The sequence below is a fragment of the Ursus arctos genome, unplaced genomic scaffold (assembly GCF_023065955.2).
Source record: "Ursus arctos isolate Adak ecotype North America unplaced genomic scaffold, UrsArc2.0 scaffold_30, whole genome shotgun sequence".
In the NCBI taxonomy this organism is placed as follows: Eukaryota; Metazoa; Chordata; class Mammalia; order Carnivora; family Ursidae; genus Ursus; species Ursus arctos.
In genome coordinates, this window is record NW_026622986.1 from 26,108,681 (window position 1) to 26,251,713 (window position 143,033).

Here is a 143,033-nt window from a genome sequence, read left to right on the forward strand (position 1 = left end):
CCTAGAAGGCCAATAGCCAGGACAGCGAGTGAGCCCGCTGGTGATGGCAGTGGTTGGCACTTCTTAAGTCTTATGAATTTGCAATACGGAGGGAAGAGTTTCATTATCTGTTTTTAAATGAAGAGACATTTTAGAAGGACCGCAAAGGTCACACACAAAGGCTGACCATTTTTATGCTAAAAAGTGTGGGCTGGGAAGTGTCCTTAGGTCATTATCCTGTGGCCGGGACTTTTCTCCGTGTGGACAAATGGATTTTCTCCCAGCAGTGCTGCAGCCCTTGGGGAAGAGGGAGAACCTGGCAAGGGGCCAGGAAATGGGCTGGATGGTCAGCCGAGGTGGCAGGTGGCCGCATTCCTGGCCCAGCCACACACGCCCCCCCCCCCCCCCGCCCTCCAAATGCAGTTCGAGTCCCCATCTTCCCAGGACGTGGCGGCTTACAGCCCTGCCTTCTCTTTTCTCAGGTATCTGAAAGCAGGGCTTGTCCCGCGAGTAGATTAGAAAAGGATATGCCAACTTGCTCCCATACTTGAAAGCCGGAGAAAGCCTTGCTGTGAAGAGAACAAACAGAACCTGTTTGGCGGCTTGTCATTTCAATGACAACACGAACCTTTCACAGGTGAGCATTCCTCACACGCCTCCCCTTCCTCCTGCCCCCCAGGCAGGCAGTGGGGGTCACAGGCCGGAGCAGGGGAAAAACACAGCAAACCAGCTCCGAGCCTTCAGGGAACACGAGGGTTTGATGACAAACATTTACGATCTCAAGGGAGAGCTGAGGGAGGAAAGTGTATCAAAAACACTCCTCAGGAAACAATACCTCATTCTGCCTCCTGCATTAGGGACCTGGCACAGCAGGTATGCGTTTCTCGATAAGAGTGTATTGTTTTCATATTTATCTTATTTCTCTCTCTTCTTTCCTCTTGAATAAACATCAAGAACTGATTTCTCAGATCACCTACACCAAAAACATCACCAAATCCTTTGAAGGGTCCAAGACCTCATAGCCAGGGCTGTGGGAATTTAACGAAGAGAATACCTTTCTGATTTTTTTACAAATAAAAAGCCCAATCCTGAGGGTCTCCTGAGGCCTCACTTATCAACTCCATTAAGCTCTTCAGGAAAATGGGGAGCCGACCTCAGGAGCCCCCCATGAGGAATTTTGTGTGAAGAATCCTATACCATCCAGGTCCGTGTGTGCCACACAGGGAGGGAAAAGCAGGAGGGGCTCAGGCCCGACCCACCGCCGTGTGCACCTCGACAGACTCAAGACACCCCGTGTCTTTCTCCTCAACGGGCCTTGTAAGAGGACAGTGCCAGCTGGGGGGAGAAGAGCAGAGATCAGACTTTCTCCCAGGTTAGGTTAGTGAGCACAGAGGAGCCACACGGCAGAGCGGGGAGGAGGAGGGCCCGGAACAGACATGCTCGCCCTGGTAACTGCGAAGTATTACTGTGTGCGGACGAGACTGGCCGTGTGTACATACCTGCCTAAAAGCAAAGAATTCTTTTCCCCTGATTTTTAAGCATTAAGATAAAAGAGTTTCATAGAAATGGAGGCTGATTTACAGGTATCATTTTGAAAAGAAAAAAAAAAAAAACCTGGGCCCTTGAGATTCCTCTTTTCTTTTCATTACGGTTTTGCTTTGGAATGTGGTCCTTAACATCCTCTTGAAGATGAGCCTTTGTGAATGTCCTATCACGTAGTAGTTATGGCAAGGGAACTAATGCCTCTCTGCAAACTAGGTGTTTATTTTATTTTATTTATTTATTTGAGAGAAAACATGAGTGAGTTGAGGGGCAGAAGCACACTCCCCGCTGAGCAGGGAGCCCGACACGGGGCTTGATCCGGGGACCCCGGGATCATGACCTGAACCCAAGGCAGACGCTTCACCGACTGTGCCACCCAGGTGCCCCTAAACTAGATGTTTTTGTTAACATGATCCGTACACATACAGGTTACTGCATTAACAGCTATCATTTGAACCTTGTACAAAACACATGGCTTTAATTACTAGGGTTTTGGGCATAAGAAATGGCCAGAATCATAGCCGGTATAATTATGAATAAATGCAAGGGAAGGATATAACCATTTAAAAGAAAATAACTGAGTGCCAGAATAAAATGCAAAAACAAAGCTGTTTATCCTTAAGATAAATCTCTAAATTTATTTTTCCAAAACGTCATTATGAGAACAAATATACCAATATATAGTCACGTTGACCTTAATCACAGTGAAGTCACAGGATAGCATAAAAGAGATAATTCTCATATCTAAAGGATATTTAAAATGTTAGCCATATCAAGACCCTCTATTTTTAAACACTGTGTATGGCATCTCACTTCATGAAAAGGTAATACAGCCCTCCAGAATTCTTCAAACAAATGCAACATAAATAAGAGTACAATAAAAACTCTTTTAAAAACCTGTAGAATCAAAGCACCTATTTAAATTAAGACCTTCAAGAATCTATAAGATTGTTTCAGGAGGACACGGGCGGGATGAAGACACTAGATACTGTAGTTCTAAGGGAAAAAATGACAACCATTTTATGTAACTTACAAGGCAAATTGAATACTATGAATGACATGCTTTACGGGGCATTTAAAAGTTTTAATTTAAATAATACTCAACAGGAGGAAATGGATTCTGTGACAGGGGCTGAGACATAATAACAAAAGGGCGTGACTTGCAATTGCGGCCCTTCCTAGCCTATTTTTAGAGGCTTAAGACTCCAGCCTTAAATAGTTTTAATAAGAATGCTTGTGGCTACAACTCAGCCTATAACACACAGTCTGGGAGAAAAGCAGTTCTTCTCAGACTGTGGAACCTAGTTTGCTGGGGTTTTTTCCCCTTTAAAACTAATCCTGAGATCTTGCTCACAGAATAGGAGGGATCTCAAGAATGTTTTTGTTTCCTTCTGTTTACTAGCTACCTTGGAACATGCACAACTAAAATTGGGTGATAAATAGAAATCAGGTTAAAATTAGGGGATACATCCTTAAAAATGTTCTTCACGAAAAAAAACGAACTATCTTGCTTCTCTAGAAGCCTACTTGGAGTATTACCTTCCTCGGGCACAGAGCAACACATGCGTGAGCAAGAAGCTCTCTTGATTATGGAGACGTGCCCTTAAAGGTACCCATCTCTGTGTCCCCCGTCGCAGCTGGGACAGCCGCATCCGTCAAGAGAGTAGGAAGGGCTTGCATCTTGAAGTTACTTGATAGGGTCTTAAGAAGTCTACGGATGTGGACTCACGAATGTATGTGCGTGTGAACACACTTCTATAAACACACATTATCTACAGGTATATACACAATACACGCTCACCCACGTATCTCCCAGTGACAGCCCCCGTAGTCTGATGAAAATTACCACCTTTTCCAAATCCAACCTTTTCCTTCCACTCCCGTAACTCAAAATTACAGTAAATCATACTCTGAAGGGTTCATTTCAGTTTTCAATTAAAAAAAACAAAACAAAACAAAAAACAAACAACAAATGGGCAAACCAGATTATATCCAAAAGCAAGGGCACATCTAGGGCTAAAACACCAAATTTTACTCCTGAAAACCAAACAGAAAAACCAAAGGAGATGCTCTGAGATGTTATGAAAATTGGGCATTTCCATTTTATTTTCTCAGAAGAGGAAGAGAAGATCCCTTTCATGGATAATTGAATGTCAGAAATGTAACCTGGCTTGGGCGTCATGTCCTGGGGATAAGAGTCTAGATGAGAGACTGAAGAATAACAAATCAGACCCAATCACCCTCCTTCTAAATCCAAAAAAAAAAAAAAAAAGATATGGTATTAGGGTTGTCAGGGTTCTTCTCTGAGCTCCTGGAAAAAGGAAGACAAGATACGGGGCTGGACTCTCCCGGGAGGATCGTCCTGCTCCGATGTGGCAGTGGCGTCAGGCAGCACTTTCTGTCCCCACTCCCTCTGCCTGGACTGTGGAGTCCTGGCACCTGTCCTCTCTCGTCCTCCACAGGGCACAGCCCTGGGACCGTGGCCACTGCTCCTCATGCAAGCACATCCGTGTTAGGCCACGCGGGTCTGGCCATCGTGCCTCTCCAGCCCCACCCCATCCTCCATCACAAGTTCTCCTTCAGAAGACCGAGCTTGCGCAGGGCCTCCCGGCGGGCCTCCTCCGTGGAGCCACGGCCGGAGAACTGGACAGTGATGCCCTGGGGCCTGAACCCAACAGCCCTGGGCAGTGAACCCGACCGCTTTCTGGCATCCTGGCCACAGTCCGGCTGCCGGTGCTCATAAAGGCTCCTGCTGGCATTCTGGCGTGCAAGTTTGCTGGCAAGCGCCGGGTCTGGACGGAAGGTGACAGTTTTTCCAGTCGAGACGAAGGCACTGGGCTCACTCTTGAGGACGTCGTGGATGCTCTGGAAGCCGTTGGCCATCGGCGGGCACTCTTCTGTCTGCACGCCTCTGGACTGCTGGGTGCCGGTGTGGCCGCCGGGCCGCGTGGACATGGCTTCTTGGACCGGGCCTGGCTTGCTCTGGATGCTTCTGCCCTGCTCGGCGACATCAGCCCTGGGGGCCCGGTCTTCCGCTTCCCCCGTGGTCAGGAAAGACACGCCATTGATGTTGGCCAAGACCCGGGCCTTCCGCTCCTGCACGTTGACGGCTGCTTTGGAGATGGTCTTGTTGAACTCCTTCCCCGCGCTGTTGGTCACGCTGATGTTGCTCGGGAAGCGGTGGATCTTGGGCAGGGGCTGGGCTGTGTGTCTGTGCCACAGGAAGGGGTCCCCGTTCCGAGGGGCTCCCGAAGGCAGTGTCCTCCATTCCCCAGGCTTGCCCTCCTTGGAGGGGGACGCGGGTGAAAGTGCTTCACTTCCAGCTAACTTCTCAGACATTTTCTGAGCGATCACCAGTGGGGTGGGAACGGAGCGGGGCAGTTTGGGGTGCTCTGCGGGGGGAGTGGGAGCCGGCAGCTCCTTTCTGGGGGGCGTGGCCACTGCTACCACAGGCTGGGTGGGCGGCACTGGAGGGGCCTCTGGAGCTGTGGAGTCTGGCGGGGGAGGACCGTTGGCTTCTGGGTTCCTGCCTTCAAGGACGGGAATGTCTTCCTTCCCGGCAGGGCCAGCCCCTGAAAAGGAGGCAGAATCCTCATCAGCTACCAGCTTAGGTAAAAATAAATGCATCCCATTTCCTTCTTATTGAACTGACAAGGGCCTCCAAGGGACATAATGCCAACGTCAGCAGCACTGTCAGCATCCTGTCAGCTAAACTCCATGGCCCAGTGAAGGAGAACATCCTACGTGAGTCTCACCACCACGTGATGAGAAGGCGTCAGTCGGTGATGGCGGGAGACTCCAGTCTGAATGCTCAGTCCCTGGGGTGCCCACTGAGCCTGCAGGCTTCTAAGGACGTGTGCACCAGGAGGGACTAAGAGCCCACCTTAGGGAGGGGGTGTTACCGAGGGGCAATGGAGGCGGGAAGGTTGGGGGGCACCCCTGCCTCAGGTTTCTCTAGACGAACACAGGCTGGGTGTATCAGACAGCCCCGGGTAGAACTCGATACGCCGGCCTCTGAGCCTCTACTACACCCTTGACAGGTGTGACGGCAGGTTGCCCAGTGCTGTCTGCACTTACATTCATGCACCTGTGTTTTGCTGCAGAACCGTAAGCCGCGTCTGATGTATCCCTATGCTCAGACTCCCACACAATGCTTGCCGGGGCAGGCACTTACAACCGCTGTGAGAGTACCCCGTTAGAGACGGATGGGCAGGGCGGCTTGGTCTCCGTGAGTGTTTCCCTTGGCACAAGGACGTGATCTGGCATTTTTAAAGGATCAGCAGTTCAAGTTAACTTTAGGAACTACACTTCAAAGAAGTGTGATAAAAATGGGAAAATCTTAGTCTCTTCTTTGCTGACATGGCTGCAGACGAAACTCCACCTCTGGAGTCTAGAACCCCGGTCTGTGAAATTCGATGTAATACGTGGCCTTGCACGTGCACGTGCGCACACACACACACGAAAGAAAAATTATTTCTAGAGGCTTGTGGCAAATGGCAGTATTTTGTAGAAAGCGCCAAAGTACTTCTGCTTCTGTTTCTCCCTCATCCTTCCAATCCTTATCCCCTTGCCCAAGTTTATTTCCAGTATCTTTTCCAATCAGGAAAAACAGCACCAGACAATCCCACCTGGTCCACCCCATCTGGTCTTCTCACAGGGTTTAAAAGACAAAAAGCATGCCTCTCCTTTGAGCCGCTCTGAATCAAGCAAACCTCCAAACCTACAGCCTACTAGATGCTGAGCCAAACTCTTGTCTGCTCTTTTCCTGTTTTCCTGAAGCTGCTGACTTTGAGAAAATCATGCTTTGAGAAATCATGCTAGAGAAACAGGGGTATAAGATTGCCCAAAACCTGAGATCAAACCCGAGGGCTGAAATATAAGTACCTTGTACGTTTTCTTCGTAGAAAGAATTGTTATACCTGGAAGCCATTTCCAATTTTCTTTCTTTCCTTTTTAATACATATAAGAATTGATTTGTGTGGCCAGCTAGTCTCATTCTTTACTTTGGCCCTTTCGGAATTTCCCTTCATGTGCTCTCTTCTAATATGCTATGAAAGCATCTACGTGGTTGGACACTCTACCAAGAGCAAGCTTCTACCCTGCAGAAACCCGACGAGCCCCACCACGTCCATACTGGCCACACGCAGGGGAAGACCTCACCTGCGGCCTCTGTCCCAGCCGTGAGGCACTCCGGTTCTCCTGCCTCCGGTGCTGGCTGCACTAAATCGATGACCTCTCCCGGCTCAGAGTGACCGGGAGCACGCTCTTCCAGAGACCCCGGAGAGTGGCTGTCACACAGGACTTGCTCCTCAAAGTCGTCTTCCAGGGAATCAATGGTCTCTTCAAAAAACAGGATGACATCCTTTTCCTCATGTGTCAGGTACTTCAGGCTCTCGTCATCCTACACAACAGGTGCAGGGATTGGGAATAGAAGGGATAAAGCAAACAGTTGTTTCACGGAAGAGAAAAAATAAGACAAAGTCAGGATCTGTGCAGAGCCCAGGATAGACTCCACAGCCCTCTCAGAGGTCCCTAAATGGGGTCCCCACCGACAAGCGTGTCCCTCCCCATCGCACCTCCGTGAAAAAGAACACTGCCCAGAAGCTATAGCAAAGAAAGGGTCTTAGAACCTATTCCCAACTCTAGCCTTATGGTTCCTGGTGAGTCAATGACAAAAAATATAACTCTTCTTCAGATCTCCTTGGAACACTGTTCTCAACTGACTGCTCTCAGATGTCGTCCCATAATAGCAGTGGAGGGGACACCTTTGATTAAAGATAGTGACGTGAATGCACATATTTATGTCCTCATCCTCAGGAAACCTCGATACAACAACAGGATTTATTTGTTTTAAAGGCACACATCACAAAGATGAAAATAATAGGAAAGGAGACAGCAGCCACGAAATGTGGAAGTTAGGCAGCAGCAGGACAGGAGTAACCAACTCTGAAGACCCAGGGAAGCTGAGTTCCAGCCGGCAGCTGCTGGATCCCAGTAACCACCCTGCTGAGGACAGGGGAGGCCCCCCCCTCCGCCGCCCGCCAGCTCAGGCACTGGGGGTGCAGAGCAGTTCTGCGGGGGGTTGGGGGCAAGAGGACAGTGGAAAGAGAATTGGTTCAGCAGGAATGAGGTCACCCCCGCAGAAAACTAGATGCTTTTTCTTAAAGAAGGTAAAAGAGGGATTTGAAGAGAGCTGATCGTGAAGGATCATGAAACGGAGAGTAAATGAAGCCAAATGGGCCGACCCTACGACCCCCCGGGTTCCCCAACAAAGCAGCTCAGCAGGATCCCCCTACAGTAGCGAAGACCACAGTCAACAACCCCTCCCCTCCGCCCCCCCCCCACAGAATTTCTAATCAGCTTCTCAACGTCCTCTCTAAGCATGTGCACACGCAGAAGGATCACTGGGCAGCTGAGAAAAACCTTTACCATGAAAGACATACCCGAACAAACCAAAAGGAAAAGAAAACAATCTCCAAAAACAAACTATGAAGCACTGATGACAATCTCTAAAAGATGACTATTAATATCCTCAGAGAGATGAGGGGATACTGAATCCATCAAAAATATGTTTCTCTTAAAACAACAACGACAAAAAACCCGGAGGACCAAAACAGCTCTTAGAAATTAACACTAGGACAGCAGAACTAAAAAAATAAAACCAAAGCCTCCAAGATAAAGTAGAGAAATGAGTAAAGTAAAACAAAGAGACAATTAAAAAAAACAAAAGAAAACCAGGGAACAGAAGAAAATTAGAGGATAAATATGGGAGGGCCAACATCTGATAATGAGAGCCCCAGAAAGATAAATCAGAAAAGTAGAGGGGAAGAAAGTATCAAAATAATTAAGTAAAAGAATTGAAGGCTCTGAGTTTCCAGATGGAAAGGTCATCATCAGAACAACCTGACGAACAAGAATGAAACAGACATATATCAGGGCACATCACTGAAATCTCGGGATGCTGAGGACCAAGCTCCCGAACGCTTCCCAGAGCAAAAATCAGGTCACAAAACAAAAGACCAAGAACTGCAACAGCAACAGACTTCTCGTCAGCGGTATCAGAAGCCAGAAGACGACGTCATGATTCCTTCAAAATTCCGAGTGAATTGAGAACTAGAATTTTATGCCTTACCCAAAGAAGGTGATCGTAAAATAAAGATGATTTTAAGACATGTGAGGCCTCACAATGGAACTCCCGCGTATGCCTTTCTCACGAAGCTTCTGCAGGGTGGTGGGGGAGTGCGGTTGCTCCCCTAGACAAGGGAGTAAACTGAGAAAGGCCCCGGGAGCTGGGGACCAGGAGAGAATGAGAGAAAGCCAAAGGGAATCCCAAGATGTCAGCGGTGCAGTGACCAACCAGTCTAGTTCAGAGCCCGCCAGAGGGTGAAGAACATGAAGCAAGCAAATAAAACCCGAGCGGTTATTAACCACAGGAAACTAAAGTTAGGAGAAAAGGCATGTATCTATGAATCCATTTGCCTATAGTAATACGCACACATACACACACAGATATATGAATTATGTTCGTATTCATTGTAGCAAGGAAACAAACAAAACAAGCAACAACCCCAAATGTCCAATAATAATGGTGTATGTAGTTAAACTAATCGAGGCACATTCACGGATGGAATATTATAAATGGTGTTTTCAAAAGAATATAAGCTAAGTGAAAAAAATGCAGATAGAAAAATGGAGCTGTCTCAATTTGACTTAAATATCTGCATACTTAGAAATACCGACAGGATTTATAGGAAAATGTCCATAGTGACAGTGGGAGAGGGATGAAGGCAACTAACAAAGAAACAGGGTGAGTTAAAAGTTGTGTTCTCTAGGGGCGCCTGGGTGGCTCAGTGGGTTAAGCGTCTGTCTTCAGCTCAGGTCATGATCTCAGGGTCCCAGGATAGAGCCCCACATTGGGCTCCCCGCTCAGCGGGCAGTCTGTCTGTCTCCCTCTCCCTCTGCACCCTCCTCGTTAGTGCTCTCTCTCTTGCTTGCTCCCTCTCTCTCAAAAAAATAAATGAAATCTTAAGGAAAAAAGATCATGTCTTCTACTAAGTAGGAAATGGGAGGACGGTGCTTTTCATAACCCTATGAAACTACTTGACCCTCTATGAGTGAAAACTTTGATAAAACAACAAAAAAAGTTGTAGAAGCAAACGTGATTAAGAGCTGACCCCAATGGGGGTGGGGTGGCTGGATGGCACCTGGGTGGCTCAATCGGTTAAGCATCTGACTCTTGATTTCAGCTCACGTCTTGCTCTCAGGGTCGTGAGTTCAAGCCCACGTTGGGAGCCTACTTAAAAAAAAAGAGAAAAAAAATTGTTTGACCCAGGTGGTGCAGGAGAGTGCTTTTCACACTGGGATCTGAGAGGTTACACAAATGCCCACCCAAAGCACCTGATTCCCAGGCCCATCAAAAAACCTGCAGGCTTCACGAATTTAGAGCCGGTTTAAGGCATTCATTTGTTTTTGATATTATCAACCCAAGAATACATGCAAAATTCTCAAGCTGGCTTGGCTGTATGAGTTTAATCCTGAAGGCAGGAGGATTCAGGGCAAGCCGACTGACTGCAGCCGGGTTCGGTGGGCAGACAGAATGGCATGGGCTGGGTCAGCAGACAGAGTGGAGCACTGCTAGGGAGAAGCAGCAATATACCCCCACCAGATATAAACCCATGTACCGTTGCTGGGTCACAGACATGTGTCTGCTTTGGTAGACATAGACAAACAGCTGTCCCAAGTGCTTGTCCCAGGTGCACTCCCGCCAGGAGGCCTGCTGGCTCTCCCTCTGTGGCAGGAACGTGCCAGCGTCCCATCGTGATTTTCCATCCACTCCCAAGAAGGCAGTGTTGCATGCTTTATTATTATTTTTTTTTAATAATACTTAAGTGGCTATTTGGAGATCCTCTTATGAAGTCCCGCCCGTTCACATCTTTTGCCTGTTTTTATCAAGTTGTCTTTTAAAAAATATAGTACTACCCATACTAGATAAACCTCATTTGTTGTCTGTATCTGTTGCAAATACCTTCTGCTATTCACTGGCTTGCCTTTTCTCTTTCTTAACGAGGGTCTTTTGATGACTAGTCCTTAAAGTTATGTAGTGTAGTGTTTCATGGTTAGAGTTTTTTGGGTCCTATTTAGGAAACCACGACCTACTCCATGGTCATGGAGATATTCACCTGTTTTCTTCTAGAAGCAGTATTTTTCATGTTCAGTGCTACAATTAATCTGGAATGAACTTATGTGTGTGGCGTGAGGTCAAGATTCATTGTTTTCTAAATTGATACCCTATTATTCCAGCACCGGGCCTTGGAAAGACCATCCTTTCTCCACTATAGGTGGCCTTGGTTGGATGTCAGGTGACAGTACACGTGTGGGGTCTGTTTATGTCTGTCTATGACAATTATCTGTTCATACACCAATAAAACAGTTTTATTTTTATTTTTTAAAGTTTTTATTTGAGAGAGAGCAAGCGAGAGAGAGCAAGAGAAGGGGTGGGGGTTGAAAGACAGAAGCAGAGGGAGAAGGACTTGATCCCAGGACCCCGAGATCAGGACCTGAGCAGAAGACAGACGCTTAACCAACTGAGCCACCCAGATGCCCCATAAACACTGTTTTAATTATTGTAAGTCTCGTTATCTGGCAGTTTAAAGCCCTCCAAGTGTTGCTGTTCTCCTTTAAGTCTGTGCTAGCTCTTCTGGCCCTTTTCATTTCCATGTAAATTTTAGTATCAGCTCGTCAGTTTCCTACTCCCATATACACACGCACCTCTGCTGGGACTTTGGAACGACACAGAAGTTCCTCAAATTGAGGAGAACTGAATTTCCCAATGTTTTTTGAATCCTCCAATATGGGGTACCTAGAACTACAAATTCTTGCGCCCTACCTCCGATCTGCTGAATCAAACACATTGAGGGCCTCCAGTCTATGTGTTTACACACACTCTGGGAAATACTGACGCACTAACGTTGGGTGGGCGTTGATTTGGTTCCTCCACTTTCCTCAAGAATGTCTTGAGTTTCCAGCTGAGATTTTATGCAGTTGACATTGTATGTCTTCTTACGTATTTGATGTTTTTTGATGCTAATATAAATGTCACTTAAAAACATAATTTTTAGTTTTTTTTTTTTTTTTTAAGTAAACTCTATACCCTGGAGATCAAGAGTTGCACGCTCCATCGATGGAGTCATGGTGTCACTTTAAAATTTTTCTAATTGCTGCTGGTATATAGAAATATAAAGTACACTGTTCTTGTAATAAGTAAATTCAACTAATTTGCTGTGTAATCCTGACAGTTTATTTGTAGATTCTTTTCAGTTTTCTACAAACACAACGGCGTCTGCACGTGAGAGATTTTTATTTCCTCCTTTCCATTAATTTTGCGACCCATTCATTTGTTTTCATTTGCCTTATCGTACTGGCTGGGTTCTCAAGTCGACTGAATAGAAGTGGCATCTTTGTCTTGTTCCCAGTATCAGAGAGAAAGCTTTCAGTTCACCATTAGGTATCATGTTTGCCGTAGGTTTTTTATAAAGTTTTATTTATTTATTTATTTATTTATTTATTTATTTTTAAGTAAAGTTTATTGCCAACGTGGGGCTCGAACTCACGACCCTGAGATGAAGAGTCCCACACTCCACCAACAGAACCAATCAGGCGCCCCTGCTGTAGATTTTTTTTTTAATGACTTTTATCAGATTAAGAAAGTTTTCTTCTATTCCTAGTTTGCTGAGTATGTTGGTTTTAATGTAATAATTGTAGATTTTGTCAAATCATTTTCTTTATGTATTAGGGTGATACTCTGTTGGGGGTGATGTTACCCTTCACAGGGCACCTGGCAATGTCTGAAGACACTTTTGGTTGTCACAACTGGGTGGGTGTCACTGGCATCTAGTGGGTGGGGTGCTCAATAGCCTAGAGCACACAGGACAGCTCCCCACAGAAAGAATGATCTGGCTGAGGAGACTGAGGAGACATGCTCATATGCTTTTCCTCTTTTATTCTGTTAATGAAACTGAATTACAATGGTTGATTTTTCAATATTAAACCAACCTTGCATTCTTGGAACAAGTCCAATCTGGTTGTAATGTTATCTTTTTTATACATCACTGAATTTGATTTGCTAATATTTTGTTTAGGATTTCTGCATCTGTATTCATTAGACAGATTGGCTTCTCGTTTTCCTTTCTTGGTGATCAGGTTTTGTATACCTTTCTTTTTAAAATGTCAACTTTTAAAACAATATGCCCTAAGATTTTAATTTTAGTTCCTAGCTTATCTTTTTGCTCCACCTTTCCTGAGATTTTGGAGGGGGGGAGCAGGAAAGACTGAATTTAAGAATACTTCTTCTCTAGCTGAAATTAGAGCAGATTCATATGAACTAGGTCTGTGTAATATATCAGTCTGCATACCTAGCAGTGGACAGTCCCTGAGAACTTCAATATTCCCTCTAAGAGCAGGGTCAGCGTGAGGGGCATTAGAAAAGGGGCAGGGTACTGTGAGGGAAAATGGGCACAAAATGTTCCTGACTGAGTACTTTCTATTGAGCACAGGACCAAGGGAAAGAGAAATGGGTTTAAAAAAATCTAGTATGGTCACTTACAGAACATATGACTAAGGAATTCACACTTCATTCTGAGAATTCCAGGATCTGGCCCTACCTACTTTTCACATTTCATCTCCTACTACTCTCCCCTTTCTACTCTATTCCAGGGATGGTAACATGTACCGTAAGGGGCCAGAGAGTAAATATTTTGGCCTTTTCAGGCTTTATGGTGACAACTACTCAACTCTGTCCATGTACTGTGAAAGTTATAGACAGTGTGTTAATGAACAAGCCTAACTTTGTTATAATAAATCTTTATTTATAAAAACAGGTGGGGGGCCAGAGTTGGCCTACAGGCTGTGGTCCGCCAACTCTTGTTCTGTCCTCTAAACACATCAAATCACCTGCCATCTCCTATGCCTGTTTTCATGTCTCCAGTGTCTGTCTCTGCATAGTCACATCTTACTTATCCTTCATGGTCACCACACCTCCAATGGCACCACACCTCCAGCCGACTCCATAGCATCTACTGAATCATACATTCAAATATTTGAGCATCTACTACGCATCAGGCAATGTAAATATAACAGTGTAAATAATGTTCTTGCTGTCTACTTGACCATCTAATGAGGGCTTTAGCTAAGAAAAGAGGTGGTTACTTCAGAGTCTGGCAGTGGCTCCAACGAGGTGACTATGGGGTGTTAAGGAAACGGGTGTCAATCTACATGTTTGGGGAAGGGGTCTGATCTGGAACACTTTGGCGAGGAAATAGTATCTGAAAGATATTAATAATCTGAAAGAAGTGGGTGAGAGTCGAACACAAAGGGACATGGGGTGGGTAGATCTGTGTTTGAGAGATCATGTTGGCTATCGTGTGGGAAATACTGGATGTGGGACGCAATCTGGACGGGATCTCAAGGTCACCTAAACTACAGCAGGGGTGATGGGAAGAGAGAGGAGGAGATGGGATTTCAGAAAGATGTAAAATGTAGAATCCGCTTTTCATTTAAATTCTCTACTACAGCTGTTCCTCATCCAGCTTTCCAGCTCTACCAGACTTCACACTTAGAGAGGAGCCTCAGATATCAATGCCCCCCGGCCCCGACCACCCACAGAGCTTGCAGGCTGTCTTGTCACTGTGACCAAAAGGTCAGCTGCGTCTTCACCACGTCTGTCTGCTTTGTCCCTCTGGCAACCAGAACTGGAAAGCTTCATATGAAATCCGGCGACACCGTTCATTTTGTGATTTTTCTAGAGTTTCTTGAAGGCTGGTGGGATCATCCGAAGGGTCACCATGGATGGTGTAAGGCTTTCCTGCCTCATCTTTTCTCTCCACACCTTATTCTTTCCAGACCATCCTGTCCCCCATCCATTCAGCACATGCGCTCCTCCCTCTCCTGCTTTCCCAGACTCACCCGAAGACATTTCTCATGTTGCTCCTATCCATGCAAAGTAGTTTAGCTCAGTGATTCAACAGAAAAAAACTTGCAAGTCTAAAAATCATTAGGGCTCTTAGCATAACAAAAGTCCCCGTAGTTAATAATTACAACCATCTCAGATGCTATTAGGATGACGTGATGATGAGAACAACCATAACCAAATAAAATGTGTAAGGAAATAAATTAATGCTCTTACCCTCTTCCTCCTACTTTGCCTTTCCCAACTCAGTGTTTCAACAGGGCTATGCACAAGATTTTTAGATAATCTATTTTGGTTAGGTGTATAGACAGCAGAATTAAATGGGCAACTGGCCTGCAACAGACCTTCAGCTTAAGACACATGCCAACTACCACACTGAGTGAGGGGTGCAAAGTACGAGCAGAGTATATAACCCCCACAGGTCTAATCCAACCTCAGAGCAAGAAATCCCAACGTATATTTCATTTGGAAAACGGGCTTAGAAAGGGCAGCTCCTACACAACCATTTTGTGTTCTAGGGCAGACTGTAGGACCCACAGGCTGAAAGACACAACACACAGACCAATCAGCCCAGCTCCCTCACTAGAAGGTGTGAACGCTGGCTCAGGGGCAATAAAATGACCCCAAGATCATACAACTACTCAGTACAGTGGCCAAGGCTAGAACTAGTCTGTTCTTGCTTTTTTGTTTTATGCTATTCATTTCTGGTTTTAATCCGATACGTATTCAAGGTCAGAGGCCTGGGTCCTGGAAGACTCACATTCTTGCACCCCCAACCCATCTGAGGTCTTTCCCCAGAGTCAGAGGCTGGAGTACAAACAGAACAGGCCCTGAGGCTGCCGTGTATCCCCACGCACCGTCTCTGTGCTTGGCCTGGCCTTGAGTGCTGACCTAAGGGACAGAGCCAAAAACAGCTGTGGGCTCAGTCTGCTGCCTAATTCCCCAAACAAGGAGCTGCCCTCCACATGAACCCCCCTCTGTCTACACCTGGGAGAGGAAAGAAGGCAGAAACCGAGAAAAGGCCCAGCGCCAAGGGCAGGGGAGCAGGGTACCTGGGGCCAGAAAAGGGGCACGTGCCCTTGTGGGAGAGGGTTCCTATCTACTCCTCTTGTTCTCTGGAGATGCCTGCGCTGTCGCCTGCCTCCGACTGGGATGCGAGAGAGGAAGACTGGGCCTTGGGGAAGAGGCAGAGCATGAAAAGCAGGGCACTGAGAATAGGCAAATCGATAGAGCCAGGAAGTAGTTGAGTGTTTGCTCAGGGCTGTGGGAGTTGGGGGAAGCAGGGAGTGACTGCTAATGGGCGTGGGGTTTCTTTGGGGGCGGTGAAAATGTTCTAAGTGTGATTGTGATGATGGTTGCCCCAACTCTGTGAACCTACTAAAAACCACTGACTAGCAAACTTTAAACGGGTGAATTGTCTGGTATGTGAATGGTATCTCAGTAGAGCGGTCACGTAGTGAAAATAGCAACAAGGAAGGTAGGGGCCTCGTGGCCCCCATGGAGGGGGGAGGGAGCCCTGGCAGTGGTGGTCCTTGCTTTGCTGGTGGGGCTTTTGGAGGCAGCATTTGCTGACTTAGTTCCAAAGATAGGATAGTTCCAAAGATAAGTAGATAGGAAATGAAGGTAAACGAAAACAGCAGTTTTCTTTGGAAGAAGGGAATTGAAGAATTATGTTAGTATTTGGAAGGAAGTAGGCTGACAGGAGAATTTTTTTTTTTAATTCCCTTTCTATAAATGGTTTTTTTAATGTACCAATTTGGGCTACCAATCTCCAGATCTATAAGAACTATCTAGAAAACCGTACCTCCCTGCCCAATTCTACCCCACCATGCTGACTTCAGGTAATGTCTCTAAGTCTCCAAGGGAAACACCATTTGTTTCAAGAATGTGAGAGCACATACCTTTCTACCCTAATAGGTATATTAATTGTGAAGAAATAATTTCTATTATATTCAAACCAGAAAATTCAAAATGCTTAATCTACTAAAGTAATTATAACGGATGCTATACAAAGTCCTGGTCTTCCTGATGTCTGTCCACTCCTGCACGAAGATGACAGAAGGAATGTCTACCTAGTCCCAGCAGAGCTCTGAGAGGAACATCCAGATAAGTTGGATGACAGACTTTTAAGATTTTATTTTTAAATTTTTTAAAAGATTTTATTTATTTAAGAGAGAGAGAGAGGGCGCACTAGATAGGGGGAGGGGCTGAGAGAGAGAGGGAGAAGCAGACTCCCCGCTGAGCAGGGAACCCAACCCAGGGCCCCAGGATCATGACCTGAGCCGAAGGCAGATGCTTAACCGACTGAACCACCCAGGTGTCCCTAAGATTTTATTTTTATATTTAAGTAATCTCTACACCCCATGTGGGGTTTGAACTTACAACCTTGAGATCAAGAGTCACATACTCCACTGACTGAGCCAGCCAGGTACCATGGATGACAGGCTTTTTTTTTTTAGATTTTATTTATTTATTTATTTATTTGAGAGAGAGAAAGCGTCGGGGGGAGGGGCAGAGGGAGAGAGAAAATCTCAAGCAGACTCTGCGTTGAGCTTGGAGCTCTATACGGGGCTTGAACTCACGACACCAAGACCATGACCTGAGCCCAAATCAAGAGTCGATGCTCCACCCACTGCGCCATCCAGGCACCCCTGGATGACAGACTTTTATAGCAAATGTTACCAACAGTTCTAAAAGTCAACAGTCCTAGATATGCCTACGGGAGTGCAGATTTGGGACAGGAGTTTCATTTCAGGGGAAAATGTGGAGAGGAAAAAAAAACCTTTGGCTAAACAAAAAAGTCGAGGAAGCCCAAAACACTCATACTAAACGTTGCCTAAAAAAGTACTGAATTAATTAAGTTCTGAAGCTTTTTTCTTTTTTTTTTTTTTTTAGGTTTATTTATTATTTGAGAGAGAGAGAGAGAGCAAGCAGGAGGCGGGAGAGGGAGAATCTCAAGCAGGTTCCATGCTCAGCATGGAGCCCGATGCGGGGTTCAATCTCAGGACCCTGAGATAGTGATCTGAGCTAAAACCAAGACTTGGAGGCTTAACTGACTGAGCCACCCAGGCACCCCTTGTTTTGTTTTTCATTTAAACAAAGAAATTGGGCTTGGGGCGCCTGGGTGGCTCAGTCCATTGAGCGAACAAGTCTTAATTTCGGTTCAGGTCATGGTCTCAGGGTCGTGGGATTGAGCCCCGAGTCAGGCTCTATGCTCAGCACAAGGCCTGCTTGTCTCTCTCCTTCTGCTCCCCCCCCCACTTGCCCTCCCTCCCTCTAGCTCTCTCTCATAAATAAATAAGACAATGTGGCAACTCCTTGTGAGGAAGAAAAAGGAACTTGTAGAATTCATCTCTATTCTAGACAAAAAAAAAATCATAACCAAGATTATGATGGCTAAAAATATTCTTTTTAAAAAAATTATGATATGTTAGTCACCATACAGTATATCCTTAGTTTTTGATGTAGTGTTCCATGATTCATTGTTTGCATATAACACCCAGTGCTCCATGCAATACGTGCCCTCCTTAATACCCATCACCGGGCTAACCCATCCCCCCACCCCCCTCCCCTCTAAAACCCTTAGTTTGTTTCCCAGAGTACATAGTCTCTCATGGTTCATTTCCCCCTTGGTTTACCCCCCCTTCATTTTTCCCTTCCTTCTCCTACCGATCTCCCTGCTATTCCATATGTTCCATGAATGAGTGAAACCATATGATAATTGTCTTTTTCTGCTTGACTTATTTCACTTAGCATAATCTCCTCCAGTCCCGTCCATGTTGCTGCAAATGTTGGGTAATCGTTCTTTCTGATGGCTAAGTAATATTCCACTGTATATATGGACCACATCTTCTTAATCCAGTCATCTGTTGAAGGGCATCTCGGCTCCTTCCACGATTTAGCTATTGTGGACAATGCTGCTATGAACATTGGGGTGCATATGGCCCTTCTCTTCACTACATCTGGATCTTTGGGATAAATACCCAGTAGTGCAATTGCTGGGTCATAGGGTAGCTCAATTTTTAACTTTTTAAGGGACCTCCACACTGTTTTCCAGAGTGGCTGCACCAACTTGCATTTCCACCAACAATGTAGGAGGGATCCCCTTTCTCCACATGTTCTCCAACAATTGTTTCTTGCTTTGTCCATGTTTGCCATTGTAACTGGTGTAAGGTGGTATCTCAAGGTGGTTTTGATTTGTATTTCCTGATGGCTAATGATGTTGAACATTTTTTCATGTGTGTGTTTGGCTAGAAATATTCTTGAGATGAACCAAGACCTCGCAGGCAAGCAGCCTAGAGTATTTGTTTTGGCAGAGTGTGATTTGATGTTCATATTTGCCTTTTTTTTTTTAAGATTTTATTTATTTATTTGTCAGAGAGAGAGCATGAGAGAGAGAGCACGAGCAGGGGGGAGGGATAGAGGGAGAAGGAGAAGCAGACTCCTGGCTAAGCAGGGAGCCCCAACTCGGGACTCGATCCGAGGACCCTGGGATCATGACCTGAGCCGAAGGCAGGCGCTTCACCGACAGAGGCCCCAGGCGCCCCTCACAGTTGCTTTTTCCACACATTAAAATGACCTTCCAGACACTTGAGCAAGGCTTCACTGACCTAAGCTGATGAGAGACGCCCCCACCCCTGCAGCTGAAGCCCAACAGGGGCGGAGAGAAGCACATAGACATGGGCCTCTGGGCAGCTCCTGACCCGGCTCTCCCCTGCGAGAGACCAGAAGTGCACAGGGCACTCCCACAGGGCAGGGTAAGGGCTTCATTATGGTGGCCTCGAGCTGGTCACTGTGGTGAGTGTTCACCAGGGCCAACTGAAACCCATACTTCTGGCCGGAAAGAGACACAAACCAACCACTGAGGGATGAGATGGGCGCCCAGTTTTGATTATAGATCTAAAGAACCACGGCTTCGAAGGATCCCCACTGGGCTCCCTGGTGGCCTGCAGCTCCCCCAACCACGGTATTATAAAGTCCTGACTAAGCCAGAGCCGCCTTGCCTGTGCCCGCCACCCAGCGCCCTCCTGACCCCAACAGGGGACTCAATCCCAGGATCATGACCTGGGCCGAAGGCAGACGCTTAACCAACAGAGCCCCCCAGGTGCCCCTGCTTCTCCTTTCTACCCTCGGTTCTGTTCCCTCTCCTTGGAATCATCCAGCCTCTACTGTGTCTGACTGCTGTCTATGACCCGGACGTCACCTAACCTCGCCACGCAGACAGTGTTCACCACTGCTTGCTCTACCTTCTTATTCCATGACAAATGGGAGAGGCCAAAAGGCAATCAAAGGCTTTGGAGAAGGAAGGGGGTAATCAGGAGCTGACAACTGCTGTCTGACCACAGGCTCATTATGTGACTGCAGGGCCATGATGTTTGTTAGCTCGGGGAGAAGGGAGGGTTGCAGGACAGTTCACTGAACAGTAAATCTCCAAACACTCAGCAATGAATCTGGATCATTGTTTTCGCCCAAGTTAGAGATAAAAATGAACAGGAGGTATGTCTGAGGATTCGGGGTGCTTCTAATCTGCCCTCAAAGAAGAATGTGCGTTACCAAGTCCCTTAAGAGCTGTGGGTATTAAGAGTTTCCCACACTTTTCAAGCAGGTGGTCACCTGCTCTTCTAGAGGACGCCCCAGGAGGCCTGCAGGCTGCAGGGCTACACGCAGAAACGGCACCCAAGCACAGTGGCAGGAAGCAGCTGTCTGTCCTTGGGCGTTTTGTGAGATGTGTGCTCCAATCCCAGCCTGAAGGGATTAAGAATATTGGGAAGTCTACACCCAAAGCTTCCTTCGTTCCCTTAAACAGCTATCATTTATGAATGTCTCCAAATTCTTCTAGAAACTTTCGTCCTGAATCCACATCATCGACTGAGGCGGTAAGTTCTAGAACCACCCGCCCAACCTTGCAAAGACGTGTTGCCTTGTGCTGCACAGAAGCCGTCCTTCTTAAGTGCCAAAGGGGGAAAAACACATTTGTAAGGTATCCTCTCACTTAAGGATTTCAAGATTTGGCCAACCTGTTCTCGTTCTGGCTCTGCCTTTCATTAAAGAGTGTTCAGAGGAAGACTTCCTTACAAGAGAAACAGCCAGCCTCTTGGTGCTAAAGACCGCATCCTCTGCCCTCTTGGAACAGCCCCGCTCATCATGGGCGCCACGCGGGCAGCCGGAACAAGCCTATTGAAGCAGCTATTTTCATTTTAAGCTTGCACTGGCTCAGGAGAAAAGTTTCCATTGTGTAAAGATCTGTTATACCCCAGGCAAGCCTTCAACCAGTGTTTGAAAACTTTAGGATACTCTCATTTAACATCAGGCATTCATGTTGTCTCTTCTTTTAAAAATAACACTTGCTTAAAAGAACTGCTTCTGAACTAGGTTATCTCGTATTGAAAGAGCCTTCCAAGAGCCGCGTCGAACACCGTACAATGTAGAGGCCTGAAAGCACGGTCACTGACTAGTCAGTCTTTCGTGAGGTTGGGGATTACAGGGCAGCAAGTGCCGAAACTACTGTGGTTGAATCTCATTCCGAAAAGACGAGTCATAAAAAGACCTGATGACTTAGAATCAAAACATATAGAGCTCCTCTCCACATTTAGCCTCCCCAAAAGTTCACAAGTTTTTTTTTAATGGTGTAGCTAGTTCACTGGTGCAAGGGGCCGGCTGCCAAGACACTGCTTCATAAAAGTCAAGTCCTCGTCAAAATGCCAAATTTTCTCAGGGTGCCGCTCCTCTCTGAGGACAACGCACAACTGTGAGATGACAGAAGTGACAGCTCAAGTTGGCTCAAAGATCTTCCAGAAAGGAAACTGCTTGAAAACAAGCAGAGGTCTGCAAAGAAGGTGCCGGAACAGGACTGGGACGTGTCCTCCTACAGACAGCAAGAGGAGCAGGGAGCCAAGTGGGGTACGTGGCAGGATTATGCCATCACACCCAGGCACACACGCATCCTCAGAAAGTAATTTCATCATGTGCTTCCTGAAAGTACAGTCTGCAATGCCGTTGCCACAATTATGCTCCACTGGGTACAATGCTGGGCGCTGCGGGGAACCAAAGATTGGACACATGGCAGTCCCGCTGCAGGACGGTACCGGAGAGAAAAGAACCGTGGAGGATAGGCATTCCGGACGGTCACTCCAAAGTGATGCCCCAGAGCGAGATTGCTAGAATGAGGAAGTGTGTGAGATGCTGGGCGGGTGGGGAGAGATGCTCTCCCGTTCCCGTCTCATCGTTCGTGGCCGAAGGAAAATCTCAGGAGACTACTGAGGACACAGAGACACGACACAGAGAGCACGGATCCAACTAGAAGCCTGGGCGGGATGAAGCGGAATCACTCGCAACCTGGAGCTAAGAGGGCGCTGGCCAAAGAGGCTGCCGTTAGGAAGCCCGGACTGCGTGCTGGCCAGCACGTCCTTACAGTCACCCTGGGGGAAGAATTATTATCCCACCACCCCAGTTTTTAACTCAGGAAGAAAATAACCCAGGAACACAGTGACTCACTAACCTTTCCCAGGTTCCAAAGGAGAGGAATTTGAATTTGAACTCGGGCCTGTCACTACTACCCTGTGTTTATTACTCTTCTGTGCTGATTTTTAGGACACACACTGGTTAGGAAGAAAGAAAGCAAATTTAAACATGCATCAGGTGGGTTTTTTTGGATTTGAGAGAAATTATAAGTATATTGGGGAATGTCCTGCTGATACGTATTCAACCCCACCGCAAAACCTATGCAGACCCACACTGATGGCTCAGAAACCCTTCCCCAAAGGCAGTTCATGTTGGTCTCACTCTACCCACTTTGACCTCCTGATATTTATGAATGTAAGAGATCTGTAGTCTCTCCCACCTTTGAACTTAATATTTCTAATATATTTCTAAAAAATGTCCATGATAAAAAGGTTTTTAAAAAGTATTTTATTTATTTGAGAGAGAGCATGAGTGGAGGAAGAGGGAGAAGCAGACTTTCCACTGAGCAGAGAGCCCGAATCAGGGCTCGATTCCAGAACCCTGAGCTCATGACCCGAGCAAAAAGCAGACGCCCAACCGACTGAGCCACCCAGATGCCCCTTTGATTACCAGTTTTAAAATAAATCGCTTCTCTTTGTGACTCTGGACTGGATATTTAATAGACCTCCCTTCAAACAAGAGCTTTTGTCTCCGAAGATGTATTCTTGTGTGTGACATCCTGACAAAGCATTAACATGATGCATATTCCCCAAATCTGCCGGATGACAGACCTGAATGTCCCGCCTGCCTATACATACATTCTATGGCAAGCTGTATTTTCTATGGCAGTGTCTTGTAAACTCCCCAAGTTCACTTTACAGACTACTTCTTCCAGTAAAGATGCCTGTGGGTATTCTGGTGGCTGTGATCCCCTCTACGAGGCTCTTTTCAGTTTCCCCTTAAACCTTCATGATGGTCAGTATGATGCACCCCCAGGCCAGCGGCTGGGTGAAGGACCTGTTCCCCCATCTGGTGGCAGTGCTGCTGGAAAGTGGGCCTCAGCTGCTAGTCCTCTTTGGGGACTGTCTCAAGCTAAAGGAAACCTTCCTGTCGAGGTCACATGTCCTTCCAGGGGTGTCTTGCCTCCAGTGGCTGATCACCAAGTGGGTAAAAAGGCTCCACACTTAACCCGATGTGGGACCACTGAAGGACCATCCCAGGTCCCAGCTTCCTGGGGAGGAGCTTCTCCCCGCCCGCTGCTGCTTCCTCTTCCTTCCAGGCGCTGATCCCAGGAGCACCCCTAAAAAGCCCCTTGCACTCCATCCTCCTAACCTGCATCTCAGAATCTGCCTCCTGGGGAAGCAGATCGGCAACAACCCCTTGTGTCATACTGGGTCACAGCCACTAGAATGTAAGGGCCACTGCTGTACTCCTGACTCCCAGAACAAGGCATTTGAGCAAATGTATAAATCACACATACCAAAGAGACAGAAGGTGGTGGAGGACAGTGAATGCTGCTCCTCACTGGACAAGTTCACAGAGATCCGTCAAGTCCTATTTGTCTCTGGAGCATGTGAGTTTGAGCCACACTGAAGATTTGGTGAAAGTAGGCGTTAACTGGTTAGAATGAAGAACGGACCCTATGCGACTAGAGCGGAGATTCAAAAACAGCAACTTTCCTTCCCCAAAATCAAAGCATCTGGCCTGTTTGGGATCGTGGTCTCTCCCAGCAGAAGGAGAGAAGGGATTTTTTTCATCCTCCATCAGAGGGGGCCATGCTGAGAAGCAGGCTAAGAGACTTGCCTCCAGTTCAACAAGAAAATAATTCAAATACCCTGACTGCTAACATGCTACACCCATTTCCTTAGATAGCACGGGCGCCTGAGAACACCCTCGGCTCTATCCCATCACCACTGGCACAGGTGGTCTCATCGACTGTAGGACCTAAGTCACCACCCCAACTTTTAGAAACACTGTCTACATCGAGTGGGCTGCTTCCTAACTAATACTTGAGAGCACATACTCCGCTAATTGCTGGCACGTTAATATGTCTTTTCTATGTATTCTTTTAATATGTCCTTTGTATATACTTAAATTTAAAAAGCAGGCCCAAATTCCCCATTATTAAGGATTTCTAGATTCCAAGATATTCAGGGAGTAATTTGTCATACGTTTCTTTTGGTGAATCAGATCTGATTGTATTTATTTCATCTTACCGTGATGGTTTAAGAAGAGATCCAAGTAGAAGTCTATAAAGTTCTATCATTACTATTCACTGCCCTCTATGCCATTCATGCCCGTCTTATATTCAGCACATTGGGGTTCATTTTAGGACTCGGTGTATCTGAAGGAAATTCTGCCCCCACTACAAGGGACTGAGACGAACAACCGAGACCATTCTCAGTGGGTCCAACGTTAACTCCCTCCTGTCCTTCCCTCTGTGAATATAAAGGTCTCTCTCCTGAAAGATGAATATCGTGAGGGGCAAGGGGTGCAGAAGGGCCACCTTTAAAACTAAAGACTCTTTTTGTAAATGTTGCCAAAGCTTTCTGACGCTGTCGAAGGGCCTGGATCCTGAGAGAAAGGGGTACAAAAGCACTTATATTTGCAAAGGATGTAAAAATCTGTTTTCAAAGTGAATTTGTTTTTGTCCTGTGAGGTGGTTCTCTCCTTTCAACCCCCTCCTTTTTAAAAAAAGATTTTTAATTATTTATTTGAGAGACAGAGATAGTGACAGAGATAGCAAGAGAGAGAGAGACAGAGACAGAGATAGAGAGGAAAGCGCGGGGAGAAGAGGGAGAAGCAGACTCCCTGCTGAGCAGGGAGCCCACCAGAGGGCTCAATCCCAGGACCCTGGGATCAGGACCTGAGCTGAAGGCAGATGCTTAACTGACTGAGCCACCCTGGCGCCCCTCAACCCCTTTTATAAAAAAGATTTTATTTATTTAGGGAGAGAGAGAGAGAGCATGAGCGGGGGGGGGGGGAGAGGCGGAGGGAGAGAGAATCTGGGGCAGACTCTGTGCTGAGCTTGGAGCCTGAAGTGGGGTTCAATCTCACAACCCTGAGATCATGACCTGAGCCGAAATCAAGAGTCCGATGCTCAGACTGAGCCATCCTTTCAGCCCTGGGAGCTGAAAGGCAGCAGGCCCTTGCCAGGTGGGTTACAGCCTTTGGGCACGGTCCTCTTGGGGTCTCAGCAGCTGGGTTCCCGGCCACAGCGTGAGATTTGCTTTGCTGCTGAGCGGAACGCTCGGCATCTGTGCAAACCTTAAGATGATTACAAATGAAATGCCACTTCACAAAGCAAGTATGCTGAGACGTCGAGCTCGTGAACCCAAGAGGATATTGTAAGATATTCCTCAAAGGGCAGGGGGTTGCACAAAACCAGGCAGCCGGAGCGTTAAAGAAAACGGTCACTCACCAAAGTCAAACTCCGGGAGCGGGAGCTGCTGCTTCGACTGTCCAAGCTGCCCCCTCTGCTCAGGTCACTGAGCCCGCAGCTGGGGGACACATCCGAGTCCATCTCCGAAGAGTCTGACTGCTGGCGGTTCACAGGCATCCCCACAGACACCTCGGCCACTGGCCCGGTCACAGGAAGTGGGGAAAGGGTCAGGGTCCCATTCTCAAGTAGCAACTGCCTCTGTAGAAACCAAGCACAGGGGGACAGGGTTAGAGAGCCCACACAGTGAATGCCTTACCTGCCGAAATGAAAGGCTCGGTGTGGGTCAGGGTCATCTCGGTTTGCAGCCTCGACCATCGAGACAAAGGGACTTTAGAGCCCCTAAATCCATGTGTTTGCTCATTTCCATTTCTCCTTTATATCCCTTTCCATCATGAAGTTGTGAATCATTTTTAAGGAAAAGATGAACGGACTAACAATTACTTTGTTGCTGAAAATCCGATAGGATAATGTTCCAGCTCCTTCCTTTGCACGGAGGACCTGTACTCTCATGCTCTTTCTCACGTGGATTCAGTCTTTCCCTGTGCTCTTTATTGATTCCAGTCTCTTCTACCTCAGACACCACAAAATCATGGTTCCATTTCCAGCTTCACTGCAGGTCAGAGTTGAGAGAAGTAATTGTGAAAGAAAGTCTGGTTGGCATCTCTGAAATTCTAGGCTCTCTGGAGGCCGAGATGCTCTTGCAATGTCTACATAAGACACTAAGGTATCGTAAGTTTTTACAAGGAAGTTCATGTTTTTTACTTTCAGGAACAAAGACAACGAAATTTCCCCTACCAGCTCCTTAGTTTCATACTCTGACTCTTAGAGCAGGAAATTCAGCTCAGTCTCTGAACAATGGACAATGGAGTTCAACAAAACCTTCTAGAAGACCAAACAAGATTAATAGGGAATAAGGGAATAAGCCTCTTGTAGAGGCTTAGGGCCAGTGGAGAGATACAAGCCCACGTCATTCATTCCTAAACTGAAAATACTGCCAGGTGGCCTTACAAGCCCCTGTAAGAATACTGAGGGGCATGTGAGCTCAGATAACCATTGGCACAACTCTGTGTGTGTGTGTGTGTGTGTGTGTGTGTGTGTGTGTGTATGCTCACGCTCGTGTGTGTATTAATTTTTAATAGAAACACGACCGTCTATGGAGAAAGTCCAATCAGTATGCAATACTCTTGGGCGGACTTTGTCATTTAAAACTTCTAAAATTACTGTGAGATCTTCTTAGGGAAATCCTGAAGGTGTGAGAACAGCTTAAAAAGGAAACTACTCCTTGCCAGGTTTCTCTTTATTTTTCAGGTGAATCAGCCCAAGTTAACTGGCAATTTAAGACCAAATCTAGGGAACAAAAGATTCTGAGCATATATGTACTTTCTGGAAGTCGCCATTATTCTAAATGGCAAAAAAAGGCTTAAGAAAATGTTAAAGTTTTTTTTTCAAGATTTATTTATTTGAGAGAAAGAGCAAGCTTGAGAGTGCAGCAGAGGGAGGGGCAGAGGGAGAGGGAGATAAGCAGACTCCCCGCTAAGCGGGGAGCCTGACTTGGCCTTGATCCCAGCACCCTGGGATCACGTCCTGAGCCGAAATCAAGAGTCAGACGCTTAACCGACTGAGCCACTCCAGCGCCCCCCAAAATGTTAAAGGTTTTAAATTTTGTTTAATAGTACGCAAGCCTAAACCATGCACAGACTATCTAAACCATCTACATAGCCGGTAAAGCACAACATCCCTGGGACGGTGAGTAGCTGGGGCCTGCGTGAGGTGGGAGGAGGTGCAGAGAGGACCCGCTGACTCTCATTCACTCCTGAACTAAGTGAGTCACTGCTCCAGGGAAAGGAGGGAGATGCGGGGCAGTAAGTCTTCCCCCGACGCAACAGGGAGGTGAAAGACAGGGAAGTGAGATGCTCATCAGCCCCACATGAGAAGGGAACCTGGCAGACGTGCCTCTTCTGTGGGAAAGGGTCTGGAATTTTGCAACAAGTCTATGCCGTAAGAGCAGCTCCGCGAGGCACCGCAGTATGGCCAGAGGGCGGTAGCTGACCACATCATTCCAGAGCACACCTTTTTCTTGTGTTCCTACAATTTTAAAAGCTATCCTGACACTGTAAAACTATAACATTTAGACGTTTACAAATTACTGTCTTGAAAGAATATGAGGAAGCTAACCAGAATTCTCCAGAAGGCAGAGGTTGTCAGGGAGAAAGTGGAAACCTTGGTCCCACATCCTTCACAGGCTCAAGGTGCCAATCTCCTGTGATCTCTTAAGGCCTCAAGAACGAGGGGCTCCCGAGTCCTAGTTCCCTGGGAACTAAAAATACAGAATCCCAAGGTGGTCTGCGGTGGAGAGAGCAAAGTTTTCTGAAGTGGAAGGGCAAGGAAGCAGCCTTCTTCTCTGGTCTGCCCTGGGAAGGGAATAGGGCAGACAGGTTTGACAGGAGTGACTCCCCCAAGCCTGTGAGTCCAGGATGGTCATTACCACCCTAAAATATTTAGTCTCCTTGTCCAATCACATGTTCACTCTTTGGGTTTACAGTTTACTTTATACCAAGAGAGAGCCCCATAGGTGAAGAAGCTGACTTCTAGCAGAGGGGCAGAACCAGGCCCACGAGAAGTCCCAGCAAGTCTGACACCACAGGAGTAGAAATTTGAGCCACTGTGCTCACTTTCTATTTTTAAAATTTTATTTAATTAATTAATTTATTTGTGAGAGAGAGAGAGAGCAGAGGGAGGGGCAGAAGGAGAGAGAGGGAGAGAGAATCTCAAGCAGGTTCCATGATCAGTGCAGAACCCAACGTGGGGCTCAGTGTTAGGACCCTGAGATCGTGATCTGAGCTGAGATCAAGAGTCAGATGCTTACGTGACTGAGCTACCCAGGTGCCCCAAACTGTGCTCCCTTTCTGTTTATTTTCTTCTACTTCCTGTGTTTATTTCTCATTATTTACTCGTAACATCCTTGTTTGGAAAGGTCTAGTTCATCAGTTGAGCAGAGAGAACGAGGACAAGGTCATCACTGATCTTCAGTCTTAGTAAATCTCCATCTACCAAGCATGGCAGGTCGGAAGGACAGCAGGATCTGGGCTGAGGGGCCTGGTGGGGCTGGGGGGCTGTGGCATTGAGGCAAGTGAACCCCCCAAGTCAGTGTACTGCAGCAGATAGAGAGATGCTCAGAGCGGCTGTCTGTGGGGAGGGAGAAAGGGGTCACCAGGAGGCGAGGGTGGAGACGACGCTTTTGCCAAATGCTCTCTTCTGTCTTTCGAATGCCGCACACACTCACCATCCAATAAGTAATCTATTTCAGGGGCAATCAAAGCAGTTATCAAGTTATTTTACCAGGTCACACAGGAGCTGATAAAGACTTGGAAACTACTGCGGCTGTAAGGCTGCAAGAGAAAAATGTGAGAGACGAAGAGAGAAAGGACTATGACATTTTCATGACGAACAGGCAGGGCAGGGGTGTATTTCAAGAACAAAAGAGAGGGGGACCCTGGCTGCCAAAAGGTGCAACAGAGTAAGGACTAAAAACCGCACACTGAACTCACGAGCCTTATAAAGAGCGAGCAGTAGAGAGATGATCCAAAGCCCCCCACAGTGGGCCAAGGCATGGACGGGAGGAGTGGGGTGTGCAGCGAGTCGCTGGGGTGTGCTCTCCAGAGGGGGGGATGGGTAAATAGGTGAGGGGATGAAGACGTACACTTGTTGTGATGAGCACCAGACGATGTACGGAACAGCCGAATCACTAACTTGTACACCTGAAACTAATACAACAATGTACGTTAACTACCTGGAATTAAAATGAAAACTTAAGGGGCCCTGGGTGGCTCCGTTAGTTAAGTGGCTGACTCTTGATCTCAGCTCAAGTCTTGATCTCAGGGTCTTGAGTTCAAGCACCGTGTTGGGCCCCACCGTGGGCATGGAGCCTACTTAAAAAAAAAGAAGAAGAAATAAAATAAAAACTTAAAAAAGTTGAGATGTGATGGGAAAGACAAGGAAAAAAAGGCAGCAGCTACGGGGACACTGGGTTGGAGAAAGGTCATTTTGCGTCACTGGTTTTGTTTACCTATTTTGTTTAGTTTTTAAGAGGAGAAGTCTACTGATTAGCTCAGGGGAAAAGAGAAGGTAACAGCCCCATGGAGAAGCCCTCCTTTCCAGAGTCTGGTAGATGAGGCAGCCTGGCTGGTCTACTGAGACTGTTTCATCAGATGCTGAATGCTGTATGAAAAATTCCTCTGACAACTCTCTCTCCCTCGCAGAAGGAAAACGTCTCATCATAAAAAATGAGCAGGGTAATTTGAAAAAGAACCAAATTGAACTTAAAAAAAAAAGTTAATAGCAATTTAAAAACTCAAGTGGATGGGGTAAACAGAAGATTTAATATCTGAAGCGCTGGATGAACTTAATATTAGACATACTTTTTTATAAACTTCACGAAGTATGAGGGGAGAACTTCTTTTAACCCAATAAAAGATATCCATAAAAAATTACAGCAAACATCGCACTTACTGACAAAACGTTAAAACCATTCCCATTACCACCACTGCTGTCCTCTATATTATATTGTATTTAAGTTCTACCCCACATATAAGACTAGAAAAAAAATGTGTGAGGATTGAAAAGGAAGAAACAAAAATGTCAGTATTTATAGATAATTATGGTCTTTGTAGAAAACGCCAAGAATTTCATAAATTATTAGAATCAACTAGTGTTTTTTACAAAGTCACTGGATATTAATCAATATACAAAAAAAATCATTTTCTATATGCTAGCCACAAACAATAACTAAAAACAACATTTTAAATAGCATAACATATATATGCATATATGTATGTATATAAATTATATTACTGAGATTGGCACAAAAAACGTGCAAACTTTTTTGGAAAAAACAATAAAATGTTATTGAAAGTCAATAAAGAGATACCGTATTCAGGACTGGAAAAGTCAGTATCTTAAGACAAGCTGGTCTCCTAAACCTGAATTGCTCTGAAGCTATAGATGTGGGTTGTCCAATAAACTCTAGCCATGTGTGGTTACTTAAATGTAAACTAATTAAAATTTAATTAAAACATTTAGTTCCTCAGCTGCACTAGCCACATTTTAAGCATTAATTAATGGGAATTTTCCATCATCCTAGAAAGTTCTGTTGGACAATGCAGCCAATAGAGTAATCAAAATCATAATAGGGTTGTTTTTGGAGAAATCCAGTAGGCTGGTTTTTAAACTTCTTAGGGGCTTAAAAAAAGGAGAAAAAAACATACTGAGAAGAACAAAGAGCTAAGAACAACCAGGAAACTCCTAAAGAATCTGGAGGAACTGGCCTCATCAAGCTTCCAGAGTCATTATAAAGTAAAAGTAATTCAGACACAGGTAGATCAGCAAACACACCCATGGAACAGACTAGAAAGCCCAGAAATTGTTTGATATAAATTGCAAAAATGCTTTCTTAATTTGTATGTTGACTTGGAGAATTTTTTATTTTTCTATAGTTGGCTTCATCAATCTTTTGGCTTATATCTTATGGCTTTTGCAAATTTAGGCCTTTCCTGGGGCGCCTGGGTGGCTTAGTCAGTTAAGTGTCTGCCTTCAGCTCAGGTCATGATCTAGGGTCCTGGGATCAAGCCCCACGTCAGGCTCTCTGCGCAACAGGGAGGCTGCTTCTCCCTCTGCCTGCACCTCTGCCTGCTTGTGCCGCTCTCTCTCTGTCAAATAAATAAAATCTTTAAATAAATAAATAAATAAATATCTGATCCAAAGTGTGGAGGAGAGATCTATTTTCCCACCCCCAAGCCAAAAGGGACATGCAGTTACTCAAATGCCAAGTATTGAAAAACTCATCTGCTCCATTGTCTTAAAGTACTAAATGTTATTTTATTTACATGATAGGTTCTATTTCTGAATTTCCGATTCTGCTCCATTGATATTTCTGTTCATTAGGACTCAAAAAACCACAAATCCTATGGTGTAAATTGCAATGAATCTACGTAAACATGGAAGGCACTGTAGGCCACATTAATAGAAAAGAGGTAGGCCAGCGGAAGATGTTCACGGTCTCATAAAAGGAACTCATCGCTAGAATATACAAAAAATTCTTGTAAACCAACAGGAACAAGACAGGAAACTCATCAGAAAAAAAACATAAACAAGGAATATGATTAAGCAGTTCACAGAGAGGAAACCCAAGTGACTAAGAGGTATTTGAGAGACGTTCAATGTTACTGGCAAACAAAATAAATACAAGACTAGAACTACCATAAGACATTAGCTTATACCGACTGGATTGGAAAAATTAGACAACTGAAAAATAACAAATACCAGCAAGAATGTGGGGAAACGGGAAACTTCATGTACCACTCACTGTTGGGAGTCTAAAATTCATACGACCTCTCCATGGAGCAAGGGGGCAGTGCTTAATTAGTGAAACTATGCCCCGTGATCCAAAAATCCCACTGCTCAGTCTGTTCCGTGGGAATTCTCCAGGAATACAGGGGAACTTTGCTTGTAGTGGAGTAGAGGTGGTGGGAATCTAGATTCATCGCCCACCAGGAACTCCCAGAATAAGTCAAAACCTGGTAAACGCTTTTGCTATGGGACACCGTGCCCCAGTCAGAAGCAATCAACTGGACAATGGCATGCCTAGGTCCTAAAATGTTTTGAGTGAAAAGATACAGTCAGATTGTTAGCATAATTCCATTTACACAAATATAACACACACACAACAGTGTGTTTTATATCCATACCCAGAACACAAGCCAGTGGCAGGGATGGGCAGGTACAAGATGGCCCCATCTGCTGGGTGACAGGCGATACCTTCAGTTTCTTTCATGTACCTACTCCTACTGCCAGAGAAACAGAAAAGAAAGATGACCTGGACGTTTGAAGAGTAACGATTTATCAGATCATTTTATCACCTGGGAAAAGTCTGCAAGGCCCAGCCTTGAAGGAGATGTGCAGGACAGATGAGTTTGGACTTAATGAGGGAAGAGGAGAAGACATATGTAATCTAGAAACCTCAGGGCAATGCAGGATGGAAGCGCTTTCAAAGGAAGGAGAAACCACAAAGATAAACTTTTCTTGGATCGCGGTATAGCCTGGAATTAACCAGGGAAAGGTTGATCTGACCCAGTTTGCTGAAGAATGTAAGCTAGAACAAATATATTAAGTTCCTTCACGTTCAACTATTCGGCTTTGTACCTACTAGGTGGGGGGAAGGGAATCATAACTTAACACTGCTTTGATGCCCTCCAGACAAGCTAAACAAAATCACAAGGGTGATTACTGCCTTTGTTCGTGCTGAACATGAATGGAAAAATTATCCACCTTAACCGAGTGATGTGGAACTAATTTTGCTTAGCGTGCCTATAGGACACTTTAAAAAGAGAACTGCCCCAGCTCCTTGCCAAGGTAAACTCTTCATGAAAGAAAAGATCCAGGTTGGGTCCTAGGCTTGTGAACACCTGGACCTGTGGTTTACAGACCCTCACACTTTGTCTAGATGCTAGATAAACAGTCCCTTTCCCACATCAGGCTGTGCAGGAAGGTCCGTGTGTGCACCTATGAGTAACTGGGGCAGGATCCCTCCCTACCTGAGCCCTCCTGTTTCATCAGCTCGGTCTCTCCTGCTTCCACGCACAGGAATTCTGTGAAGACTTGTTCTAAAACGTAGACAATCAATCCTAGGAAAGGAATGATCTTTAAAGCTATAGCCTGAGAAATCCCAATATGATGATTTAACAACCGAGCCGCTTTCAAAAGTATGGGTTGTTGGTTTTTTGTGGGTCTTTTTGTTTTTTGTTTGACCTTCATGAACATTAAAAATGATCAGTGGCAATGGTTTCTGAGTCACCACAGCACATTATCATGAATGGGCTTTTTCATATGGTTAAGCAGTGGGTGAAAATAGAGAGAACAGCCGTTTTTACTGGAATGTATACACTCCTAGATGAAATAAGCAGTAAACACAAAATAGCCATTGTCGGCCTTCATGCTAGCAGCTCCTGACAACATTCGTTCATGTGAACACCAACGAGTGTGATAGGCGCTGTCCTCTGATTTACTGGAACCCAAAAGGCAGGAGCCCTACTTTTATCATTTCTGTCTGGTTCTGTCTTAATTCCTATTTTTATGTAAAGAGCGGGTGTTAAAAATGAGCTATCTATAACAAGAAATTAACTAGAAGATGGAGCTATGAATGATATCTACTCTTTTCTTTTTTAAGATTTTATTTCCAAGTCACCTCCACCCCTGACGTGGGGCTCAAACTCACAACCCCAAGATCAAGAGTCGCACGTTGCACCGACTGAGCCAGCCGGGGGCCCCTTCTATTGTCTTATTAACCCAATCCATACATGAGAAGGAGACAGAATGCCGATATACTCTTTTCTATTATTCAACTTAATTAGCGCTTTAACAAAACTCTTAGACTAAATGCACCACTTCATTCCTCCCCTAACAATAATTTACCAAACTTAAGTCCATAGAAAAATGATTTCACTGCAGGTGTCCTAGCACTTGTGATAGTTGCGAGAACAGCTCCGCGTTCCTGCTTCCACTTCACACACGGACACACGCAGCAACGCCACGCACGCCACGGACCTGGGAGAGCTGTTGGTCCTGCACGCTGTCTTCCGAGTTTTCTGCTCTCAAAAACCTTGTTAAAAATAAAACCAGTGCTCAGCACAACATTCGCCAGTGAATTCCAAGGACAGAGGGAACCTTTCTAAAATCCTGGATGACTTCTGCTACCACAGGCCTGGCAGTGCAGGCACAGTTCTGGTTTCCCCAGTCTGTCCTGCCAAGGTCCTATCTGTAAGGACCCAGAGCATTATGGTGTCTCTAGAACCCCGCCTAACCCTATCTCTTCCACCCTGTTTCCCACAATAGAAACCCTCTTATCTAGCCTTGTCTGCTTAATGTTCTGATCCATCGTGAGCCAGGTTTTGACTGTTTCCTCTGCTGCTCGCCTCCAAAGCCTCGCTCAGAAACTCAACCAAACCTCCTCAGATCTTGCTTCCTGATGTGCTCATTGCGGACCTCTCCCCTGGCTCCGTCCCTACCTACTGTGTCTATGTCACCGCTTGTTGATGACATCACATCATCTTCGTCATTCCGATACAAGCGATCACTTCAGGTTTCACCGCACAGAATCCTTTTTTCTCCAATTAGACTGCAAGCTCCTTGTGGGCAAAGAGCTCTCTTCTTTTTCCAATATGGTCACAGGACTTTGGAGAACATGTGTCCCAAAATAGAGACTTACTCTTCAGTACTTCACAACATTCATATTTTAAAACCATCTTATTCTTTTTTAAATTAGAGTATCCTTAAAACAGACCTTTGATCTAAAAGAAAGGCTTCAACACTTAGGAGTTCTTTCAGACGTGGTAACTTCACTGAGGTGACCATCCTTTATCCCTCCGTCATACAGATAGACCAAAGCAGTGAAATTTAGAAGAAATTACTCTCATTCAACCTATTTCAACCAAGGGCAAATGGGGAACACAGGGGAAGTAACCTGAAATACAGCCACAGAGGAGACGCTTCACTTAGCTTCACGAATGATGATCTGTTAAAAAGTCAGCACCAATAAATACATCAGACGCACCAAACCGGTGATGCTTCTCAATATTAACATGTAATAAATATCAGTCTAAATGCAGACATGTGTACAACTATAGGTATAAGCCATACCCAAGATTAACTTAAAAATTAAGCCTCTAACAGCGGAAGTAAAATCGATTATGTAGTAAATATTCTTTAGTGTGGGCTATTTCTCAATGTCAAGAAAACAAAAACCTTGGAAAGACAAGAAAGCTTCCAAAAAATATTCACTGAGCCAACTGGCAAACTATGACTGGACCCCAGCCCTGAAGATCAAAAGAAAGTCCTCCTCAGTTAGAAGTTGACTGGTGCTAGGAGTTAGAGATTTAGTTTTGTTCTGGAATTTTAAAATGTTTTTAAAAAATATTTTATTTATTTATTTTAGAGAGAGAGAGAGAGACAGCATGAGCAGGGGGAGGAGCAGAGGGAGAAGGAGAAGCAGGCTCGCTGCTAAGCAGGGACTTGATCCCAGGACCCTGGGATCATGACTTGAGCCAAAGGCAGACGCTTCACTGGCTGAGCCACCCAGGCGCCCCTGGAATTTTAAAATGTTAATGCGGCCAACGGTTTAGCATCCCTTATATGTGATTTTTGCTTTTTCTTTGAGTTGGGTTTTTTCCCTTACTACTGAAATGTCTTCTGTAAGAATTTAGGACCTTAAACTCTAACTGGCGCTCAAGGGTATTAAAGGCAATTACACATTTTAAAGCCTAGTAATTTTACTTCTCCAGAACAATTACCATGCTTTCATTTAGACTTTTTTTTGCTTTTGAAAAGCTCTTTTTGAATGATGTGGAAAAGCAAGATTCATTTCAGACTGTTTCAACTGTGAATAGTTTCAGCTATTGGAGATGGTAATTTACGGAGGGCCTCTCAGCACCTGAGAGTAACTGAGGTGCCTACCCTTAAGCAAACAAGTTCAGGGTTGAGGCCTCACCTAGCTAGGCTGGGTTAACAGGCCCTAAGGGAAGAAGCCTCCTGTTATCTGTTTCCTGTCACTGAACAGAGGATGTGGAAATCAGATTTTCCTAAAGTGAAACCTCATCTGAAAACAACCTTGACTAGATTTCAGATGAGTTCCTTGTAACAAGAAGAACATGAAGAAGCAAACAAAAAAACATCGACAAGAGCGAAATCTACTTCTACCTGATGAAATACAAATTTCATGTGTATACAAATGTGTACGAAGATGGACACTTCGAATTTCTTAGCTCATAAAAAGAAACTGAAATTCTATACGCCTATTGCATATTTCTGGGTTCTTAAGGAAATTAAAAAAAATTTTTTTAAAGATTTTATTTATTTATTTGACAGAGACAGCCAGAGAGAGAGGGAACACAAGCAGGGGGAGTGGGAGAGGAAGAAGCAGGCTCATAGCGGAGGAGCCTGATGTGGGGCTCGATCCCAGAACGCTGGGATCACGCCCTGAGCCAAAGGCAGACGCTTAACGCCTGAGCCACCCAGGCGCCCCTTAAGGAAATTTTTTTTAAAAAAGAAGAAAATCCCCATTTAACTTTTGTTGAACAAGTTTGGGTGTTTTCTCTGAACTTATTCAGCAAATATTACTAGAGCACCCACTTCATGCTACAACGGTGAGGTTAAGTGTGGTACTTTTTACTTAGAAGTAATAATTATGCCTTATTATTGTATAATACTATTGCTTTCTGAGAAGCTCAAAATTCTTAGCTGAATGTTTCTTTCATCCTCACAACAAAAATAAAGCCGAGGTAGAGCAGATTCATCTAGTATTGGTATTTATAACACCTGGTTAGATCGGAAGTACAGATCTGACCGGCATACCTTATCTCAAGTTGAACAGATTTAAATCCAAGCCAGGGGGAGCAAAGCTCACACAAGACATCCCGCTGGGTCAACCCACTACACTGGAACTTTCACCCCATCTTCCAAGACTTCTTTGCTAGCCCTGCTGGTGTGGTTATATATACAGAGGCTCCCTTCCTCACCCCAGACTCTTCCTAGACACTTCCTGGGAACACCGTCTGTAAGAACTTTCATCCTGAAAAAATGGGAATTAGCTAAGAAACACGATATTTAAATACACTATGTTTTCTGTGAATTTTCCAGTTCACTGATTGCATTCTTCCAATGGTTGAAAAGGGAAGGGTCTAACAACCGGCCCACAATTATGAGACTGAATCATACGAAGGTGCCATAGGTACAGGCTGAAAATAGCTGAATATTGGTAATTGCATATGGTTAACCTAATGTTAATAACTAGTGATGGCAAAAAAAAAATTCCTTAAAATGAAATTGTGGTTTTAAGTATGATTTACTACATATTGACACAAAAATGTTTTTCCTCAGAAGACACCTCTAAAATCACAATAGGAGGGGCGTCTGGGTGGCTCAGTGTGTTAAGCGTCCAACTCTTGATTTCAGGTCAGGTCATGATCTTAGGGCTGTGAGACTGAGCCCGGCATCGGGCGTGGAGTCTGCCTGAGATTCGCTGTGTCCCTCTGCCCCTCCCCACCCCTGAAAAAAATAAAATAAAAATAAATAAATAAAATCACAATAGGGGTCTGCAGGGGAAAAAAGTCTACTACACAACATATTCACCTCGCAGACACTGTAAAGACATCTGATTCATAAAGTGAAGTTGCCTGCCTCAGCAGGAGCTCAGTCACCAGAATCACTGGTTATCTGGTGTGTGTGGAGGGCAATTTAACAGATGAGGAAACTGAGGTCCAAAGCCCTTAAGTCAACTTGGCAAGTCTAGATCCTTAGTTCTCCATTCAGGAATAATGCTTTTTAAAACTCTTCTTGCACCAAAACATCCATTCAAGATTTGACATTTTCAGTGCCAACCCCTTGTTTGTACCATCTTATCTCATATTTCTATCCTCCCTTTCTCAACCCTGAATATCCCGTTCAATGTCAATTTACTCCCTGGGTGTACAAAGTCTACTCCTCAGTGAAGCCGGAAGATAAGACCTGCTGTCTTCCATGATTAACGCCCCAGATACAAGGCTATCCTCCTCAGCATTATAATCAAAGCCACAATTCTACCGCTCGGATTTTCCAGTATCCTCCCCTTGTTGGCCCAGCTTCGATGTCACATTCTCCAAGAGATGTTCTGATGCCCCGAAGGAAAGAATATCTCTGTCCTCTGCTCCCAAAAGAGAGCAGAGGGTCGCTGCTATCGACTCCTGTGGACATTTATCCTACCTCCTTTATTACATCATGAATTTCTCAAAGGCAAGGTCCACCCCTTATCCAGGCCTACATTCCCAGAAGTGCCTACCAAGGTAGGAACTTAAATCCTCACTAAAGCTCTTCAAACCCCCTGAATCTGTACAGAAAAATACCAAGTGCACCACTTTGGAAGGAAGCGATGGACCAAACTCACCCGTGTCGTCTAGTGGAAAGGAGCACAAGCATCGTTTTTTTCCCCACACGAGACAGTTCCTTTAAGTAAATTGTGCAACATGAGCTATTTTCAGTACCCTCACAGAATTAGGTGTGCAAAAGAAAACCGTCGTGAATCCTTAACTTACAATCATCAGTTTCAAGGTCTGAGGGGCCTGAGAAGTCATTTAGTCCTACCCCAAATTTCATAGGCCAGAAAACCAAGTTCCAGAAACGTGAGGTGGTGAACCCTACCAGAAAGGCAGACTTCCTCACCTCCAGTTGAGTGCTGCTCTTTTTCCCTATGCCAGGCTCTACTAATCTGTTAATAAAAAATAAAATAAAATAAAACGTATCTGCAGACATCAAAAAGAGAAGAGAAGCATATGCAGACTGGTATGTTTGTACACCCAGTGACTAGCTCAGTGCACAGTACAATGCCGGTGGTCAGCCTACAAATACCGCTGAATGAATGAAGGAACGACTCAGGCCTTTGGAACAATAATAAAATAGGCAGAATATGAAATATTTCAAAGCACTAGTCAGACAATTAGTCTCCTAGGAGGAGCAGCAGAAGCCTAAAAAAGAAAGCAGGGGGGAAAACCCCCAAAACAACAGAATGAAGGTCTGAGAAAGAACATAATAGACAAACCAAGCCCTGTAAAAATAACTACACTTACATGCAAGATTTTGGCAATATAAAAGCAAATACAAAAGAGAATCAAGGGGGTGCCTGGGTGGCTCAGTCATTAAGCGTCTGCCTTCGGTTCAGGTCATGATCCCAAGGTCCTGGGACAGAGCCTCACATCGGGCTCCCTGCTCAGTGGGAAGCCTGCTTCTCCCTCTCCCAGCCCCCTGCTTGTGTTCCCTCTCTTGCTGGCTGTCTTTCTCTCTGTCAAATAAATAAATAAAATACAAAAAAAAAAAAGAGAGAGAGAGAGAGAGAATCAAGTCCTTGAATCGATATTTCTCCAAAGAAGACCTCTATGTGGCTAACAAGCACATGAAAAGATGTTCAACACTATTAGTCACTAGGGGAACACAAATCAACACCACAGTGAGATACCACTTCATGCCCACAAGGATGGCAATTGAAACACGCACACACAGACAATAACAAGTGTCGGCAGGATGTGGAGAAACTGGAATCCTCATACCTTGCCGGTGAGAATGTAAAATGGTGCAGCTGCTGGGGAAAAAGGTCTGGTGATTCCTTGATAGGTTACACACAGTATTACCATATTACTCAGGAATTCCACTTTTAGGTACAGACCCCAAAACACTTAAAACAAGTGTTTGAACAAAAACATGTACACAAATGTTCACAGCAGCACTACTCACAACAGCCAAAAGGTGGAAACAACCTGAATGTCTATGAACTGATAAATGGATAAGCACGTTGTGGTCTATCTGAGGAAATATTATGCAGCCTTTAAAAAAGGGATGAAGTGGGGTGTCTGGGTGGCTTAGTCAGTAAAGCATCTGCCTTCAGCTCAGGTCATGATCCCGGGGTCCTGGGATCCAGCCCCGCATGGGGCTTCCTGCTCAGCGGGGAGTCTGCTTCTCCCTCTTCCCCTGCCCCGCCCCCCACTTGTGCATGCTCTCTCTCAAATAAATAAATAAATAATAAAAAAGGGAGAAAGTACTGATGCATGCTATCACATGTATGAATCTTGAAAACATTGCTAAGAGAAAGAAGCCACATACTGTATGATTCCATTTACATGAAATATCCAGAACAGGGAAATCCATAGAGAAAGCAAGCAGATTAGTGGTTGCCAGAGGCTGGAGTGGGAGGAAATGGGGAGTGACTCCTTAATGGGAATAGGGTTTCCCTCCAGGGTGATGACAAATTTCTGGAACTAGATAGTGGTGATGGCTGGACAACGTTGTGAATGTACTTTTTTTCAACACTTTAAATATGTACAGTTTATTGAATGTCTATTATACCTCAGTAAAGACATTTAAAAAAATAAAAATGAGGGGCGTCTGGGTGGCTCAGTCGCTTAAGCGTCTGCCTTTGGCTCGAGTCATGATCCCAGGGTCCTGGGATTGAGTCCTGCATCATGCTCCTTGCTCAGCAGGGAGGCTGCTTCTCCCTCTGCCTGCTGCTCCCCCTGCTTGTGCTCTCTCTCCCTCTCTCTACCTCTGACAAATGGATAATAAAATCTTAAAAAAAAAAATGATGGGAAAAGATAACATCAAGCCAATATTCACAATAGCAACAATGAGAGGATCACTTCCGGCTGTACTATATCAGGCAAATTAGATTCCAAGGCAAAATCCTCATCAGTGATGAAAGTAATTATGTAATAATAAAAGCTCAATTCCTATTAGACACTGTGTATCTACCAATATAAACTTACAAATGCACATTGTTAGTCACATATAAAGTATGCACAACGTCTTCAAATATTTTCTAGCTCAAAATACAAGGAGATAGTGGCAAATCCCCTATTACAGTGTTATCTTGCAATATACAGATCTTCCTTGACTTATGATAGGGTTACATCCTGATAAATCCATATTAGGTTGAAAATGCATTTCATACACAACCTACCGAACATCAGAGCTTAGCCTAGACTATTTTAAATGTACTCAGAACACTCACTATAGTTGGGCAAAATCCTCTAACACAAAACCTATTTGATAATAAAGTGTTGATTATCCCATGTAAGGTACTGAATCCTGCACTTGAACAGAGTGGAGATGGGTGCAGAGTGGCGGTCGGGCTGGGTCGTCCGCCCTCGTGATCGCTGGCCGCCTGGGAGCTGCGGCTCACTGCCCAGCGTCCGAGAGAGGACTGACCGCACGTCGTTAGCCAGGGACAAGACCTAACTTCAAAATCCCAAGTATGGTTTCTACTAATGCATACCACTTTTGCACCATTGTAAGGTCTAAAATCGTCAAGTGGGGGACCATCTGTACCGCTCTCAATTATTGACATGTTAAGTAGACACAAAGTTAGTAAGGAATAATTCAATTATTAAGGTTCATTTTAATGGATATCTGCAGACCTCTACAGAGAAAAAATTAAAGGAAACATTCTCAAAGACGTACAATGTGACTGTACTTAATGTCACTGATTTGTACACTTTAAAATGATAAATTTGATGTTCTATATATTTTACTTATTTAAAAAAAAATAAAAAGTTTCAAGTCTTCACAGTGCTAGGATCCTTGGAAATATCCAGTCTGAAGATCTGATTCACAAAGCGCTATCACATCTCTCTCCAACAAGGTGGAATGTTCTGCCCTACACATTCCTTGCCACCAATCCTGACTGCATGGATCATAAACCCAGCACCTACTTTCTTAAAGTAAGTTTCAGTAGGAATGCTGTGAGTCTAGAAGGGGGACACGGGCATCACTGTGGCTCTCCACAGAGGCTACTACCAGTGATTCCACGACACGGACCCTGCTGTGTCAGTGTGGACAGAGGCTTCTCGGCAGTGGCCAGCAGATTCACTCAAAGATTCGAGAGGGACGGACGTGCTGCGGTCTCTCCGAGGCAGGGTGGCAGGACGCATCCTCCTTAGAGCTCGCAGGCAGCCATCAAGCCACCAGCACACCACCAATGGAAACTGAAATGCAGTGCTGCCCTTCGGCCAAGCAGAGAGCTCAAGTTCTGGGATGCTCCTAGGATTCCCTGGCACCTACCCCCAAATGGCCTCCGTGCCCCTGGCGGCGGTCCCACAAACATGTAGATAAGATGCACCTGAACTTTTGTTCCAGGGGCTCCCCTGCTCTCAGCTCTGCTCCACCCAAACCTTTCACCTCTCTCCCTTCAGGCTTCAAGGCTCCACTCTACCTCATGCAGTGAGTTATTTGAGACGATCTTTCGAATCAACACAGGGTGCCAACCATAGACTCCTTAGGTGTCTGAGAACTTTGGAACTGGGGCCAGGCGTATCTTCAGCTGCTGATGAAGGCTTACTTGATCTGATTTTAATCAGTTTGGGCCATATGGCTGTTATCTAGATACGTTTGTGAGCCCAAAGATGAACTCAGTACTCGGCATGGTGTAGGTGGTCAGTCTCCAAATACCGCGCTTGGGGCCTGCACTGAGTAGGCAAAGTGTGTCATGGGGCCTGACACACTCAAATCTTCTTAAAAGCATCTCTCATCTTTCCAGCCTTCTTCATCTTCTCTAAATTATTACTAGTCAATGTTACTCTAATTCTTGGCTTCCTGATTTTTAGTAATGGAGTAAATGTGTTGCTTTTAGATTATCAGCATCCAAAATTTTCAAAAAGAAGCTCATTTGAAATGCTGTTACCAAGGAACCTATCCAGTCACTTAAAAGTGGCTATTATTGGTCTGGGCAAGAAAATACACAAGATTCCATACATACACTGTCAAGTTTGGCAAGAGAGATTTTAGACAACTTCCGTCCTTCCCACCCAATCCCAAGTAAACAGGGCATTTGTTTGTATTTCCACATTGGCCTCATGAACGAAAATACCTCCTCCACCTAGAAAAACAATCTGTAACATTCAGGCATGGAACTTCGAGGGCTAACTTTTTGGTGCATGCTAGAGCCTTACGTATGCAGTGCTTTAAAAAAAAATAATGAAGTGGTAAAGTATCTTTAATAAACATTTCTCCTGTGAGCATCTTTCTCAAGTTTACACTTAGACCTGGCTTGGTGTTTCTGTATCTTTCAGAAATACAGATTAAAAAAAAAAATTCTCCATTAAAATCAGAGCCAGAAAAGGAACTTTCTTCCTACAGTCTCCCTGCAACAGACCTGAAAATTTGTTTTACTCTGTTTGGGAGGGTGGCAGGGAGAGTGGTAGGCACAAAAAACTACTTTCCTTTACCCACTGTAGGTTTTCTGCTCTGTACCAACTATCCTGCCTGGCAAAGAGTTAAGAATTTTCTGAGGTTAGTTCCTGCGGTAAAAAAAAAAAAAGGCTAGATGCTTAAATTTAGAAATCCGTAAAACAATACTGGGAAACTTTCAAAGCCTCGGAGAAATACTGGAGTTTATTGTATTGCCTTTTGTTAAACTGCATCACATCGGCCACATTTTCTTCTTTTTTAATCCCTCCCGGCCACATTCACTGCAGATCCTACGCATTCCCACTTGATTCTGCTACCTGCTGGTGATCGGGGTTGGAGAGCAGGGGTGGGGACGAAAATCTAGTGGTCACTTTGCACTTAAGTTTAACAGGTGGTTTTGACTACCTCCTGTCCATATGAGAGGTTCCCACTCTCCTCTCTGAACAGCTTGAGGGGCAGAGCTCCCGGAGTTCCAGGGCCACCGCGGCGAGTCAGGCGACGAGTCTCGAACAACTCCGGGGAAGGGCCGTGGGGACCGGGGAAGGGTGTTAGGGACAACCCGTAACCGCTCTGCGCCCAAAGTTAGACACGTGCCTCGGACCACCTCGCGCCCCCCCAATAGGACAACCTCGGAGTCGAAAATCGCTTCGTTCTCCCCACCTCCCCGATCTGGGGCGCACGCGAACCCCTGAAATCCCAAAAGAGGCACTTAGGTGAGGCCACCGGCTCGACGACGGTCCCTCGGATTACGCGTCTTTCCTAACTTCCAGGAGGCTGAACGAGCGATGTGGAGGAGAGTAGCGCGCAAGGAGAGATCCACGCAACCCGGGTGCCGACAGGGAAGCGTGGGAAGTGCAGACAGCCCGGCCACAAGAAAAAGGGGTCACCTTTGTCTATCCGAAACCCATCCGAGCCCAAGCCTCCTTCTACAGACTCCAAACGCCACCCCACTCACCGACGTGCCAGGCCAGGCCACCGGCTGCCAGGGCGCCCGCCCGCAGCCCTGACCCAGTCGGGGATCGCAAAGTCCAAATTCACCTGGAAAGAGCCCCCGAGCCGGGGACCGCGGGTGCCCACCCGGACTGCGACCCAGAGCCTCGCGCCGCCTGCTCGCCGATCAGCCCGCGCGCGCGCGCGCCTCGCGGTCAGTCGCAGGCCGCCCCGCTGCGCGCTCCCACCGCGGCCGCGCGCTCCCGCGCCAGCCTGGCCCTCGCACCGCCGACGCGCGCTCCTCGCCTCGCGCTCGCACCCACGGCGGCACCCGCGCCCGGCGCCCGGCGCTCGCACCGCCAGCCCGCGCTCCCACCCCCACCCCCGCCCCGCCCTCCGCCCTCCCCCACACGCCGCGCGCCCTCTTCCGCGCGCTGCACCGTCCTGCCGCGCGCTCCCCGCCGGGGCTCAGCCCCCCAAAACACACGGCGCGCGCCCTGGGCATTTAAAGGGACAGGCCCCACGGCGCTGCTGCCCGGAGGCCGCCTCTCGAGGGGGCTCTCGGTCTCCGCGCGAGGTCTGAATTGGGGACCCGGTCGCGCCCTCACGAACTTACACCGCCGAGAAGCGCAATAGGGGTTTGCGCCTGGAGCTCTGAAGGAGACCGGACTTGTTTGCCCCCGCATCGTCGTCAGCTTTGAGAGGTTATGTTATATTTAGTGATAATAACTCCCAAGGATAGAATTTTTATTACCCTCGGAAAAGGTATGGAACATACCCATTATTTCACGTAACCCTTAGAACAAGCCTCTGATTCTGGGCCCCATTTTACACTGAGGGAAAACTGTGGTTCCCAGAGGCGACGAACCTCCTCCCGGACCTTCTGACCCCATTGCTGGTGCTATTTTCTTCTTTTCTCCATCGCCGGGGAAATACAGACTGAGGGTAAAAGCTGGTTGTGGAAGGCTTTCATCAAGCTGTTGAGCGCTAATGGGACCAGTGTTTCCACCGGGCGGCCCGGCTCCGGAGGGAGGGAGAAAGCAAGAGTTACGGGGCTTTATTTGTAGGGTTTGTTGGGGACTCCGCTGGCAGACATTACAAAACCTATATTCCAAAATGCCATGCGTGGTGTATCCCCATTTTACAGAAAACCGAGGAAGGAAGTGGTTGGCGGCACGGAAGGGCTGAGTCACGGGCGGCGCTCAGGGCTGAGCCCCAATACCTTAGTCCTTAGCTCATTTCTTTGCCCTCCCCAGGAAGACGTACCTGATTAAAGGAGAGAGACCTTTTTCACTAATAACACACTGGCCTCATCTAACTCCCTGCATCTTTAATTAATGTTTACAAAGCACTTTAATCTACCCAACATGCTAGTTAATTAGGCAAGTAGTATTATGCCTCTCTTTCTGAACCAAATCCAGGGGAGTATCAATATTGTCAGTCCTTAATCCTTGATGAATAATGGGCCTAATCTTTCTGCTGTTTGTTTTTTTTTCAAATTGTGTCCCATATTGTGTTAAATACTGATTCATTTAGCATGAATGGGCTTACTAAAAGTTAGAGACTGTTAAACACCCTCCGGTGAGAGGTGAAAGAGGCAACCCTTGTCTTTAAGGATTTCAGATAAAGAAAAAGACATTTTGCCAAGTGCTTCCCAGAATTTTTTTCTTTTTTATTATTGTGCTTTTTGCTTGGTAGGGTTTGCATGATGTATAAACATATGTTTGGCTAAATTTTTAAAGTTTACTTAACATTTCTGATTTACACATTATCTTTTGTGTAAAAATTCAGTATCTTTTCTTACAGGTGAGGAAGAGATAAGAAAGTAGAAGTTGAAGGATGACGTAATTAGGAAGGAGGAAGGAGAAAAGAAAAAGGCAACCCCCCCCAAAAAAAAAAAACCCACGGAATGAAGAGGGAAGAAAGTGAGCAAGAAGGTTTCAACTAGGTGGCTGTGGAGCCATGAGGCCAGCCCCTGGCTAGCACAACCCAGAGCTTTGTGGGAATTACAAACAGGTGGACCTTCCTCTGGGCTGGTGGGGACCTAGCCAGGGCCCCAAAGTGACTACGTGAACACAGGCTGGCTTCCAGTCCCCACTGCACCCCTGTCGAGGGACATTTGTGCCCACGAAATAACACAAAGGGACTAGAACAACAAGAAGGGAAGTAAGAGAACAAGAAATGGCTTAGAGGGGTAATTTAAAAAGTTACTCATGAAAGTACTTACACGACGTCAAGAGAGAAAAAAAGGAACAAAGAAACATCTGGAGAGTCTTTGTATCTACCATTGTTATTCCTTTAAAACCCACGGAATTTACAAAATTTTACTTTATATTCATTTGAGTTTTTAATCAGTCTTCCGAGGCTGCTTTTTGTTAAGAAAATCCTGGCAATACATGACCCCCAAATATGAGACAAACACTATCGTGAACTTTGTGTAAATTAAAAATTTTGAAGTAAACTAAAAAGATTAAGCTATACATACGGGTTTGTTTTATAAAAATAGTAACTGTAGAACATTGGCTTCAGAAACTGCAATATCCATTTTGGCCACTAGAGGAGGCACACAGGAAAGAAGAAGGGTTAGTAATTTTCATGTTTCCTTCACTAAAAAATTATAGCATTGTAGAGCTGAAAGAGAAGTCAAAAGAAAAAATTTTATGCCTCTTCCACTCAGAAGTGTGATTTTGAGCTGCTTGTCTTTTTGAGACTCAGTTTCTCACCTGTACAACACCTACCCTGGAAGGTTAAAACAAAATTATTTTAACGTTTATCTGAATAAACGGCAGATGAGAAGTGTTAAGAAAATTGTGAAAATGGAGAAAAATATGATAAATTGCACAGTTTTTAATTGAAACATAGTACGAGACTATAATAATTAAAAAGTATCATAATAGTATAGTAACAGATATTGAATGATATAGATGATGGAATGGAATCGATAATCCAGAAAAAGTGTTGACGTAGACTTTAAGACATGATGAGAGAGTCATCTAAAATAAATGAAAAAGGGGAGGATTCTCAATAAATAGGCTTGAGAAAACTAGTAATTTGAAAAAATACTCAATTTAAAGCCCTTATCTTTCATTATGTGCTGAAACAAATTTCAGATACATTAAAGAATTTTAAAAATAGGAGAAAATTTAGGCAAATACTTGTGTGACCTCAAGATGAGGGAAGAAAAGAGATGGAAAAATCATAGATGAAATGACCATTAGACTCGATTACATAAAAATTTTAAATCCTGACAAGTAAAAATTTTGTGAACAAAATTTGAAAAGAAAAAAAGACCCTACAGAACAGTGCATAACAAATCTGACAGTTAATTTTATCCTCACTACAAGAACACTCATAAGTGGATAAGAAAACTTTAATGACTCAATGGGAAAATTACCTTAAAAAAAATGGTTAGTACTTAGCACTTACCCTATGTGTGTTATATTTTAAAGTGTTTGAACTTCCTAGTAATTGAAAAAGAAAAAATTTAAAATAATAACTAATATACCTGTTAGGAAACATTTTCTTTAATTCTAACATTCAATACTGACAGGAATGCAATGAAATGGGAAATTTTACATACTATCAGTGAGAACATAAATTGACATAACTTTACTGGAAAGCAACTTTATTTTATTTTATTTATTTAATTTTTAAAAAGATTTTTTTTAAATATTCATTTTAGACAGAGAGATACGGAGAGAGAGCATGAGCAGGGGAAGAGAGAGAAGCAGACTCCCAGCTGAGCTGGGCTTGAGCCCAAGACCTGGAGATCATGACCTGAGCCAAAGGCAGACGCTCAACCATCTGAACCACCCAGGTGCACCTGGAAAACAATTATATAAAAATATTTCCCAGCTTTAAAAATGTTTATACATGTTGATCCTGTAATTCCATATCTAAGGATTCTATAGAAATAGTCAGAAATGAGCACAAAGATTTGTGCATAAAGATATATCTGTCTCCTTTTTATAACGTCAGAAAATTAGAAACAACCAAAACATCCAAAATTAGGGAGAAATAAACTACCATGCAGCTTTTTGAAATGAGGAATTTTTAGTGGCCACCTGAAAATACCTAAATATATGGTTAAGGGGGCACAAAGAACAATACAAAATTGTATGTAAATTATTATTTCATGGAAATACATTTCCACGTACATGGAAAATGCACGTATGTATGGAAAAATTAGAAGGACGTCTGTCAAATTGATGGCAATTAGCGTTTCTGGTTCTGATTATGTGATTCTTTTTTTTTTTTTTTTTGGTATTGTATATGTTCCAAATTTTCTGTTGTGACTCTATATTACTTTTACACATCAACAAAAACTAGTAAATATTATATTTCTACATGAGCCAGTGTGCATTGCATTAAGCCTGGCTTCTATCAAACATTCAATAAATATTTGATAGGCGACAGAAGGAAAAGAAGGACATTGATGCACTTCAAGGATGATTTCCTAGTGAAGTTTCTTGATTTAAAAAAAGAAATAATTTTTTTAAAAAATAAGAAATAATTTTTCTACTTCTGCAGATGAAGAATTTATGACCCGGAGGTTTTTTGGTGACACGTTTTAGAGGAAGACTAGAAAAAATGAAGTGGAAATGGTTTCATACTTCCTGAAAGCAAGGAGACAACGTCCGTATTCCAGGGCAGTATTTTGAAGAAGAAACATGTAGAAGAAACAATTATGGAAGAAAACCGTAAACGAGTTGTTCCTACAATTTAATGGTAAGCATTCTGAAGGAGAACAAGTCTCCAGAAGATGCCTGGTGAGTGGCGGTGCTGCTGAGGCAAGTGTTAGGACCTGCTAGTGAACGAGGTCCACCCAGGCAGAGAGGATGTATGCGCCCCTTCATCCTTCACCCGAAAATTCTCTGTGGTCTTTTCTGTGGCAAGCACTACTACGGGAAGGTCTAGGAGATAAAACAGTGAACCGCATAAATGAAGCCCCTGCCTAAAAGGAACTTACAGTCCAGGAGGGCTTGGAGACACAGACAAGACTCAGGAGATAAAATGGTTAATCACTAACAGTCTGTTAATCCACAGGCGATTCTGTAAATAAAAACAAGAGTGAGCTGAATGACATTTCCCCCCAGAGATAAGCCTGAGGCATAATTGGGGGTTAAAATGTGACTGAGGACAGCTTGTTTTGCAGCTGAAGATTTGTGTCCAGCTAGTTTTCAGTTTATAGGCGGAGGACGCAAAGCCGACAGAGCGTGGAAATGGCTTGTGTCTGAGGAGACTGGGGGTAGGGCAGCGGCTGAAGGAAGGGCTTTTCAAGGAGAGTCTTTGGAGGTTTCCCGTGCAAGGTGTCTGGTAACCCCCACCCTCTTTCCATCAAACCTTCACTAACTCCCCACTTCCTCCTGAGTGCTTTTGGTGTGGGGAGATTTGAATACGGGCCGACACCAGCCTCAGGTGAGTGTCAGGTAAGAGCAGGACTTGGTGAGACTCAGTCGAGTTTATGTCACAGAGCAGGTACCACATGTGGAAGGACAGGTAAGTATGGTGGGTGGAGTGCCGTGTATGTGGAGTTTGTTACCTTTCTGCTACGTTGAACTTTCGTAAGCCCATTTCAGTTAAAATATTTCATTATACCAGATTTTTAAGTCTGAGGGCTGACTTTTTTTTTTTTAAGGTTTTTTATTTTTATTTATTTGACAGAGAGAGAGAGACAGCCAGTGAGAGAGAGAACACAAGCAGGGGGAGTGGGAGAGGAAGAAGCAGGCTCCCAGCAAAGGAGCCCGATATGGGGCTTGACCCCAGGACTCTGGGATCATGCCCTGAGCCGAAGGCAGACGCTTAAGGACTGAGCCACCCAGGTGCCCCTGAGGGCTGACTTTTTTACTACAGTACCATTGTGACCCAAGATAGAACTTCCTCTTTGATCTGACCCTGAACTTGAGGGTGTGAATTCCCTGAATTGTGAGAGAGCTCTTTCTTAGGGTTGCAGTCAGAATGAGGATAAAGGAATCACCCAGCAGGATATGTGACCACTTCTTGGGGCTGCAAAGTCCTGGTCTGGCCACCAGCTTTACAGACCTGGGCATTACCAGGCTCTCAGGCACTGAGTCCCCGTTGCATTTCCAAGTTGCAATGTTGGTGGAGGGGAAGATGGGGGAAAACTTACTCGTCATCCTTTGATAAGCTTAAAATATTTTATTTTAATTTCCAGATTGTTAAATAGGATTTAAAAAAAAATCTTCCTATGGAGAATCACAACAGGAAAAGAAAAGGGAAATCGCACCACACGCTACCATTCACTGTGAGTAATAAAATGTTGTGGGATGTGTTTCCTGTTGTCCTCAAATTGTTACTGAGGGTTAACAGTACTCACCACCTCCTACGTTCCAAATTCAAGACATCACCAGGAGCTATCTCCTCAGGGTTTACTGACAGTCAACAAACACAAACTGGCCCCACCACCAACACCCCCACTTCCAAACTAAGAAGAGGCTTGAGGGTCCTAAGCTTTGTAGGCATGCAGTTAGTGTTCATGGTGGGAGGCTGTTCTCTGCCCTCCGTCGGGGAGGGGCCGGGAGATATATTCCTTTTGTATCCACCCAAGGTAATCTGTCTTCTAATTATCTCCAAGTCAGCTGGTCAGGGACTTCACATCTACAGAAACCCTTTTGCCACATAATGTGACATAATCACAGAGGTGACTTCCCATCATGTTCACAGGTTCCCCTGATACTTAAGGGGAGAGGATTATACAAGGATGGGACACCAGGAAGCTGGAGTCTTGGGGGGCATCTTAGAATTCTGCCTAGCACAAAGGAGAAGGGGTTCCTCTAATTCCCACAGCCACACATGGGGGAGAGTCCTAAGACAATCACTCATAAAGACTGGAGTTCAAGGGGCACCTGGGTGGCTCAGTCGGTTAAGTGTCCAACTCAGCTCAGCTCATGATCTCAGGGTCATGAGATTGAGCCCCCATCAGGCTCAGTACTGAGTGTAAAGCCTGCTTAAGATTCTCTCCCTCTCTCTCCCTCTCATGGAAAAAAGAAAAAAAAGATTAGAGTTCAACAAGATGGGGATATGGACTCTTGCTAAGGTGTAGACCCCACACTGGCCCCAGGCTACAAGGAGCTGAGTGGGGTAAGGTCATAGCAAGCATTTGAGGAGCATGGTATCTCTTTCCCGCTGAGATTTGGACATTGACTTGGAAGACTTGTGCATACCTCTAGGCTGGAGATTTCAAAGGAATGGTCACTGTACCGGGGTTTGAAGGACTGGGAAGCACAGTGAGCCTGGAAGTAAGATGGGGCAGATGGGGAGCTCCCCCCACCCCAGATCTCCAAGTCCCTCAAACTGTATGGAAGGGGACCTTTCAGTTTCTGGGGCTCTACCTGAAGAAATGCAGAAGTGATCTGAGAGGCAGACACAGGGTAAGCTCCCTGCCACGGGGCGAGTAACCCAGGCAATTGAGTTTGAGATGGAAGTTTTTAAATACCTAGGAGTAAATCTTTAAAAAAATTGTGTTTTTTTGTGATAAAATGTACATAACATGAAATTTATCATTTTACTCTATTTTTAAATGTATCACATTAATCATTTTAAATGCACAATTTAGCAGCATTAAGTACATTCACAGTGTTGTACAACCATCACTACTGTGTATCTCCAGGACTTCTTCATCTTCCCAAGCTGAAACTTTGTCGCCATTAAACACTAACTCCCTATTCTGCCCTCTCCCAGCCTCTGGCAACCACCATTCTTTCTGTCTCTATGCATTTGCCTGTTCTAGGTACTTCATCTACATGGAATCATACAGTTGTCTTTTTTTGTCTGGCTTCTTTTGCTTAGCATAATGTTTTCAAGTTCATTCATGTTGAAACATATATTAGAAATTCCTTCCTTCTTAAGGTCGAATAAACTCCATTGTATGGCTAGACCACATTTTGTTTATTTGTTCGTCTGTCTATAGACACTTCAGTTGCTTCCACCTTTTGGCTATTGTGACTAAGGCTGCAGTGAACACGGGTGCACTAGTATGTGTTCAGGCATCTGCTTTGAATGGTTTTGTGTATTCACCCAGAAGTGGAATTGCTGAATCATACGGTGATTCTATGTTTGACTGTTTGAGGAACCGCCATATTGCTTTCCACAGCGTCTGGGCCGTAGTACCTTCCCAGCAGCCATGAGTATGAGAGTTCCAGTTTCTTCACATCTTCACCGGCCCTTGTTGTTTTCTGTTTGCTGTTGTTTGTAATGATTACAACTGAATCTTAAAAACAAAAATGAGACTGGTTTAATAACCAAAACTGTTAAGGAGGTTATTAAACGTGGCCAGTCTGATCCCTGATGTCCTGCTATTCTGTGGGAAATGTGAATTTCACAGAAAACAGCTGGGGGCAGATACTGACAGCAATAAAGCTGATTCATGCTTATGCCCCAACATGTTGAGACGCCTGAATAAATCAGTTATAGGAACAAAAAAATAGGTGAAGAGTAATTTTTTTCGCCTTGGCTTGTTCTTAAAATGCTTACTGACTTTGAAGATGATTCACATAAGAATGTAGCAGACTACACATATGTATGGCCTCCACCATTTCACCTCCCATTCATTTCTTAAACCTTTACCGTCTGGGTTCTAATCCCACGACTATTCTGAAGCCGTGTTCGCTTGCTTCCCACCCTGGCTTTCAATCTCTGACAGTTAGGATCATCCATTAAATCTAAGTATTTTTCCCAAAGTTGAGTCTTCAGCAGAGTTTACACTGCTTTCCTTGGGCAAAGACATTCATCAGCGTAACCTCACATATTACTTCTATGACGATGACCTGAAAAACCTCCCCCTCTGGGCATTATTCATTTCACTTAACAAGCTGAGTGTCTACTCGGGTTTCAGTTGGGAACCTTGTTTTAAACTGTGCGCCAGGCATCTCATTCATTAAATTCATTCACCATCCATCACCCTCTCTTGGTTGTGAAAGGCCAGCCTCCCTCCGTAGAATGCTTGAGCTGGGAGAAGTCTAGATACACACGCACACACACACACACACACACACATGTACACACACAAGCAGTTAAATCATTCTGCATGATATGGAAACAGGAGTAATCTGCTGGCATCTCAAGAAGGAGATTAGGATCCTAAAGGAGGAACTGGAAGGGTCAAGAGGGGTGGGAAGCAGGGAGGACTAGCTAATGACATGATGGAAGACCATAGCCTATGGAGAGACACAGAACATTCTGAATGTGAGGATGATGGGACTTTGGGAAAGCAATGTGTGACAGTAAAGTTTGAAGTGTTTGCTAATTGTGTGGCATTCCCTCTGCTACTCCCAAACCTCCTAACACCAGTGGTTCTTTGGGGGATTGAAAAGGGTCATAGCCCGTGATTTTCAGGAAAGCAAAGAGAAGTAAAATAGAGCCGGGTGTAATAGTTTGGAGTCAGAGGACAGCAGCGAAGTCAATTGCAGTGTGGGTAAGAAAGCAAAGCCCCATGCCATAGAATATGTTAGAGAAGCAGAGGAAGGTGTTCTAGGCTCTGCCATTAGGATGACCTAAGCCAATAATTTTGGTATTAAGTAAGTCGGAGGCCATGGAGATTCTTGGATTATACAATGTTCACAAACAGGATATTGACCTGTAGCATTGGGTACCTATTCTTCATAGAGGCTAGAGCACGCATGGGACCAGCTGCATGTGTTGTTCTGGCTGGCCTCACCTTTTGGCTCCCTTCTTGGGCTTCTAATCTTCTCTCTCAGACCTAATCTTCTTTCTGAAGCTCTTTAAAAGTGCTGGAGACCCTCTTTCTCACATTCCAGGGGTATAAGTAATAATAATGCTGCGTATCTTTATGTCATATTTCATAGTTTACAAAACTCATTCACACACATTTAATTCTCATAATAGTCTTAGGAGGTATTGTTCTTCCCATTTAACAGATAAGAAATCTGAGCCTCAACAGGGTTCAGTGACTTGCTCAAACTCACTCATGTAGTTAGTGTCCCAGTGAGAATTCTGTCTGCTGCACTCTGCTTTTCATGGGAGCTGCCTTGGTGGCTTCTTCCCATTAGGAAGAGCAGTCCTGGTGAAAATGCCTATAAAGAGCATTTTCTCTCTATAAAGCCAATTGAGGGCTTTGTGTTCCTGCTGTTGACTATTTTCAAGGTTTCAAATTAGTATTGGGGAAAAGTGTGAACTTTATGAGAGTTTAAGGAATAGTCATAAGCATCAGAAATTTGGAAATCGTACCTTATTCAATATCCATCTGAGTGGAGTCAGCTGAGGGGGTACTAAGAGGGATGACAAAAAACCAAAGCCACGTTTCCCAGCTAAAGAAAGGGTGAGAACTGCATAAAACTCCACTCAGATTTTGATGGAAAGATTCAAGCATTTTCCTTAAGGATTCCATAAAGAATTGCTCAATGTCAAATACAAAATACCGTTACATAATTATGGAAAGATTCTTTGCTTCCATATATCAAGTAAATCTAAAGCAGAATAATTCCATGAGTAAAGCTAACATATGGAAATCATCATCTTTCCAGGACAGACTGAAGACCTGCATTCAAGCAAAACCCCAGAAGCTGCAGAGTTAATGCTACAGGATTCCTGCTACACAGACTTCATCATCTTGCCCATCTCCACATGTTGCTTCGGTTTTACTTGGAAGCCCTTAGCCAGACTGGCAGGGGTGACGAAAAGAGAGTGCAGGTGATGAGGAGAGCTGGCCAGAGAACAGAGTCCATTAACATCTTTGGCTCTCCCAGGAAGAACAGATGGACCATCCTTGCAAAGCGTGTATTATGGTGAGAGAATCTTTTTTTTTTTTTAAAGATTTTATTTATTTGACAGAGATAGAGATAGCCAGCGAGAGAGGGAACACAGCAGGGGGAGTGGGAGAGGAAGAAGCAGGCTCATAGCAGAGGAGCCTGACGTGGGGCTCGATCCCATAACGCCGGGATCACGCCCTGAGCCAAAGGCAGACGCTTAACCGCTGTGCCACCCAGGCGCCCCTATGGTGAGAGAATCTTTATTCTCAATGGGGTATTTAAATATGCCCACTTCCAAGCAACTGTTCGAGGATCGAAGGGCTAATGGATATGCAATAGTTCTCCCCTCTCCTTTATCCGCACTGAAGGTGGTCCAAAAGCAGATGATCCTTCTTCCGACGTGTGGTTAGAGGGTCGCGAGTAGCCTCATGCTTCATCACAATGTCTGCATCATTCGCCTGCTTTGTCTCATCACGTGGGCATTTTATCCTCTCGCTCCATCACCAGAAGAAGGGTGAGTACAGCAAAAGAAGATATTTTGTGAGAGAGAGAGGGACCACATTAACAGAACTTTTATTACAGTATATCATTATAATAGTTCCATTTAATTATGAGTTATTGTTGTTAATCTCTTACCTGCCTAATTTGTAAATTAAAGTCTATCATAGTAAAGTAAGTATAGGAAAAAACATAGTATATATAGGGTTTGGTACTATCCCTGATTTCAGGCATCCACTGGGGGGTCTTGGAACGTGTTCCCATGGACAAGGCGGCCTGACTGTACAAACTATTCCACATTAAGTTTGAGTTTTGTCTTTCATCCGCTCATTTCCCAAGTTTACCAGAAAGAGAAAAATTAAGTCATTTAATTTTCATTGACTTTCCCTTCCCCTTCCTCTCCTGGGAAGAAGTGCTTATGAGCTCCGAAGAGGAACAGGCCTGGTTAGAGTCATAAATTGAATAGTTTAAACAATTAAGATCCGACTCTAGAGCTAAATCGGATATACTTGTAAGGAAGGAGTCATCTAATTTAATAAGTGGGATGGCATGATAAAGAATAAACCATTTTAACTTCCACTCTGTTAAAAAAAAAATTGTGTTAAGAAATTCCAAACGTTTGAAACATTTCTAAGAGGGCCAAATAATTTTTCATTTCATGAATGCATTTACTAAAAGGTTTCTTTACGGGTGCCTGGGTGGTTCCGTCCATGAAGCATCCAACTCTTGATTTCAGCTCAGGTCATGCTCTCAGGGTCGTGAGATGGAGTCCCGCATTGAGCCCCACATGCAGCTCCTTGCTGGGTGTGCAGCCTGCTTAGGATTCTCTCTCTTCCTCTCCCGCTACCTGCCTCCCCCCCCCGCCCCCCCCCCCCCCGCCTAAAAAAAGGTGACTTTAAGTCACGAGGGCATTTGGTGCGTTGAGAATATCCAAGTTACCGGGGTGCTTGAGTGGTTCAGTCAGTTAGGCTCCCACTCTTAGTTTTGGCTCAGGTCATGATGTCAGGGTCCTAGGATCGAGCCTCATGTCGGCTCAGCAAGGAGTCTGCTTCCTGTCTCTCTCTTTCCCTCTGCCCCTCCCCCTCCTCATGCACTCTCTCTCTCTCTCTCTAACAAATAAGTAAATTCTTGAAAAAAAAAAGTTTATCCAGGTTACACACAAGAATACTTTTATCACTTCAGATGAGCTACTTTTGTAGCTTTGGACCTAGAGTGGTTTTCATGCTTCGGTCGCAAAATGTTTTTCAGACACGAATTCATTAACTAGATGACAGAGAAACTGAAGCTCCAAGAGAACCAGGGGAAGGACTTGGTTCCTGATCCCCAATCTGGAGCCTTCTTCAAACAAACAAAGCAAACAAAAAACCCTTTACCAATTTAGGGACGCTGCCTGACAGGTAGGCTTGGTATAAAGGCAATGTGTTACTAAAACAAGAAGTAAGATAAAATGCTATGATTTTTGGCAAAATAGATTTCAGATAGTTAACTGAAAAAAACTATAAGCATCAGACTGGGGCTGGAGGAAAGAATATTTAAATGCATTTTAAAAATACATAGCCTTTGTCCTCTTGCCCAGTGAAGAGATACCCGCAGGGTGACATGGCCTGGGTGTGTTTAGATAAGTGAAAAAGTATCTAGTAACTAAAACAGGAGGATCGGCGTGTGCCAAGGCCGTGTGACATTTCAGCACCAGCCTGTGGGTGACCACCCTCCTGGGGTCTGATCACTATCCCGTGACAGCACTGTGGGCCACCTCGTGGGCCTTCTGTGTGGCCAGAGAGGAAAATCCTTCTTGGCAGCCCCTTCAAGATTGCGAAGTGATGACCCACTTCACCTTGGGGTCAGAGCGGATGAGGAAAGGGGTTGAGGTGAGAAGGCCCAAGGTCCCCTGGCTTTCAGATGGGCAGGAGAGGGGCAGGAAGGCCACCCACCCCTGTCCCCCTGAGCTTTGCTAACTTGGCACATGCTTCTACTTTTCTCTTGGGAGCCTCGGGACGAATATGAGCCCCCTGAATTCCATTTTTTTGGTTTTCGTGAATGGAACAGGACCCAGAGGCTTGGCATAAAAGAACCTGGGGATCTTGCAGTTGTAATAATGACTCAGTTCCTTTGTTATTCATAAGCAGTCGAGTTGGAAGGAAGCCTAAGTGGGTGAGGTGTTACTGCTGCCCGGTAAATACTCGTCACCATGGGTCCTGCTCACACACTCTGTGGCTCGCCAGGTTCAGCCAGCCTTGTCAGCGTCAGCACGACATTCCTCTGTCTGACCCCCAAGCCCCTCTTCCCTCAAATCTCTCACTTCTGTGGCCCGAATGCCTTCTGTGCTGCCTCTGCTCCCCTGCTTTGTGGGGATTGCCCACATCCCAGCCTGTTCAAGACCTCAGCTTCAATGTCGCCTCCTCCGTGGAGATTTCCTGAGTGTCCCCCCTAAACAGCCGTACCTCCCCCTTTCTCCCTCTTTCTCTTTTTATAGCGTTTGGGGGTGTTCTGCCGGGCGGTGGGGCTGTTTCTGAGCACCCCCCCAGATCTCCGAGCTCTCTGTAGCCGGGGCCGAGCATTCATTCCCCTTAGCACCTGCCACAAGGAACAAACTCAGGTTGAAACTCAGTTTCAAAAATGAAACTGATTTGGAAGAGATGGAAACCAAGTGGAAGGGGGTAAGGAAGAGGGGTCGGGCAGTGGGGCGGAAGGCTGGTGGGCAAACGCAAGGGAGCAGTATGGTGACTGGTATCAGAGGCGGTTTCACTGAGTGCAGGTGCAGCAAGTCTGGTAGACGCTGGAGGAACGGACACCATGGGAGAGTCTAGCAAGATGCTCTGAATTCTGACTCACTGATGTGTAAGGGGAACTCGGGGAACAGGCCAGAGCCTTAGCATCCTCAGAGAACACGATATGACCTGTGGGTGACCAGCTGCAAGCAAAGCACCGGCCAGTATTCTTAGAGCAGCTAAATCCCAACAGCCCGGGTGCCGAGTGGGGGATAGGTCACAGTGTCCAGAGCAGCCACGACAGAGGGACATGCTTCGGGGTCCGGATGAGGCGTCCCCGTTGAGATCGACGGGTGCTCAGTGGGGGCCCAGATCCAAGGAGCACACCGGGCTCCGGGAGGCAGGCCACTCCGGAGTCACACGTCCTCCAGCTCCAATAGATGACCCTCTCGCCTACTTTTCAGGGTTTCCAGAAAAGGAGGGTTTTTTTTACTCCTTTCTTTCACAGGGAAGGTTTCTTTCTTGGGTTAGTTAAGGGTGTGTCCGTGACCTCTGGAGGCCGCCTGCAAACTGTTGTGTGCGGCCCTGATTCAGGGGCGGTGTGTGGGACTGCTCTGGTTGCAACAGGACGGGACAGCCCTGTTTGTGGTGGCCCCCGAGTGGCCGGCATCTGCATAGAATTCACTGTGTGCTTTCTGGACTCTGAACCCAGCCCCATGGCCAGGGTGGAGGGCTGAGGCCTGGGGCAGAGTGAGGGGGATGATGAGAGGCCGTTTGTCCGAATCAGAGCGTAGTCACGTAGCTGAGAAAGGGGCCGGAGAGGACGTGGAGCTGCTCGTCCAGCGGGCCTCAGGCTGAAGCCGTTCCTCTGATACCTCGGGTCTGTGCTCAGCCACTCAGGGCAAACCTGACTAAAGGCCATTCTTTTGGAAAGGTATGCAAGCCAGGTGATGAAACCCGAATCAGAGCCGGAGGGATTGCCTCGATCAAAGATCTGGGCTAATGCTGCCAGTTTGAGACCTCTGTAATCCCCAGGATGCATGTGGCGGAGGAAACAAGGGCCATTGTTTTTATTTCAGCGGTGGTGCCGGTTTTCCCCTGAATTCTGAAATGCTTTCATTTCCAGTCAGCTGCACTGACCGGAGGCTGTTGGTGGGAGGCAGCTCCCCGCCTGGGTCTACAGCTTCCCCGAAATCCTAACGTGCCCATCACCAAAGAGGCCCCGTCCAGATAGAGTTGTCCGTGGGTACCCCACACAGAACCCAGTTGTAATTCTGACAAAACAAACAAACAGACAAACCCCCAAGTTGCTTGCGGGGTTGGCCTCTAAATTTAAACACACTGTGTCCTGCCTAATGTTTTTTTTCGGGGGGGGGGGGGCTTCAGACTAGAAAATCCTGCCTCAAAGAAACCTGTTATGATAAATTTGAAACGGATTCAGGGGAGTGTTTCAGGAAAGGAAAGGAGTCGAGGGACTTTGAGGGGACTCCTTAAAGTCGGGTATCGTTGTGGGCTGATTTGTGTTCCCCCAAATTCCTGTGTGAAGCTCTAACCCCCAGTACCTCAGAATATGCCTGAATTTGGAGATGGCCTTTAACAGGGTATTTCAGTTAAAAAGAGGTCATTGGACCCTAATCCAGCATGACTGCTATCCTTATTAGAAGAGATCAGGACCCAGACACAGAGGGAAGACCATGTGGAGAGACACAGGGAGAAGGTGGCCGAGGGGAGCCGAGAAGAGCTGAGGAGAGCGGCATTAGAAGAAACCAACACCAGCCACCTTGATCGCGGGCGTGCAGCCTCCAGAATTGTGAGAAAATAAATATTTGTGTGTGGGACTTTGTTGTGGTCCCCAGGCAGATTCATACAGGACTGTCAAGTCGTACTGTCAGGGGAGCAGGAACAAGGCCCAGGAAAGGGAGGCAAAGATGGGAGACGAAAGGACTTCTCTGGAGTGACAGCTTACGTGGAGTGTTCCAGATTAGGGAGAAAGACTCAGAAGGGTGGGGAATGAAGGATAATTGTAAGGTTGGATGAAGGTAGAAGTAACATACCAGTCTAACTCGGCTCTCTCTACTTGGGTTCCACACACCCTTCTCTTTGTCACAGCCCAGCTTGTTTCTCGCTGCCCAAGGTCTTATTGGGTCTCTCAGGAATATATACCATTTATTCGGGGACCCCTGAAGGTGGAACAGTCCTTTCTTGCCCCCCACACACCAGTAATCTCTACTGGTGGAACTTCACAGTGGTGGTGGAGAATTTAGAGTAAAGGCTCTTCCTAAGTGGTGCTCAGATTATATCACTTGGGGGAACAGCCTGCTATTTCCACTCTTAATTAAAGTTGCCTCATTGAAGAAACAAAAGATTTAAAAAGAAAAAAAAAAAAGATTATGGACTGTGGGAGGCCACACTGAATTTCAAATAGAACAAAATCCCCAATATGGAGTCCCCACACAGATCTTGATCTTGATTCCTCAGATCTTGATTCCTCTCTCTCTCTTTTATAATTTACTTAATTTATTTAATTAATTTATTTATTTTGAAGATTTTATTTATTTATTTGAGAGAGAGAGAGCACCGAGGGAGAGGGAGAAGCAGACTCCCTAGGGGAGCCCTACATGGGGCTCAATCCCAGGAGCCTGAGATCATGACCTGAGCTGAAGGCAGTCACTTAATCGACTGAGACACCCCGTGGCCCCCCCTTTTTTTAGAGAGGAAGAGAGAGAGAGAGAATCTTAAGCAGACTCTACGCCCGCTGGGGAGCCCAACAGGGCTCAATCTCATGACCCCGAGATCATGACCTGAGCCAAAATCAAGAGCTGGACACTTAACTGACTGAGCGACCCCCCCCCGCCATGTCCTGATTCCTGTCTCTTATTTTTAGTACCTTAAAACAACATCAGTAGCCCAGTGTAAGTAAGAATTGGGCCAGCATTGGAAGTTCCGCCATGGGATGGACCCACAGGACCCCAGAAGTGAGTTACTTCATTAGTTTGTGTCTTGATTTCTCCATGTGCGAACCCATGGGCCACGCTGCCCCACTGCCTCCTTGCTCAAAATGCTGTCAGGGACATTTGAGCTACAGTGAATTCAGGTTCTCAGTAAGTTTGGGGTAAATACTTAGCTCGAACATACTTCTTACTAGAAGTGGGAAAGATAGTGACCTAAAGCTTAAGTTCCCCCTTTTAAGTTTTGAGTGTGAAAAGGACTGTTTCTTGCTTTTTATGAAAAAACAACCATTCATTTTGCTTATTAAATTGTTATGATTTTCTTTTAATAACAGGTCTGGAATAGGTAGAAATTCTCTAAACCCATGGAAAGGATGGCTCTCATCTCACTATAATTTTTTATAATTATAGCTAAGAGCAGTTCATTTAGTTGGCTTCATTTGGGAGAACTGAAATTTATCTCTCTGAGTGTTCTCCTTGTAATAGTTCTTACTTTGATAGAATCTCTTCCAGATCCACTAAACATCCTTCTTCTTCCTAATCATTGTCCACTGGATATAGGGTCTTCATAATATTACTGTTGCGCTAAGGTATAATTCAGTCCTGTCATCAATGAGCCACTGTGTGTGCGCGCGTGCGTTTCCCCTTTGTGGCTAAATGATCATACTTTTTGAAATCGTGTGTGTCTACTTGGTGCCGTTGCCTATTTTTGTCAATCTGTGTACCTGGAGTCTCTCCCACGTGCTGTGGCCTGGGAGAGCAGACACCAAGCTTGTTAGAATATGTCTACAACTAGATAAAATTGACTCTGAAATCCAGGTGTCAGGAGGTCTTTGGTGATTTGTGGTACAGTGTATATTCGTGAATATCATCCCAACTTGCATTACTGCCTTTCCAGTAGCTCCTGATTTCTTCTGGGGGTCCAAGGTTGGAGCCTTTGAACCCAGCTAAGCCAATCAGCACATTGCATTCCCCTAGGCATGTGATTGGTCCAGGAGTGAGCAATGGACCCAAGAAGGTCCAATCAGAGTGCTCTCAGCATCTCTAGCTTATGATGCCTTGATAAAGGTACCTGCTGTTTCTTGGACATGGAATAAGCCATATAACCTGGATCTATCCACAGTCATCTTGTCCCCATTAATGAGTTAGCTTTAGGATGAGGTTGATACCAACGAAGTCAGAATGAAGAGAAGGAATGAAACGATACTTCGGTGACATCTTCTAAGCACTGGATTAACCACTGCCTAAAGCTCCCTCTACCTCTGGATATTTCTTTTTTCTTTCTTTTTTTCTTTTCTTTTCTTTTCTTTTCTTTTCTTTTCTTTTCTTTTCTTTCTTTCTTTCTTTCTTTCTTTCTTTCTTTCTTTCTTTCTTTTTTGGTTAGACTTTAAATGATAAATCGCTTTATTGTCTAAGCCAGTTTGAGTTAGCTTTTCTTTACATGAAAGAGAATTCTAATGGAGTCATAATGTGAAAGAATTTTGTACTTGGACTTGATATAAAATCTATTTTGATACTTCAGAAGATACTGTTGACATACTGCCTGGTAAAACATGGGTTTTGACTTATTCTTTAAATTGTACATATGCAGGGGCGTCTGGGTGGCTCAGTCGGTTAGGTGTTTGACTCTTGATCTCAGCTCAGGTCTTGATCTCAGGGTCATGAGTTTGAGCCCTGAATTGGGCTCCATGCTGGGTGTGGAGCCTACTTAAAAATATAAATAAGTAAAATAAAGCTAAATTGTACATATGCATTATATGCACTTTTGTATGTATGATATCTCATTATAAAAAAGAAAATAGTTATTACCATTATACACCCATTTAGGCAGAATAACCAATAACATTCATTCAAAAAATATGGAATGTCTATTATATGTCAGACACATTCTTGGTCTTAGAGATATAGTGGGGAAACAAGACAAAAATTCCCACTAAAAAAAAATTTTTTTTTTAAAAACAAAGGATATATAGTAATGTTAGGTAATGATATGTGCCATGAAAAAGAGTAAAGAAGGTTAAGTGAGAGATAAAAATGTGCTGTCATTTTAGGCAGCCTGGTGGGGAAGGCATCTCTGATGAGATGACATTTGAGCAGAGATGTGAAGGAAGGTGAGGAGGTAAGCCTTGCAGATATTGAGGGATTTGGGAAGTGCTCTCCAGGCAGGGGAACAGTATGTGCAAAGGTCCTGAGGTGGGAGTGAGCTTGGAGTGCTCTGGGAACAGCATGGAGGCTGGTGGCCTGGAGTGTAGGGGGTGAGGGAGAGGGTGTCAAAAAGGCAGCTAGGAACTCATAGTCTATAGCAAGGACTGAATAAACTCAGAGAGAGATGGGATATGTTTGGAGTATTTTGAACAGGGAGTGTTAGGATCTGACTTAGCATTCAAAGGATCACTATTGCTATGCAGAGAATAGTGTGTAGAGAGTAAAGGTAGACCCAGGGGGGCCAGTTAGGAGGCCCTTGCATTATTCCAGGTGAGACAAACAGTGGCCTGGACTTTGCTATAGCAGTAGGGATAGTGAAAGGTGGTCAGACCCTAAAGTAGAGCCTGGAATTTGTCAGGGAGCATGGAGGGGATGTGGCCTGGGAGACAACAAGAGGAATCAAGGGTGCTTCCAAATGTTTCCCTTGGGAACACTTGGAGGAGGAGCAAGTTTGGGGAGAGACTCAAGAGTTCTGCGTCGGACTTGTTAAATTTGTGATGCCTGATTAGACATTCCAGTGAAGCTCAGGGGGGCAGATGGGTGTACAGATGTGTTAGGGAGACTTTATTTAGCCTTACGATCGATTATCCTATCAGTGACTGGGGGAAAACTGAAAACAAATGAAGTGAACGGCAACTTCAGGAACACTGGTGGTCTTTACTACAATATCCATGCAGAGGCTCCGAAACTTCCAAGTGAGCCGCCTAAAATGGACCGATGCCCTGTATCTGATCCACAAATCATGTTACTGGGGGACGGAACAGAGATGACATGAAAAGCCTCGGGAACTCTCCTGCACAGCACTCTCCACCACTACCAGACAGTTCAAACTGCGCTCGGACGCTGCTCACTTCGCCAGCCTTCTGAACAGCAAAAGCACAGCCCTAGAAGAGGAGAACACACGGGCTGTTGCATTTTGTCTTTTGCTCCCCAACTCCACAAGCACAGTGGATTCTGTCCTTCTGCACCTGATGCCATTCTCCCTGCCGAGTGACTAAGGGAACCCATAAATGCCGCTGTAGTATTGGGAGCAGATAATGACAGTATTACCTGGGACTGTGAGAGCCCCTCCCCTGGGTACTTGGTGACCCCCGACCTTCGACCTTCCAGCTCTGCGCAGCGTGTGCAACCTTCAACATGAAATCAATGGGCTCTGCGTCTCCTAGTTTCAGGATAGGTCTTTATCAGACACATTTAAACCTTAGTTCTTGGGCCAGTTCTCTGTTACGTTATCTAATCTAGATTTCAAAATGAACACCAAACATAAATGTTCTAGGAATTCCAACAAAAAATGCTTGCTTACCCTAGCGGAATTCTTTCTCCCTTTTCCCAAAGGAAGAGGGCAAAAAAGAGGAGACAGGACAGAGCCTTAGTAACTCTTCGGATGGTCTCTTGAGTCCTCTTTACATGGAAGGATTAAAGGCTCCCTTGAGGCAGCCAGCCCAATACTCCCCTGTAGTTTAGCATTCAAATTAACTAATGAGATAAGCCTCCCATTCCAGTTTCCTGTCTTTGGTTTTAATTGCTGTCGCAGTCTTACTAATCATTTCCTGCAGTTTTTCCTTCTTTTGCTATAATAAATATTAATGCCTTTAATTTTCCGTTCCTCCTTTGGCCTGGGGAGTCTGTTAAGAGAGAGGATTTCTTATTCTCTAGTCTGCCTTTCTCGGCGATGAACAATTTTCATTTTCCAGAGCAGATTTTTCTAGGTTAATTTTTCATTCAGACCTTCACTTTTGTTTTATTTTGTTCTAAAAAGAATGAGAAGCCTACAACAGCCAGAGTTGAAGCCAAGAATTCGAGGCTCTTTGTGGTCTCTTTTTCACTGTTTTCTCTCAGGAGTCCTTAACCTGGGCTTGTAGGGCTGTGTGAATTCCCTGAGATTATATGCAACATTTCGTGCATATATGAGTAATGTTCCTCACCCCACCCCCGGATAAAGATGTCATAACTTTCATCAGGTTTTCAAAACATTTTACTAAAATAAACTCAGAAGCCTTCAGGAACCCTACTTAATCATTCTGGAGATTATGGCTTTGGGGAAATCTGATGACCAATTCTTACCGTATCTGAGAACAAAGAAGATCTTCTAGAGATTGTAGGAAAAAGGCTATCTTCCTTTCCCTTAGATTCACAGAACATTGGAACTAAAACTTTCCTTTTCCCCACCTCTTCCTCATTCTATGGGTGCGGGAACTGATTTCTTAAAACAGTAGATGAGGTGCCCCAAGTGTCACAGCTAAGTAGTTGTGAAGTTAAGACTAGAATCTGGTCTGGTTCTGGATTCTACTCACCATCCACTCTCCATCACCAAAAGCAAGATGACCTCTAGCACTCCATAATATTCAGCACCCTGGATGCTTCTTTCTTCATTAGGATACGCCAATTTATTCTCTCCGACTGAAGCTATTTCATTCCAAGTGCCTGGGTAAAAGTACCTAAGTAATACTTAGTAATTGAAAAGAAACCTTCTGAACAATGTAAAGGGTCTGTATGTCATTAACTTGAGAAATCATTTCTTATCCTCCCAGCCTACAGAGAACATTCTTGTATCCTATACTCCAGGCATTACAGCGTGAGTTATCTCGTTGTGTCTGTGCTCCTCATTTCTCCCAGGATTTTAGGGGTCTTGAGGACAAGCCCTTCTATCTAGCACATAGGCCTTTTAATAAGGCAGATGTTTGTGGAAGCATTAACACTATTTGCACATTCCACTACGCTTTTAGGACATTATCTAGGTGTCACCCCTGAGCACTATAATTCATAGCTCAGATGCCTTCAAGAGTCAGGCAGATAATTTAAATTAATGAGGCAAGACAAGTGCTGGACTATAGGGGCGGTGGAAACAGTACACAACTGGGAAATCTCATTTAATGTTAAAAAAGAGAGAGAGAGAGAAAACAAAAACCAAAACCCAGCTATTTCTGGGCCCTGGAAATTGGCCAAAGGCAGATAACAAATTGAGAAGCATTTACTCATGAAAAATAGCTAGAGCTCCAGGAAAGAACAGTGGGGGTCAGTAGCCTTTCTGTCTTGTCTGCTATTATCCCTGCCCTCTTCCCCAGTTTTCCCCAACTTTATCAGCAAGGGGCTGACGGGGGGGGGGGGGGGGAGGGGGAATTAAACAAGCTTGCTGCCAAAGGGAGCAAATCAATTTTGGGCAGAGGGCAAAAACCTGCAGTGTGGACAGTAACAGAGAACTTGGCAGGAAACTAATGGGGAAAACTCAAAGCTCTGCAGGTGTGAGAATGTGCTCCTGTTTGGGGTAAGCAGCAGGCCATACATAAATTTAACAGAAAATCTCAGAATAGGAGAGCATGGAAGGGCTGAGATGGGCTCTCACACATCCCTGGCCTGGGAAGCTATGTGCATGTGCACCCCAGAGAGCCCAACAGAAAGTGAAAACCAAGGCAGCTTAGCACTGGCTAAACATCAGATGCTGTCCCCAACCCTCACACACACCTATGTGCAGGGATGGGAGCTTTACAGGCTTGTGGTATTTGAGAAAAACCTCTGCCCAAATTCGCTGGCTGACCATTAAGCCACATAGGCACAGGGTGACCCCTAGGAGATCAGGCTAAGAAATAAAAATAGAAATAAACCTACATACAGACATCAGTAGCTACACAAATGTGGGGAAGAGAGGTTCTGCCATTCAGGTGCAGACATGTGTAAAATAAAACCCTCAGGAAAAGAAATCAGAGCCCAGAGTTACTAAAATATTACCTGAAACATTTGGTTTTCACACACACACACAAATTGCAAGACATGCAACACAGCAAAATGTGACTCATACTCAGGGGGAAAAAAAGGCAGTGAATAGACATTGACTCTGAGTGGGCCCAGATGTTGAATTTAGCAGATAAAGGCTTCAAAACAGCTATTTTAAACATGTTCAAGGAACTAAAGGAAACCAGATTTTAAAAACTAAAGGAACAGGCGCTAGGGTGGCTCAGTCAGTTAAGCGTCTGTCTTCGGCTCAGGTCATGATCCCAGGGTCCTGGGATGGAGCCCCACATTGGGCTTCCTGCTCAGCAGGGGGTCTGCTTCTCCCTCTGCCCTCCCCCGTGTGCTTGTGCTCTCTCCCAAAAATAAATAAAATCTTTAAAAATTAAAGGAAAATATGATAAAATGACTCAATAAATATGGAATCTCAACAGAGAAATAGAAACTATAAAAAGGAACCACATGGAAATACAGTAATACTGAAAAGTACAATAATCAAATGAAAAATTCACTATTGGGCTCAGAAGCAGATGTGGGATGGCAGAAAAAAAAGCAATGAACATGAGATAAATCAGTAGAAATTATACAATCTGGACGCAAAGAAGATTGAAGAAACACAGAGATTTGAGATGTGGGACATGATTAGACACACCAAAATACATGTAATGGGAGTCTCAGGAAGCAAGAGGAAAAGTGGAAAATACCTGAATAAATAATGACTAAAAATTTCCAAATCTGGGGCACCTGGGTGGCTAAGGTCTTTGGCTCAGGTCATGATCCCAGGGTCCTGGGATCGTTCCCCATATTGGGCTCCCTGCTCAGCGGGGAGCCTGCTTCTCCCTCTCTCTCTGCTGCTCCCCCTGCTCGTGCTCTTTCTCTCTCTCTCTGTCAAATAAATAAATAATACGTAAATAAAATCTTTAAAAAAATTACAAATTTGATGAATAGCATTAAACCCACAGGCCCAAAAGCTCAATGAATTCCCATATAATAAGCACAAAGAGAACCACATCTAGACACATCACAACCAAACTGCTTAAAGACAAAGACAAAGAAGTAATCTGAAATGAACCAGAGGAAGACAAGTCATCAAATACAGTACAAAACTGTCAATGGCTGATTTCTCATTCAAAGGAGACCACAGGCATTGGGATCACAGCTTCAGAGCGCTCAAATAGAAAACAAATGTCCGTCAACATCGCTATATCCGGCAAAACTATTAATGAAAATGAAGGTGAAATAAACATATCTCTGGATAGTACCCAAAAAACCCCGAGAGAATTTGTTACTAGCAGATATTCCCTATATAAATAAGTAAAAGAAGTCCTTTAGGCTAGAATTAAATTACATCAGGTGGTAACTTTCCACAGGAAGAAATCAGGAGCTCCAGAAATTGTGTATGCAGATAAATATAAAGATTTCATGTCTTTTGTTTCCTACTGTTTCTCCAGCACCCAGCACAGTGCCTGGAATATAGGAAGTGCTCAGTGCATATTGAATCAATGCGTGCTATTTTGAAATATTCAATATACCCATCTAGGTGTTGCCTTAAATATTTTCAGAATGAGACAAGGTATATGTAAATAAATTAATGAAAAATTGTATTATTACTGAATAATATATGTTAGAGAGGGTTCAGGAGATAGAAGTTATTACGTACCTAACAATCCAGGCACACAGGTGCATATCTAGTGAGAAGCAGTTGACATGTGATGGACAAGGCATTTAATCACCTGGAAAAGCTCTTTCCTTGACACCCTAAATACACGGGCCTGATTCTTGGTGCTTTTCTTCATGCAGGCTCGGTCCTCTGTGTTATAGAAATCTGTCTTGGGAGAGAAAAAAAAAAGGTTTGCGATGTCCTTAACACAGCGTTGGCAGTGAGAGAACTCTGTGCAAATGTTATTAGGAACGGCATAATAAAGTCTTCTGGTCATTCCTACCTGAACCCAATTTCATGGAACCACATAATTCTTCCTGGAATTAGAAATACCCAGATGGTGACACATATCCTTCATCTCCAGCTCTTGGCCTGTAACTTCCTTAGGGAACACAAGTAAAGCCCAATAGACCCGGAGTTTACTTGGACTTTGGGTGCTATTTCAGCCCAGACGTTGGGTGGAAGGCTGACTCCATGTGTACTTTGCTGCTCAGGGCAAAGACAAAGAAAACAACCAAGAAAAGTCTTCTCTTGAGGTTAGAACAGGGCCCAGAAGTATGGGGACAGTTTGGTGCATTGGGCAGGCATGAGTGACTGATGATACCCAAATATACACCCTCCTTCCTTCCGCAGAGTAGAGTGGCTTCTGTCTACCAGGAGGCAGTGACTCCCCAGAAGAGACGCCTGGCTGAATATCTGTGGGAGGCATCCCCGCACCAGATTCCTGAAGAGCAGTGCTGCCCTCTTTCAGGTCTCTTCACGCACTGGGCAGACTCGGCTTGCCTCTGAGCAAGAACCATAATTCTGACGGTGTTAGCTGTATGATTCTGTTCAGGCTGCCATGACAAAGTACCTCATACTGGTGTCTGAAACAACAGAATTTTATTTTCCTGCAGTTCTGAAAGCTGGAAGTCCAAGATCAAGGTGTCGACAGCGTTTGTTTCTTCTGAGGCCTCTTCTTCTCCTTGGCTTTAGACAGCTGGCTTCTTCCTGTGTCCTCACCTGGTCTTCCCTCTGCTCCTGTTTATGTCCTCACCTCCTCTTCTTGTGAGGACACCAGTCATGTTGGACGAGGGCCCACCACGGGACTTATTTTATTACAATTACCTCTTTAAAAGCCCTGTCTCTAAATACAGGCACATTCTGAGGTCTTGGGAGTTAGGGCTCCAACCTACGAATTTGGGATGTTGAAGTACACCGAGGGTGGATGCCACTTAAAATTGTGACTTGGCAAGATTGGAAGAAGAGAAGAGTGTACAAAGAGGGTTTTTGAAGAGAAAAGGAGGATTATGTTTATTTATGTAGCATCTATCATGTGCGGGCCGTATTCTAGACGCTCTGCTTAGTGAAGCCTCACTTAAACCTCCTTGAACCTCACTGGAACAGCCACCTTATAAGGAAAGTTCTCTTCACCTTTTTGTGTAGTGTGGTCTCCCTTTCCTTTTTTTTTGCGGGGCGGGGGTAAAGATTTTATTTGACAGCAAGAGAGGGAACACAAGCAGGGGGAGTGGGAGAGGGAGAAGCAGGCTTCCCGCTGAGCAGGGAGCCTGATGCGGGCTCGATTCCAGGACCCTGGGATCATGACCTGAGGCGAAGGCAGTCGCCTAACGACTGAGCCACCCAGGCGCCTTTCCCTTTCTTCTTTGATTTTTTTAAAGTTTTTTTTTAAGGATTTTATTTATTTATTTGATGGGGCGGGGGGGGGGGCACGGAGAGTGCACAAGTGCGGGGCACAGCAGAGGGAGTAGGAGAAGCAGACTCCCCTGCTGAGCAGGGAGCCTGATGCCAGACTCGATCCCAGGACCCTGAGATCATGACCTAAGCCAAAGGCAGAAACTGAACTGACTGAGCCACCCAGGCGCCCCTCCTCTTTGCTTTTTAAATCTTATTCTGATGGTTGTGGTTGAGTCTGTTAAAGAATTTAACTTCCAAATGTTCAAACTCATTTTGAAGTTCGACTCTTCTCTTGAGTTGACTGAACCATGGTAAAAAAAAAAAAAAAAAATGTATGTAAGCCTGTCAGCTGAGTCCTAAATTATTTCCCTGAAATGCAGTGAAATACCCGGCAGCTTCTCCAAATGACAGCCTGGTTCCACCCGGACGTGATGGAATTGCAGTTTGGTGCGGTCCGTTGTGCCGGGGGAAGCCTGGGGTTATGCGCGTGCCGGTGTTGGGGGTGGAGGGAGGGTGGGAGAGAATTCTCTGCCGAGTTTTATCTGATTTACTGAATAGATTAGGTATCTGCCTTGTAAGTTAGACTCTGAGCATTTTGTTGTTTTCTTAACCTTTAGTCCTACATAATCACATGTGTGATATACCTGCAGGACCTGCTACGTGATTTGCGGGGCCCAGTGAGAGATGGAGATGAGGGGCCTCTTGTTCTGAAGTGATTAACAGGTGCAAGAGGGGGATGGCAGAGCATTAAACCAAATGTGAGGTCCTTCTGAGCGTGGGGCCCGGGGGGACTGACCCCTCACACGCCCGTGAAGCCGCCGCTTGGAACGAGGAGGACCTTTCAGTTGATTATTACCCCCCTCCTAGATTAGAAGATCTCTTGTCTTCATGTGGAGAATCCGCAGCATTCATTTCTAGTTATCATGACATCTTTCTCAGCTGGGTTTCTCAGGCGACTCCACGCTATCAGGAAAATCTGGCCTTTGGCTCCAAGGTTACTCCTGTTAGTCTGCTTGGCGCTGGGGAGGCAGGGGTGAGGTTTGGATTCCTGATCATAGCTAATGCCTCTCTGTCTCCTTCTGCTGCCTGGCTCCTCCTCTCTGAGGCCCATAGCTTGTCTGGGGGCAAAGGTGTAACACCACTGGAATTCTCCGTTCCTGCAGTGGGGAGGGGGAGGAGCCCCGGGCAAGACCCCTGAGGCTTGCAGGATGCCTGGTGTGTGTTTTCGGGTCATAGGGCCCTTCTGTTTCTTCTCTAGCCAAGATGTCTTGGCTAAGGGGTTCTGAGTGATAGGTCAAGGTGACTCAGCTGTCAGGCAGTGCCAGGTGCCAGCCCTTCCCTGTCCCTGTGGGTACTGTCTCTCTTGACCTGTCCTCACATGGACCTCCCCATGCTGTCAGCTCAGCTATTGTCTCCTTCCCTCCTCTTCTCCTGTTTCCCTTGTTTGTTGATTTCTGATTAATATGGGCAATGCACATTTGTACCAGCCCTTGGGTCACTCCCAGGGACTTGTAGATATTGGGGTGTTACATTCCACCGTACTCAGGCTCCTAAGAGCTACACCAGAAGGTAAGCAGAACTATTTTCCTTCCTGGATGAGAAGTCCACCCCCTATCACTTTTCAGTGAACCACCAAGATACATCTTGATCCAAGGGGCACCCCCTTTCCTTCCGAAGACTTAGGTAATATGGGTGGGGTTATGTAGTACCAGGGATATATGGGGTGTGCACAGTGGTAAACCACTACTTCAAGAGAAAATCCTCTGTTCTGTGTAACCCAGCTGCTGTCTCTGAGTCTCAGAGATGACCTTGACTCTGAGGAGCCCAAGAGGCTGGAGGGGCTATTGAGGACCTGAGATCTGTAGGGATTCCTGGGCCTGAAGTCAACAGACTGGAGTTATGGTCCCATGTGGTAGGCAGAATAATGGTCCCCCAAAGATATCCAGTTCCCTAAACCTGTGAATGTTATCTCATGTGGCAAAAGGGACTTTGCATATGTAGTAAAGGATTGTGAGATGGGAAGAGATTACCCACGTGGGCCCAGTATAATCAACAACTGTCTTTATAAGGGGGAGGTAGGAGGGTCAGAGCCAGAGAAGGAGATACGATGAAAGAAGCAGAGGTTGAAGGGTTATGGTTGCTGGCTGGAGTCACAAGCCAAAAAATGTGGGTGGCCTCTACAAGTTGGGAAAGGCAAGGAAATAGGTTCTCCCCCAGAGCTTCTGGAAGGAATGCAGTCTTGCCAACAGCTTGATTCTAGTCCAGTGGGACTCATTTTGGACTTCTAACCTCTAGAACTGTGCGCTAATACATTTGAGTTGTTTTAAGTCACTAAGGATGTCATAACTTGTTACAGCGGAAGAGGAAATGAATATGTCTTACATTTGCCATTCATGAGCTACTTGATTCTTGGGAAGGTCATTCCTTGGTCTCAGATACCGTACTTTAGGGACAATGGTCTTCAAACATTTAATAGAAAATTTAAAGGAGTGGGATACTTTTAGCGATTGAAATCATATGTGGAAGGCCAATGTAAATCAGATGCAGGGGGAGCCTCTTGGTGAAGTTGGGGACCCACTGGGTAGTGCAGGTAGGAATGGTGCTGGGGTTTTGTCTCAGGCTGTCGAGTGCTATTGACTTTCCCCTGTGGGGAGAGCAGACATTCTTTATATGGGACTGGTTGCCAACTTCTGACACACACACCAAGAAAACCCATTGGAATTGAGTAGAATTTAAACTTACTGTTGATATTAGTGAGGCCTTACACATGGATTTTATTCTGGGTGTTGTATACAACTCTGAAGAATAGAGTTCATCTTCAAGGCATTTCCAGTTCTTCCAAGGACCTCATTTTAGATCCCTACTCCTCCAGGAACGAACTTAAGTAGGGAGATGGTGGCCATCCCTCTTGTATAAATAGCCATTAAGGCAACACATCTAGAAGGAACCACACTAGGTTTTCATTGTTACTGAAATAAACTTCTATAACACGCCAGCGTCCTCGCAGTGTCCTTGGGGAAGGTCCTCTTTCCCTGGCGTTTCCTTTTGACTTTCTTCTGTTGCTCTTGAAGGCTAGCCAAGGTCTCGTGCACCTCTGTGTGGCTCTCAGTCTCAGATGCCTCACGTTGGGGACATCCTAGGACATCGTGCTCAACCAACGGAAGGGATAAGTAAGGAGAGAAGCAGACACGTTTTCTTATTAGCACTAAAATTCTCTGGGAGGACACCAAGGGCCATATAAACACAGCCTGACTGTGAAATCAAAGCATCATTTAAACAACAAACAAATGGGAGCTCGTTGGGCTAGGATTACTACTCCCTTATTAAAAAGCAACTTTGGAACATGAGAAGACAAACACAAAACTGGAGGAGGGTAATTGAACGTGAGAACTTGACTGTGCTCTACAGGAAAATCTTCTACTCGGCCCCTTCATGAAGAAATACATAGCACAAGATGAAAGGAGATATATATATATTTTTTTCCCTTAGTATTGATATAATGCCTATGAATCAGCAGAAGAACTTGTTAAAATTGGAAATGCCTGCACCTCTCCAAACAGACCTTCTGCGTCAGTAGGGTCTGGTGTGACACATTCCTGGAGATTCTAAAGGATGATCCAGGAGATTTTGACAATCACCAACGACTGTAGCTGAGCTACCAATGTGCAGACAGGAGATGGTCCAGGAGTTTAAGTCCACTCTTGCAAACTCGTTAACAAGGACCCACACGCATACGTCTTTTTATTTCCCCGCTCCACCTTTCCTCCTAAATATTTTATTAGGTGACTGCGTAGTAGTTCTCGGATAAAAGCAAAAGTACCTGTTGTTGTCCGGGCGCTGCAGTGTTCTGTGTGATGGTAGCTCTGAACATTGCAATCCAATCCAATCGTTGGATTATTCTTTCTGAAATGCGTAAGCTTCCTGTTCTCTCTGCTCATCTAAAATTCCGTGAAGAGTCTGACTCCAGAAGACGTGAGGTTTGGGAAGTGGAGAACAGCTGAATTGATTCACTACTCTTTTGAGTATTACAGGGCATTTCCTTTCATAGGTCAGCTGAGCCTCCCAACCCCAGCCCTTTATCTTCTTCAGACCTCAGTGTGCCAGGGCGAGCCTGCCATCTCCGAGAGCAGCCGGATGAGGCTCTCTCAGCCTCCCTGGACACTGGCATGACTGAGGCAGGCTTCTCACATCCTGGAAAGAAGCCTCAGTCACTTCAGGGAAAGCAGACCAGCTCACCCACGCTGCCTGTATCTCTCCACGCTCTCCTGTCTGGCTCCTCTTTTTCCCTCTGCCCAAACGCCCCCCTCCCCCCCCCCCCCCCGCTCTGGTTCCTTGCACGATTGGTCTTATAGGGGAGTAAAAATAATTTTCTCTCTACCTTCTGTGTTTGTGGCTGAGACCTCTGTAATAAACGAAAGATTAACAAGAGAAAAACAGGTTTGTTAACATGTAGACCTCAAGTATACGTGGGAAGCACCCGGGGAAAGGTGAGTATCTCTCTGAGGGGACATAGAACTCAGGCCCAGGGGCACCTGGGTGGCTCAGTCGTTAAGCGTCTGCCTTCAGCTCAGGACGTCATCCCAGCGTTCTGGGATCAAGCCCCACCCACCTCAGGCTCCTCCTCTGGGAGCCTGCTTCTTCCTCTCCCACTCCCCATGCTTGTGTTCCCTCTCTCGCTGGCTGTCTCTCTCTGTCAAATAAATAAATAAAATCTTAAAAAAAAAAAAAAAAAGAACTCAGGCCCAGATACCATCCGAATAGGTTAAGGTGAGGGGTAGGTAGGCCTCTTAGGGGTGAGGAAGTGATGATTGGGAAGGATGAGGGGTTTTAGAAGAGCAGATGGGAGTGTGACAGTTTGTGACTAAGTCTGGGTGTGGCTTTGACTTCTAGTGCCCCCGGCTGTGATGGGAGACACTCTTCCTGATGGATAAAACTCCCAGGGAGGGGATCTAGGACACTGACTTCCTGTTGGAGGATCTGTTCTTGGGCAGATAGAGGGAGCTCAGAGAAAACCTCATCCCACATGTGCTGTTTTTCAAGTGCCTATGGCTTAAAATAATCAATAGAGCAAAGCGGCATATTTTAGGGCTGAACTCCTGTTCCTATTTTGGGTGGCATATTCTGCTACCCTTCTGTCTCCATCTCCAAGCCTTGTGCTGCTCTCTGCAGGGGGAGCCCTGTCCACTTCTATTCCTGCCAAGGTCCCGCAGTGTCTGCAAAGACAGCCCGGCAGTACCCTGTCTCCACAATCCTGACCTCCTGCCTCCAGTGACCTTCACATCCACCCCACTTCCCACTCACACGGGGATCTTATGATCGCCTGTATCTTCTCCACCCGAAAAATTCAAACCGACCACACCCTGCTCTGTGGTCCTGTGGTTTTGTCATGCTGGCTCTCAGGCCTGATGCCATTAGTCTTTGACCTCACAGAAAATGCCAGTGTCCAGAATGTTCCAATTTCTTGCGACACGTTAGCTCCTACCTGGACTTTCTACTTTTCATGCTCAGCCTGAACCCCTGATTGATCATTGCAGTGACTGTCTTAGCAGAGCCTCCAGTGGCGTTGCGCCTGTCCTGGGGACCTCCCCGGCCCCCACTCAAAGCCCAGCCCTGAGCTCAGCAGCAGACTGCTTTCATTCCTAGTGGCTGAGAGTCCTGGAGAAAGATTTGTAAATTCTGTCCATACACTCAAACACTTGATTACACACCCAGTCGTGCAAGGCATGGGAATACACAGGTACGATGCAAATCCTTGCCACAAACAGATGCAATTCCTACTGGAGGAAGTTTTTTAATTTTCGTCAAGGGGAATCCTTACTTCTCTGTTTCTTTATTCTCTTTCTTATGTTGTTAAGAATTCTTTCTCATTGGCCTCGATTCCTTTTGCAGTCCTCCCACTGACTGTGAAAAGCTCTCCGTGCAAAGACAGAAGCTGCTGATAAAAAGCCTTCTCCTCCTTACAGAGAGCTCATTCATTTCTTTCGCTCATTCATTTATTCATTCCACAAATAACAGTTGGGCGCTTACGTTGTGCCAGGCGCGTCTTCGAGAGGAGGGACACAGAGATCAACGAGACAGACAAGGTCCCTGCCCTTGTGCAGCTTATATTGGGGTGTGACAAAATGGGCAAGGAAGAGAGGGAGGGGAAAGGAAAGAAAGAAAATCTGAGTTGCTGGTGCTGAGACTTAGAGTAAGATGGTAGATGGCATGATGGGCTGGGGAGGGGGTTGGCTGGGTGGCTGGGGGAGGGCGGTCTCCGTTAAACTTCAGAGTGTTGAGGAACTGCTAATGCAAACAGCAGGAGGAGGGGCACTCCGGCAAGAGGGGGCTATGTGCTCAGGGAACGTGAAATTCAGGTCAGACGGAACAAAATAGAAAGAGAAGAACCATTGTGCGCACCCACTAAATACATTTTTAAAAAACCCTGAATTCTCTTAAAATGGGCTATTCCGAATCAGAGTCCCCTGTGGGGCAATACAGCCTTGCTGCAGACACCCAGATGACTGAGACGTGTTAACGGCCAAGTCGCATAGTCAGTTCTGATAGACTTTCTTCCCTCGGCAGGAATCCTTCTACCTCTTCTTGTTCTTAGAGTAGGAAAGAAGAAGAAAGAAGCAAACCAAACCAATCAGACCCAAACCCGGAGGCCAAACCCAATGCCACAACATCTTGCCTCTGCCGAAACAGAAATAACCCCCATTACTCACCCACTCCAGCAATGGGAGAAGAGATTGCCATCAGGTATCCTGTCATTATAGTCTGCGTTCATTGGCGCGAAAGGGCAGAGAAGAGGTGAGGTTTTGAAAAGAATGCCCAGAGAACTACACCTTTCCTCCTTGATCGTTGAGAACAGCCTTGCAATTAAATACTAAAAATATATCGGCGGTAAATTGTTTGACCAGCCCACCTGCTATGGACTCAATTGTTACCCCAGATTGAAGCCTCACTGCCCTCATGGGACTGTACTGGGGGTTTCAGGGCCTTTCAGGAGGTGCTTGAGGTTAAATAAGTTCGTAAGGGTGATGATAGAGTTGAGGATCCATTTCTGGGGTCTCTATTCTGCTCCATTGGTCTATGTGTCAGTTTTTGTGCCAGTACCAAGCTGTCTTTGTGATCACAGCTTTGTAATACAGCTTGAAGTCAGGCATTGTGATGTCACCAGCTTTGGTTTTCTTTTTCAACAATCCCCTGGCGATTCGGGGTCTTTTCTGATTCCATACAAATTTTAGGATTGTTTGTTTGAACTCTGTGAAAAATGTTGATGGTATTTTGATAGGGATTGCATTGAAAATGTAAAGTGCTCTGGGCAGCATAGACATTTTAACAATATTTAGTCTTCCAGTCTACGAGCAGGGGATGTTTTTCCATCTCTTTGTGTCTTCCTCAATTACTTTCATCAGTGTTCTGTAGTTTCTAGAGTACAGATCCTTTACCTCTTTGGTTAGGTTTATTCCTAGGTATCTTATGGTTTTTGGTGCAATTGTAAATGGAATCAATTCCTTAATTTCTCTTTCTACAGTTACATTGTTAGTGTATAGAAAAGCAACTGATTCCTGTGCATTGATTTTGTATCCTGCCACGTTCCTGAATTGCTGAATGAGTTCTAGTAATTTGGGGGTGGAGTCTTTTGGGTTTTCCACATAAAGTGTCATGTCATCTGCGAAGAGGGAGAGTTTGACTTCTTTGCCAATTTGAATACCTTTTTTTTGTTGTTGTTGTTGTCTGATTGCTGAGGCTAGGGCTTCTAGTACTATGCTGAACAACAGTGGTGATAGTGGACACCCCTGCCGTATTCCTGACCTTAGGGGGAAAGCTCTCAGTTTTTCCCCATTGAGAATGGTATTTGCTGTGGGCTTTTCATAGATGGCTTTTATGATATTGAGGTATGTTCCCTCTATCCCTATATTTTGAAGAGTTTTAATCTACAAGGTATTTACCCCAAAGATACAGACGTAGTGAAAAGAAGGGGCACCTGCACCCCAATGTTCATAGCAGCATTGGGAACAATAGCCAAACTGGGGAAGGAGCCCAGATGCCCTTCAACAGATGAATGGATAAAGAAGATGTGGTTCATATATACAATGGAATATTACTCAGCCATCAGAAAGGATGAGTACCCACCATTTGCATCAACATGGATGGAACTGGAGGGGATTATGCTAAGTGAAATAAGTCAAGCAGAGAAAGACAATTATCATATGGTTTCACTCATATGTGGAGCATAAGGAATAGCAGGGAGGACATCAGCGGAAGGAAGGGAAAAATGAAGGGGGGGAAATCAGAGAGGGAGACGAACCATGAGAGACTATGGACTATGGGAAAAAAACTGAGGGTTTCAGAGGGGAGGGGGTGGGGGGATGGGCTAGCCGGGTGATGGGTATTAAGGAGGGCACATGTTGTGATGTGCACTGGGTGTTATATGCAACTAATGAATCATTGAACACTACATCAAAAACTAATGATGTACCATATGTTGGTTAGTAGAACATTAAAAAAGAAGTTCCTAAGGGTGAAGCTCTGATCTGATAGAACCAGTGCCCTCACAGGAAGAGGAGGAGAACCAGGGATGTCTCTGGGCCGTGTGAGGACCCCGTGAGAAGGGGGCTGTCTATAGGTCAGGAGGAGAGCTCTCTCTAGCATCAGATCATGCTGGTACCTTGAAATGGGACTTCCAGCCTCCAGAACAGGGAGAAAATCCATTCTGTAGTTTAAGCCCCTCATGATGGTTTGCTATGGCAGCCCAAGCAGACTTGGATACCTCCCTCCTTCCCGCTGGCACAGAGATAGTGCAGGAAAATGTGTGACACGTGACCCTCCTCCTCCCTCCCCCACCCTCGGTCCAGTGTTGGAAAAATAGCTAATAAGATCGTGGTGGCTCAAGCATTTAGTGTAGAATTAAAAAAACCCAACAATATATTTATTTTTTATAAATTGGAATTAATGTATTGTTTGAACCAAAAGCTTATTAATATTTTAAAATTTATCAAATTTTTCATTTATAGCAGGCCATTTGAAATGTTTATTGAGTGAATAAATGAATATTTGAAAAGGATACCACTGACCCTGTAATAGAGAGGCTGTGTACTTCTACCCCCTCCCCACCCCCAGCATGGAGATTAGCTTTATGTTTGACTGAGACTGGGCCCAGACCAGCGGGCCCAGTGACAGCCTCACCAAAAATGCTGTAGGGTGACTTTAGGGGACCCTACGCACATTTGTCTTCATGGGCCCCTCTGTCCAAAGAAAAAAAATTTTATTTACAATGGCATTTTTCTGATATTTAAAGAAATGAACGTGAAAACACTTTGGTGAGCCTGTGAAAGTATCGTGAGCTCTCCGCACTGTCCCTCTGTGTCCTGACAGGGGTGTGGTCTCCATGACTGGAGTCTGAGCGATGTTCCCATCACTTACCAGCTGGGAGACTTGGGGACTATCACGTAGTATCCTCATCTGGATACTGAGATGGATGAAGACGTCACTATAAGGGGGGAGTCTTTTTGCTTGGGGTACTTTGATAATGTCTCAGGATGGAGTGTGCTGCAAGAGTAATGCATTGTCTCGCAAGGCTGCATGCAGGTGAGCTGGAGCTGAAGACACACTGTGCCCCCACCCAGAAATCTGGGGGGCATGGGTCAAGAGCAGAAATGTCACAGGGAGAATCTTACGAAGAGGCTTCTCTTCTTCGTGTCTGGGGGACGTCTTCAGTGATATTTCCATTTCTCTGTAAAGCTTTCTGAGAGGTGAATCTATTTGGGGGAAGTGGAAGGTGCTGAATTCTGCTCCGAGGTGGGGTTGGGTCCAGAGCAGAAGCAGCTGCCCCAAGTTATGGAGCCCGAAAGCTCTCAAGAAACAAATGATTCCTTTTCACATCAGCGGCCCTGGGCAGGATGCAAAGCGCATCGTGGGCCTCATTTATCCATGACGGATAAACTGACTGATGGTTATCTGGGGCAATGGTTCTCAACTGGGAGTGACTCTGGACCTCCCTTCTCCTCCTCTGGGGCACATTTGGCGATGTCTGGAGACAACTTAGGTTGTCACACCTGCGGGGGAAGGGTGCTGCCGGCATCTAGTGGGTGAAGCCTGGGATGCAGCTAAACCCCCCACGAGGGCCCCCAAACGAGGAGCTGGCTCACAGTGTCCATAGTGCCGGGGCCCCAAAACCCTGATATAGCGCCATTCCTCTAAGGGGTGCCCAGCATAAAAAGTCAGGAGCAATATTTACAGCACGCTGTGAGGTCAGCCAACTGTATTATTATTTAAAACAACAACAACACACAGCAACTTCTTTCATGACACGTCTCCAAAGGCAAGGGAAACAAAAGAAAAAATGAATTTTTGGGACTTCATCAAGATAAAAAGCTTCTGCACAGCAAAGGGAACAGTCAAGAAAACTAAGAGGCAGCCCACAGAATGGGAGAAGATATTTACAAATGACACTACAGATAAAGGGCTGGGATCCAAGATCTATAAAGAACTTCTCAAACTCAATACATGAGAAACAAATAATCAAATAAAAAAATGGGCAGAAGATATGAACAGACACTTTTCCAATGAAGACATACAAATGGCTAACAGACACATGAAAAAATGTTCAACATTAGCCCTCAGGGAAATTCAAATCAAAACCACATTGAGATACCACCTTACGCCAGTTAGAATGGCAAACATTGACAAGGCAAGAAACAACAAATGTTGGAGAGGATGTGGAGAAACGGGATCCCTCCTACATTGCTGGTGGGAATGCAAGTTGGTACAGCCACTTTGGAAAACAGTGTGAAGGTTCCTCAAAAAGTTAAAAATTGAGCTACCCTATGACCCAGCAATTGCACTACTGGGTATTTATCCCAAAGATAGAGATGTAGTGAAGAGAAGGGCCATATGCACCCCAGTGTTCATAACAGCATTGTCCACAATAGCTAAATTGTGGAAGGAGCCGAGATGCCCTTCAACAGATGACTGGATTAAGATGTGGTCCATATATACAATGGAATATTACTCAACCATCAGAAAGAATGATTACCCAACATTTGCAGCAACATGGACAGGACTGGAGGAGATTATGCTAAGTGAAATAAGTCAAGCAGAGAAAGACAATTATCATATGGTTTCACTCATTTATGGAACATAAGAAATAGCAGGGAGATCAGTAGGAGAAGGAAGGGAAGAATGAAGGGGGGCGTTAAACAGAAGGGGGAATGAAGCATGAGAGACTATGGACTCTGAGAAACAAACTGAGGGCTTCAGAGGGGAGGGAAGTGGGGGAATGGGATAGGCTGGTGATGGGTATTAAGGAGGGCACGTATTGCATGGTCCACTGGGTGTTAGATGCAAACGATGAATCATGAAACATTGCATCAAAAACTAGGGATGTACTGTATGGTGACTAACATAATATAATAAAAAAATATTAAAACAACAACAACAACAACACATAATCTATTTATGAACTTCTTCCTCTCCACTGCCTGGCCTGATCTAACATCTAATAAGTTTACCATATAACCTGCTAAATAACTTACATTTATTCTCAAGACTAAGAAGCAAATGTGATTTTTCCATTCACAGTAACCGAGCAAGTTAGGCAGCCGAGATTTCTGTCCAGACGTGGGCCACCATCGCCCTCTGCTGGAGAAGTTTGAAACTGCTGCTTTGTGCAGAGAAGAAGAAATGAGGCCATTCTATTTGAGTGAGTGTCTGGGGCCACTGAACTTTGGTTGAGCTTGTGATTGCCTAAAAGGGTGGGGCTTATATTGGTTTATAGGATCAATTCCTCTCTTATGTAGTATCCTGAAGTTTAGACATTATTTGATAATGATTAAATATTCCCATCCTTCTGTATGAGCACAGAATTAATTCATGGAACAGTATCAGAGCTTAATGGTACACACAACAGAAGCAGATGCTAGGGTGCTCCTTTTAAGTTTTGATTACTTAAAAATTATAGAAAATTTGGTAAAAGTATACAAAATATAGAAAAGTAAAAGGAAGAATAAAAATTTTGGCAGTCCTACTTCCAGAAAAAAAAATTTTTACATTTTGGAATATTTTCTTCCAGTTCTTTTTCTAGGAACATAATGACCTTTTAAAAACTTATTGTTTTTTATTTTGTTTTTATTGTTTTGACCAATTGTTACATACTATAGATAAAAATTCATGTCCTTCCCCCCCCCCCCCGAATACATCATAACTGTTTTTCCATGTTATTATGAGCATATTTTGTGCCTGTGGGGGACACGCAGATGCGTCACCTAGATTCCATTTCTGGGGAAGGACATGCTGCCCCAGCTTCTGCCTCTGGCCGCCACCCCGGGACTACCTGGGCTACAAGGAGTCACCTGGACCAGGTTCATGCCCTTCCCAGCACAGCCCACGTCCAGGGCCTGTGGGGACAGGTGTGATGGCCCTGCAATTTTGGCCCAATGGGGAAGCACTCTGGTGGCTGTTTCGGCTCTAGGAGGTCAGCTGCCACTGGACTTCTGCCTCTGCCCAGTCCTGCTTGCCCCTCTTGTCTCCCACAGCTGCCCCTCTTGTCTCCCACAGTCTGCACATGTAATTCCCTCTCAGGGTCTGCCTCCCACAGAGCAAAGCCTGTGTCCCCGTGACTATTTTTTTGAATGTGGTACTATGTGCACATGTTAAAAAACAAAACAAAACATGTGAACAGTTCAGAAGGGTGTCCGGTGCAAAAGCAAGTCTCCCTCCCACCCTGACCCCACCACCCCCACTTGTTCTCCCCAGAGGCAAACACCATTCTCCACTCTGAGTGTATCTTTCCGGGCTGGGCTGCACACATGTGGTGTGTTAACGTGATGGTTAATGTTATGTGTCCACTCGACTGGACCACGGGAGGACCACGTAGCTGGTTAAACGTTATTTCTGGAGTGTCTCTGTGAGGACCGTTCGGGAAGACATTAGCATCTGAACTGGTAGACTGAGTAAAGTGGACGGGGTGGAACTCATCAGTTGAAGGCTTGAATGGAACAAAAAACTGGAGGAAGGCAGGATTTCCACACTTGCTGCCTGACTGCCTGACCTGGGACATCAGTCTTCTCCTGCCCTTAGAGCCCCTGGGTCTCGGGCCTTTGGACGTGGCTCTCTGCCTTTGAACTACACCACCAGCTCCAGCTCTGGGGGTCTTCAGTTTGCCCACTGCAGATGGTGGGGCTGCTCAGACTCCATAACTGCATGGGCCAATTCCTCATAATTAATCTCTTTCTAGAGATCTCTGTCCATCTGTCTGTCCAACTGTCCTGTTGGTTCTAGTTCTCAAAGAACCCTAATACAGCTGCATATCACTTTATTTTTTTTAAAAAAAGATTTTATCTATTTGAGAGCAAGAGAGTGAGCGAGAACACAAAAGCAGGGGGAGGGAGAAGCAGGCTCCCTCCCTGCTGAGCAGGGAGCCCGATGCGGGACTCGATCCCAGGACCCTGAGATCATGACCTGAGCCGAAGGCAGACGCTTCACCGACTGGGCCACCCAGGCGCCCCATCACTTTCAAAAAAACTTTTTATTATGAATAAATCTGGATTTGCTGAAGAGTTTCAAGGATAGTGCAGAGCTCCTATATCTTCTTCCAGCGTCTAATGTTACCTTCTTGGACCACCGTGTTCACCACAACTGGGAAATTAACAGTGGTATATGCTGTTACCCGAACTGCAGAGTGAAGTCTGATCTCACCAGTTTTCCACTCCTGACCTTTTCCTGGATGATGCGGGATCCGCATTGCATCGAGCAGATCACTTCGTGGCTTCATGATACCCCTTCCAGGAGAAGTCCTGCAATCAACGCACTTGTGTTGGACTCATAGCGATTCTGCTTTTTAAAAAAATGCTGGGGGCGCCTGGGTGGCTCAGTTGGTTAAGCGTCTGTCTTCAGCTCAGGTCGTGATCTCTAGGTCCTGGGATCCAGCCCACATTGGCTCCCTGCTTGGCGGGGAGCCTGCTTCTCCCTCTCCCTCTGTCCTTCCACCTCGCTCGAACTCTCTCTCCCTAAACCATCGTCACATTAAGACAGTACATTTAAGGGGCGAAATAAACTGTCCGTGCAGGAAACAGGACGCCCTGTTTCAAACCCCCGAGTTCCAGACTTTTCCAAGGCAGACTTGTCATGTGTGGTGAGAATTTGTCACCTCTCAGACGTAAGTCCTAGTGATTATTTCACCAACAAGTTCTCCGTAATTTATTTTAAAAAGAAACAGAATCAAACCTGAAATATGTCCCTAAAGGAACAGAGAAGCATGGTGCCGGAGAAGGAGCTGTTCATCAAAGGCTGGCCATTTGTCTACACTGCGCGCCCGGGGCGGCTGTCAGCACGGAGTGTTTCAGTGGCATCGGCCGAGCTCTCCACGGCTGCGAAGACGGATGGATTCTAAGTGGAACCTCTTCTCCTCGCAGTGACCAGGCATGATAGTGTGCGAAATAATGGTCGGAAAGAACATCACCAGGCCCCTAATGAGAAGCTGTTGACAGAAAAATTGCTCTCACATTCATCAAAAAGCCAATAAATGTCAAGGAAAGGACTGGAGATGCAGCAGCTCGTAAATTCTCTCTGGAGGGGGGTTTGGGGACAACACACCTTCTGTGCCCTTTTCCTGAACGTTGCTAAATAAACTTCCAGAAAACGTAGGACATTGATGGGGGCTTACGCTGATAGCTTTGAGGGCACGGCCACAGGGTGGCCACTCCGGTGTTTGGCCAGAGGACCCTGTTTTTGGTACCAGCTCTGGCTACATCTGCATCTTTTCGGCCATCTAGACCTTGTCTGTGTGATGTCACAGTTTGTAAGCTGACCGAGAGCTGAGATCCCTCCAGGCTTGAAAAGCCCAGGCTTTCTGTAGATGATCCTATTTGCTCAGCAATGCGTCAGAACGGGTTTTCACTCTAGAATCCCGTAGTCCCGGTTTGCCTCTGGTGCTCGGGGAGCAGCCGACCCTATTGCTTCGTTGTAACCTGTCTTCTCTGCTGCTATATCTTGTTTTCCATTTTTTGTGAGGGGAGGGGGATGCTCGGTGAGAGCGGCTACTGTGAATCTGCCGCTGGGCTTAGGTTGGGTGCTCCCCCAAAGGCAGACCCCGAATCCAGGACTTGTGCGAAGGTTGTTTATTTGGGAAGTGATCCCAAGCAAGGGTGTAGGACGAGGGAAGGCAGGGAAGGAGAAAAGCTGATCGAGTTTGCATTAGTAAATGGGCCGGTGCTATGGGTGAAGGGGCTCAACCCCACTGGGCCCTTCTGAGGAAAGATAGCACCCCATCTCAGCATCGTTCCCTCTGACGACCGGGCAGGGACGTTCTTCCCTGGTCTCCCGTCCTGCTGCTGTTTGAGGGGTGTCTCTGGAGGCCTTAACTCCCCCCCACTTCCAGGTGGGCCTGTTGAAGGCTGAGCGAGCTCCTGGAAGTGCCAGAAATCACTCCCAGAGAGACAGAGACAGAAGTGCTTGAGAAGCAGCAATAACAAAATACCACAGACTCGGGGGGCCTAAAAACAGAAATTGATTTTTGTACAAGTCTGGAGGCTGGAAGTCCAAAGTCAGGGTGCTGGCAGGGGTGGTTTCTCCTGAGGTCTCTCTCTGTGGCTTGCAGACGGCTGCCTTCCTGCTGTGTCCCTGTGGGGTACGTTCCCGTATGGTATGTGCACAGCACTGCTGTCTCTCTCTCCCCCCAGAAGGACACTAGTCCTATTGGATTAGGGTCCCATCCTTAGGACCTCCTTTAACCTTACCATCTCTTTAGAGGCCCTTTGTCCAAATGCAGTCACACTGGGGAGTAGGGCTTCAGCATATGAATTTTGTGGGAACAGAATTCAGCCCATAACAGGGGTTAGCTCTTCCCTGTGGAAACTGCCCACCACAGCTGCAGGTGAAATGGCCGTGGGTCATCACCAATATTGCCACACATACATTAATGTAATCCTCCTAACCCCTTAGCAGGTACGCGTTGTTATCACCCCTCTTATAACCACAAAGAAACTCAGACTCAAAGAAATTAGACAGCTAGCCCCACATCACACAGTAGTGAGAAGGGTGAACTCAGAGGTAACTCAGCTCTCTGACTCTTGTTCCATGATAACTACTTCGTATTTGAATTTTAATGTGTTCATGATTTATCTCATGGATAAATCTGGAGGGTCGGAATTGTCTTACACTTAAAAAAACAAACAACCCACCCCATAGTGCCTAGCATAGGACTTTGCAATTAAGTAGACACTTCATAAATACAGGCATTGAGGTTTTAAAAATCACCTCTTGGCTGTTTCTTTTGGGAGATAGATCGGGGGGGGGGGGATCTATGAAGGAAGTTAAATCTGTTTTCATGTGAACATGGTAACTTTCGAGGGACACGTCACACTGGGGGCCCAACAGGAGGAGGGGTGTGATGGTCCTTGTAGGGTATGGGCTGGGTGAAGGGCACAACTGACCAGTCGGGCAACTGTCCATCCTCCCTTAGGGATGGGGAGGGCTTGCTGATCTAGGAACTAAGGGGCCTCAAGGAACATCACTGGTAAAGACTGGACAGACTGCTGTTCTAAAGGTTAATTAGCAAATGATCAGAGTCATAACTTTGACAACAGTAACAAATGAGACAATTTTGGCTTAAGGTTCAAATAAGCATATTAACCATTTCGGGAGATTCTATCAAGTGCGAATCTGTTAGATATCTTTGCCCCTTGCCAACCAACCACGTACTTTATACATCTCTCTAGGTGAAGAATGTTTTATCACCACAAGTGTTAGCACTTGGAGACTGAAACATGCTTCAGCCATGCCTTTAAAGAAAGAAAACAGGCTTTCCAGAACCCCTGGGACAGATTCCATCTTAGTGTAGCAACATGACTCCCGAGTATCGACCTACATTCACGAAGAGACGATTACCAACTTCCCCGGGTCTATACAGAAAACGGAATTAATTCATGTTCTGCTCAGCGATTTCACTTTCCAAAACTGATGTCGAAAATGTGAACAGAGAATTTTATTTATTTATTTATTTATTTATTTATTTATTTATTTTAAGATTTTATTTATTTATTGGACAGAGAGAGACACAGCGAGAGAGGGAACACCAGCGGGGGGGAGTGTGACAGGGAGAAGCAGGCTTCCTGCTGAGCAGGGAGCCTGATGCAGGGCTTGATCCTGGGCCCCTGGGATCATGACCTGAGCCGAAGGCAGATGCTTAATGACTGAGCCACCCAGGCGCCCCTCAACTGAGAATTTTAAAAAGCCCATCTGTATCCTGTAGGCTGTACCCTGGCAACGTTTACTTGGACCTACACAACCTGACTGAAGGCCCACTCTGTGCTGAACAGGGTCTAGCCTCCGAGGATTGAAAAACCGCTCCTGCAGGAACTCACACCTTTGTTGGGGGGAAGGGGGGTGGTGAGACACTAGACTATGAATGAAAAAGAAATAATTGAAGGTGCTTCCCGCACAATGGAAGTATCTACAACATGAAGCAATGTAGCGGTCACCTGACAACGACAGAGGGGGGAAGGATCACGGGGCGCAGGGATCACAAACCCATGCCCCCAGAGCTAGACTCACTGTGTTCCCCCAGGGCGCCTGGGTGGCTCTGTCGGTTAGGTGTCCAACTCTTGATTTTGGCTCAGGTCGTGGTCTCAGGGTCGTGGGATGGAGCCCCGAGACGGGCTCCGTGCTCAGTGGGGAGTCTGCTTGGGATTCTCTCTCTCCCTCTGCACTCCCCCGGCCCCTGCATGCACCTGTGTGCACAAGCTCTGTCTCTCTTAAATAAATAAATAAATCTAAAAAAAAACAAACCCCAAAACCACTTCCCCTCTACAGGACACATGATACAGAGAGGTCTTTGAAATTCTCAGACCACATTTCCCTAATCAGTTTTAGAAAGTGAAATCACTAACCAAAACCCACCCCTGCCTAGCTGTGTGATAATGAGCAAGTCACTTCATAACTTCATGTTTTGGTTTCTCGTCTGCATACATAATGGCATGCGTAAGGCCTTCTTCACAGAGATTTTATGAGGATTAGTGTATTAATGTCTGCAAAACGCTTAGAACAGTGCCTGGTGCAGTCACTACATAAATGTAAGTGTTGTTGGGCTCTCAGTCACATTCCCCTCTGACTGACGCATTTTTATTTTTTCTTTTTTTAAATTCCTAGAAACTTCTAAAACTGGCAATTATCATCTCTTTTGGTAAGGTAAATATTGAAAACATATGACATAAAAAAAGAAAATTTCTTAAATGTGTAAAAAGCATATATATATGCACAAGTTGGTTTTAGAGTCTGTGCTTACACAGCCCTGGTCAGGACAGGAAGATCCAAGGGAACCATTGCTCTGAAATCACTCGGGATGTCAGAGGACTGCCACACTGGGCGTGTAAACCTCATAATGTGGGATGTGCCAACCCACCCCTTCTCCCTGCGCCCCTGCTCCCTGTGGAACCCCCTCCTCCCCCACGCCGGGGAGCTAGAGGGGGCCAGGCCATCTCATCCAAGAGACCCTGCCTGCCAGCTTTCCATGGGCCTCTCTTTGGGACCTGAAAAATAAACTGTGGGCTCCAAAATAGAAAAGAAAAACCCTTGTAAGACAGAAAGTTAATATTTTATTAACTGTAACACATCAAGTTCAATAATGTTGAATTTATCTCCTGAACACTTGATAATTGCCAAGAAATCACGGGGCTCCTTTCCCTAAATAGAAGAATTACATTCAGTGTGGAATACAGGTGTATTCGGATGTTTAATGTGATAGGGGGTGGGGCTTCCAGAGGCACGAGCACCTGGGGCCTTTGAAGGCCTTAAAATCTGCCCGCGTGGAAGATTTCCAGAGGCTCCTGGAAGAGCTCAAGCCTCCTCACGTTCCTCTCCGAGCTGGTGGTGACTGCCTCCAACTTCATCAGAAAAGCTGCACGGGCTCAACCGTTAAAATACAGATGCAGCTGGAGAGAGACGGTCACTTCCGCTGGAAAGCAGGAGTTCATACATTTTAGTGTGCAGAATTACTTGGAGACTTTTTTTTTAACGCATATGTTTAGGCCTTGGAAGTGTGAATTTGTGATTCAGTAGGTCGGGGGAGAAGCCCAGGAACCTGCATGTGAAGATCCAGGTCATCCAGGGCCCACACTTTGGAAACTCTACTCTTTGTGCAGTGGGTTTTCAGAGGAAGCAGAGGAAAGGTGGTGGTGGGAGTGGGAATGGGGGGGTTGCTGGCTGAATAACACACGTGGACAAAATGAAGGGTGATTGCCAGTTGGGGGAGAGATGTGCGTCAGGTCGCGGCTTCCTGGTCGATGACACCTTCAAGAGGTGCAAGTGTGGCCCCGAGGCTCTGAGTATCTGGGATGGATTGCTCGTTCTCAAAGTGCTCAGGTGTTGCCAATGCTCTCTGCTTCTGGAGGTAAAACGCCCATCTTCTCCGTTTGTAGAAGAGCTTTTCCTTTGAGCAAAAGCTACCTGTTTCAAGTTCCTCGGCAAGTTCCCAAATCCCAGTATGGTAGAGTCCGGAGTGTCACAGCGAAGAGGACGAGAGGGTCCAACAGTGTCATGTATTTTGGACAGAGCAACGGAATCACCGGCTCACGGCCACACTGCAGACCTGGGACCGGAACGTGGCATTCTCCGTGCTCAAATCCCTGCTTTTCCCCGAATCTCCTTTGGTAAGCAAAACTGTGTGGCCTTGGCTGGGGCGTTTCTGATTGGTTTCCTCAGAGCGCATTCAGTCTCTCCAGGCTGGAAGAGCAGTCTTTTCAGCATGTTGGGAGGAACATGGCATGGTAGTCAGGAGCACAGACTCAGGACCGTGCGAGCCGAACCCACATCCTGGCTTGACCTCGGCAAATGCCTTCACTTCTCTGAGTCTCCTACACACCAGGGGGGTGGTCAGAGCTACTCCAGGAATTTCAGCTCCTTAAATCAGCCCTGTCCTTAATGGCAACTACCTCCAAATTCACTGGTGTGAAGTTAGTCGGGGGGCTGGTATCACACCATTTGCTGGTATTCTGCAGGGCTCAAGCCAGCCGGTGGAATGCTCTGTCACACAGGGCGAGGGGACCCCGTTCCCTGACTTCCTGGCGCTTGTGCTGCAGGGGTGTGGTCTGCGGGGCTGAGGTCAGCAAAGCTCCCTGAGAAGTAAATGGTACAGACAGAAAGATGAACATAGCAGGCTTTCCAAAAGCAATCATCATGTGTGTTTATCAGAAAAAATTTCATTCAATGTCCCAGTGGAGGGAAGCAGGGATACAAATTAACCCAAGATTTATATTTGCCTGGGGATGAATCATATGACATCAGAGGGCGGGTAGCCGATTTTCCTTCTGGATTATTTGCTCCACAGGCGAGGATTAAGATTTATAGCTAGTCCCTGAGTGCGCATCAGCTCACAGGCTGGGAAGCCAGCCCAGAGCCCCGAGGATTTCGTGGTTTCAGGGTGTAGTGCATGCTCATACAGAAACTGGAAAGTTGACTTTTGATTCTCATTTGCCAAATGTGTGTGTGAGAAGGCTTTGTCACTTTCTCCGAAGCCCAGGGCCTCTGTGACACCCTCTCCCCCACACCGTGTGATCTCGCAGTGTCAGGCAGGAACTTCCACATCAGGCCACCTGGGCAGGAAGGTACAGCAGGGGCCCCACTGCCAGCACTGTTTCTGAGCGGACCAAGACAGCCGCATCCTTCCCAATGTGGTCTAGAACGGCAGCGGACTCTTTATTGGCTTCGTAGTAAAAACTCCGTCCATGGTCCGCCGATAATCAAATCTCATGTCCCTTGCGCACTGGCAGAGTTCTGCAGCAAGGGGTGTGTGGTCCGTTCTTTCGTTCTGGAAAGCTGCCGTGGAACAGGGCAGTCCTATCTTCGGGGCTGGCCTCCCGCCAGCCCAGGCTCTGCCCACGAGGCCACATGGCCAGGGGGAGGCGCACGCATGGCCTTTTCAGGCAGAGCTTGGAACCCTCGCTCTAGCCAGGGGCAGCTGTTGGACCTAGCACAAAGTGGGCCTCAACGACTCACCTGCAGGATGGAGACAACCATAGTGCCCGCTCCACGGGGTCTGGTGAGGATGAAATGAGAACGCACAGAGGGCACCTGGCACGTCCTAGGTGTCCAGCAAACCGCAGCTCTGATGCCCTCTGCGCACGACGAGCATCTTAGTAACAAGTTCCTCCTTTCCAAGAAAGCACTCTTTTTTTTTTTTTAACCTTTCTAAACTCAGGCAAAACAAAAAATTGTCAATCTCAATAGAAACCCGTGGAAACACTGGGGACAGCCATTGCAACACGTGCGAGCCCTGAAGGAGAACCCCGGGGTAGAGCCCTGTGCTTCTCTATCTCAGCCTTGGGACTGGGCCACATTATGGCCACATTCTACTCCGAGGGAAGATAGACTGTTTTGTTTTGTTTTTTTTTAAAAGCCCTACATGTGAAAGCTTGAGGACAAAAGATCTGGAATACATCTTGGGCCAGGCTGGGCCCGAAGCCAGAGAGGAACAGGTTTAGGTCGTGATCCACGGGCTTGCTCAGCTGGGGAGCTCGAAGGCCTGGGGCTAGTTTGTACCGCCTCCCGGAAGTGGAGCAGAGCAGGTGGGGTGCAGGGGAGAGAACACTCGTCCTGTGTCCCTCCCACCGCTTCCTGATGTTTCCGTCCTCGGGGTCCGGGTGTCAGGATCTCGGCCAGGACGCTCACTACAGAACCATCAGGCACCCGGTGTGCAGCTTACAAAGAAATAGATCATTGGTTTTCTGTTTGTTTTTTTCTTTTCTCAGACAGCTTGCAGTCTGGCTGGGGAAAGATAAAATTACCAGTCCCTCTCAATATTTAATCTTTTTAAATCACAGAAGATTAGTCCAAAGCCTAATTTCCGTTGAGAAGTGGAATCCAGAAGATTTTCGGTGTGGAGAACATCCTGTGGAGAACTGAAATGCTCGGCCGCTCCTGGGCAGCCAGAATGACCTCCACCTCCGGGGACACTTCAGAAGGCAGAGTTCGGCTGGCATCCTCCTGTTACGCTTCTGTGTATCCTCACCTTCTCCCGCGTCAGGCGACCCCCCAGTTACGGGCCTTGAAGGCGCATTTCAAGGACCAGGCTTTCCACCACAGCTAGCCGGCCCAGGTGCTGACTGTCCTTCCCCTTGATTTGATTATCCGCGTCCTCCTTTCCCCACGGAATCCTGGCTTTTTGTTCAGACCACGTGCGGTGAGACCATTACTGCTGTTACATAGCAGGCCGCCTTCTGTAGTCATGAGGCAGCAGTGGTGTTCCGGCATCAGAAGGTGGGGGGCGGGGGCTGCCTCTTCCTCCGCTTCTCTAATGAGAGCACTCACTGCGACCAAACGGGTTTTCTCTTCTGGATGAAGGCCTTGATTCCCTCCTGCCCATCCTTCAGGGCCACGTTGTCCACCATGGTCTGGGAGGTGAGGTGGTAGGCTGTTCTAAGGTCCTGGGGCAGCTGCCTGTAGAAGGTGGCCTTACCCAAAGACACCACAGGACGGCTCAAGGAGGCAATCTTCTTTGCAATTTTCATGGTCTCTTCCTCCAGCTGGTCTTCTGGTACGACTTTGCTCAGCAGCCCATGGAGCAAGGCCTCCTGAGCAGAAATGGGCTCCCCAGTAAAAAGCATTTCTAAGGCAACCTGAGGGAGGAAACGTGTGTTATTAAGGCACGCTCCTTGTGACCCCCCCTGCTAGCCAAGCCACCCTCTCCCTTCCAGTCTGCTGACTTCCCTACAACCTCAGTCCAGTTACCTGCTTCTTCAAATAGCATGTCATCTGTCAGGCCCGACGTCTGTGACACCCAAACTCCTGCCAGGGACAGGGCTGGATATTTCCAAGAGGAAGGAGAATGCAAGTCCCCAGGAAAGGGCCTGACTCACCGCGTTCTCCTGCTCCTTCCCCAGAGCTCATCTCCCAGACCCTGCCAAGCCAGGAGCTCCCCTCTGCCTCTTGCAAGGGCCAGGCACGGGACAGTGGCCACGTCTGATGGGAGGGAACCAAAACTGAAGCCCCAGACCTGCCACAGACCAACGCAGTGGCTGCTTTCCAGAAGGAGGAAAATGCTCAGAGATGCCACCACCTCAGGTCCGATTGAGAGAGCAGTCCCTGAATCCAGAGGAGGAAGGATTGAAAGGAAATATCTTCCAGGGACCAGACCTAGGATCCCGGCATGACGTAACTTACTCAAGATGCTGCCTCCCTCTGACGACCCCCACCCCTACACTCCGGGCCTGCAGAACAAGGGGTAGAGATTCCTTGCTCTCCATGGTTTGCTCCGTTCTATAGCCTGCCACGTACTGTGCCTCAATTCTCTAATTCTACAAAGCCTGGCCTCTTGAGAGTCAAATTCACGATTTCAAAGTGGGGTTCCTGCTGCACATGGAGCACACAGGTGGGGAGGTACCTTTACGCTCCCGCCCCCACACCTCCTGCAGCCCCACTGTTCCTTGAACGCACCGGGCATGCTGTCACCTCGGGGTGCTTGTACTTGGTACTCCCTCTGCCTGCGATGCTCCGTCCCCAGGAGTCCTCACGACTGGTGCCCTCGTCTCCGTCAGGTCTCGGCTCCCACATCCTCTTGTCCACATGGTCCTCCCTGACCACGCTAGTAGATCTGCAAAATCTGCAGGTCACACCCCAGCGCTATCCCCTTCCCGGCTGGATCGCCAGCCTTTGTGCTTCCGCCATTTAACACACCGTATATCCAACATGTGGATTTTGTGTATTGTATTATCTCCTTTGCTAGCAGGTAAATGCCACCAGGTCAGGGATTTTTTTTTTAACTGTTCTGTTGATTTCTGTGCCACCAGCACAGAAGGTCACTTGCACATAGTAGGCAGCTTACTAAATATTTCTCGATGAGTGATTTGAGGGATGGCAGATGAAAGCCGGCGGCATGGCAGAGGGGAGGCTTCCGTTCTTGGTCAAAGCAGAGACTCAGCTTCCGCCTGCGCTGCTTATTTGGGCTGCCTCGTCTTGGAACCTGGCTGCTGCGGTGGGTGGGGATGTCCAAGACCCAGGAAAGGCTGTGAGAATGTTCCAGTGTCCAGCCCAGCTGGGGTCCCAGCTGAGAGGCTGCCCAGCAGCCAGAGTCGGGAGTCAGCGAGTCACTCCCCCATCTGTAGTTCCTCCCAGCTGAGGCCACACACACTGCAGAGCAGAGAGAAGCTTCCTCACGGAGCCCTGTCCAGATTGCAGATTCATGAGCTCCACGAATGAGTGTGGTTGCTTTGAGCCACTGAGTTATGGGTGGTCCGCTCAGCAGTAACAGATAATGGGACCTGCTTGAGATCCGATCTGGGGGTCCTTAGCATTCAGATCCTGCTACCGACTAGGTTTCTCAACCTTGGTGCCATTGCATATTTGGAGCCAGATGATACCTGGTTGTGTGAGATTGTCCTGTGCATTGTAGAATGTTTATCAGCATCCCTGGTCTCTATCTGCCAGGAGCCAGGAGTTACGTGTCCCACCCCCCCAAGCTATGACCATCACAAATGTCCCCAGGCACTGCCAGGCATCCCCTGGAGCCGGTATTGCCCCCAGTGTAGAACCACTGTTTTAAATGGTTTTTTAAATCATCACACTAGATTGTCTCAGCTAGGGATGGGGCTTTGATAAAGAAGGAGGGGTCAGAAGGCTTGGCTTGAGGACTCCTGCCATCATGGGGACAAGTGGAGTACCTCCTGGACTGGCAGTTGGGGCAAGTGATGCTGGTCCCCAACTTCTCTGCAAAGGTAGGGGATGGACTAAGTCCCAGCACTGTCCAGTCTGGGGGAATGTAATGGCTCTATGTTGGAGGCAGCAGGAACGCGATGCCTGTGGGTCACTCCAGAGACCACGTGTTGGTTGGCCAGGAGTAGTGTCATCACTCCAAAGCAGGTCGCAAGCCCCTGGTTGAACGTGGAGCTAAAAGCCAGGTCCTGCTGATTAAGGGCTGCTAAGACCCTGCTGAAGACACCCAGTGAGTCACATGAAGGGGCCGGGACAAGGTCTGCTCTGTCGCTGCCTGAGAAGCACGTTCAGCAGGGACCCAGGTCAGAAGCCAGGGGAAAGCAGGGTCACTGCACCTTCCAGCCTTTCTTTTCCTCTGTTCATGTGGGTGGCTCTCAAGAAATTCATGGGGACCACAGAGCAGACAGTGGCCAGCCCTGAAAACAACACTAAAAATCAAATCCAGTGAAGAAAAGTCCTCAATCCCTTTACAGCAATCCCTTCACAGCAGGGGCCAAGACCTCAAACAGCCTTCCAAGAGTAGTTATGAGGGGCGCCTGGGTGGCTCAGTCAGTTGAGTATTCAGCTCAGGTCATGATCTCAGGGTTGTAAGATTGAGCCCCGCGTTGGGCTCCGTGCTGGGCATGGAGCTTGCTTGGGATTTTTCTCCCTTTCTCTCCCTTCCTCTCCTTCCCTCTCTGCCCCTCTCTCCTCACTCTCTCTCTCTCGCAAATAAATAAAAATCTTTTAAAAAAAGAGTAGCTATGAAAATGGTAGCAGAATTGGAAGGAGGAAATCATTAAAATCAAAGTAGTAAGGGCTCCTTTGGCTGGCTCGGCGGACAGGCATTCATTCACCCTGTGCCGTCTGTACTTGCCGGCTGGGCTCATGATCATGGGACAGTTCCCTTGTCCCTTCCTCCAACAGATGCTTTCTTCAATGTCTCTGTTCTTCCTATGTCTTTCTTTCTCTTCCTGAGCCTCCTTGGTTCTGTTCTCCTTCCCGTGCTTCCATGACCCACCTACAGAACGCCTGTCTGATTCAGATACTTCAGCTGCCCGGGGTCCAAGAGCTCCAAGAAGTTTTCAGGGTGAGTCCTCTGGAGTCCAAGCTTCTGCAGGCCTGGGCACAGGCCAAGGTGCGGGTGGGGGATCCTGTCCTGCCTGCAGAGTGTGGCTCCTCCAAAGGACCCCGGGCATGTTGTTTCTCGTCTCCCCCTTCCCCAGCTGGAATGCAAGTGTACGAATGAGTCTCTCAGACATGTGGGAAAGAACAGCCTACAAAGGACCGCAGGGCTCATGGTCACATCGAGTGCAACAGAAATGCTAGGGAAAACGGTCCATCTGAGCAAGACCTGAACAGAGGGAAAGAACTATGATGCTTCTGCTTGCTCAAGGGGCCTGGCACGAGTCTGTGTTTGAGGCTGGGGGCCGGGTTCCGTGAGCAGGAACTCCAAGCGAGCACAACTTTCTCTTGGACATTCATTCACCCAACAAATATTCACACAGGAGAGCTACAAGTATCAAGAGCAGTGCTACGCACTGAATTGTGTCTCCCCAAAATGCATGTGTGGAAGTCCTAGGCACCCGTGCAACTGTTCTTGGAGATGGGGCCTTTAGGGTAGTAATTAAGGTTAACTGAGGTCATTGGGGAGGGCCCTGATTCAATAGGATTGGTGGCCTTTTGAGCAGAGTTAGAGATCTCTGTGTGTCTGAGTCTCTCTTGCTTCCACATGAGGACATAGTAGTAAATAGTAGGAAGGTGGCCAGCTCCAAGCCAGGAAGAGAGCTCTTACCAGGAATCACACCTGCTGGCATGTTGACCTGAGACTCCCAGCCTCTGGAAGTGCGAGAAAGTAAATTTCTGTTGTTTCAGCCCCAGGTGACTAATACACACCCAGGAAGACTATGGGTTTTTGTAATGTCTTAATTCCGAAGCAACTCCAAAAACACATTAAAAAAAAAAAAATCCAAGTCCCAAGTCCCGAAACTGAGTCACTCGGGGAGAATGTGGAGTCCTCACCCCTGAAGAGGTATGAATGGGAGCGGCCCTGTCTGTCAGGCCCAGGCAGCTCTGCCCACAGGTGGATACAGGATCTCTTAAATTCCCTCCTAGACAAAGGATTCCTAATGTTATTTCAGGATCTCTAATATCCACAAAAAGGAAGTGACCTCGAGCTATAGCATGAGGGACTGTCATTGGACAGAAGGTATTTTCTCTTCCAGTGAGTCAGCCAGCCAAGTGGAGAAGGACAGAGATAGACAGATGGTCAGAAGGTGAGAGACCATCAAAAATCAGACAGCTATCTGATGCGTCCCCACCAAGTTCTGGGCTCTGTGCTCAGCACACACCATCCCAGCCTCTCCCAGTACCTACTACCTAGTGGGAATGAGAATGGCTAAATTCAGAAATCACCTCATAAGCAAATATTTTCAAAGACAAAAGACACTCGTCTTTCTGGAATACTCTAAATGCAGCCTTGCCTGCCGGTAGGTGAAGGGACCACATCATCTGGACTAGTCCCTTTGACTCCTGGATCCATCATCTTTTTTGGGCACAAACTTCCTTTATTACCACTTACACAGATTCACTTCCAACAAAAAATCTGAATTGTTAAATAGTAGTAGGTTCATTTAAGTCCCCATCCTTTTTCCCACCTCATGGAAAGTGACAGACTCTTCTGTGAAGAGGGATCACGAGGAGGGCCTGGGGCACCAAGTCTTGTCGGGCTTTGAAACCCAGTTTGGGTGCCCTCAGTGCGGTCACGGGGTTTGGAGTCAGGCACACGAGCTCTGCGTCTCAGTGTCTTCTCAAACCCAGGCAACACCACAGGCCTCTCACCTCCCAGGAGACATCACAGGAAAGCCAGTTTTCAAAAGCAAAGAAGTCAAGAGAACAGGTGAAGAACCAGGACGATAGAGAGGTGGCGGGCCGAGTGGCTTCCTTCCAGCGAATGACAGATGTGTCCGACTAGACGGGAACGGGGAGGAAAGGGCCCCTGTGGCTCTTACCGATGGAGGCGCATCGCTGGCTGGGGGCAGCCCGGAGCTGGGTGCGCCAGCGTCAGCCTGGACCGGGCGGGGCACACTCTCCCTCGTGCTTCCACTGCCCTGGCTCCTCACCTTTCGTTCCGGAACACCAGGAAGGCCTTAAGGGGATTCACGCTACTCCTGAAAGAAGTCTTGATGGGAGTAAGGTCAAGAGCCCTGCCTGGGTTCATCCCCTTCTTTGGGCCTCGGTTTCCTAATCTGCCTACTGGGGTCATAGTGTTAGCACATATTGATTTATGGGGATTTTACCCATGTGGGTTGGATAACAGCTTGGTATTCTCTGAGAAAAAGAAAGCCTGTTTACTTTCTAGCTAATCAGCACAATCTTTGCTTATGATTGAAGTTTCTATGTGGTGTCCCCAGAACTTCAGATGAGAGAGAAGAAGGTGCCTTCTCTCATCCTTTTCCTTCATCAGTTCAAGCTGCCTTTTATGACGACAGTTCTTGGGACCCCGTAACAAGCTGGGGGTTTAATACTTCCTCTTCCTGGGGCACTTGCCTTAAAAACAATAGCACTTGAGGCCAAGGCGAACCCAGAAAGCAGCAGGACTTGGGTCTGGAGTTGGTCCCCCGAGTTCCAATGCCAGATGGGCCACTTACTAACCACAAGACCTTAAGGATGCAACTTAAGCCGTTTGAGTCTGTTTCCTCATCTGAAAATGGGAATACGCCTTCCATCCTCCTGCGGGATTGTGCAGATGAGGGACAGTAAGTGCAAAGCTAATGCGACCGTGCTGGGCACTCAGTCAGCACCTAACAACTGCACTGATGATTATTAACGTGCCTCTTCCAACTGTACATTTGTATGAATCTCTGACTGGCTTTTAGGTATCACAGCCCTGAAAGGGGTGATTCTCTAAAGCAGAGGGGTCTTTGGGGCCCCTCGAGTCACATCCACGATAAGAACCGGCTGGTGGCGTGTTAGCGTTATGGGCTGGCGATGCAGTAGGGCTCAGGAAGGAAGGAAGCTGATGGACGGAGGGTCACAGGGCTAGTTTAGTTGCTGGGAGACATTAGGCAAGGCCCTGAATCACCCCCAGGCCCTCTTGTAAATTGGGGGGTTGAACTACACGTTCTCAAAGGTGCTGAGGCCAATGGCCGTGCAAATCTCTGTTAAAGTGCAGATTCTGATGCGGTCCATCCGAGGGGGGCCTGCGACCCTGCATTTCTCAGGCTTTCTGGTGGTCTCCATACCAGGCTGAGTAGCAAGACGTTAACACTCTTTCCAGCTCGGAAGTTCTACTCTGTTCTAGACTATGAGGAAATCAGATTCCACAGATACACAGTTACCACGGGCAAATAGGTGGAAGCCAGCGTTCCCACCACAGAGAAATGACGGGCTGGGGCAGCGGGGGTTCGGATCTTTCACACGCTCTCCCGCTCTCCCAGGATACCAACTGCTTGAGGAACTGGCATTTCTGAGCGAGGCCGGCTCTGGCTGGGGGAGGGGAGCAGCTGCACCGGGCAGGTGGTTTATAGGGTGCGATGAAGATGCATTATTTAAATCACGCCAGAAGAGAGAAACGCTTTACAAATGTGGAAAATTATTCAGGCCCAGGCTCAGTCTGGCTTGAACACAAGGGCTGCACTCCATTTCTGCTCCCAGCAGACAAACTGCAGCCCTCCGACTCTGGCACGGCTGAGCTGTTTCCCATGGTGACCGGCAGAGGGCACTGGTGACCCACACACGCGGCTCTAGCCGGGACGGAAAGGGTAGAGCTTCCCCACTAGGCGAGTTTCCAAAAGCACTTGCTTGCTTCCCTGTGGCTCTGTGCGGGGGACATGTGCCCAGCACCCACCGAAGCCTACGGGCCTGTGTATGGATGTGTTCATAGGGCTGCAATCAAGCAGTGAACGCAGGAAGGGGTGTTTCTGGTTAGGTTTAGATTTCTATGAATCCTTACTTGCCTCCTCCAGGGGGCCGCACAGGTGAGACCTGCAGATCCAGCTACCTGGCAAAGGCCCTGCATTCCGACAGACTTTTCCTCCCACTGAATTCCCTTTGTCGGTACTGTGACTTCAGATCATGAGTGTTGACCCCAAACCGTGTATCCACTTCACGCCTCTGTGTAGTAATGCACCCAACAGGCAAGGACGTCTACTGACAACTCTGAACCACCTTCAGCCTGCTAACTAGGAAGAAACTCGGGATCAGATCACAAGGAGTGCAGCTCACGGAGCTGAGTGGGACAATACTGGGGACTCTGCCCTCATCTTCTCAGCGGGCCAGCTGCCCGCGCGAGGTGAAAGCTGCTTTGGTTCTTGCCACGTCCTGCCCCTTCATCTGTCACGCTGGACAGTTGTGCAGGGTGGTTCTGAGCACTGTGCTTCCTGGAAACTTAAGGCCTGTATTTGTCACATTTGTTTTTTTCTCTTCTCAAAAACTCATTTAAAACCTGACAAATGTGATTACAATGTTTACGTTTCCAGGACTCCATCCTGAGCCTTGATTCAAAAAGTTTGTGTTAAGAAAGAATGGATTCTTATCCTGACAGCAGGGCTGATCCAAAGATTTAAATGTCTTACTGTGGACCCTTCCAGAACATCAGGTATTAAAGAAGACAAACAGCTACAGATGGGGTAACCAGTCTGCCTACCTTTGACTATGCAAGAGGCCTCGCGACTTGATTTGCACAATTGTAAGGTAGTTTGTTAATGAGCTCTGACAATATACTTGAGATGCACTTGAATTTAATGTACTTGGCACAGAGTAGGGACTGAAGAAGTATTTACTAATTACTTTTAAGGTGAACGTGTATCCTGATGGGATGAAACCCCCTTAAGCTGCAAACCTTTTAGCAAGCTGTTATGTTTGACATCTCACCCTTTGCCCATTTTCAGCCGGTGTTCCTGCGAGTGAGTGCCTGTGTGAGTGTGTGAGTGTGTGAGTGTGTGTGTGTGTGTGTGTGTGTGTACTCGCAGGATCTGTCTTCAGACCTTTCTCACAAATACACATTTCTGTAAAAACTAATGAGGCACTGTAAAAGAAAGGAATGCACCTAAACTTGGTCCCACAACTTGATTTCCCTTGGGTCTCACCTCTTTTGCACCTCAGGCATACGGCAACTGCTAATTTTTGTAGTTGATGCTAAAATGGATAATGTATTCTAGAAAGCAGTTTAGGTTCCTATGTTCCACAACTTTGCCAACCTTTAAAACACATTTCCGGTTGAGAATGAGGATGTATTTTTTTCTAGAATAAGGAAACCCCCGGTTTACACTTACGAGATGTTTAGTAAATATTATTTTATGATGTGATAGGAAGGAAGAGAGTTTTGTGAAGAAAATGGACGTCACTGTGGTCGGCAACGACAAAACACCTTTTGTAATGTGGCTCCTTCTGGGGGCAGATCCAACTGAAATGTCACCATTGTGAACCTGACACACTCAGGGAATCAGCTCTTTTCAGTCCTTTCTGGAACAAGACAGACTGCTGGCGAACAATAAGCCAGTGACACTAGCGTCCTAGCCCCCTGATACTGACACGCGTCCCCCGGTGGTCCAACAGAACTGAGCTTCAACTGCAGGGCCGGTAAGATGACAAGAATGTGTGCCTTTATGCAAACAGACAAGACAAGTAAGGAACCTAACTAGCTGTCCTGAGGGGCAGGCAAGGGTGAAATGAGGTGAGAAGCTTCAGAGAAACAGGCAGCTGGCCATCCCTTCCCCCAGCACACCGCCTCAGAAGGGACACTGAGGCACATCCCGCCAGCCACACTCCAGGCAGAATGTCCTGATTCGAACGGTCCTTGTAACAAGTGAGTTCTGGAACTGACCATCCCCTGCCCTGGAGGATCGCATCTGGAGGGCCCGCAGGGAGTTCAATTACCTTTCTCGGCACCGCTCTCCCCAAGGCCACTGCAGGGGTGGAGCAGAAGAGCCCGATGTTCACACCTGGCGTGGCGAAAGAGGACTTGTCACTCGCCACGGCAATGTCACAGCTGGCAACGAGCTGGCAGCCGGCTGCGGTGGCCAAGCCGTTCACCATGGCGATGACGGGGACCGGGTGGTTCTGGATCAGCATCATGACCTGAAGGGGCAAACGCACCACTTCGTTTCGGTCCGAGAGCGAAATGAGACAGTCACACGTATCATTTTATGTGACTTCACACTTTGCAGAGCATTTTCCGTAGGCATTAGATCAAAGTCTCGAAAAAAGGGGTGAAAGGAGGCACGAAGAGAACTAAGTTGGTATTAAATACCGACTGTTTGGTCTTCCTGAGACCCAGGGCAGGAGCGAACCCGACATGACACCCAGGATGTGAAAGCACAGAGGGGACGAGGCAGCGAGATCCACAGGCTGCCAGCACAGCCCCAGTCTGTCCACGCCGGGCAGGACGCCTCTGTGAGGTTCCAGTCCCCCTGACTGGTGCCCAGCAGCCCCCCTGAAGCACAGAGCTGATTTTGATCTCTGGGGAACCATGCCTGCATGGAGTCTGCCCGCAGCACGTCTGAAACTGGTATTTGGTACTTCCTTGAAAAATTAAGGTGGCAAAGGAACTGGAAGGCAATTTCCGTAGTCATTACGTCTCAAATCACCGCCCTGAACATTCTCTCAGTTCTCTTACAGTGGTGGAGGGGCCCCCTGCTGTCATCCAAATAAACAAAATTCCCCAAACAGAGCCACTGGCACAGAGGAGCTGAAAACTTGCTCATAGGACCCCTCCCTCCCATAAATCGCCAACTTATTTTTGCAGCTTACAAAATAACTTGGTTTATTTCTCCATTTTTTTTCATGCCACTCCAAACAGGTCGTGTTGCCATGGAAAGTGCAACATATAAATAGTTATACTTTGAACCCTGGTAGGTAAAGAGGGCGGGTGGGAAGGAATTACTACATCTGGGCTTGTTTCTCACGGCAGCAACTCCAAAGAAATGACCTTCACTGATTTGAAGATTTTGCCTAAGGAACTCAGCCTTTTGCATTCACAAACATGTTATATTTTCAGCTTTATTATAAAATAACCAACTACATATTTAGGGATACGATATCATCTTTTATAGTAGTGGTTTGGACTTTTTTTAGGGGGTCACCTTTTGAGAATCTGATACATGCTAATGGCCCTCTCCTCAGAAGAATGCATATAAATATATCCGCACCCCAAACTCTTCGTGGATTTAGGGGGTTTGAGAACTCTAGGTGAGGATGAGGATGGTCAGTGATAGAGCCCATTCTCAGGGAACTACAATAGCAGGGAGAAGAATGCTCCAGAACGTCTAACATCTTGCTGCAAAGAAGGACTTTTTTGGCTCTGAGTGTCGTCTGTCACCTGAAGAACTGGTTACTTATGAAAAGTCATTTGGCTGTGACTAGCGTTGAACAGTCTGTGTCTCCTATGTCCCACATACAAAGCACAAGGATTCTATACAACCTGGTGGGAAAATACTTAGAGTGGATTCCAACAATATCAAAAATACCCATACCTTTCATCTAGGGAACACTCCTAAGGAATAATCCTAAAAATAGGGTAAAAAGCTGTTTGGGCAAAGATGTTCAAAAAATTATAATAGTGAAAAACTAATAAGTAAGATATGTAAAAATAAATAAGGGGCGCCTGGGTGGCTCAGTTGGTTAAGTGTCTGCCTTCAGCTCAGGTCATGATCCCAGGGTCCTGGGATAGAACCCCACATCATTGTCTTCTTCTTCTCCCTCTCCCCCCTGCTTGTGCTCTCTCTCTCTTGCTACCTCTCTTTCTCTCTCTCTCAAATAAATGAATTTAAAATAAATACATAAATAAATAATAAATAAATAAGAAAAATGATTGTGTAAACTGTCCATTTAATGGAATGCTGTATTCTCATTATGAGATTTTCCATCAGACATAGCAGCATGGTCCGGGCCTTGCATAGTGGGCTGGTGCCAGGCTCCTGAGGTTTGATGCCCAGTCTGCACTTACCCACTGGCTATTCCTCGGTCTTCACATCTGGGTATAATAATGGGGCCTAAGAATAGTACCAACCTTATAGAACAAGAGAATTATATATATATATATATTATATATATATAAAATATTCAAAATATTATTTGGCACATGGTAAGCATTCAATGCTATAATCACATTATACAGTATAATTGAACCTATGGTATGATTATTCAGACAAAGAGGTTCACATGGAAAAGGTCTGAAAGAAATATTCTAAATATTAGCATTCTCTCCGGGTGGTACGATCATGGTCTAGTATCAGCAGTTTATTTTCTTTCCTTCTGTTTCTCTGAATTTTCAAAATTTTCCCTATTGTTTATCATTTGGATAATTAAAACATATTTTAAGTAACTCTTTTTTTTTTAAGTAGGCTCCATGCCCAACATGGGGCTTGAACCCATGACCCTGAGATCAAGAGTCACATGCTCTACTGACTGAGTCAGCCAGGCACCTGAAAACATATTTTATTTTTTAAATTTTTTTATTTTTTAAAGATTTTTTTTATTTATTTGAGAGAGAGAGAGAGTGTGCATGTGCACAGTCATGGAGGGAGAGGGAGAGAGACAGAATCTCCAGCAGACTCCCCGCTGAGTGAGGACCCCTACACGGGGCTTGATCCCACAACCCTGAGATCATGACCCCAGCAGAAATCAAGAGACACCCAACTGACTGAGCCACCCAGGTGCCCCCCAAAACATATTTTAAATAGTTAGAGAACAATTCAGGAAAGACAAAGACAAACTAGATAAAAAATCAGCTGAGGCAATCAGTCCCTTGGTGGTCAAGAGGTGATTATCCCTCCTAGTTTACCTTCCTGAACTAAATATTTTTCCTGGGCTCTGCCTGCTCCAAATTGTGACACAGACGTAAGTATAGCTTAGCCTCACTCAGTAGCATTACCGAGGGCTCTGCAAGAGGCCACGTCCCATTGCCATTTCAGTGGAGGGGTGAGAAGAAAGAGAAGAATCTCTTCCTGTACTAGGGTTTCCACCCTCAAACTGCTACGGGACAAAAGGAGAGACACAGGGAAATCTGTCAGATCAGCTCCACAGGGGCTACTTTTGCTCTCCCACAGCCTCGTGTTTCTTCTTCTCAATTTATTCCTGATTTGGAAATAATTAACCATCAGGCAGCACTTGTGGTCTTTAAGGAACCTGCTATGGTCTGGATGCTGAGTCATGTCGGAGACCTCTGTCTTCTCTCTAAATCCAAGTTTTCTCATGTATGAATGAACAGTGAAATATCTAGTTCATTCTGTCCCAATCTGTTGATTACATGTGGAAACTGAAATCTTGCACAAGTTCATGCTGCTCATATTTATCCTGGACAATGTGATTTTCTTAGAAAAAGCGTTCAAGAAATCAATGCACTTTCACTTCTATCTCCCTGTGTTAGGACAAGGTCCTGTTTACGCACTGTGTTTTTTGCAGCGAGCCTGAGGCATCCAGGGGATGCCAGCGTCCACGAAATCTGGACTTTATCCTCTGAAGCAGCCCCGGGCTCCCCTGTGGCCCCTCTGCTAACCCGTTTAGGACTCAGTTCATGAAGACAACACAGCAGAGTGATAAAAGCAGGCCCTTTGGGGAGGATGGAAGGGCTCTAGTGGTTGTCTTTGATGCTTTTCTGTTTTAGCCAAACACACTGGATATTAGTAGAAAAGTAACTTCTAAAGCGCCTGCCTTGGCAAACACAAGAGCAGAATGTTAGATAAACATCATTAATGTGAAACAAAAGACTGAAGCCTTAGCTCCGGCTTGCTTCCGCCTCTCCCTGGAGCCTTAAGTCAATTGCTTTTCTGGCTTGTCCCGCCATGAAATGAGAAAACTCGAATTGGCTCTCCCTACGGCATTCTGGAAGGACAAGGAAAAGAAATGGTGGTCGAGAAGGCATCTTAATCATCTTCCTGTCAGCCTCCCTGTTGCTCACCTCTGTCTTGTCTACATAGAAGGTATCATGAAATGTTTGTTGAATCATTAATGACCAAATAAATGAGCAAGTCAATGAATGAATGAAAAATGAGGTGAAGTCATCTTAGGATCAGGTTATGAAACTGTTTGAGGTTTTTTTTTTTTTAAGATTCATTTATTTGAGAGTTTTTAAAGATTTATTTACTTATAAAATAAATAGATCATCAGCGAGAGGGGGAGAGGGAGAGAGAGAATCTCAAGCAGACTCCATGCTGAGTGTGGAGCCTGACAAGGGACTTGATCTCACGACCCTGAGATCATGACCTGAGCCGAAACCAAGAGTCAGTTGCTTAAGCAACTGCGCCACCCAGGCGCCCCTGAAACTGTTTTATGTCTTGCCTCTCACCTACATTTCCAGTTTCAGTTTGGCAGGAAGCTTGGTTTTCCTTCTCTTTCCCTTCAGCGCCTTGCAAGTGTTATGCATACAGTAGTGCTCAATAAGACGTTATGAGATGAGCATGCATTACTTAGGGTTGTATTCTGTATTCAGTTTTTTATTATCCAGGGTTGACTTAATAGGTTTATAATCATTGCAAACCTTTTGTTCCTCTTCCTCCTCTCTGCTGGCCATTTCTCTCCTTCATACGGTTAAAGAGACAGACAGTAAGAAGTAAATGTGAAGAGGTTAATTTTCCTACTTGGAGGTGGTGATTACAAAGGCTGGTTAGAAGAAGGGTTTGGAAATAATCTTTAAAATCATTATTGTTATTCCGTTCGCAAATATTCTCTCTCTCCCATTAACGGAGTCGTTTTAGTTTAAAATTTTTAAAAATTTTTACTAATCTTAGGTTCTTCCCCTCTAATGATGTACATTCCCACCCTTTACCTCCTACTTAAGAAACACCCCCCATGATCCCAGAGGCGGCGACTGGCAGCTTGTAACAACATCAACCGCAAGCCATGGTCACTTCTTAAAAATTGAAACCAAATAGTGGCTTGGGTGAAGGGTGCACCAGTGACCTGTCTGGAGCAACTAGGTCTCATAAATAAAGCCTTCTCTGTAAACTGGAAGTCTGATTCAGTATTTCATGTAACTATCATTTTCGGGCTGCAGTGTTGACCCCCATCCTGGCTTACCTCAGAACAGGTCTGAAATACTTCGGCATGATAATCTGGGCTTCGCTCATCCGTCAGTTCCTTTAAATCATGCCCAGAAGAAAATACAGGCCCCTTAGCTGCAAATGTTTCCAGTGGAGAAAAGAAAAGAAAAGAAAGAGATGTAAATAGCCAGAGCTTAAATGTTTACTTACTTACCTACCAGATAACTAGCCATCGTGTTGTTGCTGTGGACACTTACGTTAATGGCTCAATTTTGATAAGAATAATTCTATTTTGTTTGAAAAGAGACAGCTAGTATTTTGTGGTGACAGAGTAAGGTGAGGCATGGGTTCTCAAAGGTCTATGGTGGAACCAGCAAAAACATGTCATTCCAACAAAGAGAAGGCTCAGTAAGCACAGCGAAAGTGCTCTTTCCAGAATTATCCATCTGGTTTCACACTTTTGTTTCTGGGCTTGGTCCGGCCTGAGTGTATAGACTCACTTGGGCCCATCAAATCCACCCTGCCTCCCCCAGCGTCCCTGTCCTTTGGTCCACAGATAATGGCCACCCACACAGGTTGGAATCGGGAAGGTCGGAGTGTGAAGACAGCCCCTTTACTTTTTACAAGGGATCTGAGGATGTGGTTTTACTGTTACTGTTGTCATTAACAACAACGATGAAATGAAATTCCACCCATCAGCTGGTAACACTTTCTCCTACTTCCCTTTTGCTGTGGCTGCAGGGACAGAAAATATTATTCCCTGCAAACAAGTGAGAAAATTGCATGGTTCAGAGTTAGCTGCCTGACGGCATCCAGGTTACACCCCCATGGCTGCTGGACAATATTTGTTCTATTTCTTTTCCCTTCACCATATAAAAAGTTGAAAATTTGGGGGCGCCTGGGTGGCTCAGTCAGTTAAGTGTCTGACTCCTGATTTCAACTCAGGTGATGATCTCAGGGCCGTGAGATCGAGCCCCACATTGGGCTCCATGATAAGCGTGAAGTCTGCTTGAGATTCTCTCTCTCCCCTTCCCACTAGGCCTCTCCCTACTTTGTGCTCACACGCACTCTCACAAAATAAATAAATAAATAAATAAATAAATAAATAAATAAATAAATTTAAAAAAATTTTTTAAAGTTGAAAATTTATATCCCACCACAGACAAGAAGGTAACATTTTGAGTATCTGCCTCCAGAAACACTGATTCTTAATTTTTAAAAAATAGTGCATCACGGGGCAGCGTCTGTTTTATTTTTCTGTGGTTTCTTTAAAATGCTGCCACTGCTATTGTTATTATCACTGTCATCATCACCAGATGAGTTGGTAAAAATTCTTACTGGAAAAAGAGCAAGGAAAGAAATGAGCAAAATATAGCCTGCTTTCTGGCACCGCTAAAGACCACAGATCTCGGTTGAAAGCTCAGTAAGACCAGAAAAGACAAACCCATCAATTGCCCAGCAGCCTTTCCTAGCCAACTAGGTAGTCTACCACAAGCATGTGATTAAACCCATCTTATCAGATCCACGAAGAAAGAGGTTCCTTGATTTTGACGGGAAGACCAGCACGGCCACGGGTGGCAGTATTTCATATCTGACACGTCCGACAAAAAGGAAAAGACATATTCTCACCGCATGGGAATCTTTCCTGTAATTTCCACAGTTAATCACACAGGAGTTTTTCACAATGTTCTTGTAAAGGAGCTTCAAAAACAATTCTCCCATTAAGCGAAGGAATGCCCCAGCTGACCAAAGAATTTTGAGAAACCGCTTCTGGGTACTGCAAGAACATTGGGGCTGGACATCAGATAAATACCTGAAATGATGATGACTTTTAGGTCTTTGCTTTCAGCTTCGTGAAGAATGTCACTTCGCAGAGATTTCAGCATGGCTAATGACAGCGCATTCCTCTTGTTCGGATCACTCAAGACAATGTTCCTGGGGAGAACGTTTTATGATTACTGGGTCATGCAGAAGTCAAAACAAGTGAGGACCCCCGCAATTCCTTTCTTACCCTGGGCGGCTTTTTAAAAATACCAGAAAGAGAACCATGGATGCTTAGAGGCAACTGAGAGGGTCTGCCAATAATCTGGAGATACAGCTAAGGCAGAACAAGGAGACTACCTGAAATGTGGGTGGGGTTTCCTCCCTCTTTCCCTGGAGTTGCTTCTCTTTTTCTCCAGGTTTGCTGTCAGAAACACAAATGCCACCTCCACCCAAAGGGCAGGTTACAGCAGTTCCAAAAGTCACCACTGCCCATTCCGAGGTGGTGAAGCTTGTCAGACCACCTCGGAAGCCAGAGGAAGCTGCCACATTGTGGCTACCTTCACCTTATTTCTTTCTGCTGTTCTTCGAAAGAAGAAGGTTAGGGAAGGAGCCAAGGATGAAAACACGCCCCCCAGATCTCCTCCCACGCACCCGAGGAGGTAGTGCAGTTACAGGGGCCAACGTGCATCCATGACAGCATTCTTCCGTGTTTTTATAGTGGCATCCTGAAATTCTGCAGAATAATTCATGCTGAGAACGGGCAATGTGAAGAACAGAAGGACAGGAGCGTACAGCAAGAGGGCTCTTCTGGACACGTCCTCCAACAAAGAGCTGGCATGCCAAGGTTTCACTGTTTTAAGGTATCCCAGGTGCTAATTAAAATAGCCAGTATTGTCCTCTGGCTGTCTGCACACAGAAATGTCGTATTCGTGCGGTTATACAGAATGGGCAGGGAGCCAAACACCAGACTATCGTTCTATATGTTGTATCTGTTTCCCCGTGGTCCCCACCTACATGTCTTCTGCCTTTCTCATTCTTTGGATCTGATATTCCGCCTGCTCTGTGTCAGCCTGGATCCTCCTTCAATAGCCTTCTGGGCCACTGGCTTCTGGAAAACCACTTCAGCGACCGACTTTATTTCAGTGCTATGCGAACACCCATTTTCTTTGGAACAGCGTCCCAGTATGGCTGTGACAGTCATCGTTTTGTTTCTCATCAATGCGTTTCCTCCTGAGTGCCAAAAATGACTTGCAGCTGAGAGGCTGATAGGCTATGAAACCCACATTTTGGGGTATGGTAAGAGAAGTGCCGGTGAACCTTCCAGTAAGATAATGAGTGTGCTTTCTGTAGCAAACCTAAGAGCTGCCATCCCATCAGTGACATATGCTTAAATTAAATTCTAAGGCCTCAGGCAAAACTGTGTAGAAAGACGCCAGCACCCAGACGCCCTTGCTGCACGGCGGTGTCTGTTCCTATGTGGCCCATTAATCCTGTGGCTCTCGCGTCCCACACCCTGTTAGAGTACTCTGAATTGCTGAGTTCACTTCTCAACCCAGTGCAGCCAGGCTTCTGTTCCTGCCACTCCACTAAATCAGTCCTCGCCGACAATCTCCTCGTTGCCAGAACCGAACCCAATGGCCATTTGGATCGTGCTCTCCTTCTGTCTCCTGTTTTTTGGTGCTTCTCTAGCCTGTCCTCCTCTACTTCTTCAAGGGGCTCCTTGCCTTCTGCTCACCCCTAAATGATCCTCAGAGCTCCCTCCACTGTTCTCTATTCGTTCCATACTCTTCCAAGGTAACGACACTATGGCCTTGGCTTTGCCTGGTACCGCTAGGCTGATGACTCCCAATCTTTGCCTGCGTTCAGACCTCTGTCCTGAGCTCCAGGCTACTCTACAAGTTCATTCCAATGTCTCCTGGACTATCCTGGGGCATCTTCCCCCAACTCCCAAACCTGGCCCTGTCCTCTCTCCCTTTATCTTAACGCTACCACTGAGTTGCTCAAGCCAGAAACGGAAAGCCATCCTAGATTGCTATTTTTTCCCTAGTCAACTGGCCATCAAACCAGGCTGTAATACCTCCTAAAAATCTTAGCCGTCTGAATTTTCCCAATGGCTCTCTTGGGTCAAAACATGTGATGCCTTGCACCTACAGCTTCACCAACCCCACCGCTGGAAAGACGGAATCACTAAGAGCGAGGTCACCACCACAGCACGTGATAGGAAGTATATTTCTGTTTGCAAGGCAAGAGATGGGCCCTGGGGATGCCCCGATGAGCTGTCTGGAGCTCATCACATCATTGAAAACCACCAGAAGGTCCATGAGACGAGGCACCTGTCATGTTCACACACAGAGGAGACACTCGACAGACACCTGCTAACCAAATTAATGACCCCAAATAGCATTTTGATTTCTCAGAGCCAACTCCACTAATTCCTGTAAGTTTTCATCTCACCTAGTTTTTTTGCCACCTCTTTTAAACCTCAGTGGCAAGGACACTGAGCTGTACAGCGGAGTGGAAGCAACTTTGGAGGCAGATGGACCTTTTCCTGCCTCCTGGCTTTCTTTGCTCACAGCTGTGTGGCCTTGAGCAGGCTGCCACCTCTCTGAACTTGTTTCCTCACTGTAGGATGGGGACAACATAACCTATCACGCTGGCCGCTAGAAGAATTAGGGGTAGCAACGGTATGGTGCTAGCATGGTACCCCAGTTCCTGGCTGCTTTTCACTCCATGACAGTGTCACTGCTGAGAGGAATGGCTTTGAATGGGATGCTTGAAGTGTGACTGAGTTGTTTAAGCTCACCAACTTAGTGCCTACCATACCACGGCTTTAGTGATGGATTTGGAGGTTCCTACTTACTGATTCCGAGCATTTATGTTAGATTGATTCTTCCCATCGTCTCCCTTTCTGATTCATGTTTAGCTCCGGAAAACTCAACGAGACCTTCTTCGGTCAACTGGCTGCCATGCCCGATGTCTGGGTTCTGACCAGGTGGAACCAGATTTGCAGAAGCAGAACCGCCCTTGAAAATGAGCAAGAAGGACCGCCGCTTGGGCCCTGCACTTCGGAGTACCCTGCTGTGGCCCTCTTCCAGCGGTTCCCTGCCAGGTGAGCCAGGAGTCCACTTGGATAGCATTATGTGCCCACCTGGAAATCACCACCCCCTTCCAAACCTTTCAGCAGTTACCTGAGATTCTGAAATTCTCTGGCTTTACAGGGGGCATCTTTAAGCCCATGGGGTGGCCGAGAGCAATTATTTCTAGGCAGGGAGCGAGGAGAGAGAGAGAGAATGCAGGCATACTGGATGGGATGTCTGCAGACCTGTGTGCCAAGCTCCTGGGAGAGAAGCAGGGGCGGAGAGGTGAGAGGGGGTGAGCATAGGATGGGAAGAAAAGAAAAATGTTGCAGGCCAGCAGATGGCTCTCCACTACTTTTGGGGAACTCCTAGGAGCCTCAGGATTATAAATTCAAACATGGTTTTCCAGGTTTCATGAAGATACACTTGTCAGGGTAGGAGAAGAAAACATACTTAGCTGTTAGTTTGATTTGTGACTTTTAAATACTTAGCATGCTGGGCAGGCCTCCAGCACCCTTGCCCTGGTCAGGGAAACAACAGGGTGAAGCCTGGATGGGGCTAGAGGTCTTTCAAACTTTACTACTCCAATTCCAGTTTGTGCCAGTTTTTGTTTGTTTTGTTTTGCTTTTTAAGGGTTTTAGGCTTGTTGAGCCAAAAGGCAGAGCTCAGTACAATGTGCCCTTCATCCTACATATTGACCTGCCACCCACTCGGGTATTTCTGGTGGAGGGCCAAGGAGCACCTCGGCTATGCCTAACCTGGCCTTGTAACCAGGTCAAGGTTGTGAGACGCACCGAACCCTCTTTCTCAAAGGCCAAAGTAGCGAGCGGCCCGCACGGAGCCTAAAGTCCAATGAAGACTCGGCTTGGTTGCCCTGGGGGTTTAGGGGCAGTGCTGGGGCCTTCTGAAGCTGTCCCATTTGAAATTCTCCTGTGTGTCCTGCAAGATCCGAAATGCTACAGTGCCCAGGCAGGGGACTTCAGGAAACACCGTGTCCACGGGTTCCTTTGCGGCCCCTGGCCGGATTAGGCCGAGACGGACAAACTGGGGTCCCCAGCAGTCGAAGCTTATCCCTGGCCGAGCTCTCGTTGGCCTCCGCGTGGGGTGACTGCCCATCCTTCTGCCCTGGTCCCTGCCGCCCACCCCCACCTGGGAGCTGCCCTGCTAGGCCCGCGGGCCGGTCTGGGAGGGCCAGGGCGCCTGGCGGCCCCGCCGCTGACCTGATGCCGTCCCGCTGCCGCGCGCTGGTGGGTCGCGGCCCGAGCTCCGGCCGCCCGGCCCCGGCCGGACCCCTGCTGCAGAAGCCGGCGGAGAGCGGAGCCCACGCGCTGCGTCGGAGCCAGCCGGGCCCCTTTGTCCCGAAGGCCCGCAAGCCGGCGGCGGCCATGGCAGCCAGAGATGCGCCCCAGAGGGCCGGACGCCCCGAGGGCCGCTGGTGCGAGTCGGGCCGCTGCGCCTCGACAGCTCCGGGTCGCAGGCAAAACCGGAAAACCCGGCCAGAACTCCTAGGCTGGGGCCTACGTCTGTCTCTAGCAAGTCGGAACCTTCCTCCCCGCCCGGTCCCTCCGCGCCCCGCCCCCGTCCCTCCGCGCCCCGCCCCCGTCCCTCCGCGCCCCGCCCCCGTCCCTCCGCGCCCCGCCCCGGTCCCTCCGCGCCCCGCCCCGGTCCCGCCCCGCCGCCCAGTCCCGCCGCCCAGCCCGGCCACTCCTCTCCGAGCCCCGGCCCCGCCTCTCCGGGCCGCACCACCACCTTGGCCCCGCTCCCTCCGCGCCGTCAGGCCCCGCCCCGCCCCGCCCCCGTGGGGCTGAGGGGTGGAGTCTCGGGTGTCGTGCGCAGACACTAAGCTAGCAGGCGGAATGTTTGCTTTAGCAAGGCCCGATAAAGAGTTCAGGGGAGGCGAGGAAAGGGTCGGCTTGTTCCTTTCTGCACCAACACCAAGTATGTGGTGGTTTGCCTAGATTAAGAAAATGAGCGTCAACAGGTGGCGACTGGTATGAGCTATGGTCGCCACCTTGTCACTTCACCGCAGCCACTGCAAACCCGCTCAGGCCTTGCAGGTGATCGCAGGTCACAACGTGAGGTGTATTCCACACGGGTGTGGACTTTTGAAGGACTCTGTGGCCTCTCCTCGAAAACCCTACGTTTATCTCTTGGGTTTTTCAAACGCACCTGGGAGGGAAAGGGAGATCCTTCTCAGGACCTAAATGGCTGGCACCACAGGAAACAGAATTTCCTGTTGCTGAGAGCGAAGTATGATGAGAATATCCTCATTGTCATGTGTTAGCTAAATTCTCAAAGTCTGGGGGTTTAAAAAAATGTCCTAAATATTTTTATTGGCTACATGCTCATTTTTAGTAGTAGATATCCTCTGCAAGAGTTGCTCTGGGCTCAGAACACAAACTTATATCTTCCACCGTTGTCCTGTTCCAAGTATTTTAGTCGACAAATCAGCTTTTCAAAACATGTCTGATCAGGACGCCTGGGGGGCTCAATTGGTTAAGTGTCTGCCTTCGCTGGGGTCATGATCACAGGGTTCTGGGACTGAGTCCTGAATCGGACTCCCTGCTCAGTGGGGAGACTACTGCTCCCCCTGCTTGTGCTCTCTGACAAATAAATAAAATCTTTATAAAACAACGACGACAACAACAACAAAAACCCCGAAATATGTCTGATCACGCCACTTCTCTGCATCCTGCTGCATCTGACCCCTGCTCCTTCAGCCTGTCTTGTGCTCTTGTCCATGCTCCAGGCTCACGACAGATCAAAGTCTGGAGATTTGCAGGACACATGGAAGAAATGGTCTCAGCCCTCAAGGATCTTACAGTCTCTAGGGGAGACACCATGCCCAGGGCCCTCCACGCCCTTCACACTGAGAAGCTTTGCAAGGATCACAATTACACAAAGGCATGTTCAAAGGGGGTCATTGAGGTTGCACCGTGGCTTCAAATAGTCACACATTTGGGTTTAATTCTCAGCCTCATCATTGGACAGAACTCTTATGTACAGAACAGTATTCTGAAATATCAACTGAGACCTCTTCCACCACAACCACTACCCCATTTCCTTGGTCTGTGCTCCATGTAGGCAGCTGGGGTGTTCCTCATTCATTGTCTCAAAGGAAGAGGGGGTCTGGCAGAACTCAAATACAGACAAACATGGGGCAAATTTGGGCTTATGGGTTGTGAGCACTTGAGGGTTGGAAAGAACACCAAACAGACATCATAGATTTGGCACTGGTGAGTAAGAATGAGGCCTCCAGCCTGAGGCCAGATTTAGGCCCCCCAGGTTTGGGAGCAAGGATAGGGCAAGTAGAACTTGTAGGAAAAGCCAGAGGAGTTATGGAATTTGGGAAAAGCAATGGGCCAAAGCCTCCTGGAGAAGAAGTGGGAACGGCGAGAAACCCCGGCTAAGGCACAGGCAGGCTTGCTCTTTTTCCTTGGTAGAACCCCAGGGGAGTCATGAGGCTCCAGGTGGCATGAAACAGAGCCAATGGACCTACACACCTCACGCAGAATTTCCCATGGCCCAGTGTGATGCTGTGACAACAGGTGGGTTCCTGTCCTTGGAGAGGGGCTCAGAAACAGCTGACAAAGTTCTGGATACCAGAAGGCCCTGAGTGGGGAATGGAGGATGGCTTAGGAAGTGTGGATTGCCAAGCTGAAGACAAGGTGGGAATGAGGATATCTCAGATGGATGCCCTCACCTGTGCCCTTTGGGCAGGCTAGACTATGCCCAGGTTAACAAAAATAACAAAAACAAGTCTCAGTGGCTCGAGCCACAAAGACTCAGTTTTCACTTACACTACAGGTTGATCGAAGATCAGGAGGAAGCTCTATGCTGGGTCAGCACTGTCATTGTCCCCAGGACCTGCTGAAGTAGCATTGATCTAGAAGGTTCCCAGTCTCTGTGGCAGAGGGGGAAAAAAGAACGAGGAAAAGCGTGAACTGATTTAAAGCTTCCTTCTGGAAATGACACTTGCTCTTATGTGCTGTTTGCCAAAGTAAGTCACATGGCCACACTTAGTTTGTAGGGAAGTACAATCCTCCCATGGATTTGGAAGAATGGAGCCAGAATCTTTTCCAGCAAGGACTACCTAACAACGACCATAATCTCCCAAGCACAGAGCCTTGGTTCAGCATGATAAACTAACTTATGCTTATTATGCAGGGATTGGTGATAGAATTCCAAATTGGCTTGGGTTAAGTTTCTGCCTCCAGGCAGAATGGAGGTTTGAAATAGAAATGAAGCTGACATACAAAATGAAGCTAAAATTCTAGAATGCTGAGTTTGTGCCCTGGGATTTGTATCGATCCCCTTGGTCACGCCAAGGCCTGCAGAACGGCAGGATCACAAAGCAAGATCAGAATGATCGCCACCATGAGCCAAAGTCCACCCCTGGAAGACATTTCCCACCTTCTTACTGAGATGTATTTTGTTAGCAGGATGGGCGGTTTGGTTGGGAGATGAAGAGACTGCTGTATCCCAACACAGGGTTGGGGTAGAGGAGAAATCTGGAGTTTAAGGTTTTCAGAAAAAGAAGGAGCTAGGAGAGCCCTCAGAGCCTGCAAGTCACAGATGAAAATGGACGTCTCCAGAGACAGCGTCCACTACTTCTAGATTTTATTTAATAATAATAGGAGTGGCTCTTCCAGAAGCAGTGCCCGCCCTCGTTGCTCCACGTCCGCCGTCTGAGGGTGACTGGTGAGGATTCAGACGGGTTTGGCCAGCAGGGCTTGCACTCAGCGCAGTAGTTACAAAGTGGGGGCTGGACGCCCGAGGTCCCCTGGAGGATGGTGCTGCTCTCCCCTCCCTTTCCTGCCTCCTTCCTCCCCTCATTTCTTCCAGAGCCTGTCGCTCTGGCTCGAGAGTGGCCAAGCAACACCGGGCAGTGGAGCTGGGCAGCTGTTGTCCTGTCCAAGTGGGTCTCGTACCGTTGCTGAACCACCGTCCGGCCTGAAGCCGTGCAAGAGTCTTTTCATGCAGGCTGTTTCTCCAGGCCTCCTCGCCTCTCATTAATTTTGGTGGGGGCTGCCTGTCTTTCTTCTCTCTTGTTCGGTGCCCTGCTCATCTATTTTGCACACGGGCCTTCTCCCTGACACGATTGGATTTCCAGGTTGCTAGCAGGCTTCTCTCTGGCTTTGATTTATGTGAGCCTTCTCGGTGCCGTACATGTCTTTGCTACCTTTCCCATTTCCTTTAAAGACCCACAGATGCTTGGCAGAAATGTTGCGGAAATAATGCAGAATAAAAGACAGTTCTAGGGGAGGCTGGTGTCGCAGGCTTGATGTGGGAAGGAGGGGAGATTTAAAACTCCTCCGGGTGCAGAGAAAGAAAAGTGAAGGGCAGATTTTCTGCTGCTTATGGAGTGGTTTTTGAACTTCTTTTTTTATTGATTTCAGGCCCTTCTAAGGCAGGCAATGTAATGACACAGTTCAGAGGTACAATGAGAAAGCGGGGCTGACTTTCAGTGAAGGTCCCTCTGGCACTGGGCTGATTCCCCCCAGGTCTAGCTGTCTCCCCCACCCCTGAATCTCCCCACATCTGTCCCTCCCCCAAAAGCCCCTGGGGGGGGTCAGTCCCCCCAAACCAGAAATATTTCAGACTTTCCTTGTGTCATGGCTGCGGATGCTTTTCAATGCCCTGATTTTATTATTTTATATTTTTATTTAAAATCCACCGGTCATTATCCTAATGCCTTTTGCAAACCTGGAACTTCTTTGGGAAAAAGCCATAACCTCCAGTTGGGTGATAATTAATTTAGAAACTAGATGCGGGGAGGAGGAGTGCATGGATGAAATGAAGTTCCTTTTATCCCCATTTGGCACACATTCTTGAGTTTGCTCCCATGCCTTAAACCAAAGCAGCTCCGTAATCCCCGGTGAGGGATAGGGAAGAGTGGTGTGGACTGCTGGAGAGGTGTGGGTCTCCCTGCGTCGGGGCTGGAGGGAAGGGTTTGAATGGGCGTGCTAAGTGAAAGGGTCCTCACAGCATGTTGATAGCCCCTTGCTGGAGGACACGAGGTCGGTGGGGAGAGGAATGGTCCACATCAGATCCACTAAATGGTGCTAGAGAAAGACGGCCACATGGAGGCTGGAGGCTCCATGGGCAGCTGGGCAGCTCATCCCCACTCCCGGCCCCCTGCTGAGGAAGGGACAAGAGACCCCAGAGCAAAGCCAGCCTCGGGAGACCAAGTCCCAGAGCCACTGCAGGGCGGGGAGCCCAGTGGTTCCTGTCTGCTGCGCCTCCAGCCTTTGAGTCTAATCCTGGCACATGGAGAGGGGGTTACATTATATTTCAGTATTTGGAGAGGAAAGGAAAAACGGTGGACATCCTGGCATCGGACAGGTGAGCCCCCAGCCGTAGGACACATGCCACTGTGCGGACTGATCTATTGCTTGAATATTCCAGTTAGCCCCAGCAGGAAGTTAAGGTGGTGGGACGTGGGGAGGAGGGGGTGTTTGCTTGACTACAAGAAGAGGGATGATTTCCTGCTTGGTTGCTGGAAAGGAGGGAGGAGCCAGGTTTTGTGTTTGGTAGTTACTCGATTGCTAGTTTGATGGCCTTGAGCAAGTCACACGGAGCCTGCTTCCTCATCTGTAAAACGGGGGAAACAATATTTTCGTCCTTTCAAACAATATCCGTTGAGCATATTGTGTGCTAGGTATTGATCTAGGCACCAGGGAGACAGCAGTGAACAAATCTAAGTCCTTAATCCCAGAGGGCTTGAATTCTAGTGCAGGGGAGCAGCACATGAACAGATTCGCGGGTAGCGTGTCAGACGGTGATGAATGCCACGAGGACGGATACAGTAGGGTCAGGGCTGAGCGAGGGGGTGCTATTTTATTATAAGAGGGTGCGGGGAGTCAGGGAACGTTTGACAGGATGATGTTGGAACAGAGACCAGAAGGGAGTGAGGGAGTGAGTCTTGCAAGTGTCAGAGGTGCGGACAAGCATCAAGGCTGGGGGGCAGGAGGGCTTGTGGGGCAGTGGAGGCAGAAGCAGGAACAGAGGTGGCCAGGCCAGGTCGTACTGGCCTTTGATTTAGGTGGCAGTGAACCCTTGGCCTTTTCACGCTGAGCAAGGTGGAGAGACACAGGCTGGAAGGAAATGGCGCCGGCCTGCCCGAGAGGGGTTGATCTTGGACAGGGCGCCAGTGGCGGGGGAGCGAGCAGTGGAGTCTGGATATATTTTGAAGGTAGAGTGGACAGGATGTGCTGATGGGTCAGCGTGCATGTGAGAGAAGGAGAGGGCTCAGGGAGGACTCTGAGTGTTTCGCCCTGAGCAACTTATTTTATGCCGAAAGCTGTTGTGCGTAGCCTACGACGTGAGACGTGGTGTAGAGCATCGTTGACGAGCCTGGACTCGGGAGCCACACAGCCTGGGTTCAGATCCTGGCTTCTCCAATACTTGCTATGTGACCTGGAGCGTTTTATTAACCTCTCTGCCGCAATGTCTTTGCCTGCAAAACGGTGCTGACAGTAGGACCTACCCTGCCGGTGAGTGAATGAATATTAAATGCTTGGACCGGTCTCAAGCATATGGCAAGCTCGATCTAAACGTTTGCTAATTGTATGTGAAATGAGACATATGTAATGTATTTACCCACACGTGGATGTAATATGAGGTTGGGACGCTCAGTAACTGGTCAGCTGCTATTGTTTTTATATAACAATGTAGTGGGGTTTCGAAACAGGCGGGAGTTATTTTAGATAATTTGCACTGGCCGTTCTGTTTCTTAGTTGGGGCTGCCTTTACATCGTCTTAACCGCCTGACCTTCCCCACCGTGATGCCCCCACAGTCCTTCCACTGCACCTCCCCGACCCCCAAAAGGGTATTTTCTCTCCCATTCCCCAAGGGAACCTTAGCTTGGTCAGAAGTTAGAGAATCACAATCCATTAAACGACCTCATTCCTCACCCCTTCTCGGGTATCTCTCTTTGGGTGTCACCCTTGCTCCCATGTTGGGAGGTCCCATTCAAACTCTTCCTCTGCCCTCATTCCATCTCGCTTCTTCCTTTTATTTCTGTCAGTCTCAAAGCTTTCAGGTCTCCTTGAATGCCTTTCTTACCTTGCTTTCCCCCTGGGCTGGGAGTTCCCCTCCCTGGGATTTTGGGTAGAGTTTTTCCACACTACGTACTCACCATCCTCCCCTCTCATGCTTCACTCCCACCCCCCATGAAGACAATTGCAGTGACCTCCCTGCCTCAAACCTTTCGCCTCGGAATCCATACTGGGGCCAGATCAGCCTTCTGGGAGCCTTCTCTCCACCACCATTGACAGCTGCTTTGACGAGCTCACCACTGGCAACTGTAGAAGCCTTACCACTGATGTCCCAGAGCTGCCCGTACTCCCTTCTGGTGCATTCTTCACAGTGTACCAGAGTGACGTTTAGACCTGCACATGCGGTCAAGTTCTCCTCAGCTTTCCAAGGCACTTAAAACCCAGGCGCACTGCCATGACTTATAAGGTCAGCACGGGCTAGGTCCTGTTTCCCTCCACTACCCTCTGCCACCCTCCTCCTTTCTTGTGACCCTCCACTCACACCAGCCTTTTCCCAGTCACCTGAGCTCAGTCAACTCCTTACTTCTTCAGGGCCTTTATGTGAGTATGGAAGGTTCAGTTCCTGAATCCTCACCTGGCTGACACCCCGTGTCCTTCAGATCTCAGTTCTAATGTCATTGTCTCAAAGACAGCATCTCTGACACCTGGTCTCAGTTAAGTCCCCAGCCCCTCATTATTCTCTAGTAAGGTCCTGTTCTTCTTTCTCTGCCTTATCATGATCTTGAATCAAGTATTTCTTGTGTGAATATTTCTCTATCTGCTCTATGCTATAAGCTCTGTGAGAACAGAGCCCATGTGTGCTTTTATCACCTTTGTGTACCGGACGCCTTGTGCCTGGCAGATTGCTCACTAATATTTGTTGAATGAGACCATTGGATAAATCAAAGAATAGACGAGCATCTCTCTTCTGTTCGAAAAACTCTGGCTCCCACTAAATCACCCAGAGAAGCCCAAGTTTGCTTGATCTTAATTCACATCATGACCCTTCACAAATCCACACTCCAATAGCTTAAAACTCCTGACTGTTTTTTCCAAAGGTTTCTGCCTGGAGGGCTTAATTTTACCACTACTTACAATATGTCACAGGTGAATTAATGACTGTCCCTAAATCATACCCAGTCTCAGGGTATCCAATGTCATATCTGCCATGAAGCCTTTCAGACACCTGCAGCTGGAAAGAATTTCTCCTTCTTCTGGGCTTCCACAGCACTTTCTCTGTGGCTGGTAAAGAAATTTGTCACGTTCTACCCCTCCTTTCGAGTTTCTTTCGGCGTGTCTGATTTTCTACTACACTGTGAGTTTCTCGAGGGCAAAATCCATGTTCTGCTCACCTTCGTATCTGCCACCATGATTGTTCAGCGGCATCAGGTGCTCAGCGTAAGGAAGACAAAAAATTATTGTGGATTATTGATTCAAGGTGATGATGATTTTTCTAAGGTCGATTTTTTCTGTAGGTAGTTCCCTATAGAAACACGTGGGGGTGCCCTAACCAAGCAAAACTATGTGGGCCGCTCTAGAGGGATTCGTTTCTAAATTATTTTAAAGATGACGGGGCTTCTTTCAAATTTTGTCTCACGGTCGTGTTGATTAGCTGTGGATGACAGGAAGGAAAGGTAAAGGACAATTTAGTGGGCAAAGTAAGAGTGAGTAAATGAAACCCAAAGACCACATGTGGTCAAAGAGACAAGGCAGGACGCACCTGCTTTCTGTGAGCAACTCTGGTCCCCAAATGAAAAAGGGCTGGGGTTGTGCTGTGGACCGAATTGTGTGCGTTCAAGATTGATATGTTGAAGCCCAACCCCTCAGCATGGTGGTATTTGGAGAGAGGACTTCGGGAGATAGGTTTAGATGAGGTCGTGAGGGTGGGGCCCAAGGTGGAATTAGTGTCCTTACAAGAAGAAGAGAGACCAGAACTTGGTCTGTGCCATGTGTGATATAGTGAGAAGGTGGCCGTCAGCAAACCAGGGAGAGGGCCCTCACCAAGAACCCAGCCCTGTGGCCTCCCTGATCTCCAACTTCCAGCTTCCGCATCATATGAAATAAATCTCTGCAGTTGAAGCTACCCAGTCTGGGACACGTGGTAATGGCAGCCCAAGCAGATTGCCACCGGCCACGTGCAGAAAGGGGCTGCCTTCCATGCTCTTTGCCTTTCCATGGAGAGATTGACATTTAGGTAAGAAAATGCTGAAACGTTTGTCAGAAACAGACAGGGTCTTTTAATCCCCTATGAGCCTCTGATTTTGCTTTCTTACTGTATCCGTGGTGCTTTGAAGACCTCTCACATGTGTAATAAAGAAGCACCACTATTCTCTTCTTTCATAACCGTATGTCGGGTAGCAGATCTCTTTTGTTAGTTTGAACCAGACTTCTACTTCCATTTTTGAACGTAATCTTTCCATTTTTTTTTTTTTAAGTAGGCTCCGTACCCAGCATGAAGCTCAATGCAAGGCTTGAACTCACGACCCTGAGATCAAGACCTGAGCTGAGTTTGATAGACACCTAACCTACTGAGTCACCCAGGTGCCCCTCTTTTCCATTCTTAATGTCAGGACATTGTGTTGGAAATGGGTGGTGTGAGCTCGTCACCTGGGCTAAACAGACATTTCCCCCCACCGTTGGTCTAAATGTGCAAAGCATTAATTATGCAGTTGACCCTTGAACAATGCGAGTTTGAATTGTGTGGGTCCACTTAGGTGTAGATTTTTTACAGCACAGTACTGTAATGTGCATTCTCTTCCTTAGGATTTTCTCTTCTCTAGCTTGCTTTATGATGAGAATACATTATGTAATACATACAGCGTACAAAACATGTTCGTCGGTCGTTTATGCCATTAAGTCTTCCGGTCAACAGTAAGCTATCAGTAGTGAAGTTTTTGGGGGAGTCAAAAGTTATATGTGGATTTTCGACTGCATGGTGGGTCAGTGCTCCTGACTCCCAGATTGTTCGAGGGGCAACTGTAATTAATCCAGGAATGGCACTACAATAGCTCCTCACTGCTGCCTGGGGCACTTGTCTTGCCTGGGTTTACAGGTGTCAGGCCATTGTTTTCCTGATGTCTCATCACTATCCTCTACTGTAAGACCTTTACATGTTTTGCCTTCACATGTTTATTTATTTGGATAAACTGAATTTGAATAAGCTGAATACATTGGCAGAATTCAGAAGCTGTAGTAAAAGTCTCAGGTGCAATTTAAAGTGGTTTACAAGCTGAAATAGAAACCCCTCCTTTCCTGCCCTTCCTTCCCCCCACTCCTCTCTCCCTTCACCCACCCGGGTGCTTCGTGCTATTCTGTGCGTTATCTCTGTGTGGGGGTGTCTGTGCGGAATCATATGTGTATATAAATTAAAGACAGGGCTGAGTTTCACATCTGGGTCAACATGATGTAGCCATGAAAACATGTGTCTTCTCCCTCACCTCCTACTTGGAAATGGCAGGAATCTCGGGGAGGGCTTTGAACTTCCACCATCCATGGAACTCACAAGGTGGGACCAAACCAATTATAACTCCATCTTGAGAAGTAGAGAAGCCCTGGTTTATGTCTAAGGTACACTTATTTTCTAAATGTGTATGCTCTACAACACAAAACATAAACTGGGGATAAAACAGTGTGAAGTTCCACCACTTACTTTTTTCTTTAATAAATTATAAATACTTCCATGACACAGTATTTTCCTACAAATGACTTAAATAACGCCATGCTGCTTTATCATATAGCTTTACCATAATTCATTTAACCAATCTGTCTTGACCTACATTTAAATTGTTCCAATTTTTTTGAAGATTTTATTTTTAAGGAATCTCTATACCCAACATGAGGTTCGAACTCACAACCCCGAGATCGAGAGTCACACACTCCACAGTCTGAGCCAGCCGGGCACCCTGTTCCGAATTTGTAATGTTATTAGTAACACCACAGTGAACAACCTTTTGCATATTCTCTGTGCACATCTCTGATACGTCTCTAGGTTGAATTCCTAGAAGCATACTTGTTGGATCAAAGGGTATGAACTTATTTGATGGCCTCTGGTATTTGTTGCCAAATTGTCCTCCAGAAACATTGTTCGTCTTCTCTCTAGTGGTTTATTTTTGTTTGTATGTTTTCTTTTTAAGATTTATTTATTGGGGCACCCGGGTGGCTCAGTTGGTTAAGCGTCTGTCTTCTGCTCAGGTCATGATCTCAGGGTCCTGGGATCAAGCCCCACATCAGGTCCCCTGCTCAGCGGAGAGTCTGCTTCTCTCTTTCCCTCTGCCCCTGCTCCCCCCACTCATTCTCTCTCTCTCTCTCAAATAAATAAATAAAATCAAAAGATTTTGTGCCCGTTGGGGGAGGGGCAGATGGAGGGGAGAGAGAGAATCCCAAGAAGACTTCGTGATGAGCATTCAGCCTGATGAGGGACTTGATCCCACGACCCTGAGATCATGACCTGAGTCAAAACCAAGAGTCAGATGCCTAACCAACTGTGCTGCCCAGGCGCCCCTCTCGGGTGTTTTTAAAAGGAAAGAACGTGATCTTGGGTTAGGCTTAGAACTCACCTATGTAGCTGAATTGGCTCCACAAAGATTAAAACACCCACTGGCTGCCTTTACCCAACAGGTACGTACAAGCTTTGTAGAATGAATCGTTTCCAGGTACTTCAAAGACGTCCTCCGCATTTGTAACAACTAAGAAAATGTGGCTGAGTGGGCACATATGATGGGATGGGCAGAGGGTGAACAGGTAAGTTAAGAATCACTACAGCTTTGCTGCATTGTTTACCCATTGCAGAGAATTCACAGATGGATTAGCAAGAACTCGAGAAAGACCCAAATGTTGCAACTTTGGGGTTAGATTACCACTGAAAAGTGTTTTGAGGGGCGCCTGGGCGGCTCAGTTGGTTAAGCGTCCAAGTCTTGATTTTGGCTCAGTTCATGATCACAGGGTCATGGGACTGAGCGTGGAGCCTGCTTAAGATTCTTTCTCTCCTCCACCTGACCCTCCCCCTGCTTGGGCTGTCTCTCTCTCTCTCTCTCTCTCAAAAAAAAGAAAAAAGAAAAAAAAGAAACAGAGTTTTGAAAAATGCCTATTTCAGTGACTGGCAGTCTTAGTACTCTCTGCCCCTATGTAAACACAGGAGATGTGGTCTTCTTGCCCAAGGGACAGAAACAGCACAGCATCATCTCCCCTCTCCCCAACCCATGGGAAAAGGGTCTCTTTTCTTCTTCACACTGTCTTTTATATATGAAGAAACTGCCTCTGACCTCCTTCAGTCAGATATGCCGTCTTGATCTTTGTTGGCGGTTGTGCACAAATGTTGCTCATATCCAGTTCTTGCGTTCTGTCTCTCCTCCCCCTGCCTCTCTGCTATGACACCTGCCATCACCACTCCCATTACACCATTATCAATGGTTTCCGCCATGCTCAGCGTCACATAAAGGGATGTGAACTGGGCCTGGAATCAAGACATTCAGGTTCTAGGAACCTAACCCCTGTAGACTTGTCTACTCATCTATCAAATGGGAGAGGTAAGTTAATTGACGCTGTTCAAGAAAAACCAGAGCTGGCTAGTAGTTAAAGCAGTGAGAACGCAGTTTATTTGGGACTATTGCAATTGGGGAAGAAAGACCTCAGTAGAGAGCCAGGCTCAATCTGAATAGATCGTGGGCAAGCAGGGGTTTAGAGCCAAGAAGCAGGGGGAGGGTCAGTGGGTGGAAATTACTAGGAAGAAACATGAGGGATGAACTGACCTAACAGGATTCTTGCTGAAGGCAGGCCAGGGTGCTCAAGCGTCACGTGGGGCATCCTGGAGGATGATGAGTCTGATCTGATACTGGGGGGGGGGAGGGGAGGGGAGGTATGAAGGATGGGGATTCTAGCTAAACCAAATTAGCAGGATTCTTGCTAAAACTGGACCATGCAGAGACAAACATGGGAGTCCGGACGTTGAAGCCGGGTGGAAAGTTAGGTTTCACAGAATCTTTGTCAGGATGTTTCCACGTGGTGTCAGGAGAAGCCCTGGGGGTTCCGAGGAGGGACCTTAGGCCTCTGGATGGCCAGGGGGTCAGTGTTCAGAGGCCCCAACCGCACCATCGGCCTGACGGTTCCATTCTTATCTGATATATTGGTTTCTATCCAAAATTTGTTGGTTTGCTTTAAAGCAGCAGAATCCTTTCTTCAACCTTTGAAGACCATTTAAACCAGAGGATGTGCGAAGACACATCCAGACACACCATTTTAGGATTTCGAGTCAGCCTCCAGCAAGCTAAGGCCTTCATTTTCTTCCTGACAGATGTCCCAGGGAACTCTGCATGGGTGAGACAGGCTTTTTATGAATTACAGAAACTTGCTATGTGCTCAGTCTGCCTTTGGTGAGAAGCGTTCCCTTCAAGGACAGACCCTTCCTTTAAGCACATTTACGTAGCCAACACTGAAATTCGGAATTTGAGCATGTCTCTCCCACTTCCCAGTGATAAGTATTCATCCCCACTCCTGACTTTGCATTTTAGGGCATTCATCCTCTGTGGGAGGCCCTGATTATTCATCCATCTCCACAACACATGCGGTAGTATGATTAGTGTCTTTCTGCAGAAGAGAAAACTGGGACACACAAAGGATAAGCAACTGACCTCAAATAGCTCGCACTGTGTATCCGAGGGAGTGAGTAAGGACCGGAACTGCCTAAAAACAGTTCCCTTCTTGCTAAACGCTACCCTGCCGGGAGGAGACTCATTTCTCTTTTCTGATCTCTCGATGGCACCCGGAGTGCTTCTCTCTTTTATCTTTTTCTGGGAAACCAGCCAGCACAGACTGGCTGCAGTGCCCAACCAGGCAGCCTCCTGCTTGGAAAGGAGGAGCCACAGTCAAAAGACACCCCTTCTTGGGCTCCCAGGACAGGGGAGGATGAAGACACCTTCCCTGAGAGCCAGTCAGTGAGGGCTGCCCTTATTGACCCCCCCCCCACCCCTGAGCCTACAGCCTTTCATTCAAAAGGGACCCCATAGAATAACCCAGAGATGACCAAGCAGTCAACTGAGTTTCGGATAACATTTAAGATTTATTTATTTATTTTAGGGAAAGAGAAAGAGTGTGTGCAAGCAGGGGGAGGGGCAGATAGGAAGGGAGAGGGAGAGAATCGCAAGCAGACTCTGCCCTGAGCACAGAGCCTGACCCGGGGCTTGATCTCATGACCCCGAGATCATGACCTGAGCTAAAACCAAGAGTTGAGAGTTGGAAGCTTAACCGACCGAGCTACCTTGGAGGCTCAGAGAACCCTTAATCGCATGGTCATAGTTCATGACTTAAAGCCCAGGCTCACTTCATCTACAGGAACTGAGATTGTGTGAAAGGGGAAGGATTTTAGAGTTCCAAAAGTCTAACATTGAATACTAGGAGCAAAGCCCAAAGAACAACAAAGATTACACCACAAGGCAGAGCTCCCCAAGCCCCTACATTTTTTTTTTAAAGATTTTATTTATTTATTCGACAGAGATAGAGACAGCCAGCGAGAGAGGGAGCACAAGCAGGGGGAGTGGGAGAGGAAGAAGCAGGCTCATAGCGGAGGAGCCTGATGTGGGGCTCAATCCCATAATGCCAGGATCACGCCCTGAGCCGAAGGCAGACGCTCAACCGCTGTGCCACCCAGGCACCCCCCAAAGCCCCTCCATTTTGGGGCACTCACAGAAAACGGTAATACTGTATTTGTGGAGTAAACTTGCAATACCACTGCTACCAGCCCAGGGTGACTGTCCACCTCAGGCCCCACCCGGCCACCTGAGGGGTGACGGGATGGACGTCTTAACCTACTCATTCTGGTGGTTGCCCATCGTCAGGCAGCTCCGCTAAATGAACAAGAGCGGGAGGGATCCCAGTGATGTCAGAGCAAGGTTTGCCATAAGAAAAGAGACCAACTAATGTCTAGCAGCGGAGAACAGAGTGAGACGCTGATGTGGATACCCTGAACAGGGCTTTCCCTGGTGGAGTCTGGAGCAGATGGGAAGTACTTTTTTAAAAATTCAAGATAATATCACAATGAGACACCACTGCACATCCACTGGGATGGTGTTATCAAAAAACCAGAAGATGACAAGCGCTGGAGAGGACTGGATGTGTTGGAAAGCCTGTGCCCTGGCCGTGGGACCGTGAAAATAGGGGCGGCGCGCACGGAAAGCAACATGGCAGCTCCTCACAGATCGCACACAGAATTACCGGGTCATCCAGCCGCTGCACTTCTCCGCGTGCGTCCGAAAGGCTTGCAAGCAGGGACCCGAAGAGGTATTTGTACGCCCACGCTCACAGCGGCATGAGTTACAGCAGCCGAAAGGTGGTGAACAACCAGGTGTCCATCGACAGATGAACAGGTAAATGAAACACGGTCTATCCATAGAGCGGAATATTGTTCAGCCTTAAAAAGGAAGCAGACTCTTGACCCCTGCTACCACATGGGTGGATTTTGAGGACATTATGTTCAGTGAAATAAGCCAGTCTCAAGATGACAAATACCACATGATTCCACTGATATGAGGTCATCAAGAGTAGTTACATTTATAGATACAGAAAGTAGAACGGCAGGTGGGGTGCCCGGGCAGGGGTGGGGGATGGAGAATTGTTGTTTCACAGGAACTGGGTTTCATTTTTGCAAGATGAACAGAGTTCTGGAGATGGATGGCAGTGATGGTTTCACAGCCCTGTGAAGGTGCTTCATGCCACAGAACTGTACATTTAAAAATGGTCAAGATGGTATTTTTTATGCTATGTATATTTCGTGAAAATTTTTAAAAATTGAGCATGTAGGATAAAACAAAATTTAAGGTAGGTTTGAAAGGTTCTCAGGCAGAAATGACTTGTGCCTTGGTTTTCTAGAAAAGCCCACGCAGGCAGCGAGCCGGGGGGAGAAGTCACCTCTGCTAGGGCAAGTGACATCATTGCAAGGCCCACAGAGAAAAGGAGACCCCTCTGTCCCCCTCCTATAGCTCTCAGCCAAAGGACCTCCCCTCTTGGAGAGACGCAGGGGAAGAAAAAGCCCATCCGACTGACTCAGAATGACCGGGAAGTCAATGAATGGACGTGGGTTGCCTGGAAGTGACTCGATTAATGTCTGCTCTCGAGACAGAAATGATGTTTTAGGAAAATAGAGCAAACACACACCTGCACATTGGAGGTGGTGGGCACTACGACTCACGCTCCAGAAGAAAACAGCAGAACACGGGCCAGAACACAACAGGACGGCTGCTGGGTCGCCCCTGGCGCTCAGCCATCCGGCCACAGCTGCAGCAGTGCTGTCACTTCCTCTTCCTCATGCGGTCCCAGACTCACTTCCTCAGCAGAGGTGAGGGGTAGCAAGTGGCCTGATGCAAAGTAGGATCTGCGTCCCCCACGTGTAAAGAACCCTTTTCCATTTTATGGGGTTCTAGCACTGCAGACGTGTCTGTGATTGGTCCTGATAGGAGGTTTTAGATTTGGGGGACTAGATTTGTGTGTGTGTGTGTGTGTGTGTGTCTGTGTGTCTGTGTGTGTGTGCGTGTGTGTGTGTGTGTGTGTGTGTCTTTGGATGTGCTCTTCTTCTCCCTTTATATTCCTGTTGAAACACACTATCCTTTCCCTGCTGTAGCCGGTTCTCCCCAAACGTCACCAATGGGTGAGGTCTGCCATATATGTTCATAGCTCCCATGCAATATGGCTGCGTTTTTGTCTTGCTTTCCTAGAACAGCTTCTTTTCTAGGGGCTCCTCCTGAGCTTTCCAAGGATCCCAGTGTGTCCCAGAAATGCATGGTGGCTGTTGCTCGCCCAGCCCCTGGGCCTTGGCCAGGACTCTGAGGTGAGTCGTGGCCACTGCCACTCACGTCTTCCTCCCCTACCTATGGGAGTACCTCCCACCGCTTCTGAAACTTCCACCTAAGGTGGGCACAGACCCTTCCCTTACGCTCCTCCCCCAGTGTGACCACTCGGGTCAGGTTGTGAATTCGGCAAGATTTTCTTTTTAGGAGAGCATAACACAGAGGATAACACCAGGACAGCGACGGGCACAGAGTAGGTGCTGAGAGTAGATATTTGCCGAATAAATGAACTTTGCCCACAGCCCGCCCACCTACACTGTATGACTCCTTGCCTGTGAGGTTCTGTGAGGTGGGAACCAACTTCCACTTGAACCAATCCCAACCTTGCAGGCTGGGCCCAACTTCAACCTTGAAGGGACCCAGCTGTTCCTCCAGCCCTTCTTGCTCCTTATTTCCTCACTCTGGGACAGACCTCTTCCAGGGAGGTGGACATTAGGAATGCCCACCCCTCACTTGTGGGGCGTGGTCTTGCCCAGCAACCTCCAACAGGACTCAGTGGTCCGAACCAGCCCCTTCCAAGTCCTTCGATCTTGGACAACCTGGTGACTTTCACAGCCCCTCCTGGGGTACGAGGTGGGCACCTGTAACAAGAAGCAACTCACAGACCACAACAACAGCAACAGAACACCCCACATTCGAATCAAAAGAATAAGCAAGAATTCCTGCAAAGTGTCCTCTAAACCCAGGCAGAAAAAGGAGCATGTCTCTCAAAAAAGTGTCACGTCTACAGGGTCTTGAAGGCCTCCACTGAAGTGCACACATATTTCTTAAAAAAAAAAAAATCACTTTCTTGAGGCATGATTGACATACAAAAAACTGTCTTTGTACATACAAGTGTAAACATTTTCAATGTTTAGAACTTGCTGAGTGTGGAAATAAGTGCAGACCCATGAACTCATCATTACAGTCAATGTGTAAACAGATCTCCAAAAGTTCTCTCTCTCTCTCTCTCTCTCGTTTTTTGTTTTGTTTTGTTTTGCTTTGTTTTTGTTTGTTTGTTTGGTGATAAAAACACTTAACATAAGACCTACCCTCAGCAAAATTTTAAGTATGCAGTACAATCTCGCTAGCTTCGGTGCTCTGCTGTAGAGTGGATCTCCAGGGCCCGTCCACCCCGCAGGCTCTGAAACCCCCACCGTTCTAGCCTCGTCCCACCCACCCCCCAACCGCTCCACTTCTGCTTCTGAGCCCCACTGTTTTGGATTCCTCCTGTTAAGTGGCGTCATGCAGGATTTGTCCTTCCGTGTCTGGCTGATTTCACTTAGCATATTACTCAGCCTGAGAAGAAGGAAGTCCTGCCGTTGGCCACACCACGGCGGACCCTGTGCACACATTTTCTACCACCGAAGTGAAAAGTCAGCTTCTTGGTGGACAGCATCCCATTCAGGTGATTTCGCAGCATTGCCAAGAACAGGGAGGCGCGTATTAGCACTGCTCAGTCAGGGGGCCCTGGGGCGGCTTTCCCTAAACAGGAAAATCTGCCTGGTAGGTGGATTCAGGTGTCTGGTACGGGCTGCTCAGCGACAGCGGAGCTCCACCCCTCCACCCCCGCTGGCTCCTCCCCTCCCTCCCTGCCCACCCCAGATGCACTTTGCTTGTTTTTGTGGGGTGGGCCACAGCCCCATCCTGGATCCTGCTGTTTCTTCTTGGCTGGCGGCCTCCTCGACCAGTCCCATGCTGGGCCGGTCAGGTCCTCTGGGCGGGCTGCCCTGACAGGTTTGGACCTTGACCCTCCACCCCTCCACCTGGCTCCTCCTGGCCTTCTCTCCACTGGGAGGGGCCTGCAGACTGTGTCCCCTGCAGGAACACCCACCTTGGTCTCCGTGGGTGGGTCGTCTTCAGGCTCAGGTGCCCACCATTGCTTCTTGGTTGGCCAACATCCATTAGTATTACTTCCCCCTCCAGTCACTGTTGGTTGGTTCCAAGCACCCCCTTTCTAAACCAGTTGGAGAAAAAAAGCTACTCTTAGTCTGTTTTCCCTACTCTGTCCATTCGTTCCTGCCTCCCTTCTCTCTTTGAGTGTCAGGCCGAGGACTTGTTCATCTTTGTGTCCAAAAGGAGAGAGGGCATTTCTGTTGTGAGGTTGCTTGGGGCCAGGTCCTGACCGGTCTTTCCCTTTTGACTCCTCTGCGGTCTGGTCCTGGGTCAGCCCCGCTCTGACTGGGGCGGGAGGGGGCCCCTTGGGGAGGCCGGACACAAAGGAGGGCCCTCAGGCTCCTTGCGGGTGGTGCCTGGAGCACAGACATTCCCTCCTTGTTCCCCAGCCCCAGCCAGGCCTCCGGGCTCTCGCTGCCCTCTGTGCCAGCTCCGTTTATGAAAGGACGGTTCTTTTTGTGGGGCCAGTGCGGCTTCCCCTCCACCCATCCTCAGAGGGGCTTCTTGGTCCCGGGCCTGTCTGTGGTACAAAGGAATCACCCGTGTGGTTTGGGATGAATTTTCAGGCACATTTGCATGGGAGGAGATGGGGGATGGAGCCCGGCATCTGCTTGGGTTCGCCTTTGGGCTAACATTCCTCCGGGGCCTGGAGCTCCATGTTGAGCAGGGCAGGGACCCCCAAGAAGGCTTTGCAGGCTTCCTGGGCTGTTACATCACGTCAGAGGAAAACAGCAGGACATACCAGTCAGATGCTGGTTCTGGGCCACCGCTGGAGCCACACTTCTGCCTCCGCACTTCTCGAGCCCCTCCTCCCAGGCTGCCCCCCTTAAGCCCCGGGCGGGACTGTTTTCCAACCAAGATCTTAAAGACTTACAAAGATGGTGGTAAATCGTTTCTCCACCACCTCCCATAGAACGTGTGCAGTGCATTCCAGATGCCGGAAGGGGGCCTGGCTGGTGCAAGCGGTAGCGCTTGTTACGCTTGGTCTCAGGGTTGTGAGTTCAAGCCTCATGCTGGGTGTAGAGCTTACTGGAAAAAAAAAAGAAAAACAGTTCCAGCTGAGGGCACAGAAGGTCTGGAAGGGTGAGGGGCAGGTGTGAGGTGCCTGAACCTTAGTCCATGCTGACCCCGCCACCTCCCAAGACCATCCTGTAAGTCTATCTGTCATGGGCTTCCTCACAGCACACGTGTGAATGCACCAGAGGCCTTCCGTCTGGATCCCCACGCCTACCCTGCTTTCCTCCACTAGTGTTTGCACACTCAGGGTAGGCATTGAAACAAACTCACTCGTGCTGAGGCTTGGTGCAGATTCCACGCCTGTTCCTCGTGGTGTTGCATGAGTGCGGTGCACACCCCAGCTCTCCCCCGGACCTCGTGTTCTGGAGACGCTGATGCATCCACCACAGTCGACTTCTCCCAGGGCAGCTGGGTGCAAAGTGCAGCCTGGCGATCCAGGACAGGTGTGAGGTTACACGGGCACCCCTCCTGCCCAGCACCTGCCTTTCTTTCCTGGAGTTTCAGAATCCCTCCTACTTACCACCCCTGTCCCTGCAGAAAAGGTGGGGGAAGTTGACTGCAAAACCCCAAGAGCCTCCGTTAGGAGTTGGCCATGCTTCCAAGACTTCACGGTGAATATCTCTTACGTTTCTGAAAATCCTCTATTTGTTCACCAGAGTGAGGTTCTGCAGCTGCTTTCCTCCTCCTTAATGTCCTTTGCTCTCCCATTGTGAATAATCAGGATGATTATAAGGATCATTTGCTCAATGAATATTTATTGAGCACCTACTATATACCAGGCCATGTTCTATGACTGGGGATATGCCTGTCATAAACCTGCCATGTACACAGTGCTTTACTGCTCAAAAAGAGGTTTTTGGTTCAATCACCTGATCTTTGTTTTCTTTGTGCACTTTTTTTATTGTGCTGAAAGACACATAGTATAAAATGTAACATCTTAGCTATTTGTTTTTTTTTTAAAGATGTATTTATTTGAGAGAGAAAAAGAGAGAGAGAGATAGGAGGGGCAGAGGGAGAGAGAGAGAATCTCAAGCGGACTCCCTGCTGAGCACAGAGCCTGAAGGAGGGCTCCATCTCAAGACCCTGAGATCATGACCTGAGCCGAAATCCAGAGTCGGGCGCTCAACTGACGGAGCCCCCCAGCCGCCCCCATGTTAGCTATTTTTAAGTGTACAGTTCGGGGGTGTTTGGTATCCTCACATTGTTGTGAAGTATCTCCAGACCTTTTCCATCTGGAAAAACTGAAATTCATCCCCATTCCCCCTCCCCCAGCCCCGGCAACCACCATTCTACTTCTGTCTCTATGACCCTAACATCAGTGCAATCATGCGGTATTTGTCCTTTCATGACTTGCCTTTTATTTCACTTAGTGTAATGTCCTGCAGTTTCCTCCACATTGCAGCATGTAACCCTAGTGTTTTGTAAACCTCTACAACAACTCTTCACGTTGGGGTTCTGTTTGGCATGTGAGAAAATTGAGGTTCAGAGGGGATTAAGGAATTAATCAGGGCCACACAGCTAGTGGGTTGAATTGTAACCTCAAAAAGATACGTCCAAGTTCTAACTCCTGGTACCTGTAAATGTGACCTTATTTGGAAACAGCGTCCTTGCAGATGTGATCCAGCTATGGGTCTCGAGATGAGGTCATTCTGTCTTTTGGGGATGTCCCCACAGGAGAAAGCACAGGGAGACCTGAGATACAGAGAAGCACGGGGAAGAAGGCTGTGGGAACAGAGAGGCAAGGCGCCAAAGCCACGTGGTGCCATGAGCCACCTGACGCGGGACAGGCAAGGGAGACTCTTCCCCGAGAGCATTTGGAGGAACTTGCTCACAGCTCGATTTCAGGCTTCTGGTCTCCAGAACTGGGAGGAATACATTTCTGTCACTTCGAGCCACCCAGTGTGTGGGGATTTGTTGCGTCAGCCCTAGCAGAGGAATATGGCTAGGAGGCTGAAAGAGCAAGATCCAGATGCTGGGACACATAGCCTCGTGTTCTTCCCACGAGAATGGGTCAGGAGAGAAGTCCTCAGTGAGGGTTCCCAGCTTTCTGTGTGATTGAATTTGTACAGGAGAGAAAAGAGCTATTTGGTGAGAATGCCCTGCTCAGCCCCTTCCCTACATAGTGAGCCTCCTCCCCTCCCCCTACTTCCTAAACTTGCAGAGGTCCCAGAATTTAAGCTACACCGAAGATGGACTGAAATAACCCCGCACGGCCGGCCTTCTGTCCACCCCGGCAGATCACTCTTCCGCCTTCCCCACCTGCTGTCTGCGCAGGGTGCTGACCCGTAGGAACGGTCGATGGGCTCTCTCGCCCCTGGCTTCCAGATGAGGGAGGGCAAGGAGGGAGAGGTCAGGCGGCTTGTTCACTGCAGCGAGGCTGGCCCCTCAGTCAGAGGCCGCTGCCCCGCTGTCTCCCCCTGCAGTGAGGGCCGCAGCCCCTCCCCTCTCTCCTGGGCCACATGAGAGCTGTTTCCTCTTGGAGTCCTAAGTAACACAAACCACTAGAATGTGAGCTTCATGGGGGCACCTGTTTTCGTGCTGTATCCCAGGTGCCTAGCATCGTTCCTGGTAAATATTTGGATGGGAAGTATTTGTTGCACGAACTGAATATGGGATACTCGTTGCGGGGGGGGGGGGGGCTGCAGGCTTATCTGCATTATCAATTTCTAGCATTTATTTCCCCCTTTATAGAGAGAACACTGTCAGGCAACCTCAGATGTAAAATATTATGAAAAATATTATGTAAATATTATGATTAATAAACCTTAAGGTTACTTTTTAGGCTCCCTTCCCCTTTTTAGGCTGCTAGGGTAGCAGCACCCACAAGAAACCTAATAGGTCCATGATCGTTTGGGTGGAGAACATTGAACTTGCCCTCATATAAAAAGAATCTGAACCTGAACTTCTGCCTCTCTGGCTTCCACACTTCTTTTCCCTGAAAGTTTTCCGGGTAGCTGGAGTGGTTGACATCAGCCATGTTCGTCTCCGCTCTGTCCTTCCCTCCTGTTGCCTCCCATGTCCCTCCTGTCTCCGCTCAGCAGCAACGCTTCTCTTTCCAAAGGTCACTGACAACATCTTAAGGAACCAAAGGTCTTTCTCCATGTCCCTTTCCCTGAGCTTTGACCTACTCACTGCTCCTGCTTGAATGGCTTTCCTTCACGAGCTTCCTCCTGTATCTGCTGTGGTCCTTTGGTTTCCTTCATTGTCTGCTCCTTCTCCAGCTGCTGCTGGACATGAAGTCATTGTCTTCTGGACCCAGATGTCAGCCACCGAGGGGCGAGAGCAGCTGGTGTTGCCCCGCACGCCCACGGCCCTCCCACTGGCGCTGACCTCGCAGGAGACGCCCAGGAGATGGCCTCTTGTTCTGGTTTTTCTCTCTTCCCCTGGTCTCTGCCCTTGTTCCTCCTGGTTTCATGTTGCTGTGGGCTGGCCCCACCACTGAGGCCTGCTCCCTCTGCTTCGTTCCAGATCCAGTTCCCAGGCAAGAGGGGCTGGTAACCCTGATATTGTCCCTTAACGGGCACTTGGATTCCTCAGGCAATAGTTATCACTTGATGTGTTAGTCAGGGTTTTCCAGAGAAACAGAACTGATAGGTTTGATCGATCAATCTAGCTATCTACCCATCCATCCATCTACTATAAGAGACCTATTATGAAGAATTAGCTCACACAATTATGGAGCCTGAGAAAATCCCATGAGCTGCTCTCGGCCAACTGGAGGCCCAGGAAAGCTGGTGGTGTAATTCCTGTCCAAGTCTGAAGACTCAGAGAACCAGGAGCGCTGATGTCCAAGAGCAGAAGACCCATACCCCAGCTCAGACAATCAGGCAGAGTGTGAATTTGCCTTTCTTCTGACTTTTTGTTCTAATCCAAACTCTCAACAGATTGAATGAGGCCCATCCATGTTGGTGAGGACACATCTTCTTTACTCAGTCCACCAACCCAAATGTTACCCTCTTCCAGAAACACCCTCACAGACCTACCTAGAGATAACCACGCATCCCTTGGCGCATCAAGCTGATATACAAAATTATCCATCACACTTGGAATTTCAGCCTTTCTCCTGCATGGCGATTGGCAGTCAGGCCCTGCCCTGGCCTAGAACTCAGGGTTGACGCTAATTTCACTGGCTTCTAAAAAAAATTCCAACTTCTTTGGAAGAGCTATAGCTGAAGGGGCACTTAAAATCTCTCTCTTCACTTCTGTCAGAACCAAATGATGGCATTTCCAACTCTAAAGAGTCCTAGATTCTAAAGATCTGTATGACCTGAGAATGAAATTTGGGCATGGTGGCCATGCATTTATATTCTCTGATGGCGGGGGGGACTGTGGTTCAAACGTGCTTCTATCTCTAATAAAGAAGCCGTGCTCAGTTCTCTCCGGGATGGGGGTGCAGGGAGCATCGGAACCTTTTTATTTAGGGGGGTGTCCCACGTGTGCCACAGTGTAGTATTTCCCCAAGTGTGTCCCTGTATCTGTGATACAGATAAGTTAGTTCCTGGATTCCTGATTCTCAGGGGAAGCATTCCATGGTCCAATAGGGCTGGGAAATGCTGAATGAAAGCAAGATTATACAGGCTGCTTTCTTGCAGGACTTCTCAGAGTCCTTAACCTGGTAATTCGGCCATCACATCAGCACCCAGCTGTAGATGGCCCACTGTATGCATTGTATCGTTCGAGGTGCAGGGAAGGTAGGGATGAGGAAGACGTGTCCTTGTGAAGTTTACATGGCAGCAGCTGACGGGCACGAAATCACCAACTACCCACTAAGAATGCAATTATACTAATAATTACCAAAGGGGAAGATCAGGGGGTGAGGGAGCCTTTATCATTAGGACCTGACTGAGTCTGGGGAATTGGGAATGGCTCGTCTGGAGAAATGATCTTCAAGTGAGGATCTGAAGAAGAGGAATCGGTGCTGAGCGGAAGGGGTGTGGCCATAGAGCAGTTTGGGCAGGAGGACAGTTTATGGGAAGGTCCCAAGTGGGAAAGGGCTGGGCGTCTCTGCAGGGTTTTGAAAACAAATCTGATCAGGGAACGCCTCCTCTGCACCTCTTCCCACCCTCCAGCGTGCTGTGGGACTAGAATTTGGCTTTGCCGGTACAGAAAGACCCCTGGCCAGGACCCGAGAGACTTGGGCTGCGGTTGTCACACTGCCATTAATTGTCCGTCCCTAACTTCTTTGAGCCTCGTATTTCTTCTCAATAAAGTTAGGGGCAGACATCATGATTCTTAAGATGCCCATGTGCTTGCTTGCTTGCTTTCCTTGTGGGGGGAGGGGCAGGGAGACAGAAAAAAATATTTTTTTAAAAGATTTATTTATTTTTTTTTGAGAGAGAGAGAGCAGGGAGGAGGGGCAGAGGGAGAGAATCTCAAGCAGACACCCCAATGAGCTCAGAACCCGACGTGGGGCTTGATCTCAAGACCCTGAGATCATGACCTGAGCTGAAATCAGGAGTCAGACGCTTAACCGACTGAGCCACAGGTGCCCCTCTCTTCTTTCAAGCACGAGATTTCCGGGGAGGCATGAAGCCTGAAGAGCTCCCTTGGGAACCAGGGACTCTGATGGATACTGGGGAGGCCAGAGGCCTGCCAGCCTGGCCCTGGTGCAGAGACCCTGGAGTGGAACAGAGGCCAGGATCCTGGAGAACCCCGCGGGTGCTCCCTCCCACCCAGGAGACGTTCAGGGGAGCATTTATTTCACAGGGTAGCAAGCTTGCTCAGGACGCCAACAGAGTCCTATTGTTGAAACTCCTGCAGGTCGAGGAAGGAAGCCCAGTCTAGAAGGTAAAAGCAAATAACAAGCGAAAACTATTTTTTCTCAGGATCCTTATTTCTTGTTTTTTCTACTCTTAAGCTTACTCTCTACTGTCCACTTTTTTTTGGCTCCTTGGGCCAGATCCTTTGGTTTCTTCTCTCCCTGCCTGCCCCAGAAAACAGACACTGGCTTTGCTGTTACTTCACTTGCAGAACCTTGTGTGAGAAACTCCTCTCTGCCTGGAGGAAAGGCTATCCCTGTCTCCGCGCTGCAGCCCAGAACATTCTGTGCACCCTGACTCCCACCCCGCAGCGGATGTATGACAATGTCGTAAAGATCCCCCCTTCGCGGGGGGAGCCAGCGTGTGTGTTTGCTGGGGCCGCCCTAACAAAGTGCCACGAGCGCACTGGCTTAAACAGCACACATGACCATCTGGCGGTTCTGAAGGCGGCGAGTCCGAGGTCAAGGCGAGGGCACGGTCGGTTCCCTCCAAACCTGAACCTCTAGGGTCTGCCTCCCTTTGGCTTGTAGATGGCGCTCTTCTCCCCGGGTCTTCCCGCAGTCTTCCCTCTGGGGGCACATCTTTACGTCCAGATCTCCCCTTCGTAGAAGGACACAAGTCATGTTGTGTGAGAGCCCACCTAATGACCTCATTTGAACTTGATTGCCTCTTTAAAGACCCTATCTCTGAAAAAGGTCCCATTCTGAGGTCTTGGGGGTTAGGACCCCAACATAGGAATTTTGGGGAGATGCAATTCAACCTGTAACAGCCAGTAAGTCTTAAGCTTCAGTGTACCTACTGCTTACCTGGGGGTTTGTTAAAAATGGAGGTACAAGGGGCACCTTGGTTGGGCATCCGATTCTTGGTTTCGACGTGGGTCGGATCCCAGGGTTGTGGGATTGAGCCCTGTGTGGAGCCCTGTGGTGGGCTCGGGCGGGGCTCAGCGGGGAGTCTGCTTGAGTTTCTCTCTCCCTCTCCCTCTGCCCTCCCCCGCTGTGCACGCACACTCGTGCTCTCTCTCACTGAAATAAATAAATCTTTTAAAAAAATGGAGGTACCAGTGACACCCCACAGATTCTGGGGTGGAGCCCAGGACTCTATGTTTTCAAGCACCCTGGCAGAAGTGTGCTGTGCCCCCCAAAAGCTCCTCCCCAGGCTTCCTCCGTGGACCTAGTGCTTTGCTAACTGAAGGCCTGTGACACCAACCATCTCGTGCCACAAAGAAAAGATGTTCACTTTTGTGTAGCTTTTCTTTGGTCCCCACCGCAGAGCCAGGCCCTGCTCAGAAGTTGCCACATACCCTTTAATTTTCCTGTCAGGACCCTGTGCTTTCTGGAGGCCGCCAGGCCCACGTCGCCTGTCACTGTCCTCTCCAACTGGGAGGGGGATGAGGGGACGGGCTCAGGCCCTGGGGGTTGGGGCTCAGTTCACTGCCTACTGGCGGGCCGACCTTGGACAGGGGGCGGGGCCTCTCAGGGGCAGAGGTTAGGCAGCCCTGCCCAGACAAGCTGCCCTGTCCGCCTCAGAAGCTACCGTGAGGACTGGACGAGATGATGTAAGGCGCACGGCCCAGCACCTGGCGTGGGGAGAGCAGAGTAGGAATGAGTTATGCTGTTACCCTGCCCTGACATCAGCAGGCAAGACTAGATTTCAGTCATTCCTGCCACCGGAACGTGCAGAAGGGCAACAAGGGGAAATTGTCAGAAAGGCCTCAGAGGCTGCTTTGAGGATGAGAAGAGAGCCTCCCCTCTGAATGCAGCGTCCTCAGTGGTGGCACGTGAGGTCCCACCCAAACCTGGGCTGCATGGCCCCTGCCCTGGTGACTTCTCCCCTCACAGAAGTCCGCCCATTCTACCTGCAAAGTTGAGAAATAAGTGTCTTGCTGAAGGAGTGTGTCTCCCTCGGGATTGGTGTAACAGTGACAGCACCGGGCCTGGAGCCGCAGTGCGGCTTCGAGAGCTCGGCACTGGCACCTTCTGGCTGTGCCACCTTTCACAAGTCACTTAACTTCTCTGTGCCTTGGTTTCTTCATTTGTAAAACAGGAAAGTAATAGTGCCATGATGGTTAATTTTAGGTGGGCCAAGGGATGCCCAGATCTCTGGTTAAACATTACTTCTGGGTGTGTCTGGGAGGGTGTTTCTAGAAGAGATTAACAATTAAGTCAAGTAGACTTGGTAACGATGGCGTCCACCAGTGTGAGTGGGCCTCGTCCAATCCATGGAGGGTCTGAACACAACAAGGCAGAGGAAGCACAAATTTACTCTGTTGTGTTAACAGGTCCATCTTTTCCTGCCCTCAGACATTGGTGCTCCTGGTTCTTGGGCCTTTGGACTTGGACCTGGACATTCACCATCGGCCCCTGGTGCTCAGGCCTTCAGGAACAACACCACTGGCTTTCCTGGACCCCAGCCTGCAGACACCAGCTGGAGGACTTCTCAGCCTCCAAAATCATGTGAGCTAATTCCTCATAACAAATCTCTTGCTATATATCTATATACAGTTGACTCTTGAACAACATGGGGGTTAGGGCTGCTGACCACCCCCCCACCCGCCTGTGCAGTCAAAATCCACGTTTAACTGTTAATTTCCCAAAACTTTGCTGACAGCCTACTGTTGACCAGAAGACCTACAGAAAACAAAACTTATCATTAATACATATTTTTGTATGGTATCTGTATTATATACTGAATTCTTACAATAAAGTAAGCTAGAGAAAACAAAATGTTATTAAGAAAATCAAAAGGAAAAGGAGGAAGAGGGTGCCTGGGTGGCTCAGTTGGTTGTCTGCCTTCGGCTCAGGTCATGATCCCAGGGCCCTGGGATCCAGTCCCTCATTGGGCTCCCTGCTCAGCGGAGAGTCTGCTTCTCCCTCTCCCTCTGCCTCTGCCCCGGATCGTGCTCTTTCTCTCTCACAAATAAATAAAATCTTAAAAAAAAGAGAGAGAGAGAGAAAGAAAATCATAAGGAAGAAAAAATACATGTATAGTACTGTGCTGTAAAAAAATTCACGTGTAAGTAGACCTGTACAGCCCAGCCCCTTGTTGTTCAAGGGCCAACTCTATATCGTCTTGGTTCTGTTTCTTTGGGGAACCTTGACTAGCACAATTACCCTCTTTGTGGTATAATAACAAATATATTTTTGGTCTCCCTCATCATTTCTGACACAGAGCTTCTAAAATCCCTGCAATTTCCCAAGAGTTGAGAGTGACAAAGGTGTCTTTTGTTATGTTGATGAAACTTTCTGAACCACACCTGAGATTGGGGGCCGTTGCTGGGAGAACCTACCATGTGACTAGAGGGTAGGAATTTCTAATCCCAACCCCCTGACCTCCAAGGAGAGGAGAAGGACTGCAGGTGGAATCAATCATCAGTGGCCAATGATTTAATCAACCATGCCTATGTGAGAAAGCCTCCATTAAAAACCCAAAAAGACGGGGTTCAGAGAGCTTCCAGGTTGGTGAACATGCAGGGATTCAGGGAGATTGGGGCACTCAGAGAGCCTGGAAGCTCCACACCCTTCCCCGTGCCTTGCCCTACATATCTCTTCCAGCTGGCCCTTCCTGAGCCCTATCCTTTTATAAACTGGTGACCTGGTAAGTGGAATGTTTCTCTGAGTTCTGTGAGCTGCTCCAGCAGACGCAGCGAACCCAAGGAGGCCGTCATTGGGACCTCCATTCTATAACCGGTTGGTCAGAGCATAACAGGGACTTGTGATGACATCTGAAGTGTTTATATGTGTGTGGGGACAGTTTCATAGGATTGAGCCCTTAACCTATGGGATCTGGGGCTATCTCCGGGTAAATACTGTCAGAATTGAGTCGAATCGTGGGATACACGGTTGGTGTCTGAGAGTTGCTTGATGGTGTGGGAAAACTCCTGCCCACACACGTTGGAATTGGTGACCAGAACCTTTACTTGTGATGGGGAGAGGGGAGAATTAGGAAACTGGGACCTCTCTAGACCTTCTGTGGTCTAGGAGGAGAGTAGGCGTCTCTAAGGAACCAAGAATTTCAAATTGAGTTTGGAAACCTGAACCAGGAGTGCTGGGTGCCAGGAGTGCTGGCTTCCTAGCACATAGGAAATGTGGGGGGATGAGTCAGGTGTTGAGAAGGGAATAGTTTAAAGATTTATTTATTATTTGAGAGAGCGAGAGAGTGCGGGGACAGGGTGGGGGAGGAGCAGAGGGAGAGGGAGAGGATCTTAAGCAGACCCCTGCTGAAAGCAGAGCCCTGCTCGGGGCTCAGTCTCAAGACCCCAAGATCATGACCTGAGCCAAAACCGAGAGTCAGACGCTCAACCGACTGAACCACCCAGGCTCCCCGAGAAGGGGATAGTTTATACTGGAAGCTGTAAGAGGGGAGACCCACTGCGTGGATCAAATAGGGCCTTATTCTCCAGGGACCAAGAGGAAGGGAAAGAAAAGGACTGTCTCACCTTGCGTGGTACAAGCTTTTGGAACTGCGAAGAAGGGGCAGTTACCCAAGAAATGAAAGGGGAATAAACATGGTGGCCCTGAAAGGGCTTGGCTCTGGGCTGGACTTTGCACGAGTCACAGGGGCTGGGTGGGAGCAGCCCTGTTCACTAAGAACACAGCATAGTCCTTGGCCTTGTCTGTGGCGTTCCCCTGCCTGCAGCCCCCTCAGACCCGGACACCCCGTGCCTGTGGGACCCCATAGCTGGCTGCAGCTGGCACCCTGGGGGGCACTTTGGAGCACCGGCCCATGCCTGCAGTCGACGTGAAAGGAGACAGAGCCCCAAATGCAGGGCCTCAGTCCTTGGAAGAGGACACTTGCCTTTTGTCTCCTGTTGGTCACAGCAGCAGAAAA

The 143,033-nt window shown here is 47.1% G+C and overlaps 2 protein-coding genes and 1 long non-coding RNA gene across 11 annotated transcripts; 1 reads left to right on the top strand and 2 right to left on the bottom strand.

Annotated features, from left to right (window-relative positions):
• Positions 1-2,132: 2,132 nt before the first annotated feature.
• On the bottom strand, positions 2,133-44,271 carry PROSER2 (proline and serine rich 2). Of its 2 annotated transcripts, none has more exons than XM_026478635.4 (4): positions 44,157-44,271; positions 25,347-25,565; positions 6,682-6,922; positions 2,133-5,093 (listed from the first exon to the last, which is right to left on the bottom strand). In XM_026478635.4, the coding sequence occupies exons 2-4, from the start codon at positions 25,482-25,484 to the stop codon at positions 4,087-4,089; spliced, it is 1,386 nt and encodes a 461-aa protein (XP_026334420.2). In that variant the 5' UTR covers positions 25,485-25,565; positions 44,157-44,271; the 3' UTR covers positions 2,133-4,086. The 2 variants fall into 2 exon arrangements, with proteins under 2 accessions (XP_026334420.2, XP_026334419.2); XM_026478634.4 differs by having other exon boundaries at positions 44,074-44,269.
• A 185-nt stretch (positions 44,272-44,456) lies between these two features.
• LOC113241062 (uncharacterized) lies at positions 44,457-96,845 on the top strand. 7 transcript variants are annotated; one of them, XR_008956485.1, is made up of 9 exons: positions 44,492-44,813; positions 47,731-47,865; positions 48,579-48,776; positions 50,224-50,313; positions 54,551-54,811; positions 55,144-55,289; positions 60,866-60,956; positions 81,763-81,883; positions 84,425-84,720. It is a non-coding gene; the product is annotated as an uncharacterized LOC113241062 (long non-coding RNA). The 7 variants fall into 7 exon arrangements; XR_008956484.1 differs by lacking the exons at positions 60,866-60,956; positions 84,425-84,720 and adding an exon at positions 88,327-96,845; XR_008956481.1 differs by having other exon boundaries at positions 60,866-81,883.
• ECHDC3 (enoyl-CoA hydratase domain containing 3) lies at positions 79,111-113,242 on the bottom strand. 2 transcript variants are annotated; one of them, XM_044392070.3, is made up of 5 exons: positions 112,903-113,242; positions 108,655-108,776; positions 106,879-106,976; positions 101,740-101,940; positions 79,111-84,658 (listed from the first exon to the last, which is right to left on the bottom strand). In XM_044392070.3, exons 1-5 carry the CDS (start codon positions 113,067-113,069, stop codon positions 84,521-84,523), a joined length of 726 nt encoding a protein of 241 aa, XP_044248005.1. In that variant the 5' UTR covers positions 113,070-113,242; the 3' UTR covers positions 79,111-84,520. The 2 variants fall into 2 exon arrangements, with proteins under 2 accessions (XP_044248005.1, XP_057160569.1); XM_057304586.1 differs by lacking the exon at positions 79,111-84,658 and adding an exon at positions 97,407-101,464 and having other exon boundaries at positions 112,903-113,241.
• Between the last annotated feature and the right edge of the window lie 29,791 nt (positions 113,243-143,033).

Excerpts from the sequence above, each read along its gene's own strand:
- PROSER2 (XM_026478635.4), bottom strand. The coding sequence starts at position 25,484 with ATGCCTGTGAACCGCCAGCAGTCAGACTCTTCGGAGATGGACTCGGAT. Across the intron at positions 6,923-25,346 it reads GCTCCCGGAGTTTGACTTTG|GATGACGAGAGCCTGAAGTA; the intron begins GTGAGTGACCGT and ends CCTGTTGTGTAG. Across the intron at positions 5,094-6,681 it reads GGCTGGGACAGAGGCCGCAG|GGGCTGGCCCTGCCGGGAAG; the intron begins GTGAGGTCTTCC and ends CCTCCTTTTCAG.
- ECHDC3 (XM_057304586.1), bottom strand. The coding sequence starts at position 113,069 with ATGGCCGCCGCCGGCTTGCGGGCCTTCGGGACAAAGGGGCCCGGCTGG. Across the intron at positions 101,941-106,878 it reads TATTTCAGACCTGTTCTGAG|GTCATGATGCTGATCCAGAA; the intron begins GTAAGCCAGGAT and ends TTGCCCCTTCAG. Across the intron at positions 101,465-101,739 it reads GGAGAGCGGTGCCGAGAAAG|GCACACATTCTTGTCATCTT; the intron begins GTAATTGAACTC and ends GTTTGCATAAAG.